The sequence below is a fragment of the Schistocerca piceifrons genome, chromosome 8 (assembly GCF_021461385.2).
Source record: "Schistocerca piceifrons isolate TAMUIC-IGC-003096 chromosome 8, iqSchPice1.1, whole genome shotgun sequence".
Taxonomy (NCBI): domain Eukaryota; kingdom Metazoa; phylum Arthropoda; class Insecta; order Orthoptera; family Acrididae; genus Schistocerca; species Schistocerca piceifrons.
Window position 1 is genome coordinate 201,954,432 of NC_060145.1, and position 144,179 is coordinate 202,098,610.

Genomic DNA, 144,179 nt, shown 5'->3' on the forward strand with positions numbered 1-144,179 from the left:
CTGGAGGGACCTTGAAGCAGCCAATCGTGGCTCAAGTTGCAGACATGCATCTACGGTCGTGGTGGGAAACAGAAACTAGCTTGATATTATCGCTTGGTGAGAATAGTAGCGAACAGCGATGGTGTTGGTTAAATGGTCCGGTGAGACTCATAAAGGGAGGGCACAGCACTGGGATTGTGGATTTGCTTCGGACTTTGTACACCAATAATAGGTCATTAAACCATAATATGCAAGTAGTAAGGTGCGCTACTCCGGCAATTCCGAGAACACGGCAAGAGACGTAGTCATTATGGACAAGTGGCAGCAGGCACGGTAGCTCTGCGTGTTTGGTCAGAGGTCTGGCTACTCTTTGTATTAAACAAACTGAGTGAAGGGATCATCGATGAACTTCAGCGGGTGTCATGTGACATCCGCCAAGTGCAACGAACAAAAGCGAAGAAATTGCAGAAAAAAATGCAAGCGGTTAGCGGTCGCGCTTAGTATGAGGGTCGTGGACGAGGTGACTGTTCAAATCCCGTAAAAACTTTTCTATCTAATGTATATTTTTTTCATCATTGGTCACATTATTCAATTTATATGACATTTGATAGGTAAAATAACGGAAAAAACTACGTGCATTTCCATGAAGCTGTAGTGAATTTCATATCTTATTTCGCTATTAATTATTTGTAATTAAATTTTGAAGGAAGAGGGACAGACTTGGAAAGCCCAAGTCTAACCTCGATAAATAATGAATATAGTAAGTCACAATGGGCCAGGCCACAAGAGAAATGGACAATTACTCGTCTGATGTGCTCCCAACAGCACAAATTGCAGGATGGTATTCGTCCTACAGACATTGAAATATAAACTGAAACTTCATGCAAATATACATGGTTTTGTTCATTATATTACCTCTCAAATGTCATATAAATTAAGTAAATTGACCAGTGATTAAAAAAATAGATTAATAATTCAGTTTGAGCGGGAGTCGAACCGTCGCCTCACGCACGTTCGTCTTATGAAGCTCGAACACTTATCACTTTTTTTTTTCTTTAATGAACGTGACTACTTGTTCATGCAAAGCGCGAAAGCTAACCAATTTTTTGTAACCTTTGCTTCTCACAGTTAGGTGCTCTACCAACTTTATTTTTTTTATTTTTGAAAAGAACCTTCCCGGCGCCGAAATGGAGGGTGGGGGTAAAGTGGGCAGGGGTCGCAGGCCTGGCCACCATGTCCCATTCCCAGGAACCAAGGAAAGCGTAGAAAACATGGAGTAGAGGTACAATGAACATCGTTTATTTATTTATTGTGTTCATTAATAACACCGAGAATATCAGGAAACCGGCGTCATTCGAGTAGGAGGACGCAGCAAGACGTCAGACTAATTGAGACTATCAACGTACAGTTTTTCCATTAAGAACACTCCAATTACCAATGAATGCTCGTATATCGAAGTGTGTATGAGGCGGGGATCAACTCTTCATGACAGGAACACCTCACCTCTAGGGTGGGTTAAGCGACACACTACAGAGGAAATTTTAGAAAAATTGTATTTTCTATTGCAAACAACTGCACAATGGCGTTCATTAAGGAACTGCCAAAAGTCAAGGATAATTTTCTCACCATCAGCAAACAAGCAGCGTGCTGTATGTCCACATATCCACTTCACAGAGTTCGTCTTCGCTCGCGTGAAGTACCCCGCGGACGGAAAGTGGAGTACTTGAGTAGGCATCTGATGAAGAGTCTTACGGGTAATTAGGGACAACATCTGTCGCACCAAGAACCAGACATATCTCGCCGGTATGCACACCGGACGGTGTTTGTCTGTGTCCATAAGATCACAGTCGACACAAAATGGGGCATTTGCAAGGTGAATCCTATGAAGGCGTGACCGGCATACTTGCTTCCCATTGACAGTAACGTACCATGCAGACTGGACGTCAGTGTAAAGATATGGAGCGCACACCGATCGCCAAACGGCACTCCAGTCGACGTGGGGAAGTTTCCTTTCAACCACATTAAGTGACCTGTGGTGCTGGAGGAAACCATAGATCGCCTTCGTGGATGCCAGTTGCACCGGTAGTATCACAGGACGGACATAGCTCAAAGGAAAAAGTGGCGGACGTAAAAGAAAGGCGGCGGGACTTCCGAAAGTTGGATAGGTGCCGAGAGAGAGTGTGGTGCAAGGGCTCCAGCAATAGGCTGGTAAGGCACGTAGAACAACGACGCCACAACGTCACGTGAGAGCCAATGAAGAGGGCTGCCGCTCTGTAAGGCATGTGATAAAGACCTAAACTGTATCACTTGACCACCATAAAATCTGACGTCCGGTAGCAATGTATGCACGCATACATAAGCGAAATAACAGACGCGTAAAACTTCTCGTGCGATTTTCTCGGAACTGTGAGGGTAGTGCATCTTACTACTTACATATTATGTTGTTCTACCGGCCTAGTAAAGGTGCACAAAATTTTGAAGTAAATCTGTGATTCGAACGTCGTGGCCTCCCCTTGTCAGTGGGCTTTTTCCATCATCGCCAGCCCATGCCAGCGAGCAGCGAGCGGCTAGATGGCACCATAAACGAACCCAAGGTTGTGTTTATGCCGCAGCCCCGCTGCCGGCAGTTCAGTACTCACAGCTGTCATATCTCGCACCTCGCTGCTCTGACAGTTTTGTTGCATTTACGTGACACACTCGCTGTCGTATCGCTGCTCGCTGGTCGCACAGGTATCTCATTTCTCGCTGTGGCTGTTCACATCGGTAGTTGAGAGGATTACTTACAGTGTGAAAAGCATAAATTATGTACCATGCATCGTTTGGTGACAATAACAGTAGTTCGCTTATACTAAAAATCTGTTTACTGACAATGAGGAAAAATAAGATGTAAGGACGCATTCTTTTAATGTAGACCATCCACACTATAGATACTTTCACCAGTTCTAACAACGGCTGAAAAATTATCCAGAGCACTTTTTCCAACAGATACGAATACTATAACAATTTTTCAAGTTTATTTCCAGTATTATTGAACCAGAATAGTATGAGATATGAAGATTCAATCCAAAATTATTACTGTAATTTCTATTGGATGGCAATATTTCTCCAGTATTGGTTCGCATCTGCTTTATATACTAAATCTGGCTCTTGTACATTTTCATGCTGATGTTATGGCGAAAAAAGAAAATGATATATTACGTGAAACAGAGGAATTAATGTCCAAAAATTATTACTCCTAATGTTATCCACCATGAAGCCGTCATGAGACTCTGTATGCCTCTGGCTCCAGAGAGCTTTGTGCACAAAAGCGATTGAAATAAGAAAATGTTTAAAACCGACACTTATAATTCTCACAACATTACGTCTGAATATGATGGTTTCATTGGAAGCATGCTGGGAAAATACAGTCAGTCTGCAAAGGAGACTGTTCAAAAGCTACGTCACCCACCTTAGAATGTAGTTCAACTGTTCGAAATCCATATCAAATAAAACTATTAGCAGAAATTGAAAGTATACAATCGGTACATGGTTGTCTGATCATAAGAAAGGCATAGAAATGGAAAAAGTCCTGAGCTGGAAGATGCTTGAAGTTAGACGCGAACTACCTCTTGAAAGAGTGCTTACAAAGTTTTAAGTGCCCGCCCGGTTGGCCGTGCGGTCTAACGCACGGCTTCCCGGGCGGGAAGGAGCGAATGGTCCCCGGCACCAATCCGCCCGGCGGATCTGTGTCGTGGTCCGGTGAACCGGCCAGTCTGTGGATGGTTTTAGGCGGTTTTCCATCTGCCTCGGCGAATGCGGGCTGGTTCCCCTTATTTCGCCTCAGCTACATTATGTCGGCGATTGCTGCGCAAACAAGTTGTCCACGTACGCGTATACCACCATTACTCTACCACGCAGACGTAGGGGTTACACTCGTCTGGTTTGAAACGTTCCCTGGGGGCGTTCACCGGGGGCCGAACCTCACAATAACCCTGGGTTCGGTGTGGGGCGGCGAAGGGGTGGACTGCGGTAGTCGTCGTGAGGCTGTGGGCCACTGCGGCTGCGGCGGGGACGAAGTCTCTCCATTGTTTCTAGGACCCTGGTTAACATACAATACAATACAATACAATTTTTAAGTGCCAGTATTATGTGAGAAACCTAGGAATATCCTACAGTTCCCTACATATCGATCTTTTAGTGGTCGCGAAGACAAGATTAATCTAATTACAGCTTGCACATTGGTATCTAAGAAGTCATTTTCCTGAGCTTAAATCTTTATAAAGTGTGTATCAAAAATGTACGGCACAAATTGCAGGACACATTTCTCAGACGTAGACGAAGAAATTGTGCCATATGAACATGGGTCTGGAAACGCTCTGTTTCCGTATCCATACTCGTTTTCTGCAACTCATTTGTCATGGAAAACAACACACCAGCATACCACATGCAACTCTTTCTCACACACAAATAAAAGTCCAGTGGATTTAGGTCAGGAGATCGTGGAGGCCAGGCAATGGGTCCGTCGTTACCTACCCATCTATCACCGAATCTGTTATTTATATGCCGACGGACATTAACACTAAAATGAAGAGATGCTCCTCCGTGCATGAAGCACACGTTTTGTTGCACAGCTAAAGGCACATCTGCTAATAGATCAGGTAGAACATTCTCTACGAAATTGTGATAACTTTGTCCTTTAAGCCTGGGTGGAAGAAAGTGAGGCCCTACCAAACAGTCACCTACAATGTCGGCCCAAACATTGCCAGGAAAACTTTGTTGATGACTTGCTTCAACGGTTGCGTGAGCATTGACGTCCGTTGATACATGCCGACTGAAAATTGACAATATGATCTCGTTGAAACTTGGAGAAAATGAGCTATATCATGGGAACAAGACGATTGCACAACCATGTTCATATAGCATAATTTCTTCGTCTACTTGCCAGGAATGTGCCCTGTAATTTTTGCCGTACCTTTTTGTTACACCCTGTATATGATAGAGTGGGAAGTGCCATTTTCCATGCACTTCACAGTAGTTTTCAGAGTGTGGACATACACTAAGCTGTAGAATTAGACGTATACTGGGCGAGAAACCGTGCAACGAGGAACAGCCAATCACGGCACTACTAGGGTGACCTCCAAGCAGCCAATCACGGCTCTAGTTTCAGGATATCTCGGTAAGACTCCGTGGGCTTGTTTCATAATCAGCAAGTAGCAGCGAGGTAGTCACATAACTGCACCCTAAGATGTCTAACGGGCAACGTTGATGCTACGCCACAAGCAGCGCCCTGTCTTGCCTTCACGAGGACGAATTGTCGCTGACTGTGAACCAATAGGCGCGTGGCAGTGTCACACATTTAGGAAATATATCACTTAGCTACGTCACAATGTTACGCAACGTATGCTAGTAAGTTACGGAAGGAAATAATCTTCGCACTCGGTGTGCAAGTGGGCACTGCCGAGTGAGTGCTCCTTGGTCACAGATGGCGGCTGTGTCTCTGGGCGAAGTGGTATCTCTCATCTTCGACAATTCCCGACAAGCTGTTAGAAGTGTATTCGCCGTATCTCGGCGAGAATCGAGTGACAACCATACAGAAGCTACGCGAATCTGCAGTGGCGTACAGCGCAGTCATGTGACAAGCTATAAACAGAGGTACACATGAATAGGAGAAGTTATTCTGCGTCCCTTTAGAGAGCAGATGTGTTTGGGAGGAGTAGCGCGTCACCGCTTGGCCGCGCGGTATTAGCCGAGCGGTCTAGGGCGCTACAGTCATGGGCGTGCGGCCACTCCCGACTGAAGTTCGAGTCCTCCCTCGGGCATGGGTATGTGTGTTTGTCCTTAGGATAATTTAGGTTAAGTAGTGTGTAAGCTTAGGGACTGATGACCTTAGCAGTTAAGTACCTTTCGTTGCTCAAGCGATCTACTATAAATTACTGCTAGAATGGCAGCAAGTGCTTTCGCATAATCTTTATAGAATGTCGTAGGTATCTCATCTGGTCGTGAAGCCTTCCCACTACTAAGCGATTGTAGTTGCTTTCCAATTCCGCGATCGGTAATCCCAATATCTGCCATTTCGACGTTCGCAAGACGATTGAAAGAAGGGACAGTGTTACGATCATCAGCGGTGAAAGAACTTCGGAAGACCGAATTCAGTATGTCGGCCTTCTATCTGTTATCTTCCGTTTCGGTGCCGGTGTGCTCGCTGAGAGAATGAATAGATGATTTTGACCCACTTATTGATTTTACACACGGCCAAAATCTCTCAGGGTTTTTACTCAGGTCGGTTGACAACGTCTTACTTTCAAAATCATTGAACACTTCTCTCATGGCTCACCTTAAGCTCATTTTCGCTTCGTTAAGCTTTTGTTTGTCAGGTAGGTTGTTACTTCTCTTGAATCTGAGATGAAGTGCTCTTTGTTTACGTAGAGCTCTCCTAACACGGCTATTAAACCATGGTGGATCTTTCCCATCGCTTAAAACCTTAACCGAAAAATACTTGTCTAGGGCATATTGAACGAAGCATTTGAATTTTTTCCATTTGTTCTCCACACTGGAATTGTTTTCCGCCTTGCCTGCTATCTACCTGAGGGGTTCCTTCACTCGCCTAACATTGGAGATCCCAATGATTAGCATACCCACCCTCTGTACTTGTCCGGACTGGGCAGGAAAGTCGACTGCTGGCCCGACAGGATAGGCATCCCATGCTGGCTCAGAGTCATCATTAACACTGGAAAGCACCTCGTACCTGTTGCTAAGATGTAGGGAGCCAGCCGCACGGCCTGCTCCCTCCATCGCCGTCCACCCAGTGACATGCGAACACACCACTGTCTGCCACACACTCTGGAGTGAGGACGATCCGTTCAGATGTTGAGTATCGGAAACCGCAGCCACGTCCGAGCCAACAGAGGATTCAAGTGGCACCAAAGGTGTTGCAAGTCTCGTCACTGGGGCCCCGACGTCACCCCAACTTCGAGCATTAGCTAGAAGCTTGTCGACGGTAGCCAATGCAGCTTCCAGCTGTTTACGGACAGCAGCCAACTCTCCTTGTGTCCACTCACAACAAGCACAATCCCTAGCCATATCGTATTGTGTATGAAATAGATATATGGTCTCAAATGGCGCTACTGAGTTTGACAATATAGCAAAGGAGAACACAGTGACACTAAAAGTTGGTGTGCAGATTTCTCTCGGAGACCGTAAGCTATTAAACAGAAATAAATCTCTCCAAACGGAAAATTTATACTAGGAAGCCGCCCTACGCGAGGATATTCACAAGACTTACGCAAAAACAAAAACTACGATTAATTTTCTAACCACTAGTCTACACAGTAAAATACGCACGTATAGTTAACTTCTCTGCAGAAGGACGTGAACAAAAAACAAAGGCTAAATTAATTTACAATTTATCACACAAGTGCTGCTGTTGCCCTGCTGCTTGTCCTTTCGGCTCGGCGGCTGCCGCTACACATCCCTTACTAGCACCAAAGATAGTTTGTCTATAAAAACGAATATGATATTTTCGCTGTGGAAACTCCAGCAGCACGGAAGACATAAAAAGGCTAACTGGTGTAGGAAAAGAGGGCATTCCTATTCAAGAGAAATTAATTACTAAGTGGTTTACTATTCTGTTATCGAAATGATGTGGAACGAGGCAGTTTATAGGATTCCTGCTTAAGCAACTACCCTTAAAATCAAAATGGCCTTTTTAATTATCTATTTAAGTGGCTACCAGTTTTTAAGAAGAAATTCGTCTATGGAATGGAAGGATTTGTGCAGGAGAACTGATTAAGCTGGATTTAAAACTTGATTTGGTACCTGTCAGACGGTTTATCTTGTTGAGCAAATGATCAAAGATTTTTGCCACTGGTGTCTTTAATAATGGGTAATAAAGGTCCCTTTTCTCTCTAGTTTTGTAGGTATTGACATCACTGTTCTTTTAAAATTATGATGGACTCTATGTCGAATTGTGTCTCGGAGTGGTAGCTACATGACGTCTGAGGGTGGGCAACGTATACACGAAAAACATTACTGATTCTGCGTATCATGGATCCGACAGTTTGTTAATACGAGGTGTGGCTAGAAAAAAACCGGACTAGTACTGGTGAAACAATAAAACGAATGCAATAAGGCTGAAAGTCGCGTGGCCTGTCACGTGACTCTCGCTCCGCCTACTGCTCGAGTTTCATCTGCCTCCTGCACTCAGTCTGCCCGTGGCGTCTGTTTTAAGTAGTTGACGTTTTGTCTGTGCGTCGGAAAATGTTGAGTGTACAGAAAGAACAGCGTGTTAACATCAAATTTTGTTTCAAACTAGGAAAATCTGCAAGTGAAACTTTTGTAATGTTACAACAAGTGTACGGCGATGATTGTTTATCGCGAACACAAGTGTTTGAGTGGTTTATACGATTTAAAGATGGCCGCGAAGACACCAGTGATGACACTCGCACTGGCAGACCATTGTCAGCAAAAACTGATGCAAACATTGAAAAAATCGGTAAACTTGTTCGACAAGATCGCCGTTTAACAATCAGAGCAGCGTCTGAGTTAACAGGAGTTGACAAGGAAAGTGTTAGGCAGATTCTTCATGAAAGTTTCAACATGAACAAAGTGTGTTCAAAAATGGTTCCAAAGTGTCTCACAATTGAACAGAAAGAACGCCGAAGAATGATTTGTTCTGACATCCTGGAAAACATTGAAAGTGATCCCACCTTCTTACAAAATCGATGCATTGGAAAACTCCTGGCTCTCCACGACAAAAAAAAAAGCACGAATGTCAAAATCGAAATTCAAGGCAATGATGATTGTTTTTTTTTTGACATCAAAGGAATTGTGCACATTGATTGCGTACCAGAGGGACAAACAGTGAATCAGCATTACTACAGTAGCGTCCTGGCTACCCTACGTGAGCGAGTACGGAGAAAACGGAACGATTTGTGGAGAAAAAAGTCATGGATCCTTCACCAAGACAATGCCCCAGCTCACAGTGCGTTGTCAGTGAAGACGTTTTGGCAAAACACAACATTCCCATCTTAGATCATCCACCCTACTCACCTGATTTGGCCCCCTGTGACTTTTTTCTTTTCCCTAAAGTCAAGTCAGGAACTAGATTTGAGACTGTTGAAGCAGTAAAAGAAAAAGCGACGGAAGTAACGTATGGACTTACCGAAAATGATCTGCAGCATTGCTATGAACAGTGGAAAGTTCGTATGGAGCGGTGTAGAGACCGAGGAGGAGAGTACATTGAAGGAGATAACATGAAATTGTAAATAATTGTAAATAAAGGTTTTTTCCAGCATCAGTCCGGTTTGTTTCTAGCCGCACCTCGTAGGTTTGTGGAGGTGGCATTAGAAGTCTGCTCACGGGTCGAGTAATTCACGCATATAACGGGCAACTGATCTGCTACGCTGTGATGGCACACGATAGCGACCCAGATGGGTTCCATAGGATTTATATCAGACGAATTTGGTCGCCAAGACACCAACACGAGCTCACTATAATGCACCTCAAACGACTGTAGCGCGGTTCTGGCTACTAGACACGGACATTTATACTGCTGAAGATGACATCACCGTCGGGGAAGATATCAAGAATGAAGGGATGCAGATGCTTCTCAGCTGTCAGTGTGTCTTCGGTTACTATCGTGATAACTAAGGAAAATGCTTCCCGTTCAGTAGTACAATTCACCCGTGGTGTAGGGGTAACGTATTTAATTCAAAATCAAAGAGTCTTTGATCCTGGGTTCGAATCCCGCTGCCGGCATTGTAATTCAGCGTGTTCGGTCAGAGGGTTAGCTGTCCAATAAAAAATGGATCAACGACGAACTGAAACGGGTGTCTTGCGACGTCCGCACCGAGCAGATGAAACGAACGAAAACGAACAAAATCAGATTAAAAAAAAATCCCGCCGCTGTTTAAATTTTGATTAAAATCAGCATTGGCGGCCGAAGACTTCAGGCATAAGTCACCCCCATTCTGCCAACGGTATTGTCAAAGAAGGCGGAGGAGCGGACACTGGTTCAGGGCACTCTCTTGTACTAGGGGTAGGTTACTGCCCATAAAGGCGGAAGAATCAGCAATGATCAACGACATGAGGATGCAGAAGGCAATCCAAAACACTTCATTAAAGGCACGTAACGTTTATCCACAGAACATGTGGCCTGTAACTGAAGAAGTCTCATGATGATCTCTCCATTGGCAAAAGATTCCGGAATAGTCCCTCATTCACATCTCCGGGAGGGGATTGCCAAAGGGGAGGTCACCATGAAAAAAAGATTGAATAAGCAACGAAAGGATAACGTTCTACGAGTCGGAACGTCGAATGTCAGAAGTTTGAACTTGGTAGAGAAACTAGAAAATCTTAAAAGGGAAATGCAAAGGCTCAATCTAGATATAGTATGGGCCAGTGAAGTAGAAAGAAGACAGGGATTTCTGGTCAGGAGAGTATAGGATGACATCAACAACAGCAGAAAATGGTATAACAAGAGATTCGACATTAATAGGAAGACAGGGCAGCGAAAGTGTTACTGTGAACAGTTCAGTGACACGATTATTCTTACCAGAATCGACAGCAAACCAACACCGACAACTATACTTCAGGTATACATGCCGACGCCGCAAGCTGAAAATGAAGAGATAAAGTATATGACGAAACTGAAAGAGTGATACAGTATATAAAGGGGGGTGAAAATCTAACAGTCATGGGGGACTGGAATGTAGTTGTAGGGGAAGGAGTAGAAGAAAAGGTTACAGTAGAATATGGGCTTTGGACAAGGAATGAGAAAGGAGAAGGACTAATTAAGTTCTGTAACAGGTTTCAGGTAGCTATAGCGAATACCCTGTTCAAGAATCAAAAGAGGAGGAGGTACACTTAGAACAGGTCGTGTGATAGGGGAAGATTTCAGTTAGAGTACATCATGGTCAGACAGAGATTCCGCAATCAGATACTGGATTGTAAGGCGTACCCAGGAGCAGATATAGACTCAGATCACAATATAGTAGTGGTGAAGAGTAGGCTGACGTTTAAGGCATTAGTCAGGAAGAATCAATACGCGAAGAAGTGGGATATAGAAGTACTAAGAAATGACGAGATACGGTTGAAGTGCTCTAAGGCTATAGGTACAGCAATTAGGAATAGCTCAGCAGGCAGTAAATTTGAAGAGGAATGGACATATTTCAGTAGAACCATCGCAGAAGTTGGGAAGAAAAACATAGCTACCAAGAAGGCAACTGCGAAGAAATCATGGGTAACAGAAGAAATACTTCAGTTGATTGATGAAAGGAGGAAGTACAAAAATGTTCCAGGAAACTCAGGAATACAGAAATACAAGTCGCTCAGGAGTGAAGTGCAGGGAAGCTAAGACGAAATGGCTGCACGCAAAATGTGAAAAATTCGAAAAAGAAATGATTGTCGGAAGGACAGATTCAGCATACAGGAAAGTCAAAACAACCTTCGGGGACACTGAAAGCAAGCGCGGTAACTTTAAGAGTGCAACGGGAATTCCACCGTTAAATGCAGAGGAGAGAGCGGATAGATGGAAAGAATACATTGAAAGCCTCTACGAGGGGGAAGATTTGTTTGCTGTGATAGAAGAAGAAATAAGAGTCGATTTAGAAGAGATATGGGATCCAGTATTAGAATCAGAATTTAAAAGAGCTTTGGAGGACTTAAGGTAAAATAAGGCAGAATGTATAGATAAAATTCCATCAGAATTTCTAAAATAAAAGGAAGAAGTGGCAACAAAACTACTATTTACGTTTATGTGTAGAATGCATGAGTCTGGCGACATACCATCTGACTTTCCGAAAAGCATCATCCACACAACTCCGAAGGCGGAAAGGTCTGACAAGTGCGAAACTTATCGCACTATCAGCTTAACAGCTCATGCATCCAAGTTGCTTATAAGAATAACATACAGAAGAAAGGAAAAGAAAACTGAGGATGTGCTAGATGACGATCAGTTTGACTTTAGGAAAAGTAAAGGCACGAGTGAGGCAATTCTGACGTTACGGTTAATAATGGAAGCAAGACTACAGAAAAATCAAGACACATTCATTGAATTTGACGACCTGGGAAAAGCGATCGACAGTGTAAAATGGTGCAAGATGTTCGAAATTCTGAAAAAAGTAGGGGTAAGCTATAGGGAGAGATGCGCCATATACAATGCGAACAACAGCCAAGAGGCCTTTCAGCACCCACTGTTCAATCTGTACGTCGAGGAAGCAATGATGGAAATAAAGGAAAGTTTCAGGAGTGGAATTATAATTCAATGTGAAAGGATATCAGTGATTACATGATCTGCTGAACGGAATGAACAGTCTAATGAGTACACAGCATGGATTAAGACTAAATCGATGAAAGACGAAGGTAACGAGAAGTGGTAGAAATGAGAACAGCGAGAAACTTAACATCGGGATTGATGATCACGAAATAGATGAAGTTAAGGAATTTTGCCACCTAGGCAGTAAAATAACCAATGACGGACGTAACAAGGAGGACTTCAAAAGGAGACTAGCAATGGCATAAAAGGGCGTTGCTCTCCGAGAGAATTCTGCTAGCATCAAACATAGGCCTTAATTTGAGGAAGAAATTTTTGAGAGTATATGTTTGGAGCAGAGCGTTGTATGGTAGTGAAACATGGACTGCGGGAAAATCGAAACAGAAGAGAATCGAAGCATTTGAGATGTGGGGCTACAGACGAATGTTGAAAATAACGTGGACTGATGAGTTATGGAATGAGGAGGTTCTGCGCAGAATCGGAGAGGGAAGGAATATGTGGAAAATACTGATAAACAGAAGGGACAGGATAATAGGACGTCTGTTAAGATATGAGGGAATGGCTCCCATGGTACTAGAGGGAGATGTAGAGGGGAAAAACTGTAGAAGAAGACAGAGATTGGAATACGTCAAGCATATAATTGAGGACGTAGGTTGCAAGAGCTACTCTGAGATGAAGAGGTTGGCACAGGAGAGGAATTCGTGGCGGCTCGCACGGAACCAGTCAAAAGACTGATGACAAAAAAAAGGGGGAGTTGCACAATTCCTTAACTGCAGGTAACTACTGACGAGACGCTGCTTCGAATTTGAAGGAACAGAACTGTTGGGTGGCGCAACGTCAGTGTAATTTGTTACCCACCATCGTGAGACATGATGGAATGGTCAGTTTGGTAGGTTATGGTTGTGTTTGGGATAAAGATGTACAGGGAAACCAGGGCGTTAGTACATTAAGCAAGTCCAAGGGATGGAGATCCCAGTAGCTATGCAGAGATAGTTACGCATGGGCCGACTCCATAGTGAGCTGCATCAAACCAGTTTTGACACGGAAAAGCCACAACAATAATAACAACTGTCAGTGTGGTACAGTAAAGCTGCCTTGCAGAATTGGCATAAGTGTTGAACTCATAACTGTCGTCAGTATACGCAAATGAGAAGTGCGATATTAAGTTTGAGATCATTTAGAGACAATCGTGTTGATACGTAGAACTTCCCACGTAATCAGCTCTCGAATTTCTCTACATCTACTTCTTGATTCTCTGCATTCCAGTCTGTCAGCTGGCGAAACCTGTGTTTCGTCTGCAATACGATGGTATCTGACAATGTTGAACGGTTGGAGGCAGGTAATGGTATTAGCACAAAGTTTATTTATCTCTGTTGCTAGCAAAATAACAAACATACAGTTTCGTGCAGAACATATCTCAACATTTAATCATAAAAGAACTTTTTCTCAGTTCAGTAAACAATTTATTTGAGAATAAGAAAAGCCTCTCACGCACAGAATTAATCAAACAACGTTTACTTCAAGACAGTGAGAGATACGATACTTCTGTTTCGCTGGTACTGACATAAACTCATTGCAGCTAGAGAACGGTAATAACGACTAGTCAGGATAAATAATGCAGTAGTATAACAGAGAAGAAGAAACAATTGAAAATGGGGATTCAAGTCGATAAAATACAAGTTTACGCAAGGCTTTGAAACCATAATATAAATAGAATGTAACTGTGGTTAAGTGTTGCAGAAACAGTATTCAGCTCTGCCACTCCCGAGATTATCATGTATCTTAAGAAACGCAAACAATGTTTATAGAAGGTCCCCCGCTGTGTCGGCCTATTGCCATTCCACCCAGAGGGCAAGCAGCAATAAGTGAACGTTTAGTGCCGCTTTTCCGGTGATATCTCCAAGTAATCGTTCTATTCTCTGACGTAGTGAGCCAAACTTCATCCACATCTGCTAACTTCCTTCTTAAGGTGCTCTTCGTAGTTAGCTGCAAACGCTCTGGAAGTAGGAAGCACCAAGCAGGCGTTCATACTCGGCCCCAACGCGGAATCATCCGGCAATGTAGCGCCTCTAGCCTATCAACAGTGAAAATATCCCAACTACATCTACATCTTCATCTACATTTATACTCCGCAAGCCACCCAACGGTGTGTGGCGGAGGGCACTTTACGTGCCACTTTCATTACCTCCCTTTTCTGTTCCAGTCAGTTCTCAGTACGCGAGTGACTCGAGCAACCACTCCTTAGGTCACAGGTAATACACCGCACTGAAATCAACATACTAATCAGGTCACTAGTGGGCGTACCCATTAGTAGGTGACTGCTGGAACATTCTTCAATTTATCCTTATTTTAATTGTAGCATTTCTTGTTTAAGTTTATTTATTAAGAAGGGCGCTCAATAAGTAACGCAGGTTATGTTTTCCTCGCCAGTTTCGATTGGAAATATGCGGAATTTCTTGTGGGACTTCGGGGAATATTTCCGCTTCATTCCTTATAGTTTTCTGAAATTCTGCTAGATGGCGGAGCTATACGCAGCTTTTAAGTGGCGTCCTTAGTTGACGTACGTTCCAAGCTGAGAACTGTCATTGTGTTTGTTCTGGCAGAAAACCAGAGCATCGCAGATATTCATAGGAACTTGCAGAATGTTTATGGAGACCAGGAAATGAACAAACGCATGGTGAGTCATTGGGCAATGAGTCTGTCATTATCGCAACGTTGTCGCTCAAACCTGCCTAATCTCCCACGTGCCGGCCGGCCGCACACAGCTGTGACTCCTGCATTGTTGGAACGTGCGAAGACACTCTCATTCGTGGTGATAGAAGTATCGCAAATAAACGCGTCGCTACTCAAGTGGACGTCTCCGTTCGTAGAGCAGCCACACTGTCAACCAATTCGGGTACTCAAAGGTATGTGCCCGCTTGATTATTCGCCGTCTAACAGAAGACATTAAAGAGCAACGGAAGACCAACTGTGCAAAATTACTTGCGAGTTACAAAGCTTATCGTGATCATTTTTTATCGAACGTCGTTATTGGCGATGAAACATGGGTTCATCATTTCGAACTGGAAACAAAACGGTAATCCACGGAGTTGGCGCCACGCCACTCCCGCTCCGAAGAAAAGTTCAGAATTGCACCCCCAGCCGATAAAGTCATGACGGTGGCCGTCTGGAACTCTGCAGGGGGTTACTCTGTTTAATGTCCTCCCTCATGTTGCAACGATCAACTCCGAAGTGTGTTGTGCTACCCTCAGGAAACTAAAGAAAGGACTTCAGCGTGTTCGTCGTCACAAAAATGCAAACGAACTTCTCCTTTTCCATGTCAGCGCAAGACCTCACTTAAGTCTGCGCACCCGAGAGCATACAACACCCTCACTGGCATTGTAGCGAGAAGGAAGTGCTTCTCTAGGCGGTATCACTAACCTGGTGTCTTGCTGCTTCGGTAGGTCCCTCGTAGCACAAAAGTAGTGCTCAGTCGCCAGGTTCCATGTAGGTGGTGATCCTGCTAAAATGGAGTGTTTAGGGATGCCAGTTGTTAATTGTCAACAACGTTTGTACCATACTTGTTTTAATACAGAAATTGCTTTGTCACACACATCACAGAATCAGCATTTGCAATGTGGCGGATCTGGACTACGCCGTTATATTCGACCTTTTACACACGTTAACACAGTTTTCTGACTTTACATATGATGGACACTGCCCACGACACGTGGGGTTCTTCACTTTATATCTTGCTTAACATCTGAAATATGCACTCGCGACCGTTCTTTTAGAGCCGCCCCCGGTTTGAGTGGCTCCTCGTGACTGACTCAACCTGTCTTCCCGAAGGACAAGAGAGAGCACCCCACCTTTCTCTCTCAGCCAATGACACTTCTCTCGTTTCCTATAATATACATCCAAACCTTCAGCCAATGGGCGTTCATATCGCTGTTGCTAGGCGGATCTGACGTCACGTTTGCGGACATTGTGACGGAAGTTTGTCTCGGAACACTGTCTCAGATTGTAAGATCCTACTCCCAAATAGTCGGATCTTGTCTTTACTACGGTTGTACAACATTACCTCCTATGATTTCATATCTAATGCTCCTTGCTGACGCTTAATTGTTAAATGTACATGTAGCCTGGCTGCTACTGAGCATTCCCGATCGCGTAAATGTGCGTAATACTTGGCTTAAACACGTGAAGGGAATGCATATGTGCATTACAGGCAGCTCACAAAACTCCATTCGACTGTTATTCCTCATCCGCTCTATATCCAGGATCTCGCACCTTGCGACTCCCATATTCATCCTCAGGAAGCGGCACGCGGATAATGGAGAGGCTATCGATGCAGCGAGACCTTGGCTCCATCGTCGCCCAGTAAAGTGGTGTCACTCGGGCATACAAGCCCGGCCAGTAAGGTGGCGTAAGGCCGTCACATTTAACGGAGATTATCCTGAAAAAAAAAGGGTTTTGTAGCAAAAAGAATGGTGATGATATGGTCTATTGAAATCCTGAATAATACCAGCCTGCTTTCAGAAAAAAAATTGTTGAGTTAGTTACTGAACGCTCCCCGAACAGTGGCGAAAACTTCTGCAGCGTTTGGTTGCACCGGAAGATTTGCGAAAGCAGGTTTTGTTTTATCTAAATTAAGTCAGTGAATGTAGAGGCTAAAGCTAAGGAGTGATATCGTTACCAAACTGATGCAAATGAACTTCTGTTTGAGAGTACTTATTTGTATTTCAATATTTCAAATTGAATAATAAAGAGTCATAATACAGAGAGTATAGGGTATGGGTGGAGATATTTTTATGTGTGGTACCTTTATATGTACACACATCAGCGTGTTGCTTGTTTTTTCCCTGTGTCGAACAGACTTCCTATAGAAACATCACATAATGTATTACTTGATGTTTTCTCCACAATCGTAATTGCACCAGTGAATGGACTACAGGTGTCACTATAGACTATCCGTTTAGTGTCCACTCGTTCACACTTCACCACCTAATCTGCTGCCCAGACTAATATGTACTTGGACGTGCTAACCAACCAGAAAACATACTATTCCTAATAGCTATAATTTTTAGTCTGCAAATGAAGTAAATGCTGACGTAATGTTGTTGAATACCCTGTCCTCACTCACCAACAGAAATATCTACATTTATGCCTGTCACATCCTGTTTGCGATCTCGTGAAACATCTGTGTAACTTTATAATATTTTAACTGCAAGGTCTTCCTTTTTTCATTCAGCTTCATTGTTTTCACATAATCTCAAAACCAGTTTCCCGCTGACGAAATACGAGGGAAACTTTGGATACTGGCTTTGAAAAGAGCGAATTTGAGCTAAACGACTAACTAAAACTAAGCAGGAAACATACTTCGAAAGTATTGGAGGGATTTTTGAATGAGCTGATTTTGAAAAGAGAGAATTTGAGCCAAATGACTGCACAAATCTAAGTAGCAAATATACTTCGAAAACATTACAGGGATATTTATATGAGCTGAAAGCAAGAATGTACATTGCTTCTCATATCTAAAATTCGGTAAACATCTTGATACAATAAAAATAAAAAAAAACCTGATTTTCTCTGTAGCCAATGTTTTGTAATATTTTGTGTTTTTTATTTTTCTTAAGTTGTTTCGAGGAAGACATTTCTCACCTATTGTTCAGGAATCGTCAGAAAAGTAATGGCCTTCTGTCAAATTGATGTAGTCCTGTAGCAGCGTTGTAACAGAAAGAGAATTCACTGTAGAACTGTAGTCTTGTCGTAAGTAAAAGAACAGACTGCCGTTACAGTGCTTAAAACTGTTACCTATTCACCTGGTCAAATCTAAAATCGGTAACTATCGTATTAACACTGGAAATTTCGGAGAATTATAAGGAGCAGTCAAAAGGAAGCGAGACAGATCAAAAGTAAGTAATACCTTTCATTATTTCAAAAGTAATGGCGGTAACTATTAACACATTTATTCCACTGTGAGACAAGGCGATCAGTGCCTTAACGGAAAAATGTTCGCGGTTGCCTACGGAACCATGACTGTACCAAGACGTGCAACTCTTCGTCCGAAGTAAATCGACGGCCACGAACGTCTTTCTTCAGGACTCCATAAAATATGAAATTCACATGGGTGTAGATCGGGACTTTATGGGGGAGGGGGTGTAAGGGCTTCCCCGCGAAGCTTCTGCAGTATAGTCGAAACAACCTTCGCAACATGTTTCTGTACGCAACTGCAAACATTTTTCTACGAAGAAGTTGACCGTCTTCTCTCACAGTGGAATAAATATTAACAGTTAAGCAATTACTTTGGAATTAATGAAGACAGTTATTGTTGAGAAGAAGAAAACAACTACCAGCCACTATTGGTAATCAATAGTGGCTAATTGCTGTTTTCTTCTTTGTGTTGATCAACCCGCCTTTTTTACACAGCAACGGTCACGAAATATCAGTTTCCGACAAAATTACAGATAACTAATTTTTTTCCATCTGTCTCGGTTTCATTCGACAGCCCATTACAGATTTACTACAATACTAATACAAGACCTTCAGCTGTTAAAATCGATGCTTGATTTCTGCTATTTTGTTTTTGGAAAAAAACTATCGTTCCACTTCGCAAAGTACGTGTATCTATGGTCTAAGAATTAAACCTTTTAAGTATCTTTGTTGCTCTCTAGAGGCAACTGAACAACGCAGACTTTATTAGTGACACGTCTCGGCGAACACTCCACATCCTGTCATTGTCAAACCTGGTGTACAACTGAGGTGCATATCAGTATCAGCCAAGCAACAACTCTCTAAGAAATATGTTTTACTTAGAAACTGCAATTTCCTAGGACGCTGCTATGGAACTGAACCCCTACTGTTTACCTTATCTAGAATTTCCCTTTCATGTAGATTAGTGTGGGCCGAATTTGTCTCATAAAGGCTTAGAAATTGTGCGATTGACGAGGCATTTGGAAACATGGAAATAGGCTGGTTTTCAGCACGTATTTCAGGTAAATGCTCGTTATATTTACTTTTAAATGCGTATGATTTGCTCAATGACACTGAAAAGAGAGAGAGAGAGTGAAGTCGTTACTTTTAATTGCTCTGATCGATCAGTTTCTGTAATGCAGGGCTAGACGAGCAAACCATTTTCATCTTTCATTTCCCCTGTCGTGTTACATTGCTTTCATTACGTAATTCTTGACTAATTGTATAAGACTTTAAATAAAGACTTACAGTGTTCAGCATCACTCTATTACTTAAAACTCATTATCAAGCCGGCTATTTGTAGCAGTTGCGTTCATGCATATATAAGGTCGCTGTAATGTCAGTGGATGTAAAGTGGCTGAGCGACCCCTACCAGCTGTCGCTTGTTTGTCTGATTTAATCGTCTTACGAATGAAACGACAGTCAGCGGCTCTTCTGGACTAACAAGATGGTGAGAGGATTACCAGAGGATATGGAACAGCCACTGTCTTGGGCGGAAAGCGGGCAGTCGATCCTCAAGCTGAACATCCGCCATCTGTGGTTCTGTGGTGCGTGGCCACTCCCTGGTTCCTGGATGTTTAACATGTACGGCGCTTTCATCCTCGTACTGGGCATCTGGAACGCAGTAGAGAGTTTACTGTCCCTCTACTTTTGCTGGGGAGACATGGATGAGATGACGATGGTGTTCATTAGCACCTTCACCAATGCCTGCGGCACCGCCAAAATGGTCTTTTTCATGCCCAATCGGCGACATTACTATGCGCTGGCTCGACATGTGGAGAAGCTGGTGTCCATGCAAAGTGAATTCTGTTCGGCAGACCCTGTCTTGGCTGACATTTGGAAGGGCTCACAAAGGCGTGCCTGCCGCCTCACCTTAGGATTGCTGTTCTTAATGTTCTCGCAGTACCCTGTGTGGTACCCCATGCCGATCATTGCGCAACCAGAAGACCGGCGGCTGCCATTCGCTCAACACGGGTGGGACAACAATACCAACTACTACGAGCTATCGTACGTCGTACAGTGCGCGCTAGCGACGTTCGCAACCCAGATCAGCAACGGCGTGGACTTACTCTTCGCTACCGTCATGATCCTGACGGCTGCGCAGATGCAGATTCTTACACTGCGCATTGCCAGTCTGAAACTGGAATACACTGAAGTGAAACTAGAAAAAGGGCCCAGTGTCATGGCCTATCAGACGGAGAATACTTGCGATGATAAAATGTACGAAAAATTGTGTCAGTGCATTGGAAATCACCAGAAAATCCTCAGGTACGTTAGATAAATTGAATAATTTGCTTTGCACGAAGCTGGATACCCCACACACGATAATGTTTGCTGCACTGCTCAACAGTACTCTGCATCAAAATTTAGAATCTGCTGGTGTCTAGTTTGATGAACAATCAGAAGCGAGGCGGCGTTATCGTAAGAAAACCATGCCGTAAAGTCTAGTAAAATGCCACATGTGGAAGTTAACATACACTGACGATGGCTTTAGAGTTGCGTACTTCAATCAAGCGCTTAGTAAGTAACAAACGGTGTTAGTTGTTTGATATAAATAAGTGAGGAGAACAATGCAAGGCCATACAAAGCGAAAATATTATATAGGTTCTGTTGTAAGTGAAGTAAATGACGAGTTACTTGGCAACAGCTGTATCTCTACAAAAGATGTCCTTACAAAACAGTTGCATGATGTCTAGTAGAATACAAGTTAATTCTGTGATATTTGTTACGGAATGAAGGCAGAATGTAAGTTACATATAAGAGCAATGTCATCAGAGATGGAGAAAATGTGTGGTCTGCGGAACTATGATGGAGAAAATTGACTCCAGAAACCATCGTGATATTAGCCTTAATTTCTTTAGGTAAACATAAATTACTGTGGTTAGACGTAGGTGTACCCGTTCTTTCCTGTCAAATGCGAGTTCAGTGCCTTTCTGTTTTCATCAGTGTGGTTGGTGTGTGGGAAGAAAATCAGGTGCTGTGCGCATTGGGGCCGTCATCTAATTTCCCTGGCCACAGATATTCTGGAGTTTACTAGGATACGAGAGGCCTTTAGGTTACGGCGAAGCCTCTGTGCAGACCACACGGCGTCCGTGCCTTAAACGATTGGCTGTAGTGAACGCTCAGTGGCATCAGGAATGTGCAGAATAGGTAATGTGTAACGGTCCTCCGACTGCTCGACGAATGACGGAATGAATGTAGCTAAATCTGGTAAATCTGGTACTTCGGTACGAATACTATGTTCTTTCCCCCTATGGGTAACCTGATCTCGAGACCTTGGTTCAGATTCACGTCGCATATTAATTTTTTTTTTTTTTTTTTTGCAATGATGGGAAGGGTGGTTGATGGTGAGGGGGGATAGGAGGGGGTCAGTGGTAAGTGAAGCTGGCAGTGGGATACGCAAGACTTAGATGCCATCTGTGCAAAACTAGAGCAATCTACGTGCGACAACTTGCTTACGAAGCCACTCCTTAATCTCAGTTTACAATATGTAACCCCCTTCCTCCGCCCCACTCGCCACACACAGGGATTTGTAGAAAATTAAAGCTTCTGCTTGTGTTACCTTCTATCACAGCCCGCATATTATATACTCTGCTTCGACCATCATCAGTTATTTTGCTGCCCAAACAGCAAAACTTATCTACTACTTTAAGAGTCTCATTTCCTGTTCCAATTCCCTAAGGATCACCCAGTTTAGTTCAACTAAATTCCATTACCCTTGTATTACTTTTATCACGTTCAGTTTATAACCATCTATTCAGTTCAACGGATCTTCCATATACTTTTCATTCTCCGACCGAATTATAATGTCAAGAATGAACTTCGAAGTATTTATTTCTTCTCCCTGGAACTTTCCGTGTTCTTCTTGGTTTCCTTTGCAGCATCAATGTACAGACAAATAACAAATCACTCCCTCGTCAACTACTGCTTCATTTAAATGACCTTCAACTCATATAACGGCCGTCTGGTATCTGTGCGAGCTGTAGATATCTATTACCAGTATATGATTTTTTGTTAGTGACCCTACACTCACCTGATAAGAAGCCTTGTTCTTACTGTCAACGTAGTTCCCTAATTAACAATAAATCGAACTTCAGCTTATCTACTTCCCTTTTTAATTGTCTTATCTTCCTATCCCATTAAGTGATGTAACATTTCACACTTCATCCCGTAGTAAGCTATTTTTGTTTCTACTGATAATAACATCCTTATGAAAAGTCCCCGCCCGAAGATCCTAATAGTGAACTATAAAACCTTCAGAGTATCGTATCCAAGAGGTTGCCATCATCACTAAACCACACGATAGAGCTGCGAAGACACGGAAAATATAACGCCTGTAATTTCCCCTTGGTTTCAGGGGTTCATCGTACGCACACAGCAAGCTCTTATAGGTTAATATTATAAGTCCACATCAATCAATCATCCAGACTATTACTGTTACTTATACTGAAAAGGCTGCTGCCCCTCTTCAAGTGCCCTATATTTGTTTGCCCTATACACAAAAACATCTACGTCCTATGGCACGGCTATCTGTGTCGCTGAGGCACGTTAACCATATCACAGTAGCAAGATCTACGGCTGGTGACGTTTACTATGATATGTTTAATCGCTAGAAACATGTCAGTATGAACTGGCACGTAATATCTCACAGAATTCCAAGATCTTGTTAGGCCATTCAAATATTTCTTCCGTAAAAACTTAGAAACCGTTAGCTGATAAATTCTGCAGAGGTATGTGAGCATTCAGTGGCCCCACTCTCCATTCGTGCGAGAATCAAGACGAAATCCTGTCTATCTTTATATGAAAGGCATCCTCTCACACGTTTTGTAGGCAGAGATATGTGTAAATTTAGTTCCAGCAATAACGCGACGAGTTATACGAAGACGACGATCTAATAACAATGTAAAAAGAACGGTTCTAACGTAATTTCACCGTTTACCTGTTTTCAAGTTAAAAAGTATTGAGCTTGAGAATAAGAGTTAGCTAATAATGGCATTACACTTTGTGGTATGTTATAGTTATTGCTCTCACTAATTATTTCACCATGTACATAGTTAAATATAATGAGGGGCAAGGTGACGGGTTACACTGTAGCTAATATGACATGACAATCATATTTATTATGTGTTTCACTAAGTGATTACTTAAATAAGCGGTAAATAAGTGTGTTTTTGCAAGTAATAATGTTTGACCAAGTACTCACTTTGGAATCGACGGCAAAAAATCTGAAAAGAGCTGCTGATGGTAATCGCCTGTATTGAATCGCAACTATAATTGAAAAAAAATACTCGGCAACAACTTTCTAACACTTTCTCCATCTCTCTACATATGTTATGGTTATCATTTTAAAAATACCTTATCAGTACAAATAACTCAAAGTCTTACTGCTTAACGCAGAAAATAAACCATTCAACCAACGATGGAAGTCAGCTGCGATGTAGTAACTATTGGCCGAGCGGTTCTAGGCGCTTCAATCCGGAACCACGCCGCTGCTACGGTCGCAGGTTCGAATCCTGCCTCGGGCATGGATGTGTGTGATGTCCTTAGGTTAGTTAGGTTTAAGTAGTTCTAAGTCTATGGGACTGATGACCTCAGATGTTAAGTCACATATTGCTTAGAGCTATTTGAACCGTTTGTAGCACCTATTTACTGTATAAATGTAATAAATACGGAAGTTTCACTATCTATTCTCAACTGACTGAAAATCAGTGCTAAGCGCTCTCCCTTTTCGTTTAAATAACGGCTTCCACATTTACCGTCTACTGAACGGCCCCTGGATCTCAGACACGTCGAGTGTCCTCGCCGAGGTTGTTGGACTATTGGTGGGCAGGAGATAGTTGGGGGACGTATTGTGGCGTTTATGCCACATCTCTGTCCACATTTATTACAGTTTTAATGCTTTGTTTTAGGGCACGGTATAGGAAGATTCTGTTACGGGAGGCTAGCGAGTAGGTAGGATCACAAGTCAGACTCATCTAACGACGCGCGAAATGGCCACATAGCATGAGAACAGCCGGGCGAGCAAGATCCGTATAGTACTGCAGCAGACAGATATTGGGGATTCACCTACCACGCTGGGCGCCAAGAAACGAATCTTTTATTATTCATATATACTGCCTAAACCGAACTTGTTAACAATAACTTCAATATCACTCAATCCACCACGTAGCGCTCTGTATGAAAATCGCTGACTGCGCTGTGTGCAGTCTGTGGCTGGTTGGACTCATTGCTGGATTATTCGCTAGTGTAGTGCTGGGCAGTTGGATGTGAACAGCACATAGCGTTGGGCAGTTGGAGGTGAGCCGCCAGCAGTGGTGGATGTGGGGAGAGAGATGCCAGAGTTTTGAGAAGTTAATATGAGTGGACGATCTGGACGTGTGTCCGTCAAGAAAAGGAAATTTGTAAAACTCGATGTCACGAATTATGTATATATTACGCGTTTTGAACACTATTAAGGCAAATACATTATTTGTTCTCTATCAAAATCTTTCATTTGCTAACTATATGCCTATCAGTAGTTAGTGCCTTCAGTAGCTAGAATCTTTTATTTAGATGGCAGTATTGGCGCTCGCTGTATTGCAGTAGTTCAAGTAATGAAGATTTTTGTGAGGTAAGTGATTCATGAAGGGTATAGGTTATTTTTAGTCAGGGCTATTCTTTTGTAGGGATTATTGAAAGTCAGAATGCGTTGTGCTAAAATATTGTGCGTCAGTTCAGAAATGATCAGAATAAGTAAAGAGAAAACTGTCTCAGCACGTTTAGTTTTGCTCAGTTGTTTGAAAATCAAATAACTTAAGTGTTTTTCCAGCACTGTCATTCGTAAATTTTCAAAGGGGATGTTTCACCGTTAACTGCCACAATGCAAACGGTTGCGTTTGGAATGTTGCCGTGACCGAGAAGTATGGGTTGCTGATGGATGACGACGTATTATGCTCAGCGAAGAATCGTGGTTGAGCACTATCCCAGATGTTAATCGTCGGCTAATACGACGGCGACCTGGAGAGAGGCCCCATACTTCCAAAGTTTTGGAGTGGCATGGTGGTATTTCTCCTGGCGTCTTGGTCTGAGGAGCCATCGGATGTGACTATAGGTCATAGCTGATAGTTGTATTGAACTGGGGCCTAGAAACGACGGAGAGCCTTCGTCCCCGCCTTAGCCCTCAGTGGTTCACAACCCCACAACAGGCTACAGCAGTCCACTCACCCCACCGCCGCCCCACACCGAACCCAGGGTTATTGTGCGGTTCGGCTCCCAGTGGACCCCCCCCCCCCCCCCCCCTCCGGGAACGACTCACACCAGACGAGTGTAACCCCAGTGTATGCGTGGTAGAGTAATTATGGTGTAGGCGTAAGTGGAGACAATGTTTGCGTAGCAATCGCCGATACAGTGTAACTGCGGTGAAATGAGGGGAAACAGACCGCAGTCGCCGAGGCAAATGGGAAACCGCCTTAAAAACCATCCACAGACTGGCCGGCACACCGGACCTCGATACTAACTATCGTATGGCAGCAAAAGTTGGTAGATACGCTAATGCGTTAATGTGGAAACTATCTATGCTGGAAAAAAACTTATTTCCAATTTTGGCCACGAGGTCCAAATCGGACGCTGTGCACTTTATGTATAACGTCTACGCTATCATCTGACAGGCAACAACGCGAATTAACAATTTGGCTATCGAGAAGAGAGACCGAGCGAGGTGGCACGGTGGTAGCACGCTGGACTTGCATTCAGGAGGACGACGGTTCAAATCTGCGTCCGGCCATCCTGATTTAGGTTTTCCGTCATTCCGCTAAATCGCTTCAGGCAAATGCCGGTATGGTTCCTTTGAATGACACGGCCGACTTCCTGCCCCGTCCTTCCCTAAACCGATGGGACGGGTGAGCTCGCTCTTTGGTCCCCTCTCTCAAACCAACCAACAACAACGAGAAGAGAGACTGCACGCTATTAGTGAAACTGTTTAATGTGAACGACAGCAACTTTTTCAGTTTAAAACTTCGGCTGTCATTTTCCTACCTTCTACTGCCACAACAGACTGGTCAACGCGTGACTTAACGGACATTTTAAATAAGATATTTCAGTGACTGTGCTTCTTCGAATTACGATGCGAAGTTCCTTCGGACGTGCATGCGTGTCCTGGAGAAACAGGCATTGTGGCGACTGCAGCTGGTTTGGAAAACATTAAATGAATTCCTATTTGTGAAAATGGATAACCATCAGCTGTATAATGGAATGATGACAGGGAAAATTTGTACCCGTCTGGGACTCGAACCCGGATTTCCGGCTCATCGCGAGAGGTCGCCTTACCATTTCACTACCCGAACACGACGCAGGGCCACACCCAAACTTCCAGATGTCGTGAACTATGTGTTTACAGCCTGTACTCCTACATCCATTGGGTACATTCCCGTACAGGGGAGGCATTTTACTTGATAGTCACTTGCCTGGTCTCGGCAGGTAAATGTGATAATGAAGTGCCTGTGCTATTTCGAATTACTATGCAAAGATCTTTCGGAACTGTAATAACTTATTTATCCGCCGACATCGGGCAAACGAGTGTCAAGTTAAATGTCTCACCTGTACAGGAATCGTACATAACGGATGTGCGAGTACAGGTTGTAGATACATGGTAGACGACATACTGAAGTACAGGTCTGGCCGTCGGTGGCGCACGGATAGCCACATGTTAAGGTGACCGCTTGCGATAAGCGAGAAATCTGAGTTCGAGTCCCGGTGAGCTACAAAGTCTCACTGTCTCATTACACTAAACAGCTGATGGTTATGCATGTTCGCATCTGCTAATAAATTTAATGGAAGCCTTAGACCCGCTTGGTGATTTCAGATATGACGGGAATTTGCTAGGTTTTTCGGCTAGATCTTTTCCTAAGATATGGCGGTGATAGTACTTCAAATCTTCGGACATACACATTTTCAAAGACAGACAAATCTTTACCAAACTTTACATGTCTTCATTTGCTCTTTCTCTTATGAACCGAGAGTGCAACAGAATTTCTTTGTTAAGCTACGGCGCTTCATTCTGGAACCGCGTGACCGCTACGGTGGCAGGTTCGAATCCTGCCTCGGGCATGGATGTGTATGATGTCCTTAGGTTAGTTAGGTTTAAGTAGTTCTAAGTTATAGGGGACTGATGACCACAGATGTTAAGTCCCATAGTGCTCAGAGCCATTTGAACCATTTTTTGTTAAGCTATGATGGTATTTTCTGGCATTAACCCACATACTAGGCACATACTTCAGTACAGTACGATTTACAATCTGTTTTAACTTTGCTCCTAATTCCTCTACATCCATCATACCGGAACTAAATGATGTCAGTTCATTGTCCAAGTCAGATGCTAACAACTGGTCATCTGAAATATCTATCAAAAACACTCTCCAAGCTTTCTTGACTGATTTGTTAGCTTTCGTAACCATGGCCACAATGATGAGATCGTGATGACTAATCCCTTTCTCTATACTGATGCCATTGGTAAGATCGGGTCTCTTTGTTGCTATTGCGAATAAGCTGTCGAACTACCTGCTCAAGACAGTTTCCGGAAAACGGGTCAGAGTTATTTCTCAGTGCATGGATACAGTGAATACAGGTACGTTCCAGTCTATGCTCGGTAGGTTAACGTCGCCTCAAACTAGTATGGCATGATCTGCTTATTTGCAATCTAGAACTGTCACATAGGAATCGGGTGACTGGTAAAAATATCCTACAATTATCTCGATTTCACCTACACCCGTTATAAGCAACTAGATAATTTCACTGATCGAATCAAATTCGACCTCAAGAGCTAGAGATCAAAAGAACTAGAGATCTTCACTGTAGCCTCACAATATATATATTCACTTATGAAATTTGTTATTAACAGTCCAAACGAATTGAAAAGTAATAGCAGTGTACATGGCTACAACACAAGAAGAAAGGATGACCTTCACTACTCAAGGTTAAATCTAACTTTGGCTCGGAAGGGGATAAATTATCCTGCTTTGCTCACTTGCCTAATAGCATCAAAAGTCTGACAGATAGCCATATAGCATTTAAAAGGAAATTAAAAGAATTTCTTAATGGCAACTCCTTCTACTAATGAGATGAATTTTTGGATACAGTAAGTGGCTAATTTCCCCAACCCCCACAAAAAAAATAAATATTAAGTGTCGTGTAATATTGTGTGTAATGTAATATCTTGTATAGACACCTTTTATTACCCTGACACGTTCCACATCATTACGAAGTGTCGTATTCATGATCTATGGAACAAGTACTAATCTAATCTAATCTAGTCAACAGAAAAATATTTTTGCAACTGTAATGAACACTTCCCATTCTAGGGTTATAATCTGTCTTCCTGATATACGTTCCATCATCCGCTAAATATCTCGGAGCTTTCTACTTCGGGTTTCGGCCAGCTCTCGGCCGCAAGAATAAAGTGTGCGAGAGAACTTCCCTGAAAGGCAATAGTTTCAGCAACTTTGTTACGAATACTTCGACACTTTACTGATAAAATTTACTCTGAACGCTGTCTGATTTCGCTGTCTGCGAATTGACTTGCGAGTGTTCATCGGAGTACATCAAACTACCGCCTAACCTAAAAAACTTCATGTGCATTTCACAAGAACTCTGTATAACGGATCTTTTACGTTGGGATTTTTTGTTAGATGTTTTCGTTAAATAGCTGAATAAATTGTAATTAGGAATAATTTAACTAAGCAGAGTAGAGAAGATAAAGTCAAAGAGATGTTCATTGGGCGGACATTGTCGTAATGTAACGTCATTGCGTTGTTCGGTTGTTAAAACAAGTCGTTTGTGTTCCGTTCTGCTGTTCGGTCGTGCGCGTATCTGAAAGGAATTAATTCGGGGACTAGAATAAACTTTCACATAGTAGTTACGATTCGATGTTCCGACAAAAGGGGTTAACGCCAGTGTTAATTTGAATTGTGGGCGACAGGATTAGTTTTGACAGATACGTGAAAACGTATTTTACGACGAAGGAATTTCCAAGCTCGTCCATCGCTACGATAAGTGCCTTAATTCAAATGGTAACTATGTAGAAAAGTAGTATTTACGTGTGGCTTTCATCTGTATATAATAAAAAAAATTTCCAATACTTTATTTATTTTTAATTCCAAAACGTAATGTACTTTGTGGATAGCCCTCGTATAAGGTGAATCTCTGTCTTATTCTTGGTCTACTTAGTTAACCTCAGAGTAACATACTGATCAGATGATGGTCTGTCTATGACTGAAACCAGTTTCCAGGAATATAGACATTGCTTTTGCTGAAATATGAGAGATGCTATATGCAATTTACACAATTAGTATATATAGCTGTAAAAAAAAGAAATTACCAACTATAAGGGTGTAAATGATAAATTTGAGGATGTTGGACGAATCTTGTCGAGTGACAATACAGAGTGTTTTATATATTTGTGAATTTTGTACAATGATGCTCAACATGAAGTGACTGAATTTTGTCTAAGTAAATGATATATCGTTTGGAAAAAGTTAGTAAACAAGTTAGTAACTTATATGTTGGTGTTTGAATGAGGCTGATTGATTTTTATTAGTAGGCTTGAATGTAGCAATATTAGACACGAACTTTCACCCTGCACCAAAGTGTGTGCTGATCTGAAAATTCCTGACAGATTATAACTGTTTCCAGATTCCGACTCGAATTTGGAGCCTTTGTTTTCTGTGGACAAGTTTTCTACGATCTGAGCTAGGCAAGTACAAGCTACAATACGTCTTCACAACTGTAATTCCATCACTACCTCATCTCCTGCCTTCCAAATCTTCACAGCTCGTCTGTATTCGAAGTGGCAGTACAACTCCTGAAAGAAAGAGTAGTACAGACACAGGAAAATAGCGGGTAGGTCGGGGAAGAATGCCAGTGTGCACTCGGTGTGCTTGCCGGGGGGTCTCGTCCGTAATGTGGAGGAGGCCCTTCCGGCAGCTATTGAACGCACTGGGTGTGACCGGCTGCAGATAGTAGCACATGTCGGAACGAATGACGCCTGCCGCTTGGGTTCTGAGGCCATCCTTGGTTCCTTCCGGCGGCTGGCTGATTTGGTGAAGACAACCAGCATCGCACGCGGAGTGCAAGCTGAGCTTAATATCTGCAGCATAGTGCCCAGAGTCGATCGCGGTCCTCTGGTTTGGAGCCGTGTGGAGGGTCTAAACCAGAGGCTCAGACGACTCTGCGACTATAATGGTTGCAAATTCATCGACCTCCGTTATTGGGTGGAGAACTGTAGGGCCCCCCTAGACAGGTCAGGCGTGCACTACACACCGGAAGCAGCTACTAGGGTAGCAGAGTACGTGTGGCGTGCACACGGGGGTTTTTTAGGTTAGAGGGACCCCCCCTTGGGCGAAACGATAAAATACCTGACGGCTTACCAGAGAGGACATTATCATCGTTGATAAAGAACGTCCGTCCTCAGAGACCAAAAACAGGAAAAGTTAACGTAAACTGCAGGAGTATCCAGGGCAAGGTTCCTGAATTAGTATCTCTTATTGAAGGAAATAGTGCGCATATAGTATTAGGAACGGAAAGTTGGTTAAAACCGGAAGTGAACAGTAACGAAATCCTAGACACAGAATGGAATATATACCGCAAGGATAGGATAAACGCCAATGGTGGAGGAGTATTTATAGCAGTAAAGAATTCAATAATATCCAGTGAAGTTATTAGCGAATGCGAATGTGAAATAATCTGGGTTTAGCTAAGTATCAAAGGTGGGTCAGATATGATAGTCGGATGCTTCTATAGACCACCTGCATCAGCAACCGTAGTAGTTGAGCGCCTCAGAGAGAACCTGCAGAACGTCGTGAAGAAGTTTCGTGATCATACTATTGTAATAGGGGGAGACTTCAATCTACCAGGTATAGAATGGGATAGTCACACAATCAGAACTGGAGCCAGGGACAGAGACTCTTGTGACATTATCCTGACTGCCTTGTCCGAGAATTACTTCGAGCAGATAGTTAGAGAACCAACTCGTGAAGCTAACGTTTTAGACCTCATAGCAACAAATAGACCGGAACTTTTCGACTCCGTGAATGTAGAAGAGGGTATCAGTGATCATAAGTCAGTGGTTGCATCAATGACTACAAGTGTAATAAGAAATGCCAAGAAAGGAAGGAAAATACACTCCTGGAAATGGAAAAAAGAACACATTGACACCGGTGTGTCAGACCCACCATACTTGCTCCGGACACTGCGAGAGGGCTGTACAAGCAATGATCACACGCACGGCACAGCGGACACACCAGGAACCGCGGTGTTGGCCGTCGAATGGCGCTAGCTGCGCAGCATTTGTGCACCGCCGCCGTCAGTGTCAGCCAGTTTGCCGTGGCATACGGAGCTCCATCGCAGTCTTTAACACTGGTAGCATGCCGCGACAGCGTGGACGTGAACCGTATGTGCAGTTGACGGACTTTGAGCGAGGGCGTATAGTGGGCATGCGGGAGGCCGGGTGGACGTACCGCCGAATTGCTCAACACGTGGGGCGTGAGGTCTCCACAGTACATCGATGTTGTCGCCAGTGGTCGGCGGAAGGTGCACGTGCCCGTCGACCTGGGACCGGACCGCAGCGACGCACGGATGCACGCCAAGACCGTAGGATCCTACGCAGTGCCGTAGGGGACCGCACCGCCACTTCCCAGCAAATTAGGGCCACTGTTGCTCCTGGGGTATCGGCGAGGACCATTCGCAACCGTCTCCATGAAGCTGGGCTACGGTCCCGCACACCGTTAGGCCGTCTTCCGCTCACGCCCCAACATCGTGCAGCCCGCCTCCAGTGGTGTCGCGACAGGCGTGAATGGAGGGACGAATGTGTCGTCTTCAGCGATGAGAGTCGCTTCTGCCTTGGTGCCAATGATGGTCGTATGCGTGTTTGGCGCCGTGCAGGTGAGCGCCACAATCAGGACTGCATACGACCGAGGCACACAGGGCCAACACCCGGCATCATGGTGTGGGGAGCGATCTCCTACACTGGCCGTACACCACTGGTGATCGTCGAGGGGACACTGAATAGTGCACGGTACATCCAAACCGTCATCGAACCCATCGTTCTACCATTCCTAGACCGGCAAGGGAACTTGCTGTTCCAACAGGACACTGCACGTCCGCATGTATCCCGTGCCACCCAACGTGCTCTAGAAGGTGTAAGTCAACTACCCTGGCCAGCAAGATCTCCGGATCTGTCCCCCATTGAGCATGTTTGGGACTGGATGAAGCGTCGTCTCACGCGGTCTGCACGTCCAGCACGAACGCTGGTCCAACTGAGGCGCCAGGTGGAAATGGCATGGCAAGCCGTTCCACAGGACTACATCCAGCATCTCCACGATCGTCTCCATGGGAGAATAGCAGCCTGCATTGCTGCGAAAGGTGGATATACACTGTACTAGTGCCGACATTGTGCATGCTCTGTTGCCTGTGTCTATGTGCCTGTGGTTCTGTCAGTGTGATCATGTGATGTATCTGACCCCAGGAATGTGTCAATAAAGTTTCCCCTTCCTGGGACAATGAATTCACGGTGTTCTTATTTCAATTTCCAGGAGTGTATATTTGCTTAACAAGAGTGATAGGGCACAAATCGCAGAATATCTGAGTGACCACCATCAAACGCTCATTTCTGAGGAAGAGGATGTGGAACAAAAATGGAAAAAATTCAGAAGCATCGTCCAGTACGCCTTAGATAAGTTCGTACCGACTAAGGTCCAAAGCGAGGGGAAAGATCCACCGTGGTATAACAATCATGTACGAAAGGTACTACGGAAACAAAGAAAGCTTCATCATAGGTTTAAGAGTAGTCGAATCATAGCTGATAAGGAAAAGCTGAACGAAGCGAAAAAGAGCGTAAAGAGAGCAATGAGAGAAGCATTCAACGAATTCGAACATAAAACATTGGCAAACAATCTAAACAAGAACCCTAAAAAGTTTTGGTCATATGTAAAATCGGTAAGCGGATCTAAATCCCCTATTCAGTCACTCGTTGACCACGATGGCACCGAAACAGAGGACGACCGAAGAAAGGCAGAAATACTGAATTCAGTGTTCCGAAACTGTTTCACTGCGGAAAATCGTAACACGGTCCCTGACTTCAGCCGTCGCACGGACGCCAAAATGGAAAATATTGAAATAAACGATATCGGAATTGAAAAACAACTGCTATCACTTAGTAGCGGAAAAGCATCCGGACCAGACGAGATACCATTAAGATTCTACAGTGATTATGCTAAAGAACGTACCCCTTTCTATCAGCAATTTATCGTAGATCGCTGGAAGAACGTAAAGTACCTAGCGACTGGAAGAAAGCGCAGGTCGTTCCCATTTTCAAGAAGGGTCATAAATCAGATGCGAATAATTATAGGCCTATTTCGCTTACGTCAATCTGTTGTAGAATAATGGAACATGTTTTGTGTTCTCGTATTATGACGTTCTTAGATAATACAAATCTCCTTCATCATAACCAACATGGATTCCGCAAACAGAGATCATGTGAAACTCAGCTCGCCCTATTTGCCCAAGTAATTCACAGTGCCGTAGACACTGGCGAGCAGATTGATGCCGTATTCCTGGACTTCAGGAAGGCATTTGATACGGTCCCGCACTTACGTTTAGTGAAAAAAATACGAGCTTACGGAATATCGGACCAGGTTTGTGATTGGATTCAGGATTTCCTAGAAGAAAGAACACAACATGTCATTCTTAACGGTTCAAAATCTGCTGATGTAGAGGTAATGTCGGGAGTACCGCAAGGAAGCGTGATAGGACCTTTATTGTTTACAATATACATAAATGACTTAGTTGACAACATCGGTAGCTCCGTGAGGCTATTTGCAGATGACACGGTTGTCTACAAGAAAGTAGCAACATCAGAAGACTCGTACGTACTCCAGGAAGACCTGCAGAGGATTAATGCATGGTGCGACAGCTGGCAGCTTTCCCTAAACGTAGATAAATGTAATATAATGCGCATACATAGGGGCAGAAATCCATTCCAGTACGATTATGCCATAGGTGGTAAATCATTAGAAGCGGTAACGACCGTAAAATACTTAGGAGTTACTATCCGGAGCGATCTGAAGTGGAATGATCACATAAAACAAATAGTGGGAAAAGCAGGCGCCAGGTTGAGATTCATAGGAAGAATTCTAAGAAAATGTGACTCATCGACAAAAGAAGTAGCTTACAAAACGCTTGTTCGTCCGATTCTTGAGTATTGCTCATCAGTATGGGACCCTTACCAGGTTGGATTAATAGAAGAGATAGACATGATCCAGCGAAAAGCAGCGCGATTCGTCATGGGGACATTTAGTCAGCGCGAGAGCGTTACGGAGATGCTGAACAAGCTCCAGTGGCGGACACTTCAAGAAAGGCGTTACGCAATACGGAGAGGTTTATTATCGAAATTACGAGAGAGCACATTCCGGGAAGAGATGGGCAACATATTACTACCGCCCACATATATCTCGCGTAATGATCACAACGAAAAGATCCGAGAAATTAGAGCAAATACGGAGACTTACAAGCAGTCGTTCTTCCCACGCACAATTCGTGAATGGAACAGGGAAGGGGGGATCAGATAGTGGTACAATAAGTACCCTCCGCCACACACCGTAAGGTGGCTCGCGGAGTATAGATGTAGATGTAGATGTAGATGTAGATTGGTTTCCCACAGCTTAGAGCACTGTTTGCAAAATGAACTTTCACTCTGAAATTTCTCGGCAGCCTAAAACTAGAAGGTAAAACAAGAAAACCTTAAATATTTGCCTTCTGTGGCAGACGAATTCAATATCAATCAATCAGTTCAGTATCAATATAAGGTTTGGATTAAGAAATCATTTTCACAATGACTATGAAACCCCCAGCAAAGATTATACGAGAGGCATTCAGTAAAAATTGAAATACTTTATTTTATCGGTCAATTTCGGTTGGAAAAACGCGGTATTTGTTGTGAAACATCGTTGATATTTCAGCTTCAGTCACTGTATTTTCGTGAAGTACCAACATGTCACAGCGCTGTAACTAGCAATCAAAATGGCGTCTGTAATGGAGGTGTGTTCTAAGAAGAGAGCTGTTACTGAGTTTCTTCTGGCGGAATATCACAGCATCGCTGATATTCATATGCGCTTGCAGAATGTCTATGGAGACCTGACATGAACAACAACTCAGTGAGTCGTTGCGTGAGGCTTCTGTCATCATCGCAACAAGAACATGCAAACCTGTCTGGTCTCCTGCATCCCAGCCAGCTGAACGTAGCTGTGCCTCCTGCAATGTTAGAACGTGTGGACACTCGTTCGACGTGATTGACAGACTACAATCAATCACTTCGCATCTCAGCTGGATATATCTGTTGGTAGTGCTGACACAGTCGTCTACCAGTTGGGGTAGTCAATGGGTGTACCTGCAGGGTTTTTGGCCCTTTGGTGGAAGACCATAAAGAGCAATGAAGGACAGTCTGTGTGCACAAGAACAACAAAGGACCATCTGTGTGGACATGGGGAGGTTACTGATGCACAAAAATGATGGCTCTAACGTTGACTAATAGAGTGGAATCATGAGGACATACAGGCCCTACCAGTACGATTACATAGGGCAGTCGCATTAAGCAGACATTGTTTTGAGAAAAAAGGATTTTGTAGCTAAAAGAGAGGGAAATAATATGGTGTACTGGAATCCTGAAAAAAAACAAACCTACTTCTAGAAAAAAGTGTTACATTACTTATTGAACACTCTTTGTACTTAATATGTGGTATTATTATTTATTATTACTGCAAAATATTGTTTTCTCAAATTAAATGTCCATGAAACTTAAACGAAATTTTTTTTAATTTCTACGAATGTGGTTTGAATGTGCTCATGGTAGTGCACCTGTTATAACCTATAAAATTATTTTTTATTATTGTTTAAATTTAGTTATGTTTTATTGACTTGAGTCATATAAATTTTATATTTCTAATTTCTTATTGAACTGGTTGTCCTAAATTTTTCTTCACACATCTTCTATATATCTTTATAAGTGAACATTGTATGTATATATCTGTTCTATTAATCATTCAGAATTTGTTGTAAGTTGATCTTTAATTTTTATAAATGCCCCTTCTTCATCTGTGGTTTCATTTTTCTCGGTTTTACTTGTATTTCATGAGAACTATCCTAGACACAGAATCTCCTTCTTTTACCTAATTTTTTCTATTTTCTTCATTATCAATATGTTTCTCATATATTCTAATTAATGCTCAATACAATTGTTAATAGTGACTGTTAATAAATTGTTTAATCAAACAATACTATGCCTCTCTGACTATTTATGTGGAGTATATTGCACTTGGTTCTATTGAGGCTCAACTGTGGACACCTACACGATTTTTCGATTCTCTGCAATGATTAGTGTATGGTGTTGCTACTGAACAGCACTGCAAAGTCCCCATATACAATAGCATCATCTGCAAATAGTCTCTGAGTTTACACTGAAACTGATTTTGTGTCTGAAAATTTCAATCATTTGAAAAAAACATGTTCCAGTTGCTAGGAGTCTTTAGCTATATTAAAGTGTTGATGTGATGCTCCACAGTTTTTGGAACAGGGCTTCAATTCAGAGCTTATTTTGGCTTCATTTGGGATTTTTTGTCTATAAATTTGGTTACATTTAAATCTATGGTGAAGATCACTTTGATTTCTGAAGTGTCTTCTGAGATGGCTGTCGAACCACAGAGGGTCATTCCCAACCACTGATGCAGTGCTAGGCATATTTGTATCTGTGTAATATTTTACAATAGATAGTTTCAGATGCACAGATGTTTGATACTCACTCCTCAGGTAGTAATAAATCTTCCTATTGTCAGCATTACATAGCAGTAACAACTTACTTCATTTCTTTATATTTCTAGAAACACTGATAGTCAATGGCAGAGCAATGATCTTGAGATCACTGATTTCCCGCTCTGTGTCAATTGAATCAGAAGGTTGTGCCAGTATGTATCCAGAATATCTGAAATGTTATCCTCAGGATACAGTTACATCTAATTTATTACTAAATTCAACAAATAGTAAGGGAGTTTAGTTAAATTTACATAAGAAAAGTGACATATCTCACCTCTGGAGAGTAGCAACCTCTTTTATTTCACATCTGATTACATTGTATCATTTTTTTACATCTTTTTCCACGAAGTTAATAAACTTTATATAGTCCTGACATGTTAAATGTTATTAATGTTGGCCATTACAGTACTTTATGCAATAATTGAATATGAATATTGCATACTTTTTATCAACAATATTGTTTAGAAGTTCACTCTACTCAATTGTTAGTTTTTTTGTATTGCATTTTACCATGTGGTTTTAAATGTACTTCCTTTAAGTCATCATGATATTATACATTTTCTTCCTCTTACAGGATTTCTTTCTCAGATAAATACATCATTTTCCCCTATTTATGTTATTAGATCATCTTTGTTTTAGTCTAAAGTAGCAATGCATATATGTGTGAAACTTATTTCAATTATAACTATTAGATTCTATCTAACTGACTGGTAAATAACTGTCAACAAATATGATAACTCAATCTGAATGTAACAATTTTTACGATTTATGTATTGAATTAACAGCTTTCTCCACCATAATGTATGTGTCTGTATTACTTGATGTTCATCATCTAATATATTTGCAGAAACAGGATGCAGATCCATGACTGCTTTAGCTTCAGGTCTATCTAAGCTGTCAGTTCATCCAGAATTATTAAGACTTTTAATCAATTCTTACTTATTATGTAATTATATTTTATTTTAAAACATTTGTCTTTTCTCTGATCGTACAGTCATCTTAAAACACAACATTTTTTATTTTTATATGAATAAATTGACTGAGAATTTTTTTATTATATTTCATTTCTTTATATTAATATGCAAAATGTCAAAAATGTGTTCTAAGTGCAAAAGACGAAAACGGAAGAGAAATTTAGTAAGAAACTGGAAAAATTACAAGCTGTTCACAAAAATGTACAGATCATTAATGTAGAAGCAGATATAAACTTATGGAGGAAAATTTCATTAACTGTATAAACTTTGTAAGCTGAAGGTGGAAAAGCTGATTCTGAAGAATATTTCTTGTAAGATCTATAACAATGTGAGGACTACAGAACCGTTAATAAGATACAGTACACATTTGTAACTCCATTGAAAATAATCATTGCAATTTTACACAAATTAAGATACTTTCGAAGCAGCTGTTTATTTTTCTGACAAAGCTAGAGAAGAAATTGTAGAACCCAAAGCGTTCAGTAAAAATTACAAATGATTCAACATAATATAAATATTTATCAGTAAAAATGGTGAGGTGGTCCATGGTGCTCGCGATTTTGCAGTGGTTTGTCTACCACTGAATGTATTGTTGGTGAAATTTGCTAGCTGTTTCCTTGTTAGTGTTCTGAGCTTTTCTGTTGGCCCAATATTACTTCATTTTCCCTCTGACTCTGTCTTCCACTCGTCAGAATATTTGGTGGTGTCATTGTGGTTAAATTTTGTATGGTCTGTTAGGAGACGTTTGGTTTCAGTAGCGCAATGAAAGTCACCCGTGTTAGTTATGAAGTCTTCCTTAATAATAAGCTCTGAAGAACCTATTTGTTTGATCCGACGGTATCCAATGGATTTACTCCTGGTGGGTACTTTGAAGACCTTATACAGCAGCCTATGGGGGTTCATCCTGTACAGACGGCTGTGAAAAGCTAGTTGCCTTCCACTGACTGCATCGTTGAGGTTTCCTTGATGTTGGTAGTCTTCACGATCAGCTTTATACTGTTGTCTCCAATCTGGTAGGATTGTTCATCCTCCTATCTTTAAGAGAAGTTACGTTTCTTGTAATTTGAGGATTATCATTGGGATCATCTTGGTTAGGGATAAGAACTCTACTGCATAGGGGACTTATGGTCTGACTGCTATGTTGATTCATTGACAGATATTTTGAGATGTATATTAATAACATTCATGTAAAAATATCAAAGTTAGTGTCAACAGTAAGAGAATGTGAAACACCCAGCAGACGTGACTGATGTCATTGTAACTTTGTACAGGAAAACACCATTGGCGAGTATGTAAATGATGGGAGTTGTAATCCTCTGTGACATGTGGACTGGCCACCAGGGTGCATTAGTCAAGATCGTGTTTAGAGTTTCTACCAGGACTGTTAGTATACTTAGGGGCATATCAGCATCAGATGTTAAGGGATGAGTGTGAAGGACACAGAGATAAAGTATAGTCATGTGAAACAGCTTATCAGCACCTGACAGAATTTGAAAGGGGCTTCACCGTGGGTCTCCACAGGTCGTGGAAGATCAAAGTTTATGAGGCAGCAGTCCAATGACTGGGTTGCAAGGGAATGCGGAGCAAGCATACTCGTTATTATGGCTCTGGTTGACCACATCTGTACACCATAACTGAAGATCGCCATATTTTGCACCAAGCACATTGTAACCCATTTACATCTGCACCTGTCATCCAAGGACAAATAATGTATTCCCTCCAACATTCTGTGTTATCTCGCAGTACTGATTAGAGAGTATCAGTATCAAGATTAAGGAATTACCGTACCATGCATAGGCTGCTATTACACCACAATACAAATGTCTTCACTTGGAGTGGAGCTGTGAGCGAGAGTGATGGGCTACTGACGAATGGCGTCAATTGCGTTCAGTGATGAACAGCAGTTCTGCACTATACTGGATGAACATCATCAATGAGTATGGTGGTGACTGGGATAAGCCCCATTCTCCTAATATTGTGGAGAAGCATTGAATCATTACGTCTGGCGTCATTGTGGAAGAGCTCTCTGCCTAATTTTGAGGTACTCCTGTGGCCAACAAGATTCTAGATCTGTCGGCAGCACAGCAAGTATGGTACTAGGTCAGACATCAACTCCATCCCAGTGGCGATATTCAGGGTATATGGAGCTACTACATCAATTGTGGTCCAGGTTGGTTCTGTAGAGAATGTGATGGCCTTATGATAGCCTTCCTAACTGAACCAATGCCTGCATCCTGTCCAGAGGGGGTTCAGTATCTTACTGATAAGTGGGCTCATACTGTCAAGTTCTTTTCAACTCTGTGTTAATTTTGTAATCATTGCAATGAAGTCACACATCCACTAAACTGGTGGTGCCTCATTTCGTTACCTCCTCTTCTAGATGCTTCTTCTTCTTTTTGTTGGTCAGTGTATAAATAAAACGAACTGAATTTTAATTACATTTATTAAAATATCAGGAATTCCTTTTATGATCCTACCAACCAGAAAGTTGAATTTCTTAACTACTAGTATGTTAGATTAACAGGAAACAGAAAGTTGTTAATTTTCAATTTAAAATTTAAGCCTGGAGATACTGGAAGGTATCAGATACATTATATAATGCTAAGACAGAGATTTAAGAACCAGGTTTTAAATTGTAAGACATTTCCAGGGGCAGATATGGACTCCGACCACAATCTATTGGTTACGAAGAGTAGATGAAAGCTGAAGAAACTGCAAAAAGGTGGGAATTTAAGGAGATGGGACCTAGATAAACTGAAAGAACCATGGGTTGTACAGTGTTTCAGCGAGAGCATAAGGGAACGATTGACAGGAATGGGGGAAAGAAATACAGTATAAGAAGAATGGGCAGCTTTGAGGGATGAAGTAGTGAAGGGAGCAGAGGATCAAGTAGGTAAAAAGACAAGGGCTAATAGATATCCTTGGGTAACAGAAGAAATATTGAATTTAATTGATGAAAGGAGAAAATACAAAAATGCAGTAAATGAAACAGGCAAAAAGGAATACAAATGTCTCACAAATGAGATCGACAGGAAGTGCAAAATGGCTAAGCAGGGATGACTAGAGGACAAATGTAAGGATTTAGAGGCATATATCACTAGGGGTAAGATAGATACTGCCTACAGGAAAATTAAAGAGACCTTTGGAGAAAAGAGAAACACTTGTATGAATATCAAAAGTTCAGATGGAAACCCAGTTCTAAGCAAAGAAGGGAAGGCAGAAAAGTTGAAGGAGTATATAGAGGGTCTAGGTCGAGGTACTGGAGGACAATATTATGGAAATGGAAGAGGATGTAGATGAAGATGAAATGAGAGATATGATACTGCCTGAAGAGTTTGACAGAGCACTGAAAGATATAAGTCGAAGCAAGGCCCTGGGAGCACACAACATGCCATTAGAACTACTGACAGCCTTGGGAGAGCCAGTCCTAACAAAACTCTACCATCTGGTGAGCAAGATGTATGAGACAGGCGAAATACCCTCAGACTTCAAGAAGAATATAATAATTCCAATCCCAAAGAAAGCAGGTGTTGACAGATGTGATAATTACCGAACTATCAGCCACGGCTGCAAAATACTAACACGACTTCTTTACAGACGAATGGAAAAGCTGGTAGAAGCCGACATCGGGGAAGATCAGTTTGGATTCCGTAAATATATTGGAACATGTGAGGCAATACTGACCCTACGACATATCTTAGAAGACAGATTAAGGAAAGGCAAATCTACGTTTATAGCATTTGTAGACTTAGAGAAAGATTTTGACAATGTTGACTGGAATATTCTCTTTCGAATTCTGAAGGTGGTAGGGGTAGAATACAGGGAGCGAAAGGCTATTTAGAATTTGTACTGAAACCAGAAGGCAGTTATAAGAATCGAGGGGCATGAAAGGTAAGCAGTGGTTGGGAAGGGAGTGAGATACGGTTGTAGCCTCTCCCCGATGTTATTCAATCTGTATATTGAGTAAGCAGTAAAGGAAACAAAAAAAAATTTGGAGTGGGAATTAAAATCCATGGAGAAGAAATAAAAACTTTGAGGTTCACCGATGACATTGTAATTCTGTCAGAGACAGCAAAGGACCTGAAAGAGTAGTTGAATGGAATGGACAGTGTCTTGAAAGGAGAATATAAGATGAACAACAACAAAAGCAAAACGAGGATAATGGAATGCAGTTGAATTACGTAGGGCAATGCTGAGGAAAGTACATTAGGAAATGAGACACTTAAAGTAGTAAAGGAGTTTTGCTATTTGGGGAGCAAAATAACTGATGATGGTCGAAGTTGATAGGATATAAAATGTAGACTGGCAATGGCAAGGAAAACGTTTCTGAAGAAGAGAAATTTATTAACAACGGGTATAGTTGTAAGTGTCAGGAAGTCGTTTCTAGAAGTATTTGTATGGAGTGTAGCCATTTATGGAAGTGAAACATGGACGATAAATAGTTTGGACGAGAAGAAAATAGAAACTTTCGAAATGTGGTGCTACAGAAGAATGCTGAAGATTAGATGGATAGATCACATAACTAAGGGGGAGGTACTGACTAGAATTGGGGAGAGGAGAAATTTGTGGCACAACTTTACCAGAAGAAGAGATCGGTTAGTAGGACATGTTCTGAGGCATCAAGGAGTCACCAGTTAAGTATTGGAGGGCAGCGTGGAGGGTAAAAATCGTAGAGAGAGAGAGACCAAGAGATGAATACACTAAGCAGATTCAGACGGATGTAGATTGCAGTAGGTACTGGGAGATGAAGAAACTTGCACAGGATAGAGTAGCATGGAGAGCTGCATCAAATCAGTCTCTGGACTGAAGACCACAACAACAATATTTAACTATGCAAAGTGATCTTTGTACAGAGGTTTTAAAAAGTCTTATCTGCTTATAACATTTTGTGCATGATTTTACTTGTAGATTATTTGAGGGATTTAATGTTTGTATATTTACATACCACTCATAAATTAATAAAGTCTTAAATGTTTCTGCTATATGGAATGTGTAACACTATAAGATTTGTGTATCCTCTTGAATGGCTAAGTATCCTTCATCAGGTTTCTAGGTTACTTGAATTTTCACTGTCGCCGTAATCTGGAGAGAATTGTGCTGGAATGTTACAACTTTCCTTTGGCCCTCGCAGCTGATGCTGTTTGACTCTCCGGTGTTCTCTGAAACGCTCTATATTTATACAGCTTCGTTATAGAAAGATGTCACTGTGGGGTAGGTGTAATATTACACTCCGATGATTCTTGAATGCTGGCGTCAGACTGGGGGAAAGATATTGATAAAATTAAAACACTTCCGATGAAAGGAAACCTCTATCGATGGAACTGGACCGTCGCCAAGGAAAATCACTGTCTATGAGCGTACATGTGAACACTTACACATTAAAGTAAATTTTGTTGCGGATGAGCAATAGCTCACCTTTTCACGTACTATTATTTATTTGATTCTCTTGCAGCTGTTACTAACATTTAATTACATTTAAACTGAGTTTTATACATCTGAGGGCTTAAATAAATTTCTATCTTTATAAAATACTAAGGTGACTGCCCTTCAAGAATAGGACAATTTTCCTAATATTCCTCGCTGTCTATTCTCACCATCAGCTGGAGAAAAAAAGTTACAATTTTCGTTTGACCTGTTCTTCTCGTCCCAACAACGTCTCAAAACACATTACATTGCAGAGAGCTTCTTTCTCACATTTGGTTATGTTTCTGTGACAGTTACGCTAATATTGTGATTTTTGTCCATGAGCTCAGCTCTTAATTCGTTTATGTGCAATTCTTACAAGAAATATGTAAGATGCTGTGTCCCATCGATCGTGAGGCGACTATAACACCGCGTTCAAACTCACTTAAATCTTGATAAGCTGCCATTGTCGCAGCAGTAGAGTAGCCGATCTAACAATTGCGTCTGACAGTTATCGCTTATTATAGGCATTGCCGATCGCAGCGCCGCATTCTGCCAGTTTACATATCTCCGTATTTGAGTACGCATGCCCATACCAGTTTCTTTGGCCTTCTTTGTGCTACACATGAAGAAGAACGCATGATTTTATGTATAGATGATTAGAGGCATTTAAAATTTATTTATTTTCTTACTATTGACAAATTAATAAAGTTTTAAATATTTCTGGTATGTGGAATGTTTAATACCACAAAGTCTGCGTAGTCTCCCCCATCAGGAAAGATTTTACCTAGCAAGTTTTGGAAGTATTTCTACGTTACTTGAAGTTTCACAGTCGTCGCAGTGGGAAAGATAATAGCACTGGAACGCCGCAGCTCTCTTCAGGTCCGTGCCACTGATGCTGCTGGACTCCGTCGTTGTCTGAAACTTTCTATATTTATACAGCTTCGCTACAGACAGACGTGACTATGTGGTAGGAACAGTAGTACACCCCGATGAAACTTGAGTGCTGGCGGCAGACTGGGTGAAAGTCACTGATAAAATTAAAACAGTTCCGATGGAGGGAGACGTATTCAGATGGGACTGGACTGTGTGAGGCTCGAACCGCCACTCATTCATCAAGGGAGATGACTGTCTATGCGTGTACATGTGAACACTAACACAATTCAGCAAAGTTCATTGCAAATGAAAAATTATTTCTTTCTCGCACCTGACAATGTCTATCTGACAGTCACACTAATATCGTAATTTGTCATGTGCTGTGTGCTTAATTCGTTTATCTACAGTTCTTACAAGAAATATTTAATAAAACTGACACAATAATATTTCATGACAAGTGCACTTCTCATTATCAGTACGCGGATGTCTTGTTACGGGGGGTATGGGGTGCAGCTATTAGAGTGGTGCAGGGTGCAGTTATGGAAGCCTACACATAAAAGAATGGTTGAGTGATGTCTATAGTATCTGATTCATCTGTATGTGAAATAGAGCGTCGTATATTTTTCAAGCAAAATATCTTAACTGCCATACTGCTTTACGGAAGCCACAATGCAATTCATTCAGATTACCTGTTATGTACAGACTGTCATGTGAGTAGCTCTAGCTGGTGGTGCATCTGCCACGAGTCAGTATTCTGTACATTATTAAGTGTTTTGAGCTGTCACGTGACTCGATAAGTAATAGAGAAATCTGAATGTGAGACATTGAAATACAGTCAAGATCAAAGCGTGGGTAAACCCCATACTGCCCATACTATGAAAAACTGCACTAAAGTACTTCATATTTGGGAAGAAATATTACCAAAGCAACTCAGAGAATACAGTGCAGAGCATTGTAATGGATATATTTGTTTCAATTTACGTACAAAAGACCGGTGGTAATTCTAAATCCCATCAAGGTACATTCAAGGGTAATGTAGAAACCCGACGCTGACCAGTTATTTATTTATAGCCGTGCGTCAACGCCCATACCGTATATAATCTGGACTTATGCTAATGTTTATGACGACATGTCTCCTGAACGATAGCCGTACAGTCTTATAATTTTGTAGGCACATTCAGCGGCATGTGTGGGTACTGTTTGCAGCATGTGTTGCAAATGGAGTAAGTAGCAACGAAATAATAAATTTAAATGTCATGAACAGTGCCGAAGTTTCTCACACATCTCACTATTTACAACGTCATAGTTCCTCAATCATGTACTGTACAATGATAACTACTATAGGTACAGGATGACAATTATTAAACTATACGAAAAACAGCGTAAATTAGTTACAAACTACGGCGTGCGCACATTTTATTCAATGTGTAAACGTCACTGCACACATCCGGTTGTAGGTTACGGCACGTTCGATATGCTTGCCATCTCTGGTGATCATGTGGCGCATACGATTAGCGAAAGTCTGCATGATCCGCTGAAATGTCGGAACATCGATGTTGTTGATGACCTTGTGAATGGCGTTTTCAGCTCAGCAACACTTTTCATTGTACTGCTGTATACCTTGTCTTTAATGTAGCCCCACAAAAAGGAGTTGCGTATGTTCAGATCCGGAGAATATGGTGGCCAATCGAGGCCCTTGCCAGTCGCCCCTGGGTATCCAAGAGCCAGAATGCGGTCCTCAAAGTGCTCCTCCAGGACATCAAGCACACTCCTGCTTCGATGAGATCGAGCTCCGTCTTGCATGAACCACATCTTGTCCAAATCAGCATCACTTTGATAATGGGGATGAAATCATTTTCCAAATCCTTCACGTACCGCTTCTTAATCATCGTGCCACCAAGGGATATCGCACCGATTATTCCGTGACTGGACATAGCACAGCACACAGTCACCGTTGAAGAGTCTTCTCGATCACGAAATGCGGATTCTCAGTCCCCCAAAAGCAATTTTTATTATTGACGAATCCATCGAAATGAAAGAGGGTTTCGTCGCTAAACCAAAGTGCGCATGTGCATTCTAATTACCGTCAACATCCGTGACGAAATATGCAGTTTGAACGCCCTGGCACAAACTGTTCAGAAGTTATGACGATTTTATTTCATATAGTTCAATAATTGTGACCCTGTACATTCAGCTGCATATGTGGATGCTATCTGCGAAATTTACTACGTATAGAGTTAGTAGCAAAGGAGTAATAAATTTAAATGTCATGGATGATCGAAATAGACGACAGAGGGATAGAGAAACAATTAAAATCGCTCAAAAGAGGAAAGGCCGCTGAACCTGATGGGATACCAGTTCGATTTTACACAGAGTACGCGAAGGAACTTGCCCCCCTTCTTGCAGCGTTGTACCGTAGGTCTCTAGAAGAGCGTAGCGTTCCAAAGGATTGGAAAAGGGCACAGGTCAACCCCGTTTTCAAGAAGGGACGTCGAACAGATGTGCAGAACTATAGACCTATATCTCTAACGACGATCAGTTGTAGAATTTTGGAACACGTATTATGTTCGAATATAATGACTTTTCTGGAGACTAGAAACCCACTCTGTAGGAATCAGCATGGGTTTCGAAAAAGACGATCGTGTGAAACCCAGCTCGCGGTATTCGTCCACGAGACTCAGAGGGCCATAGACATGGGTTCCCAGGTAGATGCCGTGTTTCTTGACTTCCGCAAGGCGTTCGATACAGTTCCACACAGTCGTTTAATGAACAAAGTAAGAGCATATGGACTAACAGACCAATTGTGTGATTGGATTGAAGAGTTCCTAGATAACAGAACGCAGCATGTCATTCTCAATGGAGACAAGTCTTCCGAAGTAGGAGTGATTTCAGGTGTGCCGCAGGGGAGTGTCGTAGGACCGTTGCTATTCACAATATACATAAATGGCCTTGTGGATGACATCGGAAGTTCACTGAGCTTTTTGCGGATGATGCTGTGGTATATCGAGAGGCTGTAACAATGGAAAATTGGACTGAAATGCAGGAGGATCTGCAGCGAATTGACGCATGGTGCAGGGAATGGCAATTGAATCTCAATGTAGAAAAGTGTAATGTGCTGCGAATACATAGAAAGAAGGTCCCTTATCATTTAGCTACAATATAGCAGGTCACCAACTGGAAGCAATTAATTCCATAAATTATCTGGGAGTACGAATTAGGAATGATTTAAAATGGAATGATCATATAAAGTTGATCGTCGGTAAAGCAGATGCCAGACTGAGATTCATTGGAAGAATCCTAAGGAAATGCAATCCGAAAACAAAGGAAGTAGTTTACAGTACGCTTGTTCGCCCACTGCTTGAATACTGGTCAGCAGTGTGGGATCCGTACCAGATAGGGTTGATAGAAGAGATAGAGAAAATCCAACGGAGAGCAGCGCGCTTCGTTACAGGATCATTTAGTAATCGCTAAAGCGTTACGGAGATGACAGATAAACTCCAGTGGAGGTCTCTGCAGGACAGATGCTCAGTAGCTCGGTACGGGCTTTTGTTGAAGTTTCGAGAACATACCTTCACCGAGGAGTCAAGCAGTATATTGCTCCCTCCTACGTATATCTCGCGAAGAGACCATGAGGATAAAATCAGAGAGATTAGAGCCCACACAGAGGCATACCGACAATCCTTCTTTCCACGAACAATGCGAGACTGGAATAGAAGGGAGAACCGATAGAGGTACTCAAGGTACCCTCCGCCACACACCGTCAGGTGGCTTGCGGAGTATGGATGTAGATGTAGATGTGTATGATGGGACAGTTTTTCACTATCCCGTTGTTTTGACATCATCTCTCCTGAACTAGATTTCGTGCAATGATATAATTTTCCAATTACATTCAGTGGTATATGTTCATACTGTCTATAAATTGTCTCCCGAATATAGTAAAACAGAAGTAATAAGTTACAACGTCTTGCCTCATTCGGTGCTTCTACTGGATGAAGAGCGCAAAACTAATAAGCGACAGACTTTTCTCCTTTTATCGTTTTGTAGGAGTTGTCAGCGGGAAAAAAATTCGATGTGCTAAGTTTGTTGCATGTCGCTAAGTACCCTCATTCTCAAATACTGGATGAGTAAAGTTTGGAAATTCACGCGTCGCTGCCTAAGTTCCTTTTCCCCAGCCCACCTCCACCCCTTTGATAAGTATGGTGTTCCTAGACCCACAGCGATTGTCGCCTGACAGTAGGGTATATGTGTATCAGCTTGGTTGAAAACCAGTCCAATGGTTTAGGAGGAGGTGTGGAGCACACACACACACACACAGACACACACACACACACACACACACACACACACACACACACGCACATCATTTTTTTCTGTGTGTGGATTATTCTCTGGCCGTTTATTCTTGCAGAAATAATATGAGGAAAGGAGCAGTTGTCACATATATAACGAGAGAATACAATTTAAAACCTTTAAGGCAAATAGACACTGACAGAAAAAAAAATCGCAACTTGAAGAAGTCGTGTGACACAAAAGTAAGTTGGTAGGCGTGCTTCTGTATCTGGAAGACGATGTACATTCAGTTTTCGCACCAATTTTATAAGAGTGGCGCTAGTAGCGTCTCTATCAGGACGCTGATCAGGTTTGCTTCAAACGCGCGCTGTAACAGTCAAGAACATATGTTACGTACGGGCGTGGTGAGTTGACGCTCGTCAAGAATGCCCTTAAGGCGACAAAGACGCCATTACTAACACCTCACGGAATCTGAGCAAGGTCATGTAATAGGGCCATGTGAAGCTGGATGTTCCTTCTGTGATATGGCAGGAAGACTTGGTAGTAAAGAAGCCACTATACATGATTACTGGCAGTGGTATTTACGGAACGCACGGTCTCAAGGAGACCAGGTTCTGGATGGGCACAAGGCATTACTGAGAGGGAAGACCATCATATTCAGCTGGTGCATCGCAATACATCTGCAGTAGCGATCTGAGCAGCAGTTAGCACCACAGTGACACAACGTTTACAAATCGGTTACTTCAAGGACAGCTCCGAGCCAGATGGCTGTAGCTTGCATTCCACTGACCCCCATTTGTGACTTGAGCACTGTCAAGCGAGAGCTCGTCGGAGGGCAGGGTGGAGGACTGTTGCGTTTTCTGATGAAATCTGGTTGTGCCTCGGTGCCAGTGATGGCCGTGTTGGTTAGGAGGAGGCCAGCTGAGGGCCTACAGCCAACCCGTCTGTGTGCTGGACACACTGGACATACACCTGCAGTTACGGTCGGGGGCGCAATTCCGTGTGACAGCAGGAGGACTCTTGCGGTTATCTCATACACACTGACAGCAGCCAGCTGTCTGTGGTAATTTCAGTTTGAATTTTATAAGGGATTCCGATAGGGAAAATGATGTGGAAACCTTATTTGGATTGTATAATTTGATATCAGTAATGACCTTCCCGACGCGGTAAAAAAACCGGTATGGGCGTAGTTCATAATGTTTTGTTTGATGAAGCTCAAAGCAAGAAAATAACTGTTTATCTGATCACGATGCACAGTTAATTAGGATACGTAGCACAGTGTCTTACAGTCTGGATATGTATCACCAACTTCTCCTTGCGGAAATTAAGAAAATTACACTTTCTCTGAAAAATAAAAGCTCACCTGGTTTCTCTGGTGTTTTCAATAGAATACGAAAGATTTATTCTCATATAATAAACCCAGTCTTGTACGAAATATGAAATGTGCCACTAACTCAAGGCACTTTTCCAGAAAGACTCAAATGTAACGTTGTCGAAGTTCTGTTTTAAAATGATGATAGAAGAGATGTCAATACCTACGGATCTGTTTCAATGCAGACATAATTTTCCAAAGTTGTTGAGAAGGTGATGTATTTCAGAATAGTACCTCACCTGAGCTACAATAATATCCTCACTAAACCACAGTTTGGATTTCAGAAGAGTTGCTCTACTGTCAATGCTCTTCACATGTTCACTCACCAATTTTTACAAGCATTAAACAATAAAATAGCAAAGTTTGGTATTTTCTGCGAGCTATCTAAGGAATTTATCTGAGTGAACCACAATATGCTCCTAGGTAAATTAAAGTTTTATGGGACTAATGGTACAGCCAACGAGTAGATAATGACAAACTTGACCGAAGGAAAGCAGAAAACTGTACTGAGTAATTCAACAAATGTAGTCCGTGGAACTTTATTATGACTGGGGAGAAATCACACATGGGGTTCCCCGAAGCTGAGTGTTAGGTCCAGTATTGTAGCTAACATAAGTAAACGATGTTCTATCTAATATACAACAAGCAGAATTAGTTCGTTTTGCAGATGACATTAGTAATGCAATCAACCAGAGCACACTACAGCAACAGAAGGAATGTTAAAAAATGTTCGTGAAAGATCCTTGACTCGTTTTCTGCGAATGATCTCACCCTCAGTTTTAAAAAGAAAGAACATATTCAGTTTTGTGCGTCTAGGTAACCTAAAACAATGATAAGTGCAACGTATATTCTGAAGAAATAATAAGTAGGGTGGAAACCCATATTGATGGGAATTCAAACGGGAAATAGCATATTTTCGACCTCAAACGACTTAGTTCAGCCACATTTGCACTTCGAAGCATTGCAATGCTGCGGGGGGTGGGCGGGGGGGGGGGGGGGGGGGAGACAAGTAAGTTGATATATATTTTGCTTATTTTCATTGAAGAAAGTCATATGGAATAATGTTCAGAGGTAACTCATTTTCAAGAAAGCACACCTTCATTATTCAAAAACGTGCTGTAAGAATAATATGTGGTGCTCACCCACGACCATCTTGTAGACCTCTGTTTAAGGAGATACGCGTTCTGACTACTGTTTCACACTTTATTTATTCCATAATGAATTTGTTGTAAACAATCCACTGCAGTTCAAAGGGAAAAGTGCAAAAGAAACAATGACATACTGTACATATTTACAATACCAGAAGAAGAAATGACATTCATTACCCCACATTAATGCTGTTTGTAGCACAAAAAGGGGTGCACAAATATGCTACAAATATTTTTGATCACTTAACCCAGTGATACAAATATCAGGCAGAGAGTAAAATAAAATTTGAAGAAAAACTGAAAAAGTTTCTCCTTGACAACTCCTTTTACTTTGTAGCAGAATTTCTATCATTGCTTAAAAAAATGGTTCAAATGGCTCTGAGAACTTAGAACTACTTAAACCTATCATGAGCTGCTGAATGGATTGGACAGTCTAATGGGTACAGAATATGGACCGAGAGTAAATCGAAGAAAGATTAAAGTAATGACAAGTAGCAGAAATGAGAACAGCGAGAAACTTAACATCACGATTGATGGTCACGAAGCAAATGAAGTTAAAGAATTCCACTACCTAGGCAGCAAAATAACCAATGGCGGACGGAGCAAGGAGGACATTCAAAGAAGACTAGCACGGCATTAAGGGCATTCCTGGCCAAGAGAAGTCTACTAGTATCAAACATAGGCCTTAATTTGAGGAAGAAATTTCTGAGAACGTACTTCGGGAATACAGCATTGTATGGTAGTGAAACATGGACAGTGGGAAAACTGGAAAAGAAGAGAATCGAAGCATTTGAGATGTGATGCTACAGATGAATGTTGGTAAATAGATGGACTGATAAGGTAAGGTATGAGGAGGTCTGCGTGGAATCGGAGAGGAAAGGAATATATGGAGAACACTGACTAGAAGAAGGGACAGGATGATAGGACGTCTGTTAAATCATGAGGGGATGACTTCTGTGGTACTAGAGGCAGCTGTAGAGGACAACTGTAGAGGAAGACAGAGATTTGAATACATCGAGCAGATAACTGAGTAGGTTGTAAGTGTTACTCTGAGATGAAGAGGTTGGCACAGGAGAGAAATTCGTGGCGGGCCGCTTCAAACCATTCAGAAGACTGACTTAAAAAAAAAAGTATCGAGTTTTGATCACTAAGGTGACAAAGTCATGGTACAACGATATACACATCTACTACCGGCGGTAATAGCACGCACATAAGATACAACAATAAAGTGCATTGTGAGAGCTATCATTTGTACTCCGGTGATCCTGGTGAAAATATTTCCGACGTAATGATGGCAGCACAATGGGAATAAAAAGACCTTGAATGCGGAATGGTAATTGGAGCTAGCGGAATGGGACATTTCATTTCGGAAATCGTAAGGGAATTCTGTATTCCGAGATGCGCAGTGTTAAGAGTGTGACGAGAATACCAAGTTTCAGACATTACCTCCCAATACAGACAAAACAGTGAATAACGGCTTTCACTTAACAACTGATTATTGCTTGAGATTGGTAGAAATCGGTAAATGGAAAACCAGGCGGCAGTTGTGACGTGGCGTTGTTTTCGTGCTTTCTAGCGCCGGCTGAGGCGCGCCAGTACTCTGTTCTCCTTCGGCCGCTGCGGTCTCCCGCGCGCCTGTGTGCATCGCTTCATGTGATCCGTCGTCCCGCAACGCTGTTATTGCTGGCAGCCAAGACGTCGGAAGTCGTAATCTGTCTTCTCCTTTCATGTTGGTGGGTCGCTTGGTCATGCTTCCTCCTGAAAATAAGAGAGGCTGTTTCGCCAGTACGCGAGCTTCACCTAAATCAATTTGTTTGCCGCAGTCATGATGGTGTTCTGCCACCGCTGAGTTGGTGTGCTGTCTTAAACGGATATATCTTTCGTATTCAGATATCCGTTTGCTAATGGGTCGCCCCATGTCGCCTACATACACTATTCCACATTAGCACCTGATTTCGTGAACTCCGGCAGCATGCAGTTTGTCAACGGCATTTTTCATTACGCGAAGAACATCTTTTATTCTGTTGCTGATTCGGATAATCGGCTTGATGCCTGCTCGACGAAGAATTTTGCCCACCTGTTCAGAAACACCTCGAACACAGGGTAATAGAACGATGTTCTGTGCTTCCTTCTGCTCTCCTCTTTTGCGTTCATTCTTTGTCGTCATAGTTTTATCTGTTAGTTTCATGCCATAGCCCCTGGCACCAACAATGGACTTAGATGTTCCTTATCGCTGATCCTGTAAGCCCTCGTGGGTTAAAGTGTACAGGGCGGATGTTTTTTGTGTAGGGCGATGATGAGAGGAGGCATGTAGGTACCTGTGAGTACTGGATGGCTTCCAGTATACTCTATGGCCCAGTTTACCAACAGGCTTTCTGTAAACGTCCACATTGAGGAAAGGCAGCACCTCATTTTTGCTGTATCTCCATAGCGAATTGGATTCTGTTGTGCTGCTGGTTGAGGTGTTGGTAGAAATTTCGTAGCCCTTCCTCTCCAAATGGCCAGATAACGAAGGTATCATCAACATCTCGAAGCCAACATTGTGGGCCTAATGGCGCGTATTGGAGCGCTGTTTCTTCAAATACTTCCATGAATGCTGCAATAGGCGAGAGAGGGAAGCCCATAGCTACACCATCTGTCTGTTCATAGAATTCCCCTGAAACAGGTGGTCGTTAAACAGTGGCTCACTAGCTCGCAGATATCGGGTGCTATGCGTTCCTCTAAGATGTTGATGGTGTCTTGTACTGATACATTTGTGGATAAAGACTTCACATAGAAGCTAACCATCAGGTCTGTGGCCGAGATACATTTTTCTTTTAAAAGTTCTACAAGGTGGGTGGAGTCCTTAAGGTACGAATTTGTCTGGCTCTTAGGAATAACAGCGTTACGGGACGCCAGATAACGTGAAGCAATACACAGAGGCGCGCAAGAGACCGCAGCGGCCGCAGGTAAATGGAGTACTGGCGTGACTCAGCCGACGCTAGAAAACAGGAAAACAACGCCACAACTGCCGCCGATTTCTACCAATCATAAGCAGCAATGCAAACACCAATCAAAATGTAGGGCTTCACCAAAGAAAAGAAATAATGAAAACACCAATAAAGAACTTCTAACGTCTTCCACTTCATTCTTAACAGCCCATCAGAATTAGATAACGACCACGTCTCCAGATATATAAGTAATAAAGTTTTCTCATTCAGCAGTAAACAAAAATACCCTGAAGAAGGTAACTTGGAACAGTTTTACTTACTGACAATGCGGTCACAAACCCAGAAAAATTTTATTGACTGTGACAATGGCCGCGTAAGCCTACGTTTATATGTTAGTTATAGTAAGTGGCATTTCTTGTGCTTGGCTGAAAATTCGTAATGTATTTTCATTGAGGCGGCTGCTGTAGCCGAACGGTTCTAGGCGCTTCAGTCCGGAACCGCGCTGCTGCTGCGGTCGCAGGTTCGAATCTTGCCTCGGGCATGGATGTGTGTGATGTCCATAAGTTAGTTAGGTTTAAGTAGTTGTAAGTACAGGGGACTGACGACCTCAGATGTTAAGTCCCATAGTGCTTAGAGCCATTTTAACCATTATTATTGAAATTTGATCTGACGTCTTAGGTGTTAACTGATTTGAGATTTCATTATGTTTTGCGAAAACATCACCAAATTATTTAACTGACAACTCATCAAATTTTGATGATACATCAACAGATAAGTTATAAGAAGTCTTTGTTGTCTTTTCACTTTTAGTAGACTTAAGGAGGAAATATTATGTTAATAATAGATACATCAGACGATACAAGTTGATACCTGACCGTTCATTAAATTTAGTGGGTATTTCAGATAATACTTCAGTTCACATTTTATTCATCTGCTGTAACACTTGGTGCAATATAGCATTTTTGTGGTGTGCAGGGCTGCCTCCTGCATAGTTCTACCACCACATTTCCGTATTTGTTTAGCGGATCAGGTACGGCCCCTGTCGCACCTACAAGGTTATTGATAAATAGAGGAGGCAAGGCATTGTATACAGTCGAACTGCCAGCAGCTTCTACAGGTCCATGGATGCCACGTACTGAGGCGCAGCTCTCAACGCTGCGATCTGGAAAGCACTATTTTACGCCCACGCTGTCACGTGCTCATGTGGTCCCAGTTTGCATCCTTCTGCAGGCGGCTACGCAGGTCCTCGCCCACCGAGAGGAGGCCAGACACGTCCCGTACTCTAATGGATCAAGAACCGCTTCGATTCTCCACAACGGACCCTGCCTGCTGTGACCGCTGCCACTCCTGCTGCCCGCCGACTGCTGTCTTCGCCAAGAACCACACCTGCCGCTGCGCACACAACAGCCACTGACGAGGCATGACTTCAGCGTGGTTACCAGGAGCTGCCTCCGAGCCCCTCGTCTCAAAGGACCATGCCAAACTCTCTTTCCAGCCCCGCAAGGTATTGTCCAGGACAGACAGTTTTCAGTTATGTTGTGAGGATATTCTCTCTCAGAAGTGTACTTAGTTTACTTACTGTAATCAACAGTTGTGGTGTAAAAGTGTGTTTCATCACTCCTCAGCAGACAATAGAACTGCATTTATATCTAATACTTGACTGATAGTTGGAGTAGCCATAGAATTGATTATAGTTAAAAAATGCAGATTAACCACAGTATTATCCGCATTGCCTTTAACTCGAGATTCATCTTCACTCCCTGAAGCGTTCGCATTTTTTACAATTACGTCATCAAACTCATTCTCGTCAGCAACAGATTCAGTTTCGGGTTGCGTTTCTGGTCTAGTTCGCTCCATTTTCCTATCTTTACCACACATGACTGAACTCACACGTTTTATGTGTAGCATAATTCAAAATAAACCCAGTATGCAAATACAACACGGATGCGCTGTTGTGATATGAATTCAGCCATCTTGAACGACTCATTAACTGCTAATGTTGGACCACGTCATTGTGTAACTATGAATTCTACTGTGATAAGCAAAACTATTGAATGAGAACTGGCTGCAATTGACATCAGTCTACACACGAGCTGTTGTAATTGACAATTTTGTACTTACCTGTTGCTGTACGTCGAGTGTTATCAGCAATTCTTTTGATATGATTTTCTTCGTGTTTCCAAGAAAATTTGTTGTTGTGGTTTACGATTCATATTTTTCCTTTCTTTTAAGCGACTGTCCTATTTATCTTCACTTTCCTCTTATAATACTATGCATTTTTCATTCGTAAACAAAACAAAAACAGATTAGAACAATGCGATAACGTCTAATATTGATATAATATGCATACAGTTCTTACAATGCATTTTCTGAAGGGAGCCAGTGTGATTATTCCCGTAAAGTAAGTTCTGGAGTCAAGACAGGATGTTAATTGGCGGGACGTATCACATTCAGTAATAAGACTGACGTTTGATTTAAATTTAAAAGTAGATCAGTAAATGAAATAAAATTACGGAATAGTATTATCAAGTTAGATACATTAGGAATTAAGTATAGTTACAAGTCAAATATATTTTCGAATGGTACCTTTTCGAAACCAATAGAAAATTCCTTTTGGAAAATAAGTAATATTGTTAAGACATTAAAGAAATCGTGTTTATTTGCAGGTATCGTATGTTCAGTGGTAAAAGACCTTCTGTTTCTATGTGCAGGACAGTGCCGATCAACGAAGTACGACTGGACTGTCCATTCCAAATGGCTTCAATATATTATACATGACTCAAATGCATAGAGCGCAAAATAATAACAAAAGCTGTACAACATACAACCTCATGTCTAACAACAACAGAAACGGTAGGCAATGGCGGAAACTGTTTACGGTGGTCTCTAGTGTGCATTCCTTCAAGTAATTCGAAAATAAATCACTGGACTAAAGTGCCGATTTACAATAATCTTGCGTTCCCAGGTACACCATCCTCTAGGTTCAACATTCCCCTATATATGCTTAGTAATTAACTTTTTCCAGAATTATTTCTAATCAGATCAGATCATTATTTGTTACTTTTTCATAATATAGTGTCACGTAGCATGGCCACCATCTTGATGTATTTCGTGGATTCGTCTCGCTGTACGTCATTATTCTGACGTATCAGAGACCACGTATTGAGCTTCACTCGTAAAACATTAATAATAAGTTTGTGACAAAATAAAACACCTACAGCCGTCCTTATGATTTTATTTTGTTGCTACCAGTTTCGCCGCTTTAATGTGCCATCTTCAGGCTGAAGGTGACGTGGAAGGGGTTGATAAGATCCCCACATACTATCACATCAGTGGCCAGCATAACTGGATACGCAGATAATCTGAAAACTTAGGTGTCAGCACTCTAGGTGATGGTTGGAATTCTGACGCCTAAGTTTTCAGATTATCTGCATATCCAGTTATGGCGGCCAGTGAGGCAGTATATATAGGGATCGTATCAACCCCTTTCGCATCAACTACAGCCTGAAGACGGCGCACTGCACCACCGAAACTGGTTGCAACAAAATAAATAAAATCACAAGGACTGCTGTAGGTGTTTTATTTTCTCACGATGGTAAACGGCCCTCATCCCAAAGAATTACTGCCAGAAGGATGGAAATACAAAAACTTAATAATTAGTAGTCATCTTTGCATATTATCGGGTTTCAGATGACAAGGTAGGTCGACGGGTACTATTTAGTCAATTACCGCTTGTTTAATATTGTGCACAGTGATTTCGCACATTAATGTGATGTTAGGTGTGACTGATGTTCACAAACGATGTGTTGATCCTGATGCCTTACTTATTCTTTTTTTATTTAAAGTCTATGATAGATAAACTGAGGAAATATTCTCATTCTCACAGCTGGAAGCTATACGAGGAAAGCTGACACTCGAATTATTTTTTTTTCTTTTTAATCATTAGTCTTTTGATTGGGTATGATGCAGCCCGACACGAATTCCTCTCCTGCACAAATCTGTTCATCATAGAGTAGTATTTGCACCATACATCAGTTATTTTATGGACGTATTCCAGTCTCTTGCCTCCCCAACAGTTTTTTCCCTCTGCAGCTCACTCTAGTACCACGGAAGTTATTCCTTGATGTCTTAATAAATGTTCTAGCGTCCTGCCCCTTCTTTTTATCAGTGTTTTCCATATGTTCCTTCCTTCGTCAATTTTGCGGAGAATGTCCTCATTCCTTATCTCATCATTCCGTCTAATTTACAAAATTATTGTCTAGCACCACATCTCAAACGCTTCGATTTTCCTCCGTTCTGGTTTTCCCGCAGTCCATGTTTCATTACCGTACAATGCTGTGCTCTTAACGTACATTCTCAGAACTTTCTTCCTCAAATTAAGGCCTATGTTTGATTCTAGCAGAGATTGAACATTAGAGGTGAAAGACTGCATCCCCGTCTTACATCCTCTAAAAATGAGCATTTAGATCTTGGTCTTCTAATCTTCTTTTTTCCCTCTTGGTTCTTGTGCATACTATATATTACACGCGATAGCTTACTTATATTTTTATCAGAATTTTGAACATCCTGCACCATTTTACATTGTCGAACGCTATTTCCAGATCGACAAATCCTACGAGCTTGTCCTGCGTTTTCTTCAGTCTTGCCTCTGTTATCAAGCACAACCAGAGAATGGCCTCTCTGATGATTCTAACTTTTCTAAGCCTAACTGATCCTCATCTAACTGAACCTCAATTTTTTCTTTCATTCCTCTGTATATTACTCTTCTCCGCGTCTTGGATACATCAGTTTGTGCGCTAATTTTCTCATTTATCTGCCCTTGCGATTTTGGAATTGATTGGATGATATATTTCTGGAATTGTATAGTTGATTTCCGAAAGTTTGATGGTATGTTGCCAGTCCCATAGATCCTACACACGAACGTGAATATTCGTTTTGTTATCTCTTTCACTCATGATTTTAGAAATTCCAATGGAATGTTATCTACCCCTACTGTCTTATTTGTTCTCAAGTCAACCAGAGCGCTTTCGGATTCTAATAGAGGATCTCCCATGTCTTCCGTTCCGTCTCCAGTTTCTTCTAACAAGTCATCAGGCAAGTCCGCCTCCTCATAAAGACCATCAGGGTGCTCTTTCCATCTACACTGTTCTATGCGTATAACACTGGAATTGCTTGTGCGCTATTAATATTACAACCCTTGCTTTTTCTACGTGCTGAGTCAGCCCGCCGGGCGACCATTTCTTTTTCGATTTCTTCACTTTCTTCCTGCAGTCATATCGCCTTGTCTACCCTCTACTTCCTATTTAATTGATTCCAAAGTGATTTCCGTGTTCTTGTTATTTCCCTGAACATTTTTGTACTTCCTTCCTTCGTGGATCGAATATTTTTCTGTTATTCAAGGCTTTCTCGGAGTTACCTTCTTTCTACCTATGTATCTATGTGCAACAATTGTGTTTGCCCTTATTAGCGATGGCGACTCCTCTTCAATCTTCATCTTCCCTCAGTACCAAAGTATCCCAATTCCTTCTGGCCGATTCTTTTAAATTTCAATCTGTTCTTCATCATTACTAAACTGTCATCTGAATGTATGTCTAGGTATGCCTTACTCTGGAATACCTAATTTCGTAATCTCTGTCTGACCACAAGGTAATCCAGTTGGAGCCTTCCCATATCTCCGGGTCTTTTCCAACTACACTTTCTCCTTTTATGCTTCTCGAACATAGTAGTCGTTACTACCACTTGAAATATGTTGCAGAACTCAGTGTTTTCCTCTCTTATTACGACTGCCAAGCCCCCATAGCTCATCTTCTACTCCTTCCTCTACAACCGCTTGATCAGTCCTCCATGGTTATTACATTTTCATTTCCCTTTACATACTGAATCATTACTTGCTGTTTAATATTCAGATGATAGCTATACTAACCTCATTTTCAGATGCGCTGTATTATATAAGTGTGTATGACTACTTCCTTTAAATATACGAGTCAGCCGATGTGACCGAGCGGTTCTAGGCGCTTCAGTTTGGAGCCGCGCGACCGCTACGGTCGCAGGTTCGAATCCTGCCTCGGGCATGGATGTGTGTGATGTCGTTAGGTTTAAGTGGTTCTAAGTTCTAGGGGATTGATGACCTGAGATGTGAAGTCCCATAGTGCTCAGAGCCATTTTTTAAATATACGAGTCATATTACGTTTTAGAATCATTTACTGGGGCATAAAAATTATACTTACTAGATAGCTTGAACTTTCAGGGCCTTATTATCACTAGATTTGGAAGTATTTCACTGGTTTTTAACACGTACGCAGCTTCCACACACCCCTCCCCAACCGGAGAAATATCTGCGGGCGCCGACGCTCAGAGGTTGGTATATAAGTCCAAGGGAACTTTGCTAAATAGCTGGTCGGCCGAAGCATGCTGAATGTACTGTCATTTAAATTTTATATCCAGTGTAGGATTTTCAGTAAGTTCGTTTCCATACACTTCGTTCAAGATTCTGCTATGCATAAACCAAGGAATAAACGTAACCAGAATGAGATTTTCACTCTGGAACGGTGTGTGCACTGATATGAAACTTCCTGATGACTCAGTCGGTAGACCATTTACCCGCAAAAAGCAAAGGTACCGAGTTCTAGTCCCGGTCCGGCACAATGATTTTAATCTTCCAGGAATTTTGATATCGCTGCACACTGCGCTGCATCTGTGGCTAAGCCAAGGCTTCGCAATGTCCTGTCTTGTAGATGTACTAGTGTGGCAAGTTTCGTAGGATAGCTTGTGTGAAGTTTAAAAAGTATTAGATGAGTTACTGGCGGAAGTAAAGCTATGAAGACGAGTCGTGCTTGGGTGGCTCAGTCAGTAGAGCACTTGCCCGTAAAAGGCAAAGCCCGAGCTTGAGTCTTGGTCCAACACACAGTCTTAATTTGATACATAACGTCCGTTTTAGTTGTTATGTATCAACTACACACTCAAAGAATCAAGGTTTCCTTAAATTGTATTACCATTATTGTTTCAGAAGTTGTTACATATCTTTTCTTATTTGTGTTTTTTGAGCAGCTCCTGCTTTGGATAGATAGCACTACCTATCTACTGCTAGAAGACATCTTTAATATGTGGTGATATATAAAAACCTTCCTTGGGAATCCATCTGTTTGTGAAATCCGTATATAAAATCCCTGCAATAGCTGCTGTGACTATCTTTCGCATATAGACAAAAAAACAAATTGAGGGTTCCAGGGTACTGTAACAAGTAATATTTATAGACTGTGATCAAGCTTCGCAGCTCTCTGGAGATATGGCAGATGTTGCGTTACTGCATTTCCTACCAGACATCACCTGCTCTCTGGATGACCAGTTCTCATCTCTCATCATTACCAAAGCATGTCACTCCAAATGCGAACTGATTATGGAACAGATAGTAATACAAAATACGTTACACACTTATCATCACTATAAGCAGTTCTTCGTGAATCAATTTGTTTCCTAATGAAAACCCTATCAAAACCTCTACAGTAGTTCCTGGATTAGCCATTACATTCATACAGGGGTTATTTTTATAATATCAATAGATGAATCAAGAACTAAACTATTTCCATAAACCACATGAAGTAAAAACTTGCATTGCAACTTGGTTGTTTATACATCTCAAATACTTAATATATTTACACCTAGCTCTAGGATTATCTGCATTACGAAAAACATAGGCCTTACTTTAACAATAAGTGAGACGGAACTCGAAAATTATTACTGCAAACGAAGAATTTGGCAGGTGGCACGACAAAAAAGTTTTAACGCTTCTCTCAGTCCGAGTTGTTGCTCGTATGTAAGGCGAAAGAAAATTATGGTCATATTTTAAGGATTAAATATATTTACTACATAGCTAGGATTTGCTATATCTTCTATCGTAGTGGGTAGTTTGTTATTTTACTTCTTGAAGGTCACCAGATTTGATTACCAAGTATTAAGGCTCTTGTTTTTACTGTCTTGTAGAATGCACTGGCTCATATGGTAAACTAATTTTGCTGTTGCAGGTTCGTCAAACAGTTAGAGAAGACAATGAGCTCAATTGCAATTATGCAATTCTGCTTCAGCGTTCTCAGCATATGTGTGACATTATTTCAAGCAACATATGTAAGATCTTAATTGTAAATTGTAGTAAACAGATCGTAACATTTCTATGCACGCACTTTTAGTGGTAAATAATATTTTTGCACGTAAAAAATGCTTTTCTTGTAAGTATTTACCTATACAGCAAGCTGCAGTGTTCAATGATTCTTTTCATTCAGCGATTCGTTTATTAACAAGGGCACCTGTGTCCTTATTATAGACAGAGGAAATAATTCTTTTTTGCCTCATTGATTGTGGCACTTTCATTTTTCATGACTGTTTATAAAGATTTTGGTTCATCAGAATACTGTATTCAATGCGACTGATAAAAGGAGTGACGATGTAGAAAAAAATTTGAAACATACGTTTCAAACAGCCAACTAGCATTTATTTTTTACATTTCATAGTTAAGAATCAACTGATGTTCATACTCCGTGTCTTATACTTGCTGATGGTGCCCCGTTTGGTTTTAATTAACGTCACGTTTGATGTATGAACATTCTGGAAGATGAACTTCCAGAAATTTTACCAAAATACTGAAAACTTTACTAAACGCAATAACTTTATGGAGACTATATATGTTGAAAACTGGCAACTAAAATTTAAGAAAAATACAGCTAATAAAATTACAAACAGCCGACCAGTTGCAATGGATAAAGAAATTCTTTACCTAGGTTTCGACTGTTTATAATTTTATTACGTGAAACCGTTGCTGTTGTGCAGCTATGATTAAAATATTAAAAATACAGCTTTTGTTTTTCAAATCAAATCGTAATTTATAAAAGAAGTATGAGAGTTTGATGTGTTTACATAACACATTTTAAGGATATTTCCTTAAAGAATTTATTTTTAGTGAATTTTCCAATGTTGCACAAATAAGCAGAGTAATCAGGATGTGATGAATAATAAATAATTGTCTTTAGGATTTCACATGAACTTTCACCATTTTGAATAATTACTCACATCTCAGTTTTTGATTGATGAAAAATACAGAATAAAATACATTATTAATTAATACAGTTATATACCCACCACTCTCTGTTGTAGTTTACTTATTGAAAACTGAGGGAATATAATGATAAACTTAGAAAAAAATTATGGTTATGTGTAGTGAGTGACAAAAACTTTTACATTAATTACATGCAGGGAATATATATATATATATATATATATATATATATATATATATGGTTTTTACACCAAGAGTAGGTGTAAATATATTTAGAATGTCTATTTGTTGTGTGTTTGTCTAGTATTTTAGACAACATAAATTTTCTGCCTGGTCTTGGTGTAATATTCACACACACACACACACACACACACACACCCACCCACACACACACACACACACACACATATATATATATATATATATATATATATATATATATATATATATATATATATATGGAGTGTAAAACACCACACAGAAAAGAAGGAAGAAAGTCTTTTTACTTCTTAAACTCAAAATTAATTTTACAAAGGAGTGAGGAAGTTTTTTTTATTGCAGTATATCAGTTAAACTGGACAACATACACTATGTTTACACACAGAACGTGATCAATTATAGTGACAGAAATGTAACATTTCCAAAGGAGATGACGGAGTCGTTACCTGAAAAATAAAATCTTCGATAAAATTTGTTATAATTTATAAAGCACAAAAGAATTTCATTAGGTGTTTCTTGTCAACTTGGCTCGTTACATCATTTTGGATCTTTTAATTTCGCACATTAGCACAACTGGGCTAGTTCTGCCATCTTTGATTTTGTTTGGCTGGAGAAAGATGGAGGCGAAGTGAGAGTATATGACTTGAAGATACCACTGATAAAGAGTCTGCTGTCATCTTGTTGATGCAATTCATTCAAGGTCTTTGCCTCCGCCTTTGCATCTAGGTAAACCACGCTAACACTTGCACTTTCCGTGGTTATTTAAGAGCAAAGCGTGTCAGAAGCCACATAGTTACACTACTGTTAAAGGTGAACAGTTTATGCAGGTAGATATAAGGCTCTTTGATAATTAGTTGATGTATTTTCCCCTCCCCATGCCCCCAACACCACCGTTTCCTAGAAATACGCTTCACACATCTAACTCTCTACTTCCTACTGTTTAATTCAGAAATGATGTTGCTATTAAAATTATCCCAGTGAAGTATCCTTTCATTCAAGTTGAAAATGCCACAGCTGTCATTTATGTTAATTTGAAAACTATTTGATAGTCTCAGCATCACCGACGGCGCTCTTAAATTCCTGTCTTGGGTACTGTTAACCATCAATTATTGGTTCCCAGAGAATCGTTTCCACACTTTTGATACTTATCTCCTCTGAGCCTGTAAGTGTTCGCACACTCGGTACTCGCAAAGCAAGATTATTTTTAACTGGCTGTGACAATTGTACAGAAAGAAAAAAACACTGACATCGAAACAAAAGGAAAGGAAGAAAACAAGATTCGGATTTAACGTTCCATCGGCGACGTGGTCATCAGAGACAGAGCGAAAGACCGATTGAGGTCGCGCAATGTATACACATTCGGGAGGACAATGGAACAGATCCACGCTCGGCTTTTCCAGATTTATATTTTCTGTGATTTTCCTCAATCACTCCAGTGCAGTGATCATTTTTTTTGAAAAGGATCGTCCGATTTCTTTACTCATCCTTGAAACATTCCGAGCATGTGCTCCGTCTTTAATGACCTGAATTTTGACAGAACGTTAAATCCTAATCTTCCTTCTACGTAGATTGCTAGTTCGGATTAGGAAACTTAAGCTGATAGGCCATCCCTTTCTCCTTGAGCTATTTAAGGATATCATGTTGTTGTTGTTGTTGTGATCTTCGGTCCTGAGACTGGTTTGATGCAGCTCTCCATGCTGTTCTATCCTGTGCAAGCTTCTTCATCTCCCAGTACCTGCTGCAGCCTAAATCCTTCTGAATCTGCTTAGTGTATTCATCTCGTGGTTTCCCTCTACGATTTTTACCCTCACGCCGCCCTCCAGTACTAAATTGGTGATCCCTTGATGCCTCAGAACATGTCCTACTAACCGATCCCATCTTCTAGTCAAGTTGTGCCACAAACTCTTCTTCTCCCCAATTATATTCAATACCTCCTCATTAGTTATGTGATCCACCCATCTAATCATCAGCATTCTTCTGTAGCACCACATGTCGAAAGCTTCTATTCTCTTCTTGTCTAAACTATTTATCGTCCATGTTTCACTTCCATACATGGCTACACTCCATACAAATACTTTCAGAAACGACTTTCTGACAAATCAATACTCGATGTTAACAAATTTCTCTTCTTCAGAAACGCTTTCCTTGCCATTGCCAGTCTACATTTTATATCCTCTCTAATTTGACCATCATCAGTTATTTTGCTCCCTAAATAGCAAAACTCCTTTACTACTTTAAGTGTCTCATTTCCTAATCTAATTCCCTCAGCATCACCTGACTTAATTCAACCACATTCCATCATCCTCGTTTTGCTTTTGTTGATGTTCATCTTATACCATCCTTTCAAGACACTGTCCATTCCGTTCAACTGCTCTTCCAAGTCCTTTGCCGTCTCTGATAGAATTACAATGTCATCGGCGAACCTCAAAGTTTTTATTTATTTTCCATAGATTTTAATACCTACTCCAAACTTTTCTTTTGTTTCCTTTACTGCTTTCCCAATATGCAGATTGAATAGCATCGGGGAGAGGCTACAACCCTGTCTCACTCCCTTCCCAACCACTGCTTCCCTTTCATGTCCCTCGACTCTTATAACTGCGATCTGGTTTCTGTACAAACTGTAAATAGCCTTTCGCTCCCTGTATTTTACCCCTGCCACCTTCAGAGTCTGAAAGAGAGTATTCCAGTCAACGTTGTCAAAAACTTTCTCTAAGTCTACAAATGCTAAAAACATAGGTTTGCCTTTCCTTAATTTTTCCTTCTAAGGTTAGTCGTAGGGTCAGTTTTGCCTCACGTGTTCCAACATTTCTACGGAACCCAAACTGATCTTCCACGAGGTCGGCTTCTACCAGTTTTTCCATTCGTCTGTAAAGAATTCTAGTTAGCATTTTGAAGCTGTGACTTATTAAACTGATAGTTCGGTAATTTTCACATCTGTCAACTCCTGCTTACTTTGGGATTAGAATTATTATATTCTTCTTGATGTCTGAGGGAATTTCACCTGTCTCATACATCTTGCTCACCAGAGGGTAGAGTTTTGTCAGGACTGGCTCTCCCAAGGCTGTCAGTAATTCTAATGGAATGTTGTCTACTCCCGGGACTTTGTTTCGACTTAGGTCTTTCAGTGTTTTGTCAAACTCCTCACGCAGTATCATATCTCCCATTTCATCTTCATCTGCATCCTCTTCCATTTCCATAATATTGTCCTCAAGAACATCTCCCCTGTATAGACCCTCTATATACTCCTTCCACCTTTCTGCTTTCCCCTCTTCTCTTAGAACTGAGTTTCCATCTGAGCTCTTGATATTCATACAAGTGGTTCTCTTTTCTCTAAAGATTTCTTTAATTTTCCTGTAGGCAGTATCTGTCTTACCCTTCGTTAGCTAAGCCTCTACATACTTACATTTGTCCTCTAGCCATCTCTGCTTAGCCATTGTGTACTTCCTGTCGATCTTGTTTTTGAGACGTTTGTATTCCTTTTTGCCTGCTTCATTTACTGCAATTCTGTATTATCTCCTTTCATCAATTAAATTCAATATCTCTTCTGTTACCCAAGGATTTCTACTAGCCCTCGTCTTTTTACCTACTTGATCCTCTGCTGTCTTCACTATTTCATCCCTCAAAGCTACCCATTCTTCTTCTACTGTATTTCTTTCCCCCATTTCTGTCAATTGTTCCCTTATGCTCTCCCTGAAACTCTTTACAACCTGTGGTTCTTTCAGTTTATCCAGGTCCCATCTCCTTAAATTCCCATCTCTTTGCAGTTTCTTCAGTTTTAGTCTACAGTTCATAACCAATAGATTGTGGTCAGAGTCCACGTATGGCCCTGTAAATGTCTTACAGTTTAAAACCTGGTTCCTAAATCTCTGTCTTACCATTACGTAATCTATCTGAAACCTTCTAGTATCTCCAGGATTCTTCCATGTATACAACCTTCTTTTATGATTCTTGAACCTAGTGTTAGCTATGATTAAGTTATGCTTTGTGCAAAATTCTACCATGCAGCTTCCTCTTTTATTTCTTACCCCCAATCCATGTGCACCTACTACGTTTCCTTCTCTTCCTCTTCCTACTGTCGTATTCCAGTCAGCCATGAATATTAAATTTTCGTCTCCCTTCACTACCTGAATAATTTCTTTTATTTCATCATACATTTCATCAATTTCTTCATCATCTACAGAGCTAGTTGGGATATAAACTTGTACTATTGTAGTAGGTGTGGGCTTCGTGTCTATCTTGACTACAATAATGCGTTCACTATGGTGTTTGTAGTAGCTTACCCTCACTCCTATTTTCCTGTTCATTATTAAAACTACTCCTCCATTACCCCTATTTGATTTTGTATTTATAACCCTGCATTCACCTGACCAAAATTCTTGTTCCTCCTGCCACCGAACTTCACTAATTCCCACTATATCTAACTTTAACCTATCCATTTCCCTTTTTAAATTTTCTAACCTACCTGCCCGATTAAGGGGTCTGGCATTCCACGCTCCGATCCGTAAAACGCCAGTTTTCTTTGTCCTGATAACGTCGTCCTCTTGAGTAGTCCCCGCCCGGAGATCCGAATGGGGGACTGTTCTACCTCCGGAATATTTTACCCAAGAGGACGCCATCATCATTTAATCACACAGTAAAGCTGTATGCCCTCAGGAAAAATAACAGCTTTAGTTTCCCCTTGCTTTCAGCCGTTCACAGTACCACAACGGCAAGGCACAACGGCAAGGCCGTTTTGGTTAGTGTTACAAGGCCAGATCAGTCAATCATCCACACTGTTGCCCCTGCAACTACTGAAAAGGCTGCTACCCCTCTTCAGGAACCACACGTTTGTCTGCCCTCTCAACAGATACCCCTCCATTGTGGTTGCACCTATGGTACGGCTATCTGTATCGTTGAGGCACGCAAGCCTCCCCATCAACGGCAAGGTCCATGGTTCATTGGGGGGGGAGGGGGGGGAGGGGGGGAAGATATAATGGAAAATGTAAATTCTGTTGACCAGAAGGAGATTTGAACCTCAGTCTAACCGAATGCGATCCAGAGCCCTACCCATGTGTCGTCTTACTCAGTGCCACCTGCATAAAGAAGAAAAATTTGATGTTACGTTCTGCAGACATTCTAAGGAATGAATTTTTGCATTTCGGATGATCCGGTACAGAAATAGTGGAAGTTCGTTGCTCTAACTTGTTTGGGCAATTTTTTGACCATCTAAATAAAAAACTGACCTTTTATTCTGTGCCTAAAAGGGCTAGCGGTTAATCTGGATTTTATGTAACATGCAGTTCACACATATCTGTAGATGGAAGCAAAAGAATGTAAAATCTTGAAAGATAGCGGACAGGAAAGCTGTCGTTCATGAACCTAGTTTCAGGCAGTGACTGATGTAAAAGACACCATAAAAGATGAACTGCGAAGCAGCACATTACATACTACTGCCTCCCGAGGCTGATCAGTCCCAGATTCACGAAAGAATACGAACAATATGCTGAAATTGCTGGCAGTTATACTCAACATAAAATGAAGATAAACACTCCGGAAATGGAGGTATTAGAGTTAGATAAGACTGATCACTGGAAACCCACAAACACTAGCATTCGGAAGGTTCAGAATTGGAAAGGTAATTAAATTTTATCATTTAGTGAGTACGATATTTGAAGACAACAAGTTCACTCATAGGTGGTTAAACCTGCTAACTGTGAATTACTTTAGCATCGTATCAAAAGTGTCTTTTACTAAGGCTTTTGCCTCCAGTATGGCACTTTTTTAATGTGTGTCCTATAAGACAGGTAAAAGTGTCATACAACAATTAGAATCTACAGAAATGTTGATGTACTGGAGAATCACCTGAATAATCAGGATCTTCAGAAAGACAGAAATAATAACGTTCTGAAAGTATAAATAATGAAAGAGAACTCGACAGTAGTCAAACAAAGCAAAAGAAAAAGACAAAAGTCTGCGCCATGTACAGCGGCATAATAAGTGGATAACGAACAGTTTTGAAGACAAAATTCGAAATAGAAGGGGCAGAGGCGAACCAACGGAACAGTTATTTGAAGACCTGAAGTCGATACTAAGAATACTATTACGATTCATAGCTTTTAATGTGAACTATGATTTGTTTCCACGACAGCTCATTCTGATGTTAGTTCAATACCCCTGCATTTAACTAAGTAATGCTGGAAGATCGATTCTTACCTCATAATGCGATCATAGGTTCCTGCTAGGCAAAATTGTATTTTATCATTGTGTACATCTCAACTCGGATTGCAAAAACAGATATTATAGAAATACATTAAATCATTCACTGTTGTACAGTGCTTAATATAAGTTCATCTTATACTTTCTTGCCAAGTGAGCTTTTTTAGAAAAATTTAATTTCACTCTTATCTTATTTATGTGTGTCTCACATACATGCTAATCTGATTCAGTAACTGCTGTTTTCGCCTTCTAACCGTTTATATTTGTGGCTACATGATTTATTTGTTACAGAGCACGGATTTCAGCTCAGTGCTAAAATGCGCCTGTTTTCTTCCTGTACCCACTGGTCAGATCTTCTTGTATTGCTGGGGAGCACACAACATTACCGAACAGGTGGGTACATCTTGGGGTTTGGGAACGGGAGCCCATGATGTTCAACAGCAGATGTTCATTAGTACAACAACAATCCTCTCTCGGTAGACTAGTTTCATGGGGTCCGTTTACAACATTAGGCGTGAAACTGCGGGCCACGGACAGCATGTGGCCCAATGAAGTGTTCGTGCAGCCTGCAGTTCTCCCATAGGGACACTCTCATGGGTTAATAAATGTTCCTGATGAAACACGGAGAGTTTGTAGAGGGGGCGAAACAATGGAAAACGGTTTTTTATTGTTTGTGCGCAGTTTCACGTTCACGGGGTAAATCACAGCCCAAAAGATAATTTGGCATGTTAGGTTTAGACGGAATATCTTCCAAATGATAAAGTATAAAAAAAATATTTTCATATAAAAGTTGATAGGTAATTAACATTCTTGAAAACCGTGTAATAACTTTTGCAATAATATAAAATTTTGCAAAATATCGCACCACCATTAAGTAGCTCCGGAAAATGAAAACTTTTGTTTCAACATAAATTGAAGAAGCTACCAAGTCAGATGTATCCATATATATTAAAGCTAATTTCTGCAATACCACTTTGTAAAATAAGCTTCACACAATTTCATGTCAGGTTATTCTCAACGTACCTCGATAAAATATCTAATCATTCATTATTTTTCTAATTGTTTATTTGACTTGTATCTGTTTTACATTGTAAATAATGACTTTACATTTTACATTCAGTTTCTTTTGTTTTTAATTTACCATTGCATATATGTGTATTTGTTAAACGAAAATAATAAATAACCCTTCATTACAATACAAAGTCATTACAATAAGGATGATGTGAAGAGAAATGGTTAAAGCATAACGTTTTCGACTCAATGCACATAAAATTAACCTAATTTCTTCATAAGGGCGCCCATATCTGGGGGTAAGCTGTGGCTGTAGATACCCCTAGTTCTCAGGAAAAAGAAAAAAAAATGATGTAGTCTGTTATTTTTCTTTCAAGTGAATGATTTAAAAGTCGGTATTCTTCAGGTTTTTGACGAGGCCACAACTGGAAGTTTTTTGTGACTATCTACAAGTCGGCAAATCGTAGTTAGTCTCCCCAAACACTGAAAATACTCCATATTCGCAGCTCTAGCCCCCTGCGCCCCACAGACTATCTGATGGGCGCCCTTGCGACTTGGTGCTCCAACACTTAAAATATAATGGAAGTGATCTTTGTTGGGTACAGTTCTAATAATAAAAAAAACAAATGGTGTGATTGAGTACTTAAATTTCCACAAATAAAATGTTGTTCAATAGGCTACAATATTTATTATTTATATCACTAACTGGTTTTCTGTTGTTACACAATCATCAAGTACAGAGATAAGCATGTGGTGTCGTGAAAGCTGAACAAGGTAATTTTTTAACACAATGAGAGAAATTATAGTAACTGAAATAATGGAAAATGGAGCATGTGAGTAAGAGGGGTAATTTAGAACATGGCCGTGATGGGATTATGATTCGAATCTGCAGTTGTAAGTAGCAAGTAAGGCAACTGAGTCTGGTCATTCAGTACTAAGCTTGGGCTGATGAACATAAGTATATTAATTTTCATTATTTCAAAATAGTTGAACTTCCTTGCTTTGTGAAAGGGCTGTAATACTTTATGTTTTACCTTGTAACTAAAGACTCCTTTAAGCAGGTCATACAAGTTTTCCTAAACGGGGAATTGTGCACTGTTTATTGCATTCTTGAGGTTTTGGTTTGAGAACAAGGTAAAGAAAAGAGCGCACATCTTGTTTCTGCTAGGTGTACATTATGGGATCCACAAAGGTAGGTGGGTAGCCATTGTTTGACGTTGTTTGTTTGATATATTACATTTGTTGCTATTTACATTAGTTGTTGAGAAAAAACCGCCCGCATCTCGTGGTCGTGCGGTAGCGTTCTCGCTTCCCACGCCCGGGTTCCCGGGTTCGATTCCCGGCGGGGTCAGGGATTTTCTCTGCCTCGTGATGGCTGGGTGTTGTGTGCTGTCCTTAGGTTAGTTTAGGTTTAAGTAGTTCTAAGTTCTAGGGGACTTATGACCACAGCAGTTGAGTCCCATAGTGCTCAGAGCCATTTGAACCATTTGAGAAAAAACCTACAACTAATGTAAACGACAACATTCAAAATATGAACGTTAACTGCCATCTGAAATGTTGGTTGAAAACCTATAGTTCGTGTAAACAGCATTGTTAACGATCACTGGATGCTTTTTTTTCTTCTTTGCAAGAATCAACTTGCAAAAACTTTCTTCTTGGCACTTAGATCCTGTTATTTTAGTGGTATGATATTTAGAACGTTCTTAATAACGTATTATTTTCTGATGTGTTTCATTATTTTTTTGCAGTGGAGGGGTTAGCGGGAAAACTCTGGGGCATCAGGATATCTTCGCTTTTTTGAGATACAAATCAGTTATGTACAAACAGAAGTAAAATATTTTTTCATTCTCCTAACAAATGTGAGATTTGACACTTACAATGCTCACAATTTCCCCTCTTCATAAGGATTCGTGAACACACGATCATGTTCAAATGTGGTACATATTTTTAACTAGGAATATGAAATTAAATTAATATTAGAAAAAGGCTGAAACTGAAATTTCGAGGGACCGAGTCAAAGAAATACTTTTGACCTGCCAAACAAGATGAGGTCTGCAGAGAAATAGAATTTGATGAAGGAGACATTATTTCGGAGAGCTGAGGATGTAGTCAACGATAACAAAAAAGTGAAGAGTAAAAATAACTAACCTACACAAGTCATTGAGGACAGAAAAGTATTGAGGATGAGAGTATTAGAGGAAACTCAGAAGTACCGCAAGTTATCGGCGTTGATACAGAGGAGCTGCCGAAGGCACAAAAATAATTGCATCAATGAAACATGCGGAAGAATTGAGAAACTCAGGGAACGCAGTGAGACCACATGCATATTCAATGAAATGAACAAAGTAACAAGATGCTTCAACCAAGAACATACGTTACAGAAGACGAAGATGACACGTCTGTAACAAACAGAGAATTAGCTGCTGATAGGTGGAGAATGTAAAAAGTTGTACATGAATAAAAATGGAAAAGTTGGCCGAGGAAAAACATTCCAGTAGAGAAGGAATCTAACATCTTAAAAGAAAAGTCAGAAAAGCTATAGCTAAACAAAAATAACAAGCTACCAGGAAATACCTTATTACTGCTGAACTGATCAATATATCTGGAGATTTTGATTTGAAAATCTAGCGTGAAATATATAACAGCATATGGAATAACAGAAAATGGATAGAGGACTGAGCCATGTGAGTAATGCTTCTCTTTCATAAGAAAGGAAACGAACAGCTTTGTGAGAACCATTCCATTAATTTCACATGCCAACAAAATTTTCTAAATGTCATCCATGAATGCCCGAGAACATACTTATATAACTACATATCACCAGAGCAAGCTGGGTTTATACATAATAAAGGAACGTGAAAACAGATTCCCGGTGTCAAACAGCTAACCGAAAAATGTAGGGAATTTAGTACCCCATCAGCTCTTCGTTTCTCGGACTAGAGCAAGGCCTTCGATTGTGTTCGATGGAAAGAACTTTGGAGCATCCTAGCAGAAACGGGTGTTCCTGATCATCTTATTATTCCTATCAGAAATCTGTTCTGTGATAGTAAGTAGTAATCAGACTAGATAAAATTATTTCAGATCGATTTGCACCATGTAAAGGAGTTAGACAGAGGTGCATTCTATAGCCAGTTCTATTTACCATCGGGGGAGAATATGTTATGAGAGAAGGTCTTCGTGGCTGGACTGGTCGGATCCGAATTGGAGGCTGTAGAATCAGTAATTTAAATTTTTCTAGTGGCACCGCACTGTGCACAGTGTCACAAGCGGAAATGAAGAAATTACTGGATAGAGTTAAGAGAGAAAACAAGAACTTTGGATTGTCAGTTAATAAGAAAAAGCCCAAGGTGACGATTAATGATAGAGGTGAGTGACTACCACCTACTATCAGAATGTGAAGAAGTCGATCGTTTTGATTACCGAGGTCCGGTGGTTGAGAAAGACGATGGCTCTACACAGGGAACACGACGTAAGATTGTTCTGGGTAGATATGCTGTATCGAAGCTGACATTAGCACGGAAAGACTAAGCCCTAACCAGACTTACTAAATTGAGAGTGCTGAAATGTTTGGTGTTTCCAGTTAGGGTGCTGAAACAGACAATAACTGAAGGGAACCACAAAACAATTGATTATTTTGAGATTTGAAGATATAGAGGACTGCTGAGAATATCGTGGATGGACAAACGGAGCAAGAAATCAATCCTTCAGGAACTCAGGACGGAGAAAATGTTGTCTAGTATTGGTAATCCTGCAGTTCTTTGGGCACATAATTCGACGATAGGAGGATTTGGATGAGATGATCATCTAAGGCAAAGTCGAAGGGAAAAGATTACAGGGAAGACCACCGAGACGATAGATGTACCAAATAAAGGAGAAGGCCGCTATAAAGGGTGCTAGGAAAGTTTTACAATATCACGCAACAATAAGTCGCAGGAGGCTGATTGTCGCTGTGTTCTGAGAATAGTTCGTAATTGCACCGTAGCCGCTGTGCCAGACCTGTGGGCGATGTCGTTTACTAGCAGTGTTAGTTTGAAGTGTTTGCTAAGGCATCGTGGTCACGAAGTGAGATTCGGGCGTTTTGCGGTACAACTTGGCGCGTGGTTTTAGCAAAGATAAGTGGTTTGAAGAAATGAATCTTGCACTCTGTGATGTGTGTCCACATCGTACTGCTATATTCAGGTGGTACAGAGATTTCCGAAGAGGACGGGAAGGCCACGACCATGTGTTACGGAAGAAAACATTGATGCTGTGAGGAAAATGTTAGGCGAAGGCAAAAAAATGGTTCAAATGGCTCTAAGCACTATGGGACTTTAATTTCTGAGGTCATCAGTCCCCTAGAACTTAGAACTACTTAAACCTAACTAACCTAAGGACATTACACACCCATGCCCGAGGCAGGATTCGAACCTGCAACCGCAGCGGTCGCGCGGTTCCAGACTGTAGCGCCAAGAACCGCTCGGCCACTCTGGCCGGCTAGGCGAAGACACGCGAGTGACCTACAAGCAGACAGAGGATACACTAAAGCTAAATGCATCAGCAATTCGTTCAATTTTGCATGATCATTTGCAAGTAAAGAAACTTTGTCTCTGGGTGCCGCATAGACCGATGGAAGAGCAGATGTCACGACGTGTGACTTGGTGCTGGGAGATGTTAAAGAAGTTTTCTGAGGGACAATCTCAGTATGTGAATAACATCGTGACAGATGACGAGATTTTTCTGTACTATTGTGACTTGCCGACTGAGACTAAAGAAAAACTTTGGGTCTCTGAAGACGACGACAAACCCGGAGCTGTCAGAAAATTCCGACCAGTAAAGAAGAAAAACAAAGCTGTCTTTTTTTTTTTCAAATCGAATGGAATTGTGGAACTTGGTGTTTTGGACACACAGAAGACGGTCACAGCTAAGTGGTACATTGGGCAGTCCTTGCCCAGTTTTCCAGTCTTTGAAGAAACTTCCAGCGAAGTCAAGTATGGATACTTGGTTCCTTAAACACGACAACGCTCCAGCTCACCACGCCAAAGCATGCACCAAGTACTTGCATGGTACAAGACTGAAACGTCTTGAGCACCCTGCTTACAGTCCAGACCTTGCTCGTTGTGACTTTGCACTGTTCCCACATGTGAAAATGAAGCTGAAAGGAGTCCAATACCCTATTCTTCTATTTTGAAACTTACAGTAAGCGTCCTAAGTATATTTTCAATTTAAATGAAAGAATTCTTTAAGCTGCTTTTTAATAGATCGAGGATTCAAGCTATGCAATAAGGTACGTTTGTAAATTTTGCACTGTCTTTCAGAACACATAAGCAAGAGTAAAGATGTACGATTTACAGTATTCTGTGAAGGTGTTTCTTACCTTTGCTTTTTATCTTTTCTTTTTAAAACTTAATACACAATTAAATGTGCTACACTGACGAGTCTTAAATTGTTAATTTTTATTAATTGTTTTGTTTTGTCTTATGATAGAGCAATCTCTTTTACACTGCTTTGATGTACTAGACTATGACTTGTTTACATGTCGCGTTACTACATGAAATGTGTTTCCCACGACGTTCTTGCATTTTGCGTTTGTTTTACTACACTATTGACAAAATGCATTTTGCGGCACCAGATGTGTGTGAGTTCAGAATAATTTGTTGTTATTTGTACAACCATTGAGCGCGTAATTTGTAATACAACACTTGCATATTTTTATTGTTGATGCCAGTTTTCCAGTCCAACATGGACCTGAAGATGATCTCTAGTACAGTTTGAAACCAATAATCGGTAATAAGTAATTTTATTGCAGATGTTGTTTGTTTATTCATTATAACAGAAGAGATCGTGATTTTTAAGACGTGGCGTCAATCATGAAAAACCCATTACGAAAAAAAGATCTACGTGCATTCCAGAACAATTTCGCCATATCTCCTCAGTTAGTGAACTGGATGTGCTGTTGGGCTGGGTTGTTTGGGGGAGGAGACCAGACAGTGAGGTCATCGGTCTCACCGGATTAGGGAAGGACGGGGAAGGAAGTCGGCCGTGCCCTTTCAAAGGAACCATCCCGGCATTTCCTGGAGCGATTTAGGGAAATCACCGAAAACCTACATCAAGATGGTTGGACGTGGGATTGAACCGTCGTCCTCCATAATGCGAGTCCAGTCGTGCTGTTGGGTAATATCTACATCTACATGGATATTCTGTAAACCACATTTAAGTTCCTGGCAGAGGTTCATTGAACCACCTTCACAACTCTCTATTATTCCAATCTCGTATAGCGCGCGGAAAGAATGAACACTTGTATCTTTCCGTACGAGTGGCCGTGCGGTTAAAGGCGCTGCAGTCTGGAACCGCAAGACCGCTACGGTCGCAGGTTCGAATCCTGCCTCGGGCATGGATGTTTGTGATGTCCTCAGGTTAGTTAGGTTTAACTAGTTCTAAGTTCTAGGAGACTAATGACCTCAGCAGTTGCGTCCCATAGTGCTCAGAGCCATTTGAACCATTTTTTTCCGTACAAGTTCTGATTTCCCTTATTTATCTTGGTGATCGTTCCTCCCTATGTATGTCTGAGTCACCAAAATATTTTCGCATTCGGAGGAGAAAGTTGGTGATTGGAATTTCGTGAGAAGATTCCGTCGCAACGAAAAACGCCTTTCTTTTAATGGTGTCCAGCCCAAATCCTGAATCATTTATGTGACACTCTTTCCCATATTTCGCGATAATACAATACGTGCTGCCTTTCTTTGAACTTTTTCGATGTACTCCGTCAGTCCTATCTGGTAAGGATCCCAAACCGAGCAGCAGTATTCTAAAAGAGGACGCACAAGCGTAGTATAGGCAGTCTCCTTAGTAGGTCTGTTACATTTTCTTGCCAATAAGACGCAGTCTTTGGTTAGCCTTCCCAACAACATTTTCTATGTGTTCCTTCCAATTTAAATTGTTCGTTATTTTAATGCCTAGGTATTTAGTTGAATTTACGGCTTTTAGATTAGACTGATTTATCGTGTAACCGAAGTTTAACGAGTTCCTTTTAGCACTCATGATGATGACCTCACACTTTTCGTTATTTAGGGTCAACTGCCAGTTTTCGCACCATTCAGATATCTTTTCTAAATCGTTTTGCAGTTTGTTTTGATCTTCTGATGACTTTATTAGTCGATAAACGACAGCGACATCCGCAAAGAACCGAATACGGCTGCTCAGATTGTCTACAAAATACTTTATATTCATAAGGAACAGCAAAGGGCCTATACCACTACCTTGGGGAACGCCAGAAATCACTGGCTTGATTTTCCGTCAGTTACTAGGAACTGTGACCTCTCTGACAGGAAATGACAAATCCAGTCACATAACTGAGACGATATTCCATAAGCACGTAATTTCACTACGAGCCGCTTGTGTGGTACAGTGTCAAAAGCCTCCCGGAAATCCAGAAATACAGAATCGATCTGAAATCCCTTGTCAATAGTACTCAACACTTCAAGTGAATAAAGAGGTAGTTGTGTTTCACAGGAACGATGTATTCTAAACCCATGTTGACTGTGTGTCAATAGACCGTTTTCTTCGAGGTAATTCATAATGTTCGAACACAATATATGTTCTAAAATCGTGCTGCATATTGACGTTAACGATATAGGCCTGTAATTTTGTGGATTTCTCCTAAAACCTTTCTTGAATATTGGTGTGACCTGTGCAACCTTCCAGTCTTTGGATACGGATCTTTCGTCTAGCGAACGACTGTATATGATTGTTAAATATGGAGCTAATGCATCAGCATACTCAGAAAGGAACCTAATTGGTATACAGTCTGGATCAGAAGACTTGCTTTTATTAAGTGATTTAAGTTGCTTCACTACTCCGAGGATATTTACTTCTGCGTTAGTCATGTTGGGAGCTGTTCTCCGTTCGAGTTCTGGAATATTTACTTCGTCTTCTTTTGTGAAGGCATTTCGGAAGGCTGTGTTTAGTAACTCTGCTTTGACAGCACTGTCTTCGACAGTATCTCCATTGCTATCGTACAGAGAAGGCATTGATTGTTTCTTGCCGCTAACATAATTCACATACGACCAGAACCTCTTTGGATTTTCTGCCAGATTTCGAGACGAAGATTTGTTTTAGAAACTATTATAGGCATCTCGCACTGAAGTCCGCGCTAAATTTCAAGCTTCTGTAAAAGATCACCAATCTTCGGAATTTTGCGTCTCTTAGGATTTGGCTTGTTTTTTTCGTTGTTTCTGCATCAATGTTCTAACCCGTTTTGTGTACCAAGGAGGATCAGCTCCGTCGTTTGTTAATTTATTTGGTATAAATCTCTCAATTGATGCCGATACTACTTCCTTGAATTTAAGCCACATCTGGTCTACACTTATATTATTAATTTGAAATGAGTGGAGATTGTCTCTCAGGAAGGTGTCAAGTGAATTTTTGTCTGCTTTTTTGAATATGTATGTTTTTCGCTTATTTTTCGAGGATTTGGGGATTACAGTATTCAATCTCGCAACGACAACCGTGTGTTCACTATAGAGTGCTGCAACGCTCGATGTTTGACCGGTCGCGGCTCGCCTGTTGACAGGCGGACCGAGCCGCTCGTGTCCGGCCCCACACGACTCGGCTCGGTCACGTACTCGCCCCATGTCTGTTGTCCGGATTCCGGACACGCGGATAACCGAGCATGACCGGTCACCGCTGACATCTCACCTCGCCTCGCCCCGGCTCGCTCCACTGCACTGTACAAATCCAACGCCTCTCTCTCTCTCTCTCTCACACACACACACACACACACACACACACACACACACAATTTTGTTGTAAATAAAACATTGTTCATAAGAAACCAATCTGTGTTAATGTAATGTGTTGTAAGCGTCAAATAGTGCATCTGATTATGCGAATCAGTCCACATATCAACTGTCGCAGCACATGCTTTATTAATAACTTCCGCAATAACAGAAGGCATTATGCTGTATCGTATTGCATTAACTTGTTCTTTGACATGTCTGCTTATAGTAGAGAGATATGGCATGACATCTGCCACGTTAACTTCCCCATAATGCGCACCTAGATGTATTAATTCTTGGCCTAGTTCTCTGAAACCTTCACCAGAAACAGCATTAAAAGGTCTCATATCTTTAGCACACATTGCAACACACTTTGCTGTAATACTATTTTTTATTACTGCCGGTATTCCTGAAGGAGCTGTATCTTTGTGAGGTTTCTTACAACTGTGTTTCTTTAAATGAGCGGTTCCCGATTGGAAACACAATAATGTGGAGTAGTTTATGCACGATACGTACCCAGTAGACGCACTGTTTTCATCTACAACCAACAAAAATGTGCTCCGTACTTGGCTTTTTAGACCTTCCCGTCTCTTCAATGTGTAAACATTGGTTTCAATCTTACGTCTTACTGCACTGGCTTCCTCGCACTGCGTGATTACAGAGAGAGAGACACACACCACAAATGAGAAACCCGTACTGGCTGCAGTCTCACACGGATAATGACACGTGTAATGTGTTTGAAGTTACGTGCTACTTACTCGGTCACGGCTTCTATGCTTGCTCACTAGAAATAGTGCGGGCAGCCTATCCAGTTAGGGTGTGCTCGCCCCATCTCGTATTTTGTGCTCGCTTACTCGGTCATGCTGGACTCTAGTTCACTAATCCCTGATTCGGTTTTGATGCTCGTTATTAACTCAGGATCATTTGTTGCTTAGAGGTCAAGTGTGTTTTGATAACCGTAGTCTAAGATTCACCCCTTGTGCATTATCGCCACTGACATACAAAACAAACGTAGTAGTCCCTCCTCAACCCATAATAATCCTTCTGGATGAAGAACGATTGGATTGTCACTGTCCAGAAAGATGTTCGCTTTCTCGTGTCTCAATCCCCCTCCGACGCCTGTAGAGACACACAATATCGAAACAATTATGTTTCATTTCAGAAGATGATAATATTGAAGTAAGAAACTATAGCACATTCTCGCTGTGGTGATTCATATGCTCTTATGCAAAGTTAAAAATGTTCTTCGACATAAACTATAGCACATTCTCGCTGTGGTGATTCATATGCTCTTATGCAAAGTTAAAAATGTTCTTCGACATCTTGTATCGTCAGTGTTACGTAAGTGCCGAACGAAACACGATGATGTAGTGCATTCTGTGATTTTACCACAGCTTACTGTGTTACAAAGCATTAATTCAATTTGAATTCTGGAAATCTGAAATCCGTAGAAATTCGCTGCCTACTACAGTAGTTGCATGAGAACATTAAAGTAAACGAAATAGGTGTGAGGAAGTGGTGTGAAATATTCAGCAGTCGTTGAACAAATCTGTGCTACGAAATTTCATTGCACGTATGATTTGAAGAATAAAGTGGAAAACAAAGTCATGCTCGACATATTTCCATGAAACTGGAGGAGTTCTCAGACTAGAAATGATTTGGAAATGATAACGAGGTGAAGAATGCAGCGACAAAGTGTCTAAATGTAATGGTGGCAGTTAACTAGTATGCAAAAATTATGAACTCCTGGACAGATACGACAAATGATTCAACATCCCAAGTAATTATGTGGGGATATACATTACGCTTCAGTTGTTCAGGTGACATGTTTTTTGTCAATAAAGTTTTGCGTATCTGCTACTTTTAATGTTTCATAACAAGATTTTTAAGATTCGATTAACCAAATTTCATCATTTCAAGTGAAACACTTCATACGTTTATGGTATTCACAGTTGTAAAGCAATGATTTTCGAAAAATATGTTAAGTGGCGTAGGACGTCAAACGGGCCATCTTGGAGCAGGAGAGACACCACAGGACATATTAATTGCCAGCCGGAGTGGCCGTGCGGTTATAGGCGCTACAGTCTGGAACCGCGTGACCGCTACAGTCACAGGTTCGAATCCTGCCTCGGGCATGGATGTGTGTGATGTCCTTAGGTTAGTTAGGTTTAAGTAGTTCTAAGTTCTAGGGGACTGATGACCACAGTAGTTAAGTCCCATAGTGCTCAGAGCCATTTGAACCATTTTTGAACATATTAATTTCCACTCTCTATACTTTTACGAATAAATTCATAAAACTTTGTCAGCATGACCCAGAAGGATTCAGGTTTCACAATCATAGCAGTGGAAGTTCAAAACAATAACAAAATAATTTCTTTTTACATGTGGAAGTTCATCATTATTTCACTTCTATTGGCTGCGTTTGTTGTTATAGGTACACATTTCTTCATAAGTAAGAGAGATTCTTCGATAAATTTTGCACAGCATACAAACGCCACTTACAGGTGTATGAAACTCTAGAAATTATTTAATTTATGAAAAAATGAATGTTCCGTAACATTTTATACTTCATGTTTAGAATAAAACTCAAAATTTATAGTTAATTATCTCAGTTTTTACAACTGTTTTTAATAGATTTGGAAAATTCTAGAGTTTCATTCACCTGTAAGTATGGTTTGTATGCTGTGCAAAATTCATCGAAGAATCTCCTTACTTATGAAGAAAAGTGTACCTATAGCAACAAATGCAGCCAATGGTAAGTGAAAAAAGGTGAAATACAAATGTAAAAAAATAAATTATTTTCTTATATTTTTGAACTTCCACCACTATAAATGTAAATCCTGAATCCTTTCTGGTCATTCTGACAAAGTTTTATGAATTTATTTTTAAAAGCATAGACTGTGGAAATTAAAAATTTCTGTGGTGTCTCTCCTGCTCCAAGACGTCCCGTTTGACGTCCTACCCCCCTTAAAAGCAACAGTCCCGCTGCCCATCCAGGGCCAGTGGAACCAGACTCAAAGTGGTTAGCACACTGGACTCGCATTCGGGAGGACGACGGTTCAATCCCGTCTCCGGCCATCCTGATTTAGGTTTTCTGTGATTTCCCTAAATCGTTTCAGGCAAATGCCGGGATGGTTCCTTTGAAATGGCACGGCCAATTTCCTTCCCCATCCTTCCCTAACCCGGGCTTGCGCTCCATCTCTAATGACCTGGTTGTCGACAGGACGTTAAACACCACTAACCTAACCTAACCTAACCTAACCAGACTCAAATGTGTTAAAACTATTCTTGTGAGCTGGATTGCATGAATACCTGCAAGTTATTCTCTGAGACTCTGAATTCCTATATCAGACTTAATGCCAATAATTGTCCAATATGTTTTTAGTCTTGAACTGAATGAAACGGTTTACTTTATATTTCCAAATTAACTGAAACTTATTTTTCTTTCATTTTTACATCACAAAAACTCATGGTATTTGAACTAGTAGTATGACTTTTGTTAAGAGATTACAGCAAAAGGACATATGGTCAGTTTTGTAGTGTACCATTCATTTAGAATATTTAGGTTTTTAGACATTTTGTTGATTGCATTTTCAGCGTGATATGAAACATGAAGCTAGGTTACAAATAAGATATACAGCAGTTACAAAACTGCATTTTTAAAATCGGAATCTACAACAAAATTTTGTAAACATCAACTAACCACATGCAGGCTGTAAATTCATAAATTAGTTTATTAAACAAAAGACGTTGTCAAACAAAAACGATTTCAGTTGGTTTTTAGAGGATGCTCTGTCCACCAGTCCCTTTAATTCAGAAGGGAGTTCTTCAGAACTTTCAGTGGCTGCATAATTTACTCTTTTCCGTGAAAGAATAAGGTTAAGTTCTAGATACTAGAGACTACTTTCGTTCCGACAATAATGTTTATGAATTCTACAAATATTTCCGAATGTTGCTTGTTCTTCACAAGAAACTTCATAAGAGAGTAAACATGCTGTCATAGTGTTGTCAGTATAGTTCCAAGCACAATGGGACCTAACATCTGAGGTCATCAGTCCCCTAAGGACATCACACACATTCATGCCCGATGCAAGATTCGAACCTGCGACTGGAGCAGCCGGCAGGTTCCGGACTAAAGCGCCTAGAACCGCTCGACCACAGCGGCCAGCGTTGTCAGTATGGATAGGTTTTAGAAATATTTCCGAATGTTGCTTATTCTCCACAAGAAACTTCATAAGAGAGTAAACATACTGTCATAGTGTTGTCAGTATAGTTCCAAGCACTATGGGACTTGATATCTGAGGTCATCAGTCCCCTAAGGACATCACACACATCCATGCCCGATGCAGGATTCGAACCTGCGACCGTAGCAGCCGGGAGGTTCCGGACTGAAGCGCCTAGAACCGCTTGGCCACAGCGGCCGGCGTTGTCAGTATGGATAGGTTTTAGATATCTACCTATGTGACCGGGATAAGTCATCATCCCAGCATTTGCTGCACAGGGCACCCTCTTGCCCTGGAAATGCGAAATCATTTCCAAAGGCGGAAGAACCAGCTGATGGTCAACGGCATAGGATGTGGAAGGCAACGGGAAACCACCACATTAAAGATCTACAGTTATCCCAAGCATCAGCAGTAAACCATGTCATTATCTTCTGTAAAATTTTCTGGAGATAAAATAGTCCCCCCAGTCAGATCTCTGGGTGGGGACTGCAAAAGGTACAGACAACTTGAAGGAAAAGAATCCCAATTTTAACATAGCCACTTGGAATGTGAGAACACTGCTTCAGTGTAGCAAGGTAGAAAATGTAAAACTTGAAATAGGACGACTGGAAATCGATATAAGCATATCGGAGATGAGATGGCTCCAACCAGGTGATTTCTAGTCTGGGGAATACAGAGTCATTCATACCAGAACTGCCCAAGATAGACCACGAATGGGAGAAGTTGGAATAATTTTGAGGAAAAACTATGGCTTATTGTCAAGGGATATGTGCAATATAGCTCTCGAATAATACTAGTCAAACTTGAAACTAAACCACACTCTGATAATACAAATATACATGCCAACATCCAAAGAAGAAGATGCAGTCATTCACGAAATATACCAAGAAATAAGTAATGGGATGAGAAATGTTAAGGGAGATGGAAACCTGGTTGCCATGGAGGACTGGAACGCAATTGTGGGTGAAGAACTGGAGGAAGGAATTGTTGGCAAATATGGACTTGGAAGAAGAAATGAAAGAGGAGATCTACTTATCGAGTTCTGCTCAAGGAACTAATTAGTTGTTCCAAACACATTTTTCCAACATCACAAACGAAGAAGATACACATGGAAGGCCCCTGGAGACCTGAGGAGACAACAGATTGATTACATTCTAGTGAAAGCACGTTTTAGGAACCAGATAAAAGATTGCAGGAGCTATCCATCTGCAGTCATAGGCAGTGATCATAACCTGGTCCTGATGAAAAGTACACTGAGATCCAAACGTTTGAAGAAGCAACCAGCAAAACTTAAATGGAAACTATAAAAACTGAAAACTAATGGATTGGGAAAGCGCTGTGCTCATGAAACAGACAACCTAGCTAAGAATTTTCGACATGGTGGAGTAAATGAAGACTGGGATCAAATTAAATCTGTTATATACAAAGCAGCAGAAAAGATAGTTGGAAGAATTCAACCCAAAAACAAGAGGAAATGGATTACAGCTGCTATTATTGAGCTTATAGATAAAAGGAGATTACACAAAAATGCAACGGATGAACAAGGAAAAGCTGAATACAGAAGACTAAGGAATTTAGTTAGTAGAGAAGCTAGGAAAGCAAAAGAAAATGTTCTTGGAGAAATGTGCAGAGAAGTGGAAGAAAATATGCAAAAGAGAAGAACAGATGTAGCCTACACAACAGCAAATCAGTTTTTTAACAAACGTAAAACAACACTCTGAGGCACAATAGAAAATAAAGAGAGGAAAATGCTGTTTGATGAAGATAGGGTGAAGAGATGGAAAGAATACATAGAAGAGTTGTAGGCCGGAACGCATCTTTCGGAGGAAGTAATGAGAAGAGAAGAGAAAGTAGACGAAGATGACAAGGGAGATGACATTCTGCAAGAAGAATGTGACAGAGCTCTAAAAGAACTACGTGACAACAAAGCAATGGGTATTGATGACAGCCCTGCAGAACTAATAATGAATGCTGGTGACAGCATGAAAATAGTGCTGCTTAAACTTATTAGGTCCATTTATAACACAGGAGAGATACCGACAGACTTCCAGAAATGTATCATTGTTCCTATACCAAAGAAGGCAGCAGCTACAAAATGTGAACAGTACCGAACTCTAAGCCTAATATCACATGCATCAAAAATTCTCATAAAAATAGTTCTGAAGAGAATAGAAGAGAAGGTGGAGGATATGCTGAGTGAAGATCAGTTTGGTTTCAGAAGATTCTGCCACTGAGACTTGTTATCGAAAAGCAATTACAGAAACATAAACCAACTTATATTGCCTTTGTATACATGGAAAAGGCATTTGATAACGTTATGTGGCAAGAGATGTTCAGAGTGCTGAGGAAAAGTGGAATAAAGTACAAAGACATCCGTGTGATACTCAGTTTCTATAAGAATGAGGTGCCAGTGATTAGGAACTGTCACCATGAACAAGAAGCAAATATTAGAAAAGTGGTAAGGCAAGGATGTGCTCTCTCTTCTCTTATATTCAATGCTTACATCCATGAAGCTATAGACCAAGTTCGAGAAACTACTAACGTGGGGCTCAAAATTAATGGGCAGAAAATAGACATGTTACGTTATGCAGATGATATTGCTATAGTCACGGAGACAAAAGAAGATCTGGAGCAAGTCCTCTGAACAATGAAAAAAATTCTATGCATTCTATGGAATGGGAATAAACAAGAAAAAGACTAAAGTAAAGGTATGCAGTACAGAAGCAGAATATGAAGCTCTGAGAATGAGAATTGGAAGAGAGGAGATGGAAGTGATAGAGGAATTTAGTTACCTGGAAAGCAAAATCACAAGAGATCGTAGAAGCCGGAAAGAAATTGCGACCAGAATACAAAAGGCCAAAATTGCATTTAATCGGAGAAGGTACTCACCAGCAACAACATCAGTCTGAAAATAAGGAAACGTATCACGAAAGGTTTCGTTTGGAGTGTGGCCCTATACAGATGTGAAACATGGACAATTGGAAGAGAACAGAGAAAACGGCTAGAGGCCCTGGAGATGTGGTGCTATAGAAGTATGATGAGGATCAGCTGGAGAGACAAAGTAACAAATGAAGAAGTGCTTAGAAGAGTACAGGAAACCAGATCTCTGTGGAGGCACATCCAAACAAGAAGAGAAAAACTTGTAGGGCACATATTACGACACAACAACATCATTGGAACAATAGCAGAAGGAGCTATTGAGGAAAGGAATCGGCGGGGGTGACCAAGGATATCATACATGCAACAGATCATGAGTGACATTGGATGTAACACATACATGGAAATGAAGAGAAAGGCAGACAGAAGAGAGGAATGGCGCTCTGCTGCAAAACAACCTCAGGGTTGAACACTAAAAGAAGAAGAAGACCTATGTGAACAGCAAAGAAAATTTCTGTTAGTGAATACTTTATGCATGTGCACGTGTGTGTTTGGAATACCGAAGCTATTTTATAATTTTTCAAATGCTTTTATCACTAACAAAGCAATTAAACAGAGATCAAAAGTTGCTAAACTTAATTCTTTGAGAAGACCTGTGATATGTCGTTTTGGATAACAGTTCTGAGCAGTATTCACAAAGTAAATTTGAACATTCAGTGTGTAAATTTCCTTTACCCTACGTTTATTGTTAATGTTGCAATTTCTGGTCTTGTATAGAATTAAATAAGCTGTCTTTCTTGTCAGTTATGCTGCAGATTATTAACTGACATTCATATTTCTTTTATCACTCTTTCTGCTGTTGCATTTCTGTTAGCGTTGATTATGAAGCATCATTCAGGAAGATTGAATGTCTCGAGTGCACATGTGCACTATAAAGGAGATGGGAAGCATGCAGTGAATCAAGAACGCTATTGGTCCCAGAACTTAACCCTGTGGGACGCTAGTCCATATTTACTCCCATTCAGAAGAAGATCCATCATGGAAGCTGCATAGCTGCAGGCTCTTCATTTCTTTAGCACAGACAAGCCCTGCGCTGATGTATTTTGATTACCTCAGCATACCTTCTCACATGCCACTGACCTGTATACTTTTAAAATTTGGTTGATTTTTGAAATTTTTTAAAACATATTAAGCGATCTTAAAAGTAGTTAAATTAAAATTTAAAACAGTCTTGATCGCAATCTTGTTAAAATATTTCTTTGTTGGAGTGAGTGACCAGTTTCGACTCTATTAACGAGTTATCTTCAGACTCCAGTAGCGATGGATGGACACTGCTAGATGAGTTCTGTCGACCTTCGACGACAAAGAATTGTCTATCCACCGCTGCTGGAGTCTGAAGATGACTCTTTCATAGAGTTGAAACCGGTCACTCACTCCAATAAAAAATATTTTAACAAGATTGCGATCAAGACTCTATTAAATTTTAATTTCATTTCATCTCCTTTTGACGGTTGAAATGCACCCATTAAAAGTCACCTGTCAAGTATTCTGAATTTTTGGACTTATTGTGAATCAATAAATTATTGGAAAGATATTCCATTCCCAGGTTCAGGACTGCTAAGCATACTACAGCCTTTGGCTGCCAAAGTGAAGGTACATCTGTTATCGATACTTTGGAGGTAAATTGGGCTGGCCAATCAGATGCCTGCGTCTTAGAATTTGGTCAAAGCATGTCGTGTTGTACGCTAAAGAATAGAAATCTGCTTCCTGCACTTGGTATTGTCTTTTATGCCCGGTTGTCCTGTTGGTTGTCGTGATGGATCTTGATGGATGCAAGGGCTGGCATGTGAACGCCGCATGGTAAGCTGAGGTTACTTTCTGATGGTCATTCCCATGCTGTAAGCTACATTAATTTATGGTGACGGCCAGGCAATGATAGTGTAGCTTGGGGTAACATTCTGTTCGCAACACTTTCGTAGCTACAGATGTGCGGTCAGTGGTGTCCGGACTTAACGTCCATCGTTCAAAGAGTGAGATTATTTCCATGCTTGCATGACAGTATCAGTATTTCAGTTCTCCATCTGTGAAACAGCAGTATGGCATTGGTTCAGGACCTACGGTTTTATTATAACTGCTTTGAGTAGTCTAGAGTGTATGGAACTTTCTCTTGTCCTGATTCTCTTGGATCGTGGAACTTAACATCACATGGTCGATTATAAGACAAATGTAGTTTTGTTGTAGCTATTGCCAATTGAGTACTTTGTTAATAGCAGGAATTTAACTGATTCACTTCGATTTCGCTTCATTGCACAGTCTTTTCTGCGTGGTATTGAACAGTTGCACTTTTTTTGTATTTTTATTTGAGTCATTGTTTGACTTGTGAAGAAGTTATTATGTACATTCCGTCTGCAGCGGAATTAATAGACGATACGAAAGAACTGCCATCCGCAAAATTTTTTTATTACTTTGCATGGCTTTACAGCCAGTAAGATAAGTCTGTGTTGGTGTGGCTTCGAGACATTATGCTTTTCGGGACTTCGTTCAATGTCATTGTTATATTTAATGTCCTTTTTGTGGACAGGCGCTAGGCTTCCATACTGAGATGGCACGTCTCCATTGCAAGTGATCTACTTATAACGGAAGTAACACACTTATGAATCGTTGTAGGAAGCGACGAGGTCTAATTGTGGTCTTGGGTTCATCTAAATGCCCGTTCACGCTACCCTGTTTTTTTTCCATTGTGCAGTCAATACACTTCTTACTTCGGAATATTTGAATTAAACAGTGGTCACATAATGTTAATAATCAATCTCGGGCCAAAATTTCGTGTAAAAAGGGTAATACTTTCAAGACATTTTACTTAAGTGACGTCTCTTAAGTCTTCAGTATAGTTCGAGGAAAAGCAGTTTGTGGCTTTCAGGGTCACCGATGATAAACTGCGTCTTACAAAGATTAAAAAAAAATTAAGCAATAATTCTACAAAACTTCAATTTCCTTCCAGAAGCTCCGCGTAGCTCGCCAAAGGAAGAATGATTTTTCTTTGTGCCTACGCTAATGACGTTAATTACAGCCCTACAGAAAGAAGGACATTTCAGCAGGTGCTTTTTACCCACAGGCGGAGGCGGTGACGCTGGCAGCGTACAGCTGTTCATGGCTGCAGGCGAGCCCACGTTTCAAGCGCGCCCTGAGAATTCTCATGTGTCGCGCTCAGAAGCCGCTGGTTCTCACCGCTGCGCACCTCTACCCCATGAGCAGGGAAGCATTCGTCTCGGTCAGTGCATAAAATATCACCATATGTATTGGAAATCAACCAAATATGTTACATGTATGTTATTTCTATATTTGCTTCTTGTCTTCAGTGAAGGACTGAATTCAGTTTTCTTCCATTAGCTAACAAAATGAGAAAGAGGAAATATTTTAATGGTAGGAGCAGAGACGAGAATCAGCGTAATTCAGTAATTGTTGGTTCCTTACTGACAGTGACTGTGACAAGAAATACTGCATTTCAATACCAGTATTTGCCCTGTAATGCAATGATACTTCGGATGGTATCGGACTTCGAGAAATTAATCGAAAGTAAATGCAGTTTCCTTTATGAAACATGCAATGTGCATTTGAGGCTGCAGCAATGGTGGCCAATCAATAGCAACACCATAATTAGAAGCTCTCAACTTCGTAAAACAATCTAATATCCAGGTTAGGATAAGTGATAATAATAATGGTAAAGATGTTACAGTTTGAATCAGATATAATTAATTTAATTTACACAGAGATTAAACAAGATCACCTCCAGCTTTCCATGCAGACAGGAGGGGCTCCAGAAAGGAAAGGATACATGAAGCTGAGCCAGTCCCAATGTTGAAACAAAAACAATATCGAAAAGGTTACAGATCTCATTTAAACTACAGACATTTGTAATATTATCTCGGAATTTGGGAAGCTGTGGACACTCTCCACAACATTCTATTATAGGTCAAAAGTCTCCTGGCTGATTTGATGCGGCCCACCACGAATTCCTCTCCTGTGCCAAACTTTTTATTGAAGGTAACACTTATACCCTGTATCCTGAATTATTTGCTATCTATATTACAGTTTCGGTCTTCCCTTCCGGGTTTCATCGTGTACAGCTTCCTCAAGAACCATGGGAGTTGTTCCTTGAAATTCTGACTCGTGTCGCATCACCCTGCCCCATCGTATAGTCAAAACGTTTTCACATGCCCCTCTCCTCGCTAGTTCTGCTGAGAATCTCCTCTTTTCTGATCCCACCAGCTCATTCAATTTCTAACATTCTTCTATGATACCACATCCCAGCCAGTTTGTTTCTGTTCTTTCCATTCTCTGTCACAGACCATGATTCACTTACATACAACGCTGTGCTCCCGATGTACATTCTCAATTTCCACAAATTAACGCCGATGTTTGGTAGTATTAGACTTGTTTTGACTATGAGTACTCTCTTTGCCTGTGCTAGTCTGCTTCTAATGTTCTTCTAGTTTTGTTCATCATTCGGAATTTTGCTTCCAAATTACAAAATTCCTTCACTTCAACTGACGAGTGGTCCCCCCTTTCGATGCTAAGTTTACCGATGTTCTCCTTTCTGCTACTTCTGATAACTTCCGTCTTTCGTAGGTTCATTCTCATCCATAGTGCCTGCTCTTTAGAATACGGTTCGTTCCTTTCGACAAGTCCTCAAATTCTCTCTCTGTCACATTGAGGATGGCAATGTCATCAGCGTATCTTAGCATTGATACCCTTTCACACACAGTTTTAATCCCATTCTCCACCTTTCTTTTATTTCCATCATTGCTTCTCAAATGTTCCAACGTAGAGATTGAACAGTAGCGGCGGAAGCCTACATTCCCGTCTTCTACTCGTTCTAATCCGAGCACTTCGTTCTTGGTATTCCACTCTTAGTTTCCCTTGTTACTTCTTGTACATATTTTATGTTACCCGTCTTTCCCTAGAGCTTACACTTATTTTGCTAGCGTTTCAGATATTTTGTACTATTTTTTAAATTGTCAAACTTTTTCTAGGTTGAAAAATCCTAGATCTTGTCTTAATTCTGCTTGTTTTGAGTCTTTTATCAAGTGCAATGTAAGAACTGCTTTAGTGGCGCGCTTTGTCTTTCCTAAGGCCAAAATAATCACCCAACAGATCCTCAATTGTCTTAGAACAGCAAAAAATGAAAAAGAACCTGACACGTGAATTCCACATACGGTAACAACCTGAAATTTTAGCTTCCCACGAACCAACATAGTTAGCGCGACAGGTGGGGCAATGGTTAACATGCAGATTTCATATTCATGAAAATGGCAGTGGCAAAGCCCATCTGATCATCCAGATCAAGTTTTTCTGTGTTTACGTAGTTCGTTGAGGGCGAATGCTGGGATGGTTCTGCTGGAAGAGCATTTCCCTACTCGGCTTCTTGAATTTTTTAACTCAAACTGGCACAGATGGAAACTTTTGGTGATTTCCCCTTACTGTCCTCTCCCCCCCCCCCCTCCCAGACACACACACACACACACACATCCTCCTGGCGTAATGTCCCAAGATTCAGTGTAATTTTCCTTTTTGTATCACAGATACTCACACATGCCAGAGTGCTGAAGCCCATTATGAGGACCTGACAATCACTTCTGGTGGTTTCCCCGATAATATTTGTCGAAAGATTTGTAGGTAAATAGAAGTCAACATGCTTCAACTATATTTAAAAATAAAACTGTGTTTTTATTTTAAGCAACTAAAATTAATAAATGTTGGTAAAGAAAACAAAACTCATCCACGGTCAGAACAAACACACTCAGCCATTTCTCTTTCCTTCTGCTTATGGATTTTAAGCCCGTATTATAAGTACTGAAAAGTATCGCTATTCATAGAACTACAGTTTTTTGAATACTGTATACAGGGAGCTTTGTTTTGCATTGATTATTACTGTCAGCTGTATCTTAAATTGCAACATTGTTATATTAATCCCTTTCCTATTACTGGCAAAGACTCCAAGATCACATCTGAAACTTTGAAATGAAATACAGTGTCAGTTTTGCACACACAACAACGATATCACAGATAACGTATGTACTAGACAGCTCCATAAGATGTAACTGTGGAGGAAAATATTCTTAATTACCTCTTATAATAATTAACTCTAAATTCTTGTGGTTTCTATACGACAGTACTGCTTACTCGGCATGAAAAACTATAATTATGGAACAACAATCAATGCCGTGCATCTGCTTTAGAAGCATCGTGACATTCATGCAAGCTGCGGAGCACTATGAATCCACAAAGATTAATTATGTAACGGCAAAATAAAAGTACCTTGTTGATAGCTGCTCTCTCCTCACGTAAAAAACCTGATCCACTAAAAAACCTGATCCAGTTTGTCTGACGACACTTAGCGGAAAGAGGATCTTTTGGAATTTTAATATAGGCTGGTACATTAATGTGTTACCTAAACTGTCTCCTAATACGAATAGTTTAATTCAATGTCTTTCGAGAGAATTAGATATTTTACTCTTTAGAGGACTATACTTTGCTAAGAACATTTGTGATTCGGTAAAACTGTGTGCCAGAAGGGTACTGAAACCAAGTTATCTGTCTCTGTGAGTAGAAAAAGCCTCACTGAAATGTTAAATTGTGCATTTCCTAGTAAACTCCTTTCAGTAGGCAAGTATCAGTCTACAGGTCTCATCTCGGTTTAAATGTTTAACTTGTCACTAATTCTCACGTTTAGTTGATCACCTCTTGCACTTCTGGTATGTATTTTTGGCGAAATGTTTGATAGTTTGTTTACACTGCAATAGGACTTCAATTTGTATCCAGGAACATTATTGAAATCTCAATGCTTAGCGTTGCAGAAGTATCGCAGCGACAGTACGAAACCGGAGAGTTACTGTGTGTCCAGCTTGAACAGAATGTTATCCGTAGCTACTCTGAATTCATGTGCCACATACTGTGTCCCTAATAAGTCGAAATGAGACAGCTAATCAAAGGACTCTATAAAAACTGATTGAATGTGGAAATCTAAAACATGGAAATTTCTATCTAATCCTCAATGTTGTAGGAGTTAAGGAAGAACATGTGAGAATTAAGTGAACCACTTCTTCACATTTCAAGAAAAATATAAGCCAGAACTTGACTAAACAAAAAAGCGATCGTATTTTGTATACACAGATGCAGATGCGAAACGTAATTACTCACAGATGGTAACTGGGGCAGAAATGCTTTCTACATTCCATGCATGAACAACATTCTACACTTCAAAAGGCTTAAATGGGCGAAGGGTGACATTATTTGGTGAAATCCTTCACAATTGTACATTTCAAAGCCTCGTTCACAAATGATGTTTCTTCATTTCCCTGTCTGCTGTAATTATAAGCCTGAAAATGCCATAATTTGAACACAAAAATATAAATTGAAAAGATACAAACTAAATGAACAGAATTGTCTTACACTTCTTAAACGATGGATGTCAACTACCACTTGGCAAAAATCTTACTGTTAAAATTAGTAGTAACTGTCATTAACAACAAGACTATTCCCTTGAGTTTGTATGCAAACAAACTGGTCTACTATTCAGTACTTTGAACATCTATTATTGGTTTGAATGATCCAATGACAAGCATATTACCATTGTGAGCAGGAAATGTCTTTGTGTTGAGGCAAAATGGCTTGAGATGTATGTTTCTGCATGTTTTTTACTTTGTTGATAGAGAGAGAGAGAGAGAGAGAGAGAGCGAGAGAGAGAGAGAGACCATATTTTATTTATTAATGAAATTCTTTAATTTTGTTTTTTATGAGCACTGTTTAAACTTACATGTCATCTGTTGCACTACAATACAGAAATTTAGGAACAACCTCCATTTACAGATATATTTCAATGAGGACTACCTCATCTACTTACATATTTCTGTTGGTTTCTTTTTTTCAGGTGGTGAATGCATCATATTCATTCTATGCATTGTTGGGTCAGATGAATAGACGATAGACTTGGTCGCTATTTTGAAATCAGATCACCACTGGTTTATGATACATATGGATTTTAATAAATGTACCCATATATTTCAAAACCTCTTTCACTAAAGGCGTTACCTAATGTAATAAAATGAGTCAAATTTCAGATGATTACATATGAATATAAGAACTGAATAGATACAAGCTAAATGAAGACATAATACTAAAATTTCTCAAAGGATATAAGTAACTTAAAATTATGTAAAACTATTTGCCAAAGTTTTAGTAATTTTTGGTAATGAGGGATGTATCTTCCTGTACTGAAAATAAACAAAGAATATTTACTTAAATGGGAAGTAACAAACAATATTAGTGTCTAAGTTTCTACTATCTGAATATGAATTTCAAATATTTTTATCTTGAAAGAAATTGTTAATGTTACAATATAAGGAATTTGATATGAAAAAATGTTTGCAGATGTAATCAATTATATAAGATGCTTTCATTGAAATTTTAAATACGCTTATAATTTCTTCTCGTTGATAGATAATATAATACAGTTAGTTCATCTGATTATTCCAGATCAACTGGGATTTCACCATTTCAATTCTAATTTAAAAAGGTGTAGGAGCTTATAGAAATGTAAGTTACATTAAACTGTAAAGCCTATGTCTTTGTGCTGGTGTTCTGACCATTGCACTACATGTAACTAAAAGAGTTTGTAGTCCTAAAGCATTTGATCACGAATTTCTTGTGATAATAGCTCAGTTGTTATTGCTGTAATTGAACTTAAATTTAATTTTTACTGTCTTCAAATTAGTAATATTATTTGAAACTATGGAAAAGCTATGGATTTCATTTATTTTCATTTTTATCTCTATACATTGTAAGCCTGAATTATTATAGTTGATGAAATATGTAATTATAATTATTGATACATTTTAATTTCAGTTGTGAATAATCTGTGTTCTTTTGATCAATTATTTGACACAACACCATTTGTCTATATCTTAAACTAGAACATATTGTTGCAACAGGGAAGTATAGGAAACTAAAACATGTTATCTAAATCACATTCTTGGATACTTATCTAATTATCAGTATCTTTCTGAACAGAAGGTATCAATACTAGATTGTAATACACCAGTAAAGATACTGTAGGAAACTGATTGTTTCTATTCTAGTCATAATCACGCTATGTCAATAGCTGGGCAAATAAAGAAGCCTTTCCTGTATTGGCATGAATGGTATATATTTTTTACAGTATGAAGTTGATTTACTTTACTCTCAAAATGGACTTACTTACTGACAACATTGTGGTTAACCCCTTGAATTAAACCAATTATTATGTTTTGGGTAATAGAATTACAATACAAGCAGTTATATAATGAACTGCATGCATTTCCTGCTTATCAGTATACACTGAACAGATTGGAAGGAACATCACAACATAACAAACTCACAACATAACAAACTGATTCTACAAATACCTTCAGATATGGTGCATTTCTGAAAAGTTTCTAATAACAAATATACTTTAAGGTATTTAATATGCTGAACAAAGTAAGATGAGTAGGCTTCATCAAGGAACTGGACTTCAATAAGCACATTATTACAAAAATCGACAATATACTCACAAGAAAATTTTCTAGTATAAGATTTGTTTAATTTCCTATCAAATGCATATTATGTAAGAGCAACAAAACATAATTGTAGGTATGATTATGAATTGTGTCTGCTTAAAAGAGCCATATAATTATATAGTTATATAAATGTATATAACTAAGTTTAGAAATAGTAACAGCATAGTGCATTGAACAGTCAAATGAGACAGTATATTATGCTTAGTTAAAAAAGCATTTAAAGTTAAATAGTAACACTATCAAACCAATAAAGTTACTACAATATTTTCGGAAAGAATGAGAACAATGTACATTATGCTACAGTATAAAGCTAAGATATTTCTTAATGTTGTAATTGTGTGTGGTGAAATCAGCCTTCTAACAGTTAATTCAACGTCATTCCTTAGTAGAAACATTATATATTATGGATGTGAAAACCATTAGATGTGAATATTGTTGTAATCCTGCTACTAACTCACTTTAATTCACAAATTTTCATCTGACAAAGTATGTTATTAATCTGAGAGGTCAGCATAACTCTTTGCAATTGAAATTTAATCTAGTTCTTGGTATTGTCATCCTGCCATAATAAATTAATCATAAGAGTGTGCTCTCAAAGGGATCAATGTCTATTGTCTGCAACAGATACACAGATGTTTTGGTTTGAAGTGATACCTTCAACAATTAGGAAATCGTAGTATTGAATGACAGAATTAGCGATGCACTGCACATTCAGTGATCAATAGTGAGGTGAGGGAGTGGGGATGGTTTATTGTTCATGCTGCACTATGTACCATTCATTGGAAAAGCTGAATGCTTATGCCCACACAGTGCTTGGCTGCATATCGGCTGCAGATGTAAAGATTTCTTTGTCTTTCATAGCTCTATTTAATGCTGTTCCCAATTTTCTAACCTCAAGAGTCATTACATCGTCTTGTAATGGTTAGCAATGTATGAAATCTGTCCACAGATTATGAAATCGTAATGTCGCAATAGGAAACCTTCGTGTAGTCTCCTGTAAACGTTCTGCAGAAATTCAGCATTTCTAGTATTCTACAGAAACTGCCCTGTCTAAAAGTCACTTCTGTACAACAATATGCACTGATATCAAGAATACAAATAGACACGAAAATATTCTAGATACGAGGGCAAACTCACAAATACACTCCTGGAAATTGAAATAAGAACACCGTGAATTCATTGTCCCAGGAAGGGGAAACTTTATTGACACATTCCTGGGGTCAGATACATCACATGATCACACTGACAGAACCACAGGCACATAGACACAGGCAACAGAGCATGCACAATGTCGGCACTAGTACAGTGTATATCCACCTTTCGCAGCAATGCAGGCTGCTATTCTCCCATGGAGACGATCGTACAGATGCTGGATGTAGTCCTGTGGAACGGCTTGCCATGCCATTTCCACCTGGCGCCTCAGTTGGACCAGCGTTCGTGCTGGACGTGCAGACCGCGTGAGACGACGCTTCATCCAGTCCCAAACATGCTCAATGGGGGACAGATCCGGAGATCTTGCTGGCCAGGCTAGTTGACTTACACCTTCTAGAGCACGTTGGGTGGCACGGGATACATGCGGACGTGCATTGTCCTGTTGGAACAGCAAGTTCCCTTGCCGGTCTAGGAATGGTAGAACGAAGGGTTCGATGACGGTTTGGATGTACCGTGCACTATTCAGTGTCCCCTCGACGATCACCAGTGGTGTACGGCCAGTGTAGGAGATTGCTCCCCACACCATGATGCCGGGTGTTGGCCCTGTGTGCCTCGGTCGTATGCAGTCCTGATTGTGGCGCTCACCTGCACGGCGCCAAACACGCATACGACCATCATTGGCACCAAGGCAGAAGCGACTCTCATCGCTGAAGACGACACGTCTCCATTCGTCCCTCCATTCACGCCTGTCGCGACACCACTGGAGGCGGGCTGCACGATGCTGGGGCGTGAGCGGAAGACGGCCTAACGGTGTGCGGGACCGTAGCCCAGCTTCATGGAGACGGTTGCGAATGGTCCTCGCCGATACCCCAGGAGCAACAGTGTCCCTAATTTGCTGGGAAGTGGTGGTGCGGTCCCCTACGGCACTGCGTAGGATCCTACGGTCTTGGCGTGCATCCGTGCGTCGCTGCGGTCCGGTCCAGGTCGACGGGCACGTGCACCTTCCGCCAACCACTGGCGACAACATCGATGTACTGTGGAGACCTCACGCCCCACGTGTTGAGCAATTCGGCGGTACGTCCACCCGGCCTCCCGCATGCCCACTATACGCCCTCGCTCAAAGTCCGTCAACTGCACATACGGTTCACGTCCACGCTGTCGCGGCATGCTACCAGTGTTAAAGACTGCGATGGAGCTCCGTATGCCACGGCAAACTGGCTGACACTGACGGCGGCGGTGCACAAATGCTGCGCAGCTAGCGCCATTCGACGGCCAACACCGCGGTTCCTGGTGTGTGTGATCATTGCTTGTACAGCCCTCTCGCAGTGTCCGGAGCAAGTATGGTGGGTCTGACACACCGGTGTCAATGTGTTCTTTTTTCCATTTCCAGGAGTGTAGCATAATACTATCCATCAAAACTGCCCAGTAGATATTTACATCAATGCAAGTATCAAACTTTGTAGCAGGAATAGTATAATGAGCATTTAAATTTGTTGAAACAGTTGGCGGTTACTGGTGATTACAATATAAGGTAAGCTTAATTTCTATCACTAGACTCATATAAATGACACATTTGGAACAGTATTAATGTGTCAGGACTCATTGTTTGAAGTCACTTGCAGAACACATAGTACACATTACAGAAATGGTGAGCAGATCAAAAGACTTGTATAAATCAACATCTTATTTCTTACCCCAACAGATGAGAGCACATGATTGCAACATCGACGTGGCCCAGCAACAACTTGTTTCTTAAAATTGTGACTATTATTGACTGCCCTCATAGGCCTCACAACAACTTGTTTCTTCTAATACTGACACTTACTGATCATCCTCATAATTACAAGCTTTTTGTCCAATGGAATATTTATTAATGTATAGAGGCCACATTTGAAAAAGTTAACTGTTCAAAGCGTCGCCTTTCTTTGTGTTAGATTTGTGTCATTACTGGTGTTCTGCACATGCCACTATCAGATTTGTGAGGCTTTCGGATGATGCCGTCGGTCATCGTCTAGTGTAATCAACAGACGATCACAATGATTTTCAGCAAAAAGTTTCAAGTCCTCCAGATAGATATTAAGACAAATTTATTCACTTTCTTGCAGATAATAAACGATACAAATTTAGTGGTATTTGATGACTGCAGTTTTGAACTCAGAATGATCTGATACGACATGTAACAGAGAAGAAGAATCAAAGACGAAGTTATATTCGAAAAGGCTTAGAAAGTTAAACACATCTACTAAGGGGACTGCTTACAGCAGGTTTGTATGTTTTTTTTTCTACGGTATTACTGTGGTGGATGGAATTCGTAATAGGTCACACTGATATATGATGTAGAAAAAGTTCAAAGAGGGGCGTCTCGTTTTGTATTATGACATAATGGGGAAAACAATAGTGCGAATTAACAAGCGAGGTAGAAAGCAGAACATTACAACACCGACATTTCGATTACGGCGAATTCATTTGCACTAAAATTAGACAAATTTTATCTTCATGTGCCAAGAGCTTGTACTGCCACCAAATCACAAATAAATTAGACAAATCAGAGCTCGCGGAGAAGGATTTAAATGCTCATGTTTCCTCTGTGCTGTTCGCGAATAGAGTACACTTAAACACATTCCTGACAAGATGATGCTGACTACAAGCCCTTACGACAAACGATCTGTGTCGTTCAACGCCAAGCACGAACACTATCGTACAGTCAATGAACTAAAGTATTTGTATGAAGCCAAATCTGTCACGATGAGTAGGAGGAGTTAGAACAAGAAGTTAGAAATCACGGAGAAAAAAATATTTAAATAAGTTATGCTCATTGGGCGAACAAGATGAGTACAAACGGCGTCATAACAACATACTGCACTAGCGTGTCAATGAAACTTACAAATGGCATCGGGGCAAGGATATTCGATTTCATTTCATTCCAAAGGCCACGACATAAGAATGTGCCAGAACAGACCAACCAAGCAAATTTTTACTCATTTTCTGGTCAAAAAGAGAAAAACATGAAGGGAGATCCTAACTCACAGATGTTCAAAAGAACTTCTAATCAGTGAAGACAGTCGGGAAAGTGAACTTATCAAGAAAAAATTTTGAACATACGGGCTGAAGAAAGTAATGGGGGCCTATAGTAATGGAATTAGAGAACTCTGGAAGTTCATTAAAGCTCTAGGTAAGACACAAGTGAAATAACAACGTCTACAGGTGGATGAAAAAAAATAGAATGAAAATAAACAGTAAAGTTTATTGGATTCTGTTTGTTTTCATTGTGTCCAGATGTTTGTTCCGTACTTGCTTTGTGAAATAATTTTCATCCAATTGCATACCAAATAAATATATATGTGTTACATAATTGTGCACTTTTAAAAAGACATGGTGGAATACAGGGTTGTGGAATGCAATGGATGCAGCCACACTAAACAAGCAAGAAGTCACTTATCATATATCTATTGAGGAAGTGTATGTTTTTTGCTAGACTCATTATCTCCCATAACATAATAAATCGGCGATAGCAGAACACCACCGTGACTGTGGACAACCTATCAGGTTCCAGGAATCCTGAGTACTGGCGAAAGAATCGTGGATGCGAGAGCGCAAAATACCGGAGGCGATCGAAATTATTAAGCAGCCTGACAACATCAACAGAGAAGATGTCTACAAACTCCCGGCGTCCTGGCTGCCGGCCATCCTAGTCCAACGGGCTACGAGCGGTCGCGGGCAGAAGCTACACGGGACACGGACGTATCTGCACAAACAGCTGTAGAGCAACTGTCAGTCCACTTCCGCACACACCAGAAGGAAAACTTGCCGACCTGAAGCCGAACGCTGATTGGCGGACAGCTACCAATCGTTGACGAACATCCACGAATAGCGGTGGTGGTGGTGGTGGTTAGTGTTTAACGTCCCGTCGACAACGAGGTCATTAGAGACGGAGCGCAAGCTCGGGTTAGGGAAGGATTGGGAAGGAAATCGGCCGTGCCCTTTCAAAGGAACCAGTCCAGTGTGCTAACCACTGCGCCACCTCGCTCGGTCCCACGAATAGCCTCTTTCCTTCCATCTTCCCCTACGTCATGACTAGCCAATCCTATTAGAGGGCCAATTAAAAGTTTACAACAGTGACGTCAGACATCGATAGTCTGTAATGAATAGAAGCACCTATCCCCAAGCAAAACCAGTCGTGTCCTGAGGAACGCCGTTGCAATTCGGCCGAAACGTCGATTCTATTTTATTATTGTTGTTAGTTTTTAATAGTGACGCGGCATAATACCCAGAAGAATTTTAATCACTGTGATACCGGCCGCGGAAGCCTACGTTCTTATAGTAGTTACCTCAGGGTCGTATTCTGATCATGTGCGTGTGCATAAACCATTCAGTATAACTTACTACGTACACTGCAGCTACAACCAGGACTATTCCCATTTTAAATTATGACATATCCATCCTTGCTAAGTAGGAAGAGAGATCAACAGCCCACAGGGATATTACAATTTTCAATACTACCGTCAGCTGCAATTTCATTATCTGTTTATTTGCAACCAGTTCGATGACACACTTCGTCAGCATCAGGCCCTCTATGTATATAGTGGCTGAATTCTCTCCAGAGACATCGGTCTGAAAGGCCCACGTGAAAAAACCGGTATCCACATCAGCTCTAGTATTAATCAGCCACACGCGAAGAAATTGCTTACGGAAGATAATGAAGTTACAGCTGACTGTAGTGTTGGCAACTATATCATTTTAAGTTGTGTAAAGGGAGCGATTGAATCGATTGGTTTACTCAGCGGGTTTATGCTATCTCTGACATTGTGAATGCCTTTTTGTACAAAATTATATGATGATATCCCTGAGGAAGAAACTGCATTTTGCTCAGCAAAAGTCTATAAGACATGCGAGGAACCCTCTGAGGAAGATTGTGTGAAATTAGGAGATCATTGTCGTGTCACAGGTGCGTACAGAAGCGCGGAGCATCCCGACGGCAGTGTGTGCTATAGGAACAGCTATGCTGTGTCCTTCGTATTCTACACTCTGAGCAACTGCGAAGTGTGTTCTTGATTAAGAACATACGTCACCAAAAGACAGCAGACGGCGATCAAGAAGTTGTATGATGCCCAGGTAACGTTTATCCTCAAGCATGGAAAAGTACAAATCATTCACAAAGACTATTCTAGAAATACACGAAGAAAACCACTGCTATATACATTTGAGATCTACTGAGTCGTTAATTTTTTTGACATATTCCCTTGAAAAATGTGTATCTTACCTCAGATCCGATGAACTCAAGGTAATGAGAACATATTTTCTCGATGGTTATAAGCTGAATTTAGTTGACCAGAAGGGCGTTTCACCATATGAATATGTAAGCACTGAATCTGTTCTACGACAAGATTGCCTGCTTTAACTGGCGAAACAGTAACAGAGACTGCATACCAGAGAGCCGGCAGTGTATGGAACGCATTAAAGAGTAAAATACTTGGAGAATATTCTGATTTGCATTTCAAAATTGATGTGGTTAACCTTGCTAACGTGTTTGAGGACATTTGTCAGTCTTTCCCTTAGAACATATGAATTACATCATGCAAATTAGTTTTAGCATGCGACGTTTTGCTGACAATTAGTAGGAAGGAGTTCAGGCTTATTAAAAATATTCAACGTCTTCAGTGTGTTGGACGAGGCGGAACTGTTCATTGTTCTAGCGGACATGCAGTTGCCAAAAACCGATTCATATCCGACTATGACTAAGAAAGCGACAAACGTTACATCATATATATTCACACAAATAGTTTATATAGCTGGGAGATGTTGCAGCTTCCTCCAATATCTAATTTGGAGTGGTTTCCTTCAGAGAGCATGAAACATTTTATGGTGCAGGACACACCAGACAGTTTGAATACAGGATAAGTACTTGAGACAGGCCGTGAATACCGCAAAAGTAATCAGGATTTACATTTAGATTTACCCCTATGTCCAGAAAAATAGCACCGTCCACGATAGTAAAAACTCGAAGAACTGCATTGATTACAAATCATAATTTTCAAAGCAGCGTTATTTTGAAACAAAATCTAGTCGCCATCGAAATGGATAGACTAAATGTTCTTCAGTAAACCAGTCGCAGTTTGAATGGCGACTTTTCGATTTCGATTATGGCTGCACACTGAATAAATTCCCATCGAACTATGTGAGACTACGAGAATGCTGCACAGCCACTGACAGTCTCGTCTACCACATCAAAACTCCAAATGCGTACGAAGATATCAGGAGTTGTGTGCATATAATGTTCGATACTTCGAGATTAAAAGCTAATAACAAATACGATATTCCCTAGTGAATAAATGCATCTGGATTAATGAAGACCGAACTCAATGCTGCATCTACCTTAGAATTTTTGCGCCTGTGCTCAAAAATGTATAATCTTGAGACAGAGTCTCGGTGCATTATGCAAAGAGCAAAAGGGTTATGACAGTCATCAGCGAATAGGCTAATCGTTGATGATTACAACCTGTGTATCCTGGACTCAGATGTGAAAAGCACTGAGCAGTAAGTCATCCTGTGGAAAAAGCAAGTTATAGTGACTACTAAACAACTTAAACTCTCTTTATATGTACAGGATAGGGGATGTCATACACTTCCCAATAAAGTGAATACAGTGGACTTGGACCATTATCACATTAAAATGATGATTGTATAAAATGTAAATACTTGATTGGTTTTAATTGTAAGGAATAAAAATGTGAATAATCTTAACACTTTTAAATTATGTTTACGTGTTATGTAAGCACCTGACTGGCTTATATTGTAAAAAAATTAAAGATGTAAATACCTGAAAAAATGTAATACGAATATTGTAAAAATATGAATAATGTACATGAACAAAAAACAGTGATTAAAAAAATAACTTTTTTGATAGTGGTACTTACACGTAGCGTATTTTTTATGTTTGCTTTCACACAATGTAGAGTGTGTCTATGTCATCTGGACTGGTCTTATAAGGATAACTGAGACATGCAGACATATCTCTGCCTCCAGCTGGACTGGTCATCTCTCTTGGCCCTGCAGAGGCAACTGAAGACGTGCACCGACATTAGCTTTATGTATGTCTAACACTGACGAAAAAACTCAACGGCTCGAGTGTTTCACTTTTCCACGAAAATTTATTGTAAGATAGCATTTAATGAGTGACAGTGATAGAAAGATGTTCTCTCTCTCTCTCTCTCTCTCTCTCTCTCTCTCTCTCTCTCTCTCTCTCTCTCTCACACACACACACACACACATACACAAATGTGAGATGACATTTGGTAACTAAATATTTCAATTTAAATGACAAGACATAAAAATGATAATTTTGGAGGAATTTCACATCGTAATTGAGAGTTACAAGGGCACTGGATTATCGTATCGCAACTGAAATGTGCCTTCAACGACCAACCAGAAAAGAAGACTTTGAGAGTATAGAGTTTTTTTCAAAAACCCGTACTGGACATTGGTTGAGTAATATTCATTGACGTCAGTGGACAGCGAAAGGGGGGGCAGTCTTTATATTGAGGTACTTCTGTTTTTTCTCATCTGTCCTCACCAAAAGGAAATTTACATACTAGGAAACAATCGATCTTAGCAGGTTGATTAGCTTGACGAACATTTATCACGAAAATGTTAAAACAGGTATTCCAGAAATCTCTGGCCCTCTTAAATTCAAGCCTATTACCTGTTACACCATCAATATTCGTCTTAGAATGAAGACCCATTACAGTTGAAGAGCAATGGACATCTCTAAAAAGGACAATCATAGAAGCTGGAAAGGAAACATAGGTAAAAAGAAGGTAACTGCCAAGAAACTATGGGTAACAGAAGAATTACATCAGTTGATCGATGTGAGAAGGAAGTAGAAGAATATTAGGGAAATTCAGGAATACAGAAATACAAGTCACTGACGAATGAAATAAATAGGAATTGCAGGGAAGCTACGACGAAATGGCTGCATGAAAATGTGAAGGAACCGAAAAAAGAAATGATTGTCGGAAGGATTGACTCAGCATATAGGAAAGTAAAAATAACTTTTGGTGACATTAACAGCAAGGATGATAACATTAAGAGTGCAACGGTAATTTCGCTGTTAAATGCAGAGGAGGGAGTGGACGGGTGGAAAGGATACATTGAAGGCCTCTATGGGGGGGGGGGGGGGGAGGGGGGGGGGGAAGATTTGTCTGATGTGATAGAAGAAGAAACAGGAGTCTAGTTTTGGAATCAGAATACAAGAGAGCTTTAAAGGACTTCAGATCAAATAAGTCAGAAGGGAGGACAGCCTTCCATCACAACTTGTAAAAATCTTTGGGGGAAGTGACAACAAAACGACTACTGACCTTGGTGAGTAGAATGTATGAGTCTGGCGACGTACCATCTGACTTTCGGAAAAATATCATTCACAAAATTCTGAAGACTACAAAAGCTGAAAATTGCGAGAATTATCGCACAATCAGCTTAACAGCCATCGCACCAAATTTGAGGACAAGAGTAATATACAGAAGAATGGAAATGAAAATTGAAAATCAATTTGGCTTTAGGAAAGGTAAAGGCACTAGATAGGTAATTCTGACATTGCAGTTGATAATGGAAGCAAGACAAAAATCAAGACACGTTCATAGAATTTGTCGATCTGGAAAAAGCGTTCGACAATGTAGAATGGTGGTCGGTGTTCGAAATTCTGGGAAATGTAGGGGTAAGTTACAGGGAGAGACGGGTAATATACAATATGTACAAGAGCCAAGAGGATTAATGAAACTGGACGACCAAGAACGAGGTGCTCGGATTAAAAATTGTTTAAGACTGTGATATAGTCTTTCCCCTCTACTGTTCAGCCTGTACAACAAAGAAGCAATGGCGGTAATAAAAGAAAGATTCAGGAGTGGAATTAAAATTCAAGGTGAAAGGATATCAATGTTACGATTCGATGATGACATTGCTATCTTGAGTGAAAGAGAAGACGAATTACATGATCTGCTGAATGGAATGAACAATCTAATGAATGCGGAGTATAGATTGAGAGTAAACCGAAAAAAAAACGAAACTAATGAGAAGTAGCAGAAATAAGAACAGCAAGAAACTGAAAGTCAGGATTGATGGTCACAGAGTACGGGAAGTTAAGCAGCTGTGCTTCCTATGCAGCAAAATAACCAATGATAGATGGAGCAAGGAGGATATCAAAAGCAGACTAGCACTGGCAAAAAGGGCATACCTGGACAAGAGAAGTCTACTAGTATCAAACATAGGCCTTGATGAGGAAGAAATTTTTGAGAACATACGTTTGTAGCAAAGCATTGTGTGGTAGTGAAACACGGACGGTGACAAAACCAGAGCAGAAGAGAATCGAAGCATTTGAGATGTGATGCTACAGCCGAATAGTGAAAATTAGGTGGAATGATAAGGTACAGAATGAGGAGGTTCTGTGCAGATAGGAGAAGAAGGGAATATGGGTAAGAAACTGACAAGAAGGGACAGGATTATAGGATATCTGTTAAGACATCAGGAAATGACTTCTGTGGTACTAGAGGGAGCTGTATAAGGGAAAAAACTGTAGTGGAAGACAGAGATTGGAATACATCTGAAGGGGGAAAAAGAGAGAGCTGGTCCATTTTGTTAGTGCACTCAGGGGTAAAAATATTGTTCTCCTTTGATTGACAGCTCATTAACCTATTGTTCCCTTTTGATTAACAGGTTCTTAAATCTATTTATCTGCTAAAAGGATCCTTCCTTTTGAGTGACAGGTCTTCAACCTATTGTTCCCTCTCCCCTCACCCCTCTGGATATATCCAACCCACCGCCTCCCTCTCACTGCTACAGGTTCAATTTCAGGTCTGAGTTATTGGAATTGACCCTATCACTCTTATACATTTGACTGACCATTTAATTAAATTGATCAATTACTTAACCCCTCTCCCTCTGGTAAAGCCCCCCCTCCAGAAAATTGGAGGGAAAATGACTCATTTGATAGGTCATTTGGAGGGAATTCGATTGCAGTGTATGGAATATTGTTTAAACAATTTAGATGATGTGTGTAACATTGTTTATTTAAACAATTTTGGGGGTTCAAGGCAGTGTATGGAATATAGTTTATTTATTTATTTAAGGAATTTTTCAGGAAATCGATCCCCAACCTCTCTCTCAGCCCCCTCTCCTCCTCCCCTCTACCTGGGAACTGGCGGCTCTGTAGTGGAGAGGAAGGATCTGATAAAGGGAAATTCAAGGGTACATTGTCTATTTATATAAAATTTTGTTTGTGGGGCCTGGAATGCTCTTGTTAATCATTCTCTGTTGTTCGGAAAGATTTAGGTCTCGTAAGAAGTAATTAAATCGCTCTCCCTCCTCTTTATTCCGATCGCGCAAGGTATACCGTCATGAATCACACATCACACGTAATTACACAGTTAAAAATCTTTCGGTCGAAAAGCAAGCACTGCTCGTCGTCTCCAGTCGACTGGAAAACACAGAATTCCACCGTACACGCTGCCAGGTGTCCCGGTGCAACTGCGGCCTCTGCGAAGTGTAGACGCGGCTGTCAGCTGCCAGGTGTCCGTTCAGGTCCCGCAAGCATGAGGCGGCGGCATTCCTTTCATAACTGACAGCTGAGAAATTCCTGTCAAAACTTGTGTTCATCTAGGCACCATTGTTGGCGCAATGACACAAGCCTTTGTGTCTGCAGTCTACTGAAGACCTAATTACTGAGCGACTCACCATCGCAAGCATAGCCAAAAGGTTTTCAGTGATATATTGAAGGTCTAAGAGCCAAGTCTCCCGCTATAGAAATATTTTGCAATGCCTCAGGATGTATTGTTCCTGGTGATCCTAAAGGCACAGCCAGTTCCACGTGCGAGATGTCTCTGGCAGCACCTACTTGTTTACCCAGCCATCGTGCGTTCACACACATGTGTGTGAAATCCTATGGGACTTAACTGCTAAGGTCATCAGTCCCCAAGCTTACACACTACTTAACCTAAATTATCCTAAGGACAAACACACACACCCATGCCCGAGGGAGGACTCGAACCTCCGCCGGGATCAGCCGCACAGTTCATGACTGCAGCGCCCTAGACCGCTCGGCTAATTCCGCGCGGCCCATCGTGCGTGCCTCCTGATCCAGCGCAGGCCTAATTGCCAAGAAAGACATGTCTGCGTAGCGACCCAAGCATGCAGGCGCAGCTAAAAGGTTGTCAATGTTATACTGATATGTCATGTCTGTGTAAATAACAGCTAAGTCCCCCTCCGGATGCACTATAGAACTCTGCAATGATTTCTGAAACTGTTGACGAAAATAGTCCAGAAAAACACCGAATGCATTTTCCCTGATGCTCCTAACGGCAGACTTCGTCCATCATATATCAGCCCCTCATGGAAAGCGTTAAGTGTCGCAGAAATTGTTAACAGTCGCTGTTGTTGTTGTAAGAGTTTTGGTGATGTCTCAGTTTGTCTGCATGGAAATTCTTGCCCTAACAGGACCTGTTTACGAAAATAGTCCAGAATAATACTGATGCATTCTTGCTGATGGTCCTAACGAGACATCCCCTGCTACCTTTCCTGGAAATCGTGACGTCCTAATTTCAAGATATGTCTCAGAAATGATAAACTTCCCTCCTCTATAAGCCTTCGTAATATATATGCGCGCTTGCAAAAACACCGTCAATCATAAAAGCATTCTTGTTGTGGGAAAGAGAGCACTGTGTAAGCGCAGATGGGAAAATCAGAACAACTGCGCAAAGAGAATTCGAAGGACTGTTCTGCAGACGAGAAAAATGGCTGGAGTTTCGGTGTCCAACAGCTGTCAATCTGGAGATACCCTAATGCCACAATAGTGGATGAGGGACAGAATCCAGCCAGAGATAGATGGTCTGCTTGAACTTGTCTTTGAACACTTGAACATCACGTTACTCTCAGAACTTTCCGTAGATACCTTGCCCGATCTTCTTTGAACCAGTCCATAGACGCTCCTATGTCCCAGCACGAAGGATATCTTGTGAATTAATGGAGCATTCTGATTGGCTCTTACTGAATTTACCCGCCAAATTACTGATGTTTCTGGTGTGGAAGTACTATCCACCTTTTTTCTTCTGCAGAGGAGACTTTCAGCAGCAAAACCATTTCATACAGATCACCATATTGCACTGACAATTAAACCTTGCAAAAGTGATCTACAGATCGTCAAATATGGGAAGACTCTTCCTCAATTACACTGCTCTGCCACTGAAGGAATATTGAATATTACAGCATGAAACACATCTCCAACCAGTTATATATCACCATGTTCCATGTCCATGTAGTGAACACGCAATTCATATCCTGCGCCATACAAAATCACCACTTCCACTTCCTGCTTATAGCCAGCAATCACCAGGCAGTCATACATATACAGCGAAGACTGTTGTACAAAGGATGGGTCAGTTTCCCTCGACACAAAGTAGTTACTGTTTCTGGTCCTGACCGTCTTGCTTGCTTTCTACACCCATCTCCAGAATCTGGTATTACAAGAACACATGTATTTTCACATGGTTTGCAAGAATATCATACCATTTTCGCTGTACTTCTCGATATCAAGCATTTAGCAGTATGCTACCGATTGCTTGCACACTATAATTCCGAAGATGTAGACTGGAAATTATTTTTCTGGAAACCCAAACCTTTGGCGAGGTGCAGCGTGCTACAAATCCCCGAATAACTAGCAACTTATCCCATCTGCGAGGATCGTTACGCGAAAACTCGAGGAAAAATAGAGGAAACTGATATTTCCACTCGCGAATAGCGATGTCGGCGATACAACAGATTCCGGATCATCCCAATAAAGTCAACTAACGTGCTTCTCATGTCTAGAGAATCAGCAAACATGTTTTCCATCCGTCTGTCACCGGCTAGATGCACACACCGCAGTCGACGTTCTCTCAACCAAATAAAGGTGGGAATGTGCAGAAGCAGTCAACCGGACAGTTTGCATGGGAGGGAATAATGGTCCAGCACAAACACATGTCTGTATTGAATCTTCTCAAATTTCCATGGGCAAACCACGTGATCACGAAGACTGTCCAACACATACTGAGTATCACTTCGCTATTCAGACATTTAGAGAACGACATTCCTGTACCACAACAAGCCTTTCCACTTGGACAGCTCCTGCCATTAGCCAGAAATGTGTGTCATTCCCGCCACCATCGCGTGTCATGCACCCCCAGACAGAATCGTCCTAGGAAACCGGTCACATATACTTTATCACTGTACTTACAGTTTAATATTACTGTCGCGGTCTCAATTGGATGACATTCCACAATGAGCGAAGTATCGGAAATACACCTTGCTGATGGCAGTGGCTCTGGAAATAGAAAAATCTGTACCTTATGACTTGACATACCTTTCCTAGCAAAAAAAAAAAAAAAAAAAAAAAGAAATCTTTCGTTCCCTTTGCAGCTATCGCAGTATTCCACATCAAATCCATACCTTCCTTATGACTAGACATAATCATTTTCTTTGCACATATGGAAAACACACACACAAACATACACACTTTGAAAGCTGGTGCTCAAGGCTAACCTATCACACATCCCCTACTGCTACGTATAAAACATCCTCAATAAATGATTGCTGGCGATACGAAACAATACTGAGCGAAAATCAGCGATGGATGGACATATCTCACAAGTTTTTCTTGTGAGTGGTACCACATTGTCTTAGAAAGAGAAACATAACAGTGTTATAAACCGCCAGATGTTAAAAACACGATCACAACGACTATGTTGCTGACACAAGCGGACTTGGCTTTGCAGGTGCTCCAAAGTATCGCTAAGGATATCCATGTTAAAAAGAATACAAGCCTTATAAACAGAGGTATGGCATGACCTCCAAATGAAGTGGTTTTTGCACACAAATACCGCGACACTGAATACAGGCAGTGATCGGTGGAAGGTGTATTAGCAGACGAAAGTGCGGTTACACGTTGCTGACGGGTTTGAGCTCGTAATAAAAGCACCGAATTTAGAAAGTAATTCAGCTCAGGAATGTGATAAGAAGCCGGGTATTTGCAACTTCCTCACGCCGCTGCTATATATTTCTTCAGAGTTTGGAACACAGTCTGTCTGGATGCCACGTCAGAGGATCTGCGATGTATCCTCTTAGTTACAGATGATGATTGATTGAGAATGATCACATACAGTTGACGGTGTGCTGATTGAGGTCATAAAAAATGTTCACTAGTTTTTCAGGTCTCTAGTGCTACGCTTTCTGATAGAAATACTGTCTGTGATTTGGAATCAAGTTTTTCCATTCAACCACATACCAGCATTGGATCCTACAAAAAACTCTTTTAATGATCACAGTCACTAGTGAATCATATTTCTGGCACCCTCATACCTCGAAACGAGTCACCTATTCTCGAACTCATCTGCTACAGTAAAATTCCAACACGGATTTGAGTAACACCTACGCAACTTGCAACCGCTTCTAAGACCCTAAACTGCCATTCCTGCAGCTTTGCACATGTGACCATTCCAGTTTAAGCCGAAATTGAGCAGAAGTCTGAGAGAGCTATATCTACCACATTCTGCAGCCGGTTTAGAAACAGTGTAAGCTGAGTTAGTGTGACAGGGTCGTGTTTCGACCATTCAATGGAAATACGAACATGTTGTCATAGCTCCACCAACAGTGTACAATATGTAAGGTCAGTGCCAAACAAAGCTCGCTCCTGCAACACGAGGTAGTATAAAGACAGTATGAACAGTTACGGTGGTGTTTCGAATCGGGAAAATTAGGAAGACTCAACATCATTCAGGTACTGCAGTCAGAAGCAGATCCGCATCCCTCAGGGTCCATTCATGTCTATCACCCCAACATTCTATCATCGTTACTCCGTACCATCCAACAGAGAAAAGTTACGAACTATAAAAGTTCAGCTATTCATCCAATAGAGAACTCAACAAGATTTTTAAGGCATCTATCTCTTCCCCCATATCGAAAACAAATACCTTCTGCATGCCGGTAGCAAGCACATGCGGCGATCCTGTTAAATATGAAGGTATTGATCCATTGACGCAGGCAGCCAGTGATCGATATTGTTTGCACAGACCAGTGTAAAGTGTCAACACCTGTACTGTAGGAGGAGGAAGATGACCTTATCCCACAGACTATACTGTGAGATGCAGGATAGTCTCCATGTATTGTTGTTTGAAACATTGTCTTTCTTCTGCTGGAACAAGCTTGGTACACTGTCTTACAGCCCATCTGATTAGCCGTGTGGTTGAATGCACTCTTTTCCAGGCAGGAAGGCGTGCCGGTCCCAGGGACGAATCTGTCTGGTGGATTAGTGTTGAGGTCTGGTGTGCCAGCCAGTCTGTGGATCTTTCGCCACATGGGGTAGCTGCGTGGTCTGAGGCGTCTTGTCACAGTCCTTGCAGCTCCCCTCATCAGAGGTTCGAGTCCTCCCTCAGGCAATGGTGTGTATGTTGTCTTTAGTGTTAGTTAGTTTGTTAGATTAAGTATGGTGTAAGCTTATGGACCGACGACCTCAGAAATTTGGTCCTATAAGACCCCACCACAAATTTCCAAAACTGTCATACATTTTTTCTAACACCTGGAGCATAATGTGTAATTTTTGATCTGTCTCTATGCTGATGAGAGTCACAGGACATTCTCGCATTCTTAGGATAAAGACTGAAAGACGCCCTCACACTGACTTCGAGCAAGCCACCCTCCAACACCGATACCCATTTAATCTGCTTTTTCCGTCTCCCTTACTCCACCTCTCACTTTTTTACTAATGGAGCTAATTTTATTCGGCTTGTGGTTATGGAGTGGGAGAGGGAATAAACACTTTTATCATAAATGTGGCACACCGTGGATGAAATTATTGCTTTTCCACATCTGCTCTGGATAACTATGTGTGTAACATTCACTTGTTACTGTAACGTAATCAAGAAAGAAAGACTACTTTATCTGAACTTACTACTTTGCATCGTATTCAGAAAAGTCAGTAATGAAATTCAAATGATCGTTACAGCACTGAATGTTGGTTACGTTATGCAGTGGATTTTTGAATACTGTTAATTAGAACAGGCGCGCGGCTAGCCCGCGTTCTCTTAATCTCAGGGAAAAAATGTAAAATATTGCTTTAGTTTCACAGAGCAGACCTTGCCACAAAATGTGAAAATGATAAAGTCATAACACAGTTATTCGTTATATTTTTTGCGGCCGCATGGAACATGTTGCACAGGACCTTCCAAATCAAACTGAGAAATGCACTGAATAATATGATATAGTCTGCCGGCACTGCTGTAAGCTGTAAGAAAATGTTAAATATTATTATGTTACCTCGCTTTACCGGCGAGGTGACTGCAATGCCTGAAATGAATATTTTTTAAATGTGCCGCGTCTGCGGCCGTTGCCCTCGCAGATTGCTACAGCGGCTTTCGCTAAATTAAATGCTGAAAATGTCAATTATTTACGGTACGAATTGCTGGCAACTTTACAAATTATTTTGAAAACATATTTGCTCAAACTCTATATATTTAAACAAAAATGCATTAATTTCACACACCTTTTTACAACAACTCGCCTAATGGCGTATCTCAAGCTTCATGAACAAAAGACTCACGGCTAGCATATACATTGTTACTCGTAACGAACCCCAAAGAGAACAAAGAGATTATTACAATGATTTTTACTATTTAAACATGTACTAAATTGTCCTTTTTATCTGAGGCACAGATCATGATCACTAAATGATTTAACAAGATTTTCAAAGATAATAATATGTCATGGATTGAAAGATAACAAATGCATAAAACGTCAAATAATTGTGAATGTTCTACATACACACATAGCACATTCGCGAAATGTTTACACAGTCTTGCTTTATTGCTTCACTTGGTCGTGTTTAAATTATTTTTCTTTCGCCGTGTGCGTGGCACTATATCGATACATGTTAACTGGTCTTACACACACGGAAAAAATTCTATCACGCGCTTTTTATGATGACTGGCCAGGAGACGCTACATGCTGACCAGGAGTAGACCACTACATTCTGCACCTCGTGAATGAATGGAGCTTGCTGAGTCCGCACTCATCCAAGTGCACAAGATTTCTCCGGATGCATGCATGTCGAGGAGGTTAGCACCCCATATAGGTGTATAGTAGTAGATTTGAAAGTCTTGTGATGTAATAGCAGGCAGCTAAGAAGAACAGGAAACGGATGTTTTTTTATGCATGATGAAGCTCCAGATGGCTGGAGTTCGAAGCATTTTACGTAAAACAGCTACGCTGTCAATTCTAAAGTATTGTTCCAGTGTCTGGGATCAGTACCAAGAGGGCACTGGTAAGAGAGAACATTAAAACACACACTCCCAAGGCTACATGGATCTGCACTTGAAACAGGCTACAATCTTAGATCGTTTCAGTTTTCGATGTATTAGTCGTGTGGAATGCTATACAATATTCCAGTATAAGAAATATATTTCCAGCGCATGACATACGTTCTTCTTACAGGTTTCTCTTCGTTAAACTATGGTGACAAACGGTAAAATGAAAAAACATCGATCCTGTGTGATACATTCAATATATTGCTTTCCAGAGACGTATAGCGCCCACTGTTAACATCCGATCACGGTTCGAAATTATACTATGCCCCTATTAGTCCTGTTATCGTTAGTAACAAAGAATACCTCTTACAAGGAAAAAGATAAACGCATAGCTGCGGTGTTTGGCATGTGAAATTAAACGTCATGCCCCCACTAACTCTGCAAACAGGACATCTGTCAAGCAGGTGTATACACGAGGATTGTAGTGCCTTACAAACACCTGTCACTAACTTAGAATCATCTTAGTTATGAAACTGGAGTCTCGATTTTATTCCAAAGATGCGACAGGGGAATGGAGCACACACATAAATCTTCGTTCGTTTAGAGGAATGTGTCGAAACAAGATGGTCATCACACACGAGATGGAAGTCCTGTGGTGACTGAGAGGTTTGCTGTTAATGATCCCAGACAGTGCTTTAAGTCACACACAGAACTCGAGGTTGTATAGTCGTCGAATGCAAGCTATGCCACACAACTGTTGCATCCTGACAGAATGTCGGAAAAAGATGGTCAAATGACCTGCAGCAACATCTCCTTCTCGCTGTAGAATGCATCATCAGTCTACCATTAAATCGTACCTTGCTACAACTCCATCTCAACCGATCACTCCATCCACTCTCTGTCATCCTTTAACACACATGAATGTAATTTTAGAGGCAGATAGTTCTCTGCTTGTCCAGGAAAGCATCGAATACTGTAGTCTACTCGCCTGTATCACTGTTACCTCAATAGACATAGAGTAGAATGCCGCCTTGAGAGTTAAAAAGTGACTGTCTCCCAGGTTCCTGGTATTTACTTGTCAACGTATTCTCGGATTCCTCTTGCTGTTGCATACTTGTCCCTATGTACAAGAATATTCTGCGCTAACCAGATGACACGCAAGTACTTCCTCAATTTCCACCCATTTCGGTGTATTTTCCTTCAATTTATACATATTTTCCAACATTTTTCGTAATTATATCGGTTTTATGTCACTTCTGCCCATGCAATAATGATATCACTTCTCGTTCCGTGTTCTAAAATTGCTTGTAAATGTAGTACAGCTGCCAACACCTAGCACAAATGCACTATTCTTGTGGTCGGGCGGCATAGTACAGCGCTGTGCTCAATTGCATTAAATCGTCTCCACCCACATATTCTACATTTACAGTGCTTTTGATCGGTTTTCTGTATGTATGTGTATGTGCGTGTGTCTTGGATGGCTCCAAAGACCTGCAGAGGACCCCAGTTAGTGTGGATCCACTGTGCATTATGTCAGGAGCGATGTTGTGTTGTAGATCCACAATACGCCATGTCCGGGGTAGGGTTCGAAGGTGGATCCGCCATGCGCAATGTCTGGAGCGATGTTGGGATGCAGATCCACAATATACCACATCCGAGTTACCGTTAGAGTGTGGATCTGCCGTGCATTATATCCAGAGCAATGTTCAGAGCAGATCCACCACACGTCACATCTGGGATAGGGCTCAAAGGTGGACAAACCACGCGTTATGTCCGAGGATGTGTTCTATGTTGGAAGTTGTGTCCACCAGCGGGAGGACCAGGTCCTGGGAGCCATCCGTGACACATGCACATACACAGATCTACAGAAAGTACCGAGCGAGGTGGCGCAGTGGTTAGCACACTGGACTCGCATTCGGGAGGACGACGGTTCAATCCCGTCTCCGGCCATCTTGATTTAGGTTTTCCGTGATTTCCCTAAATCGTTTCAGACAAATGCCGGGATGGTATCTCTGAAAGGGCACGGCCGATTTCCTTCCCAATCCTTCCCTAACCCGAGCTTGTGCTCCGTCTCTAATGACCTCGTTGTCGCCGGGACGTTAAACACTAACCACCACCACCACCACAGAAAGCATGAACAATGCATCCTGTGCTGTCCTGGGAGGCATTGCAAAAGATTTCTATAGCGCATAAAAAAAAAAGTGGTTCAAATGGCTCTAAGCACTATGGGACATAACAGCTGAGGTCATCAGTCTTGTAGACTTAGAACTACTTAAACCTAACTAGCCTAATGACATCACACACATCCATGCCCTAGGCTGGATTCGAACCTGCGACCGTAGCAGCAGCACTGTTCCAGGCTGAAGCGCCTAGAACCGCTCGACCACAGCGGCCGGCTTATAGCGCATACATTCGGGCTTCATCCGCAGTTCATTGAGTATTCAATGAACCGTGGATGAAGCCCGACCAACAGTCATTACATGCAGTGAGCGAAAATAATAGTGCATTGAGAACGGCTAACTTCTAGCCGAAATCTAGATCTGCACAATAAAATTTAAAAAGGACGACTTATCGCTACAATCTATAATTACAAGATGTCTTTTGTTAGAAGTCATTCGTCTGTAGATGACTGCTTTCCTGACTGACTATAGATCACGCAATAAACCAGATGATATTTTAAGAGACTTTTAGAGCGGTAAAAACTACACCTCTTGGCGAGAATTTGTTGGAGGACTCTCTACGAAGTGAGTTACGCGTCTGTCGTATCTGACAGAAAAGTTGAAACCGAAAATGATTATAAAGGGGTTAAAGGGTAAACTGCCTTGATCTTGACGGAAAGGGATCATCTACACAATTTTACTAGATTTATTGAATACCTAGAAACGGTAGAGAGAGTGACAGCTGATGAAGAACAAGTGAACAGTGTAACCTCCCCACAAAATTCATTCTTTCACATTTGTAACCTCCCTACAGAAATTCATTCACATTTAACCTCCACACAAAATTTCTTTCCCATTTAATGTACCCACAAAATTCTTTTCTCATTTAATGTAAGCTCGAAACAGAAAAATTCCTAAACCTGGTAACAAAAAATAAATTCAGTAACCTGGTAATAAAACAATGTAACTAACCTCTCAATTAAATTGTCGCTCACTTATGACTTTTCAATAATTTCCTGTGAATTTAACCTGGTAAATTTTGGACGACAGCAGTGCTGCATCATGGCCCTGTAAGATAATTCTGAATAAAAAAAGGAAAAATTCTTACCTCAATAAAATTGCCCAATATATCTGCAATGCTGGCCTATAGATTTGTCATTTATGAAAGGAAGCAACTGATTTAATCTTTTGCAACAATCGGAATGATCATGGATTGGAGAAATTAGTAAATTCTTTAAATTGAAATGAATGGTTGTTAAAAAATTACTTTATATGACAAAGATTATTATTAGGACTTTTTTAAAACATTTACATGGGAGTTCAGATAACATTACTAGATATGCGCAACGCTACTTTTTACCTTATACAATAACACTCAGGCTCCGGCATCGCTGCACCGCGACCGGCCACCCAACACGATACACCATACCAGACCAGAGCAGACTGCAGACTAGCCACTAGCAACAACTTACTGCTACAGCTACACAGTTCCCACTCAGTCAACACTGCTCTCTGGTCAGCGATTCTCTTATACCTTGCATATCGCAGGCAGCGCATGAGCAATACATCGAAATTACATCTGCTCGGACCTCTTACAACAGTAATAATAGGATCCCTGATAGAAATGTAAACAACCGAAATGATCAAATGGTTCAAATGGCTCTGAGCACTATGGGACTCAACTGCTGAGGTCATTAGTCCCCTAGAACTTAGAACTAGTTAAACCTAACTAACCTAAGGACATCACAAACATCCATGCCCGAGGCAGGATTCGAACCTGCGACCGTAGCGGTCTTGCGTTTCCAGATTGCAGCGCCTTTAACCGGACGGCCACTTCGGCCGGCACAGAAATGATCAAAGTGGAGAATGAATGTATGGTGCTTGTAAGCTCGAAATAAGAACTCTGTAGCCGGCCGAAGTGGCCGAGCGGTTAAAGGCGCTACAGTCTGGAACCGCACGACCACTACGGTCGCAGGTTCGAATCCTGCCTCGGGCATGGATGTGTGTGATGTCCTTAGGTTAGTTAGGTTAAAGTAGTTCTAAGTTCTAGGGGACTTATGACCACAGCAGTTGAGTCCCATAGTGCTCAGAGCCATTTGAACCATTTTTAAGAACTCTGTCGTGGACAAGGTAGAGCAAGAGGAGGAAGACAGTCACCTCGTTTTCAGAATAATGACGAAAACGGAGGTGTAGAGAATGTACCGTTGAGAAAGAACGGAAAACAAAATGCGTTCCGATTAATGAAAGTAACAGGCCGCGTGCGGGAAACCAATTCCCAAGTATGAGGAAACTGGCGCTCATCAGCTGGAGACACCAACACAGCCACCAACTGACAAACAGACCAGAGTAAACCAACACACACAAGTCGTTGACAGCGGTGATGATGCAGTGGCAGCTACGAACACCGACGATTTTTTCATACTAATTCTGTAATTGAAAGAGTGTTGGACACACTAGAAAAGTGGCATAAGCATGAAAAGGAAAATGTGGTGTCCGGCCCACTCGTCTGTTCTAGGATGTCTAAAGGAAACTGAGTGCTCGGTAGCTAGACAACATACAAGCAAATCACATTAATGGAGTTTATGTGCCAGTAATTGAATTGATAATACTTAACTTTGTATTTACAACGAGTTGTCGCGCTGGGCGATATGCAAATAATCAATGTCCTTCGCTATGTACGATGTCCACACAAGCAATTAATATAAGGCACAATTCTCAGTATTAGGATGAAGCCTCTTCTAGTGCTCACTTCTAGTCCGGGTCTACTAGTGTCTCTGCTAGTGCGCGTCTTCTTCTGTCCGGCCGAGGCTGCCAGGAGCGGCGCTTACATTCTCTTCGGCTAGAGTCTGCGCCTGTCGTGGTGCGGTCCTAGTCAGCGTATTGTTGGCTGATGTCGTCTCACAGCCTTCTCTGCTCTTGCATTCTTCATCTTTGTGGCGGCGCTTGTCGTTACTCCGGAACAGAAAACAATCCAAACAATAGCGAAAAGCAAACTAATTTATTTGAAACAGGTAGTAAGGAAGAAAATCTAATTGCTTATATTTATGATAATGATGGCAGTAAGCAGGTTAAGATTCCTGTGCATTCAGTATTGTAAAGTTTTGAAGCGGAGGGGTTGATAGATATAAGAGGTAGCAACAGTAAGGTTGAAGAATACAGGGTGTTACAAAAAGGTACGGCCAAACTTTCAGGAAACATTCCTCACACACAAAGAAAGAAAATATGTTATGTGGACATGTGTCCGGAAACCCTTACTTTCCATTTTAGAGCTCATTTTATTACTTCTCTTCAAATCACATTAACCATGGAATGGAAACACACAGCAACAGAACGTACCAGCGTGACTTCAAACACTTTGTTACAGGAAATGTTCAAAATGTCCTCCGTTAGCGAGGATACATCCATCCACTCTCCGTCGCATGGAATCCCTGATGCGCTGATGCAGCCCTGGAGAATGGCGTATTGTATCACAGTCGTCCACAATACGAGCACGAAGAGTCTCTCTACATTTGGTACCGGGGTTGCGTAGACAAGAGCTTTCAAATGCCCCCCGTAAATGAAAGTCAAGAGCGTTGAGGTCAGGAGAGCGTGGAGGCCATGGAATTGGTCCGCCTCTACCAATCCATCGGTCACCGAATCTGTTGTTAAGAAGCGTACGAACACTTCGACTGAAATGTGCAGCAGCTCCATCGTGCATGAACCACATGTTGTGTCGTACTTGTAAAGGCACATGTTGTAGCAGCACAGGTAGAGTATCCCGTATGAAATCATGATAACGTGCTCGATTGAGCGTAGGTGGAAGAACATGGGGCCCAATCAAGACATCACCAACAATGCCTGCCCAAACGTTCACAGAAAATCTGTGTTGACGACGTGATTGCACAATTGCGTGCGGATTCTCGTCAGCCCACACATGTTGATTGTGAAAATTTACAATTTGATCACATTGAAATGAAGCCTCTTCCGTAAAGAGAACATTTGCACTGAAATGAGGATTGACACATTGTTGGATGAACCATTCGCAGAAGTGTACCCGTGGAGGCCAATCAGCTGCTGATAGTGTCTGCATACGCTGTACATGGTACGGAAACAACTGGTTCTCCCGTAGCACTCTCCATACAGTGACGTGGTCAACGTTACCTTGTACAGCAGCAACTTCTCTGACGCTGACATTAGGGTTACCGTCAACTGCACGAAGAATTGCGTCGTCCGTTGCAGGTGTCCTCGTTCTAGGTGTTCCCCAGTCGCGAGTCATAGGCTGGAATGTTCCGTGCACCCTAAGACGCAGATCAATTGCATCGAACGTCTTCGTGTCGGTACACCTTCGTTCTGGAAATCTGTCTCGATACAAACGTACCGCGCCACGGCTATTGCCCCGTGCTAATCCATACATCAAATGGGCATCTGCCAACTCCGCATTTGTAAACATTGCACTGATTGCAAAACCACGTTCGTGATGAACACTAACCTGTTGATGCTACGTACTGATGTGCTTGATGCTAGTACTGTAGAGCAATGAGTCGCATGTCAACACAAGCACCGAAGTCAACATTACCTTCCTTCAATTGGGTCAACTGGCGGTGAATCGACGAAGTACAGTACATACTGACGAAACTAAAATGAGCTCTAACATGGAAACTAAGCGTTTCCGGACACATGTCCACATAAAATCTTTTCTTTATTTGTGTGTGAGGAATGTTTCCTGAAAGTTGGGCCGTACCCTTTTGTAACACCCTGTATATGAGCGGCGATAATTTGTCAAAAAAGTAGAAGCAGACGATAATTTATACAGTAGTAATGCGAAGAAAGACAGTAGCTCAGAAAGTTTAGCTTACGTGCGGCAAATAAAGGTGGAAGAGGTCGTCAGATCCTTTAATATGAAATTGTTGGGCAGTTTAGAAAAGGCAGATGAGAATGTGATTATTGACGAACGCGTCAATCTAACAATGGAACTTAATTAACTCGAACTTTAGAAAAACGCATGAGCAAGATATGAACCCCAGCAATCGATCTCACACGAAAATTCGGTCCATTATGCAGATACCACGCAGGTATGGCCCTCTCAGAGTACAGCTTTAAACTTTCAAGTGTCCTGTTTGGCACGCGGCCCGCTTCACTATGGCTGCGTATTGCTCGAGCGCGAAGTACTGTGCAACGAAGTGACAGCAGCGAGTCCCCCAAAATAGTAGATGTAAGCAGCTAAGGAAATGGAGAAGGGAATAATAGTATGAAATGCAACCCAAACAGTGTAACTCTTGCAGTGTACTCCACTTTAATAGAGTCAGCTTTACATATAAAAGAAAATAAAATGTAGTGAAGATATTGAAAATAAAATTACGCTACATTACATGTTGAAAGAGCGTCTCATTCGTTTCCATTGAACCGCAATACAAAAATTTTCAAACCAAAGTGATCTTTGCCATACCTCCATTAGAAATCACGCGCTTTGAGATAGTGAACGTAGCACTTCACCAGCGTCAAACCGATATTTCACTGGATTATCGCAATATTCTGGCGAGTCACTGATGTAGCCAATTCGATACCACGCGTACTGGAAGAATCAAAGAATCACCTGACACTGGTGCTCATAATTGCCAATGAAGAAGCGACTGCATTTGCAGGTTGGTCTTCATCTGATCGACGTTTACATCGACACCCAGAAGTCGTATCGAGTTGGTAAATCTCCGGGCAAACCCCCTGAACACGTGGAGGCCAAATACGTCTAACTCTTCGCAGTACCTTGTGCCATGTGATGGTATTGTCAATACGGAACGGCGGTATCTTCTACTTCTTGTCCTTCACGCATTGACAAACATTTTTGATCAGAAAACGAGTCCACTATTAAAACTGGTCTGTTATCATCTAGGGGTGATGCTATAAAACATCTATTCTCGCCACTTCTGTAAGTGTTCTTTGTTCACTTTCCCAGAAGTTCAGGCGACAACTACAACATTGTCAGCGTGAAACAAATTTTGTTTGACACGCGGGCCAAAAGATCTGGTCGGATCTTTTGAAACAATAGACAGAGGTGACTGGAAGTGTCATTGCAGATATCGTTGGCATATTGTGTAACTATGAGTTGAATTATTAATGGACTGCACGAGTGTCCCTTTTTCCGCAAAGAGTTCGACCTGACTTCATTTCTAAATTGACCCCACTCTGATCCATATCGTAAACACTCGGTTTACCTACCGCATACATAACAGCTCTGGTGTCAGTGATCAATTTTTCACAGGCAGTAATTACGGCTGTGTCGTTCCACAGCAATTTTTTTGGTTGTAATATGGCTTACCTTTCGTGACAGATTACCATACTTCTTCTTGAAGGGGTAAAGCCACCCATCAGATGCCCAGAGATGATTTAGGCCAATCTCCACCGCGGCTTGAGCGTCCCACTGTTGTACGTTAACATCGCGGATCCTGATCTTATAGCAGTATGCATTGTTAAATTTATCTAAAGAGATTGTATTTACTTTTTCATGCTTTTGGCGTTGCATACCATGGTTTCCAACGCATTCATTCCGAACCAGAAAATCCCTTTTCTTTTTTCCTGATTTAAAGCTGTTCTTTGCGGTCTCCAAAGGGATTCCCCTTCTTTCCGCTTTTCCGAAAGGCAACGGCCCGTTGCATACATTCCTCTGTTACGGACACGGGCAATGTGGTATTGGACGATTTTACATAGTCAAAGCAGCCTCCACCATCTCAGTGACGAAATGGCAGCTTCATTATCGCCGTCGTTATCATCTTCTACATCGCTGAACGTCAACCCACCTTATTGTTCTACACCTAACACGTCTCCACCCGTACAACAGTCTATGATATCTACAATGAAGTTAAAAGGTATGAGGAAAAGTACCATGTGTTTTCGTTTACCGTGTGTCCGTGTGTAGAAGTTCGTCCAGTAACCGCAAAAAATGATACTTACTGATCCGTCAAGACTACCAATAGTTATATTTCTTTGACTTTTAATCGTTGCAGCTTAGCCGTCATTCAGTACTGCTCCTGGAGGCGTCGCACGACAACTTGTGGGTTCACAGACATCACGAAGACAAACCTCTTACTAAACTCCACGCGCAGTACTTCGCGTTCGGACATTGCACTGTGAAGCGGAGAGCGTACTAAAAAAAAAAAAAAAAAAAAGCGAATGTTTAAAGCTGTGGGTAGAGAGGGTCATATCAGCGTAGTATTGCGCAATGGCCCGAATCTTCGCGTGAGATTGATTGCTGGGGTTGATATCTAGCTCACGAGTTTTTTCATCAAGAAGATACGAGGTCGAATTGATGAAGTTCCCTTTTAAGTGTAAATATAATTCCAACTGCAAGAGCTCGTTTCAGCAGGCGGTAGACTGAATAATATTTGCTTGGAGAATTACATGAGACACCTATACAAAGTAGAATAAGCAACCCTGTTACAGAATTAAATATTTCAGGCATAATAGGGCAGTGTCCTCTGGACAGTGGCTGTGAAGCAAGTGCGTTGGACGAAACTTTTTTTTATTCTATTCCTAACAACAATAACATAACTGTAATGAGAGAATGTGCTTTATGGACAGTAGGTCGTGCTAGAAACATTGCTAGACTAGTAAACCAAGATGCATTGATACCCATAAGAGAAGTAACTGCAGATCATCCTTGTTAAATTGTAATTGATTTGAGAGTGGGTATGTTAACTGGCACTGATTTCTTATCAAAGTACCCAGAAAAGATTGACTCCGTTCAGAGTCAAGTGGACTTAACTTTTCCAAACTCTGATGTAGTTACTGTGACTTTAATTGGAAAAGATGTTATGAATGGCAATGAAAAAGGGAAGCTACTCATGACAGTAACTGAAAGTGGGAGATGGTTTGATGAAAAAAGTGAGAAGTTTATGCATGTGTACTAAAAACCAAATGGAGTAATAATTAAGCCAAATGCAAGTTCTAAATGTAAGAAAGTGACTGGTCTCAGAAACATTGTGTATCTGAAGAAATTTGCAGGTAGCGGTAATTAGTGTCTGTACGGAATCTGCGGCTTCTTGGTTTATGCACAGTCTGGAGAGCTGTGCAATGCAATCTGAATGAAATCTTATTTGAAACTTCCATTCGGATCAGAACATTGTACCAGACCGAGACTTGAACTGGGGATATTTGCGTTTTGGGAGCACGTGCTCTACATCTGAGCTACCGAAGTACGAGTCTCGAACCGTCCTCACAGTTTCAATTCCGTGAGTACCTCGTTTCCTACCTTCCAAACTTCACAGAAGCTCTCCTGCAGACCTTGCAGAAATACGACTCCTAGAAGAAAGTATATTGCGGAGACATGAACTAGCCACAGCCTGGAGGATGATTCCAGAGTGAAATTGTCACTCCGCAGCGGAGTGTGCGCTGACATAAAACTTCCTTGCAATATCCTTTCTTCCAGGAGTGCTAGTTTTGCAATGTTTTCAGGAGAGCATCTGCGAAGTCTGGAAGATAGAAGATGACGTACTACGGAATTGAAGCTGTGAGAAGGTGTCATGAACCGTGCTAGGGTACCTCAGTTGGTAGAGCACTTATCCGCGAAAGGCGAAGGACTCGACTTCGAGTCTCGGACCGACACACAGTTTTAATCTGCCAGCAAGTTTCATACAGCGTATACTCCGCTGTAGAGTGAAAATTTCATTCGTAATTTTTTCCATTCAGATTTTACACCTTCTTCTGTCTGATCTGTTCAGTAAGAATTACGTGCCTTTGTATTTGTAAATAATCCATTAATGAGTAAGAATCTTCCTAGTTTAAGTATTATTACCAATTTTGACATACCGGTACCAGAACTGTGAAACAGCAGGCATGAGAGAAGACTTTGCATTAAAGAATTTAAGATTTTCGTTGAAATACTGTGACTTCATATGAGAGCAGATAAGACAGTAGTATGGGTCTGTATGGGCTGTAATATTTGAAAGTAATGATTAGCACAGTAGTATATACAAATATTTTACATGAAAACAGAAGTAAAAAGCTGAAGTTTCTAAAATTCAAGAAATGGGATCGTCATTAAGTTATATTTAAATTGACTGATATATTGTCAATAGGTGAGGGAACTTAATAAGCCTTATAAAGAAATGTAATAGCGCTTTGCTTTTATTTGAAGGTGGTGTGAGGAAATGATGTTCTTCCCAGAGATTTGTATAAAAAGGTGAACCGGCTCACGTAAAGAAAATGGGAATATGGTCATTATCATGACCCTTTCAGTAGATAAATGAGGTATAATGGGGTCAGTAGGCTGACGTAATTAGTGGAGCAATTGAAATGGAGACGACTATTATTTATTTACATTTCTTAAGAAGTGTTTTAAAAATGCATATGCTACGTGGACAATAACGTGGGCACATAAAAGCAAAACGAGGGTAATGGAATGTAGTCGAATGAAATCAGGTGATGTTAAGGAAGTCAGATTAGGAAACGAGACACTTAAAGTGGCAGATGAGTTTCTCTATTTGTGCAGCAAAATAACTGATGATGGCCGAAGTAGAGATGATACAAAATGTGGACTGGCAATAGCATGAAAAGCATTTCTGAAGAAGTTTGTTAACATCGAATATAGATTTAAGTGTTAGGGAATATTTTCTGAAGATATTTGTCAGGAGTGTAGCCATGTATGGAAGTGAAACATGCACGATAAACAGTTTCGATAATAAGAGCTTTAGAAATGTGGTGCTACAGAAGAGTGCTGAAGATTAGATGGGTCGATCGAGTAACCAATGACGAGTTACTGTATAGAATTGGGGAGATAAAGAATTTGTGGAATAACTTGACAAAAAATAAAAGAGGGTTTGGTTGATAGGACACATTCTAAGATATGAAGGGTTCACCAATTTAGTATTGTAGTGAAGTGTGGGTGGTAAAAATCGTTGAGGAAGACCACGAGATGAGTACAGTAAGCAGATTTAGAAAGATGTAGGTTGCAGAGATGAAGAGGCTCGCACAAGATAGTAGTATGGAGAGCTGCATCAAACCAATATTTGGACTGAAGACCGCAACAGCAACAACAAAAACAAAATGGTTAGGGGATGCAGAATACTGAGAAACGTAAATATAATAGACTCAGCTTTTAATGAAGGAAACGAAAAAGTGAAGTTTCTGTCAACAAAGAAATAACTATCGTAGTAAGCAAATCCATATGCAAATTGAGCCATGTATATATACAAGCTCGCTGGGGTTACTCATGTTTACAGAATAACAGTACAACTAACATAAGAATAAAATAATGCTATCTAGCCAAAATATGACAAAGTAAATATCGATATGGACATATTGCAATAAAAGTAAACTTTTGTAAGGAGCAGAGTTAATAAATCAGGCCCTGCAATAAAAAAATTAAGATGTCATTAATAGCTTTGCATATTCTGAGAGAGAAGTACTGTCAGTTAGTAATCTTGATGACGGAAAAGTTCTTTCTGTTAACTTGTATTAAGGTTATTTAAGTCAGTAAGAAAAAGAACGTAGATTTACATTATATTTTGTCCTCCCTTGACACAATAAGAAAACAGGAGCTGACGCTGTGTTGTCTCTTTCTCAGCGACATGGAGACATTGTGTAATTGCAGAATGTGAGCTGCGTGGAGAGAGAGACGAGAAGGACAACAACCAAAGAGAAACAGTGTGGTGAGAAGAATGCTCACCACCCTGACTACCCCCTTCCCTTCTACCCACAGTGACTAGTAAGTGACTAATCCGTAGTACACCGGCCAAAGTGACTACAATCTGTAAAGTGATGAGTGAATACAGAAGTTTTGCTTGTTTAGCGTTTATTGGTTTTCCCTTTCGAGCATATAAATATTAAAGTAAAACTTTTTCAGAACCAATATCTTCTGAATGTAAATAATTACTAAACTGTAAGAATATCTAAAACTTTCTCACAGCTTATGTCTTGTATGTAATAATATACTGACTTCTGTTTTGAAGAGTATATATAACTGTTTTTGTGTGCCCATTATTAAGCAAGAAAATTGCTAGTTACAGATTTGAATATAGATATGAGATTTTGACTAAGCTCTTGCTTCCCAATAGTTGATTTTGTTCCAAAAAATCTTGTCACAAAATATGGGAAACCAACCAGGCACTAGCGTGGCGAGGAAAGTACTGATTTTTCCCAGTGGCTCAGCCAAGGTCCAACAGAGAGAAGCACGGCATGAGCCGCTAGCAAAGAGATATGCCAAAATACTTATGTAAAATTACATGTTTACATATTGTTTAGAAATCTGGACAAATAATGCAAGAGTGTGAAAAGATTAAATGTTCTGAATGCCAACGTGATTCGATAATTGATTACTACAAAAATCAGCCATTTGTAGAATTTTAGGAGGCTCATAGTATTGAAATTAGGAAGTCCTATTATGGAATTAGATGCAGTTTATTGTAAGGACAGATGGTAGGAGTTTCCATCAAGTTAACTCTTTTACTTTTTGAATTATTTCACTTTTCCAAAATTTAACAAGCAAGTAATATTAAAGTTATAAAGTTCTGCTTCTGGAATTAGCTTCACGTTATCATAAAAGTACAAGGTGGAGCTTTTCCCGATGCTGCATCGTGTTCGTTTTAATTTTTAAGAAGAAACCAATTTTTGTAACTAAAATTTGTTAAGTGATAAAGATCAAGTAACGTTGGCTATTAAGCTACGAAATCCAAGGTGACAGCACTGTATTTGTTATTTGTAATTATGAAGCTGTACGATTTTTTGGGATACTATTGTGATCATAGAAAGATACATAAAGTAAAACAGAGACAGTTCAGAGGCCACCATCTACTCCTGGTTCCATTTGAAATATTTTGGTGTCAAAATTTTCGAGTTATCGGGCTAAGGAATTTATAGAACATGAAACAAATACAGATTCATTTAGAGAAAAATTGAAATCGTTGTTAGTCTTCAACAAACTACGATGTAAATAATGTCGTAGTCATAAACGGTGCTGACAGGACGCTACTGCCAAAGCTGGAAGATTTTGGAGCGACTGCATCGTTCGCCATCCGCACGGAATATGTATGCATACATAGAACGAGGTGTTCGCACCTGTGAAGTTCTACCTCCATGAGTCGTATGTCCTGTGTCTCGCCATGCTACATAATGTGCTGTGAATGTTTCTGTGACTGTGTCGGCTTAAGCCTAGGAAGGCGTTAATAAAGACTGAGATGACTGTTTTTCGGTCTAATGAGACGTCGTGCTAATCTACAGCAAATATGTAAAAGTGAACTTTCATGGCTTTAGTAATTTAACTGAAAGGCCTATGTTATGTTTTCGATGTTATGTTTCATATACCTCCTCCTGTATTATAGCAAACCATGTGGTAAGAGGCTTAAATTATACTCCACATTTAAGGCCAGCAACTAAGCTAACATAGTTGGGAGAAAAGGTGTAGGAATCATCTCTGAACTGTGTTGAGAGCTGATAGAACAAGCTTTAGTGATTTACAAAAATTAATTATTCTTATGCCTGGGAACCCTGATCGTAATATACTGTTTAGTTTATGGTCACAATTAGTGACTCCTTTGCATTATTTATAGAGGGTTAGAACATTTCATTTCATTTCCGCTAAGCTGAATTGTGGAGTAATGCACTTAAGACTATACCGGTAAACAGTACAGTCTCCATCAACTCCTGGGCTTCCGTAAAAATCATTTTCAAGTCGTTTAAAAGGCTGTGGTATCGAAAAACCGTTCAAGGTTATCAGACATGCCAATTTGCATAAACTAATTAAACGAATAATTTTTCCCGCTGCCCCACAGGAGAAAGTAGGAGGACATTATGTGCACATCGTTCTTTTGGAGATAGCAGAGTGAAAATATTACACCCATTGTTAAAACTAAAAATATTTTCGTTAGGGCAATGGATGTAATATTTTCACTGTGCTAACAACAGAGGAAAGAATGAAGTAGACTATGCAAGATACCTAACAGTCTTCCGAGATTATATGTGAAATAAGTAACTACATTCAAAATACAAATATACGGGTAGTTTCAAAGCTTTTGCGACAAACGCGAAGAGGTGACAGATAATTTCATGGAGAACAACTTACATTAGAGACAAAATGTCCTCTGATGCCTCCCGGTGACGGTGGTGACTTAAGACTAATTATGACCGTGAGATTTGCAGGGCGTGGGCATTCTTCGGCGTTCGCATACAGTGTGTGTAGCCTATAATCCTGCCATCTGCTCAGTGTAAAGGCGGTAGGTCAAGAAAAATGAAACATCCTCATTCGCTTCTAAAACATGTTTATACACTTAGAGCCATTCTTATGTTTGGTTGTTGAAAGCACTCTATCAGTTGGTGTAGGTAGCATGCAGCTCAATACATAGTACCAACACAAGGAATAAGAACGATGTACAGTAAGATCTAAAATCATCTACCATGGTCCAAAAAGGGGTCCAATATTCAGGGACACACGTTTTCAATAAATTACCGTCACCCATTAAAAATTTGCTTTCAGACAAAACACAGTTTAAACAGAGTTTGAAAGACTTTTTGATAGCTCCTTCTGCTCTATAAATGAATATCTTGACAAGGACTGTTAGACCAGATTAAGTAAAAATATCAGTTAGATTTCAGTTTTGACAGCGCTTGGCCACAACAGTCAAGATAAGGTATTTTGTGTATGATAAATTCATTAAAAGTGCAAATTATTAATATACCGTAATATATTGGGCAAAAACATTTGACAGTCGGCAACAGAAACCAAAACATTGCTTTAAAACAAGCGTTAAGTGCATAGTGTTGTGGAATGGGGAAAAAAACCGCAAATTGGCGTTCATAAGAAGAAGAAGAAGAACCCTCCCCCCCCCCCCAATGAACCATGGACCTTGCCGTTGGTGGGGAGGCTTGCGTGCCTCAGCGATACAGATGGCCTTACCGTAGGTGCAACCACAACGGAGGGGTATCTGTTGAGAGGCCAGACAAACATGTGGTTCCTGAAGAGGGGCAGCAGCCTTTTCAGTAGTTGCAAGGGCAACAGTCTGGATGATTGACTGATCTGGCCTTGTAACATTAACCAAAACGGCCTTGCTGGGCTGGTACTGCGAACGGCTGAAAGCAAGGGGAAACTACAGCCGTAATTTTTCCCGAGGACATGCAGCTTTACTGTATGATTAAATGATGATGGCGTCCTCTTGGGTAAAATATTCCGGAGGTAAAATAGTCCCCCATTCGTATCTCCGGGCGGGGACTACTCAAGAGAACGTCATTATCAGGAGAAAGAAAACTGGCATTCTACGGATCGGAGCGTGGAATGTCAGATCCCTTAATCGGGCAGGTAGGTTAGAAAATTTAAAAAGGGAAATGGATAGGTTAAAGTTAGATATAGTGGGAATTAGTGAAGTTCGGTGGCAGGAGGAACAAGACTTTTGGTCAGGTGATTACAGGGTTATAAATACAAAAACAAATAGGGGCAATGCAGGAGTAGGTTTAATAATGAATAAAAAAATAGGAGTGCGGGTTAGCTACTACAAACAGCATAGTGAACGCATTGTTGTGGCCAAGATAGACACAAAGCCCATGCCTACTACGGTAGTACAAGTTTATATGCCAACTAGCTCTGCAGATGATGAAGAAATAGATGAAATGTATGACGAGATAAAAGAAATTATTCAGGTAGTGAAGGGAGGCGAAAATTTAATAGTCATGGGTGACTGGAATTCGTCAGTAGGAAAAGGGAGAGAAGGAAACATAGTAGGTGAATATGGATTGGGGGGAAGGAGTGAGAGAGGAAGCCGCCTTGTAGAATTTTGCACAGAGCATAACTTAATCATAGCTAACACTTGGTTCAAGAATCACAAAAGAAGGTTGTATACCTGGAAGAATCCTGGAGATACTAAAAGGTATCAGATAGATTATATAATGGTAAGACAGAGATTTAGGAACCAGGTTTTAAATTGTAAGACATTTCCTGGGGCAGATGTGGATTCTGACCACAATCTATTGGTTATGAACTGCAGATTGAAACTGAAGAAACTGCAAAAAGGTGGGAATTTAAGGAGATGGGACCTGGATAAACTGAAAGAACCAGAGGTTGTAGAGAGTTTCAGGGAGAGCATAAGGGAACAATTGACAGGAATGGGGGAAAGAAATACAGTAGAAGAAGAATGGGTAGCTCTGAGGGATGAAGTAGTGAAGGCTGCAGACGATCAAGTAGGTAAAAAGACGAGGGCTAATAGAAATCCTTGGGTAACACAAGAAATATTGAATTTAATTGATGAAAGGAGAAAATATAAAAATGCAGTAAATGAAGCAGGCAAAAAGGAATACAAACGTCTCAAAAATGATATCGACAGGAAGTGCAAAATGGCTAAGAAGGGATGGCTAGAGGACAAATGTAAGGATGTAGAGGCTTGTCTCACTAGGGGTAAGATAGATACTGCCTACAGGATAATTAAAGAGACCTTTGGAGAGAAGAGAACCACTTGTACGAATATCAAGAGCTCAGATGGCAACCCAGTTCTGAGCAAAGAAGGGAAGGCAGAAAGGGGGAAGGAGTATATAGAGGGTTTATACAAAGGCGATGTATTTGAGGACAATATTATGGAAATGGAAGAGGATGTAGATGAAGACGAAATGGGAGATACGATACTGCGTGAAGAGTTTGACAGAGCGCTGAAAGACCTGAGTCGAAACAAGGCCCCGGGAGTAGACATCATTCCATTAGAACTACTGATGGCCTCGGGAGAGCCAGTCATGACAAAACTCTACCATCTGGTGAGCACGATGTATGAGACAGGCGAAATACCCTCAGACTTCAAGAAGAATATAATAATTCCAATCCCAAAGAAAGGAGGTGTTGACAGATGTGAAAATTACCGAACTATCAGTTTAATAAGTCACAGCTGCAAAATAATAACGCGAATTCTTTACAGACGAATGGAAAAACTGGTAGAAGCCGACCTCGGGGAAGATCAGTTTGGATTCCGTAGAAATGTTGGAACACGTGAGGCAATACTGACCTTACGACTTGTCTTCGAAGAAAGATTAAGGAAAGGCAAACCTACGTTTCTAGCATTTGTAGACTTAGAGAAAGCTTTTGACAATGTTAACTGGAATACTCTCTTTCAAATTCTGAAGGTGGCAGTGGTAAAATACAGGGAGCGAAAGGCTATTTACAATTTGTACAGAAACCAGATGGCAGTTATAAGAGTCGAGGGGCATGAAAGGGAAGCAGTGGTTGTGAAAGGAGTGAGACAGGGTTGTAGCCTTTCCCCGATTTTATTCAATCTGTATATTGAGCAAGCAGTAAAGGAAACAAAAGAAAAATTCGGAGTAGGTATTAAAATTCATGGAGATGAAGTAAAAAGTTTGAGTTTCGCCGATGACATTGTAATTCTGTCAGAGACAGCAAAGGACTTGGAATAGTAGTTGAACGGAATGGACAGTGTCTTGAAAGGAGGATATAAGATGAACATCAACAAAAGCAAAACGAGGATAATGGAATGTAGTCAAATTAAGTCGGGTGATGCTGAGGGAATTAGATTAGGAAATGAGACACTTAAAGTAGTAAAGGAGTTTTGCTATTTAGGGAGTAAAATAACCGATGATGGTCCAAGTGGAGAGGATATAAAATGTAGACTGGCAATGGCAAGGAAAGCGTTTCTCAAGAAGAGAAATTTGTTAACATCGAGTATAGATTTAAGTGTCAGGAAGTCGTTTCTGAAAGTATTTGTATGGAGTGTAGCCATGTATGGAAGTGAAACATGGACGATAACTAGTTTGGACAAGGGAAGAATAGAAGCTTTCGAAAGGTGGTGCTACAGAAGAATGCTGAAGATAAGGTGGGTAGATCACGTAACTAATGAGGAGGTATTGAATAGGATGGGGGAGAAGAGAAGTTTGTGGCACAACTTGACTAGCAGAAGGGATCGGTTGGTAGGACATGTTTTGAAGCATCGAGGGATCACAAATTTAGCATTGGAGGGCAGCTTGGAGGGTAAAAATCGTAGAGGGAGACCAAGAGATGAATACACTAAGCAGATTCAGAAGGATGTAGGTTGCAGTAGGTACTGGGAGATGAAGAAGCTTGCACAGGATAGAGTAGCATGGAGAGCTGCATCAAACCAGTCTCAGGACTGAAGACCACAACAACAACAACAACAAGAACAACACAAAAAATTAAACAGGAGCGTAATATGTAGGAAATTGTCCACGCAACCTGGCACTGATGATGCCTTGCAGAAAATAAAGGCCAAACGCGTATGGCACTAAAATTGTTTTATTCAGTTGCTGTCAGACGGTCCATAAGTAAAAATTATTAATATACCGTAATATTACACGCAACTGAGGAAGACAGGACTATAAAAGTTGAAGATGCATAACTACCTTTCATTCTGACTGTATTAATTGTGTAAATATTAGCAGTCCCAGTTTACTGTAAAGTAATGAACTATTTTGACAATCTCCTAACAAAAGATCAGGGTAGCGAGTATTATATTCAAATGCTTTATGTTTCTTTATGTTATACTTTCTAACTTGTTACACACACACGATGATCATCTCATTTTTGGGTTTATGGAATGAAAACAGAATCTAATTTAATCTAAAAGAAAGAAGAAGAAAAGACTCTACTAGTTCTCTGACATCTCTTCTTCCAGGGCTGGCGAACCCTAAAAGACTCCTAGTGTCGCTGCAAGCATAAGCTATCAGTTTGTCTCTATACAAAGCTGTCCCCACGATGTGATCTGTCACTCATAGACCTTTGTCGAGAGACTTTGAAACAAGTTTTACTTTTGTATCTGGAATATAGTTATTTAACTCACACATACTCACGGATGACAGTTTAGTTTATCTTGTACAGTATACATAAAAGCCTATTTTGTGTAAAAATTGGATATTATGAGCAGAAATGGATTTAATTCCTTAGAAAAGCATTTTCACACGTATTGTTGAGGAATCGTGAGAAATGTAATGGCTTCCTGACAAACTGACGTAGACCTGTGGAATCGGTAAAGGGAAAGACTCACATTGCAAGAAAAATGGTAATTCATTGTAGAACTATATTTCTTTCGTAAGTAAAAAGAAATAATTACAACGTTTCTAACTGTTACCCACCGATCTGATCAGTTGAAAAAACGATTATTATTGCATTAATAATGGAAATTTTGGAGACATCAGGTTTACTGTAATAATACCTATGTAGTACACGGTCCACTCACATTAATGTGACCTCCTGTCAAAACCATAAATATCGAAATTTTGTAGCGTGGACGTGTAGGGAGAGACGCTGCGAGGCTCTGGAAGGTACCGACGGAATTTCCAGCCGTACTGGAGTCAGTGAAGAGGTCTGCCGTGGCTTGATTTTTGCCTGAGGATACATTGTGTAAGGTGGTCATACCATTTTGATTTTTATGTGTTATCAATGTATACGTCAGAGATAGAGCAAGGTAAGTTTGTGTTAAATAATCTTGGTCTTGTCGTGGCACAGTCTTTGCCTTTGCGCAGTCTGATACATTCTTAGTTGAAGAGTGATAGGCGACAGACGTATTCATTAGTGCTGCGTTGAATTGTGATGGTATCTGTTAGATGAAGAAAGATTTATTTTAAAGGACAGCAAGGATAGGTATCAAGTATATATTGGAAGGCGCAAAAGGATATAAATTTTAAATAATGTCATTATTTTTGAAGAGAAGAGGTTTTTGAAGTAAGATGCAGCATAGTGCGGTTTGGAATGATTATAGTCAGCTAGTTAATTTGCTCAGAGCTGAGGGAAAGACCACCGCCAATTCTCTGAGTCATGTATTAACGTATTAACTGATTAACCCGTTTGGTTTCTATAGAAATTCTCTGTTGATACTGCACCCTTTTAAAATCATTGTTCACTTTGTTAAGCGAAGTATTGTTCAGACCTATGTTACATGTGAAGACCACGCGAAGTTTTTCTGTGTCTTTTTGAAAACATATCTCATTCTAAAATCGTTGTCTTGGAATGCCGTTTGATAGGAATAGATACTCTTCCCAGCCCTCTTTTTATCACGATACATTACCACATGCAACACATTGAATATGAGTTTGAAAACAGAAATCAAGCTTAGCTGTTTGCTGTTGTGCTTTCGAGAAATCTGCAACATATGATACGAGGTAAGTGAAAATTTCGATTGGGGCCAGATAATTGTTTTACTTCAGTTACGCATTTAATGTAAAGGGAAGCTGCGTTCAGATCAGTTACAGTTCAGTTTAAATTAGGTTCTGTTTAGTCAAAGGTCAGCGTACGAGTTTAAGTTGGTAAATGTTTGTGGGGACATGGTTTTGGTAGTATTTAGACTTTTATGGGGTGGGAGGCAAGTTGTGCTAGATTTCAGACAGAAGTAAAGAAAAGTGTCGATCTTTCTGGCGGGATAGTTCCTTGGTTCATTTGGTAATATGTAGTAAAAGAGTGTTCGATTTGTCGAAAGCAAAAGTTGTACTTCTTTTTCAGGCAATTCATTTAATATTCTGTGTTCCATTTGTGAAATTTTGTGACGTGTCACGGGTATCGATTACTTTTTTTCGTAAGCAGTTGGCATAACAGTAGAGTTTCTGTGTGGATTTATTTCACTGTTGAGTATTTGAGTTTTCGATAGTGCAGTATCGTTTGTTTGGTCATTGTAGCAGTTCTGTTTTTCCAAGAAATAGTGTTCATCAAGTATGGTACAACAGAAAACAATATGAAAATACGTCATAGCGCGAGACAACAGATGGTGTTGCAAAATAACAATTCGGCACAGTTTGAGAAAGAGCCAATGAGCAAATACCAATAGTTCACATGAGACTGCGGGAAATTGCGTGGATCCATAACTGTTCATCAAATTAGCGAACAATAATGAAACAGAACAAACGATAGGCAATGAACTTGCCAATTCTGAAGTTGAATCGGTCGGAGATAAGTCGCTACAGTCTAGCGGAAGCTTACAAAAGTCACCACAGTCATTCGACATTTTACAGCTGATAACAGACACATCCCGTCGGGTGCTTTTACTCCAGGTTTGAACACTATTGTACCTGACTACTTGAAAAGACACATAACACCCTACAGCAGAAGAATCCTGGTCACAGCATAACCGCCGGCCGCTGTGACCGAGCGGTTCTAGGCGCTTCAGTACGGAACCGCGCTGCTGCTACGGTCGCAGGTTCGAATCCTGCCTCGGTTATGGATGTGTGTGATGTCCTTAGGTTAGTTAGGTTTAAGTAGTTCTAAGTCTAGGGGCTGATGACCTCATATGTTAAGTCCCATAGTGCTTAGAGCTATTTGAGCCATTTTGAACCATAACCGTATTTTGAGAAACTTATTGCACTTTTTTTAAGGATTCGAGAATCACTGTCAATTACAGTTTGGAAAAACAAGAGTAAAATTTCTTGGCCATTTAACTTCGTCGGGTGCTATTGAAACAGAGCCACAGATACTTGAAGCAATTAGGACAATCCTCCTACTTTCACAAACCAAATTCGAAGTGTGCTTGGTTTAGCAAATTTTTATCGCCTGTTGTTAAATACGAAAACTCATGTCACTTCTAAATTATGTTCACTTACTGGATAAAAACACATATGACACTGGGATGAACAAGCACAGTTAGAGTTTGAAAGATGCACTTCTTAATGTCCAGAACTTGCTCATCCTGATTCATCACGAGACTTCTGCTTATCAATGGACACGTTAAAAATCGGTCTTGGCGCTCATCTATTCCAAGAACTTGAAGACAATAGTATAACTGTGCAGAGAAGTATAGTCTTTGCCAGTCGTGTCTTGTCTAAATCTAAAAGAAATTAATCTGTGCCGGCCGCGGTGGTCGTGCGGTTCTAGGCGCTCCAGTCCGGAGCCGCGCTGCTGCTACGGTCGCAGGTTCGAATCCTGCCTCGAGCATGGATGTGTGTGATGTCCTTAGTTTAGTTAGGTTTAAATAGTTCTAAGTTCTAGGGGACTGATGACCACAGCAGTTGAGTCCCATAGTGCTCAGAGCCAAATTAATCTGTGACAGAGTTGGAAGCATTGGCAATTATTTGGGCATTTTCTAAATTTCGATTCTAATTTCGGAAACATACTAAAGTGTACACTGCTCATCGAGCAGTCCAATTTTTAATGTTATCTAGACTAAACCACGACCATTAGAAACAATGAGCTTCGTATTAAAAAGAATTTAGTTTCACTGTTGTTCAAATTTCCGGTACTCAAAATGTTGTAGCGGATACTATATCACCAGTTCCTATTAGTTTTGCTAACAAGACTTCTGGAAACGATTTGGAGAAAAACTTCAGTTTGTCTCCTCTTCTTTACGAGACACAGAGCATGAACAGAATAAGGAATCTATCTGGAAAGATGTAAAAAGTATGACAAAACAAACACTACAATAATACAGTTTTATTTAGTACACAAGAACGTTTTTTTTCCAAAGATGTACAGTCAGTGACTCTCTTCGTGTTGTGTGCATACCCAATGATTTTGTAAATAAGCTTATGCTCACAATGGTCCGAGAAAATGTTTTCACAAACTTTGCACAACTTGTTTCTTTAATAACATGCTGAAACGAATACGGAAACTTTTAGCAAAATGCAAATTGTGTCAAAAAGCCAAGCCATCAACCATTACACATCGAGCACCATTATTTCCTATAATTCCTTCTAAACTAAAGGAGTTGGCTGCAGCAGACCTGTCAGGACCTCTTCTCAGATCACTCAGTGGATTCGCATACATTTTTGTTGCCGTTGAATTGACTTCAAAATTCGTTTCATTCACTCCTTTACGAAAAGCTACTGCCAAAGCAGTATCCAAAGCCTTTCTAAATAACTATCTACGAGAAGTTGGTCACACTGATAAAATCATTTCCGACAACAGTCCACAATTTCTCTCAAATACTTCGTTACGCACTTTACGACCTCACAAAATGAGACCTGTTTCTATTGCAGTCAATTGGCCTCATTATAATCCTCCAGAACGTATTATGTGAGAAATTAACGAGCTGTGCAGAATATATTGTCATCATCAACACCAGACTTGGAACAAATGCATTCACACATTCCAAGAGCTACTCAATAAGTTACCACACGATTCTACATCGTTATCTCCGTTACTTGCACTAAAAAAATAACAACCACCACATATATCAGGGAGTTAATATCATTTCGAGCTTCAAAAAAATTACATCATAAGGAAGTAGCAGATACAGCGCTAAACAACATCAAAAATGCTGCAGAAAGAAGAAAGAAATATCAGCAGGGACAGTTCGACATCAGAAAGATACAATTTGGACAGAAAATTCTGGTTAAATCTCACCCTTTATCTTATAAAAACAAACATCTTAGCCATCTTCCTTGTATATAATGGATCTTACGGCATTCATAGAACTTTACAGAACAAAATTGTGGAAACTGAAGACATTGGGACACACACGAGCAAGAAACTTCATCATCTTTAACATATCAAACCATGTATAGAATAATTCTATTTACTTAAGTTGCTGCACCAAGATGACAGAGTTACATGTCACCTGCTTGAAAATATTCCTTGGTTACAGCACACAGCAACACTTAGCGATAAACAGTGCTACTGTAATGCATGCCAAAGAGTCTCCCATCATTGGGCAGGCAACTTTTGACAAGAATTGGGCGACTATCGTCGAGCAACAAACTTCATTTATCGCGCAACAACTCGAGCGATTTGCTGCCACGACGTGTGCGCTAAACAAACTGCTACAAACTCCAAATAAGAACAAATAATTTATAAGAAAATGAGCAGTCACAGTATTTTTAAACCATTTCTGAGAGGATATATAAGTTATCAGTAATGTTTACTTGAGCAATATTTTAGGTTATACACAGTGATGATAATACAGAGACATATAACATTTTCTACCACTTTTGGTGAGACCGTTAGGATGGTAACTGTGTCACCTGGAAAGAAGAGTGATAGGTATTTCGATGTAAGAAGTTTTTCAGAATTTATAGTGAGGTACTGATGCTGTGTTTCCTGAACTGTATTATTTACGTTTATAGATATGAGGTGTTGTCTATGTGGAAACAAGTGGACTACAGCAGGAGAAGCAACTGTAATTTTAAGTGTATACTGAGGCAACGACAGCAAATACGATTAATATTGTGATAGAACAATGAGATTTATGTTGGGGAGGTACATGAGATGACAGTTATGAGATTTATCATGCATGCTGTAATAGGATGAGGAAATTAATATGATAATTAATGTAGAAACAAATGAGTGAGTAATGGTTAGAGCATAGGGACCCTGTTTCTTGTTCTAGTCAATTTTTGTGCCATGGGGATGCATTTCGTGTTTATAAGCATAAAAGGTAAGTTTATCAAAGGATATGGTTCTATGACAATAGTGAATGAAGCTAACATGAGTTAAGGCAACACATTTATTCCCCTGATGTGTAGTTTATAATTATCTGATGTAAATTATTGAGCCTTTTCATTAAACATGTATGTCATTTTTTTCATCAGAACAACACAACATGTAATAGGTATACTTTACAATGATTCGAGAAGTGTATATTTTTGTCTCCATATGTGCACAAAAAGTGTTTTGCAAAGATGTGACTCAGCACTGCCTATTACTCTGCAGTGTGGCACACTCTTTTAGTACATGGTACCTCACTGAACATTCAGTGATTTGTCTTTGTGGTAATGTCCATTTTCTTGTTTAAACTGTTGAATTATATTTCTTCTGATTTGTATGTAGCTATGTGCACTCAAAATTTAACTTCTACTGAATTCTGTAGAAGTAATCTGCCTTTTCTGTGTCTAACAGTTAAACTTGACATATGTATGAATCGATGTCATAACAGTCTATGTGTTTTGGAAATTTTAAATTCTTGGGAAGTGATGATGAAATTCATCACTAACAAGGTGCGACATGGACAGGCAATACACATGAAATATAAGGAATATTAATGATATCTTTTTTACTTTTCGGCTTTACTCTCTTATGCCATAGCATGGAATGTGATTCTTCCGCCTCTATTTTTCTACTAACATGTGTGACATCGCAGACTAACTGTCTTCTTGTATCTACATATGATGTAACATAATATCATGCATTGCTTTAGCTTAAGAATATTTCGGGTCGTATTTGCCTCTTACATTTAGGTCTTTCATTGATTTTCTTTATAATGCATATGCTCTGTATAAATAGTAACTATATGATGCAGAACCATTAGTATAATAATTATGTTAAGTACATATTGTAGGAAGCTCCCTTAAGTCATTTATGATGTGTAAGAAATCATGAAAGATATATAAGGAGGAAACAAAGAGGAAAAGGTATGAAAAAGCAAATAAATGATTACAAAGATGAATGTCAAAGTGCAAAAAAATGTTTACAAAGATGATGTGAGGTGAAATGATTAGGTAGGGCAAATATCAGAAATGGCTAGGTAAGGCAAATATGAGAAATCATTAGGTAGGGCAAAGATGAGAAATGGCTTGTACGGCAAAGATGATAAATGGCGCTAAATAATATGAACTTATGAGAATGTATGAAACATAAGACAGAAAGAAGCGAAGAATACAGTAAACAGTGGTATTTGTTGAAAGTTTGAAGGGATTATAGGCGAAAGGTTTAAAAGGTGCACAAACTAAACGATGAAACGTAACTAGATAGCATGCAGTACTGACCATATTAAGTGTAATCGTAGATTGACGTTTGACTTACTGCATAAAGTATACTTTGATGTGAAACTTGATTACTTCGTACTCCATGTTTTTCCTAATTATATATTTGCGTTCTCCTTATCTATGTGTGTGTGACCACTATCATATGCTTATTTCTTGTATGTGACCACTACCCTTATGTGTCTCTTTCTACCATACTCCCTATACTTTTGTGTATTTTTATAGATATTATTCGTACATATTTCTTCCTACAGATTTAGAATCTTCTGTAGGGTCATTCTGTGCAGGTATTATATAATTGTTTATTATCATGACTGTTACCGTACACTGTTTCAAATGATTTAGTTCTCTGATGTTTCTGTAATTCATTATTGTAAAACCATGATGCAACTTTTTCTTACTTTTTCATACACCTAGAAATATGGTCTTGTTACCCCTGTATTATTATAAGTAATTGTATATTGTAAATGTAACAAATTGTAACTGATTGACCCTTCACCACAAATAACTGGGACTTGCCAATGCAGAAGAAATAAGACTGCTGATTATATAGTGAAACATTCTCTGCCAAATACGCCGATACAAGCAGCAAATGACTTTCATAAGAAACTCTTCGATATTGCAAAATGGCTTTGGAATTATCAATGGATCTACAGTCTGCTTCAAGCAGATACTACTACATTTTAATGTTTGTGCGTGTGTGGGGTTGTCAGCTGAGAACTGTGCATAGTCTCACTGAGTCTGCTTCCACATAACTTCCCACAACATTGACATTATCGCAAGGAGCTAAAGAAAGTTTGATCGTTTGTGACAAGGACACTCTTCTACCTGCTGTCATGGTGCAGATTACTACTGTCGTATGTGACTGTGCTTCAGAAATGTTGGCCTTACTTGGTATAGACACTCTAACCTAGTTGCTGTGTACTAAAAAAACAGTGTACAGTGCCAATGCTACTTCAGTACAAAATAGGACATATAAAAGTTTAAGATAACCCTTTGCAGAATGTTCTCATAGACGTTATAGAAAACTGACAACCTACTAGTGGTGAATTCCATTGATTAATTATTAACTATTATTCACATGTTCTAGAATTTAGTAAGTATTTTTTACTTACAGTTCTGTAACTCATATTCTCCTAAAGCTATTTTGCTCTTTGTGTTAGTAACATGTTTAGTACGTTCCTATCCATAAAGTTTAGAATTTTGTCCTCGTCCTTTCCTATCTGAAATGACCCTCATACAAAAATTAACTGGGGGAAGGTGGAGGGTATGTAAGGTGGTTATGTTACTTTGAATTTTTTATGTTGTTGATGTGCACGTCAGAGAGAGAGAGAAAGCAAGTTACGTTAATGTTAAACAATCTTTGGTCTTGTCGTGGCACAGTCTTTGCCTCTGCGCCCTCTGATGCATTCTTAGTTGATCTGTGGTAGCTGATGGACATATTCAGTAGTGTTGTGTTGTCGTGTGATGGCATTTGTTAAATGAAGAAAGATTTAGTGTAAAGAACAGCAAGGATGAATATGATGTAGGAGAAAAGGATATAAATTATGAATACTGTTATTCTTTTTGAAAAGAAGAAGTTAGAGGTAAGACTGCAGCACATTGCAGTTGGGAATGATTAGTGCCAGTTAGTTAATTTTCTCAGAGCTGAGGGAGAGACCACCCCATTTCCCTTAACATATTAACTGATTAAGCCGTTTGGTTTCTATAGAAATTCTCTGTTAATACTGTACCTTTTTAAAATCATTGTTCATTTTGTTTAGCACAGTATTTTTCACCCTATGTTATGTGTGAACATCATGCGAAGTTTTCCTTTGTCTTTTTGAATATATATCTCATTCTAACATCATTGTCTTGGAATACTATTTGATAGGTATAGTTACATTCCCCACCCCTCTGTTTATCATTACGCATTTCAGCATGCAACAGTTTGAATATCTGTTTAGAAACAGAAATTCAAATCAGTTACAGTTCAGTTCCAATTACGTTCTGTTTACTCAAAAGTTAGCGTAGGAGTTTATGTTGTCTAAGAGTTGCTGGGGACATAAATTTGGTAGTTCATGGACTTTCATAGAGTGGGAGGTAAGGTTGGGCTAAATTTCAGACGAAAACAGATGTAAGTGGGAGGTTACAATGGTGCGAACACCCTGATCGAGGTGTTGTCATAGATTCTCAATCGGATTTAAATCAGGGGACTCTGTGGCCAGGGGAGTACGGAAAATTCATCTTGGTGGACTTTGAACGACGCGCATGCACTGCGACTGTGATGAAATATGTCCTATACGATGCCCATAGCCACTCTGAAGTTACCCCAAAAGATTCATTAGTGGTTTCGCAGATTAGCTTGTTGAGACATTGTAACAGACAGACAAGAAAGTTTTAGCAGTCGTAAAATTTTAAATCACGATGTCAAATAGCTTTCGAGATTGGCGTGTACAAAGACAGACAGACAGACACAACGATTTCACAGATTTATTATTAGTACCAATTGTCAAGCCTACTATACCACCGGGACCAGCCATACAAGTACTCTGTAAGCAAAATGTTGTCCTGACATACAGCACTTCCCTAGCAGACACCAAAGAATCGAAGACGACCATTTGCCTCATCTAGAAGTGCCCATTCATATAGACTGATGTGGACCAAATGTGTCCCATCAAGGCGTTGACATTGTGCGAGTAAAAAATGCACCAGCATCTAAGTCAGATTCAGATTTACGTTGAGTACTGTGTATTCAATTCTAGATAGTTAAGCGAGCTATAATGTGTTACCAATACTCAACACTTTCTATGTGGGTCCACTAATTTTTCAAAGACGCATATTGATGAAAGTAGGCTCTGTTTTCAGGACGTGTTTCAAGTAAATGTTCATTGTATTTCCTTTCATACAAGGACAATATGCTCGGCGTCGATGAAAAGAGGTGGAGAGGGAGTCGTTACTTTTAATTGCGCCGTCTGTAATGACCTCAATGTTAACGGGACGTTAAACCATAATCTTCCTTCTACTTAATTGGGCTGATCCATCAATTTCTGTCATGCTGAGCAAA

General features: G+C 40.6%; 1 protein-coding gene across 1 annotated transcript; it reads left to right on the top strand.

Annotated features, from left to right (window-relative positions):
- The first annotated feature begins 19,628 nt into the window (after positions 1–19,628).
- Positions 19,629–98,833, top strand: LOC124712181 (odorant receptor 43a-like). Its single transcript, XM_047242476.1, has 4 exons — positions 19,629–20,449; positions 62,027–62,126; positions 89,400–89,600; positions 98,780–98,833. The coding sequence occupies exons 1-4, from the start codon at positions 19,629–19,631 to the stop codon at positions 98,831–98,833; spliced, it is 1,176 nt and encodes a 391-aa protein (XP_047098432.1).
- The last annotated feature ends 45,346 nt before the right edge of the window (positions 98,834–144,179 follow it).

Coding starts and splice junctions, on each gene's coding strand:
- LOC124712181 (XM_047242476.1), top strand. CDS start 19,629: ATGGTGAGAGGATTACCAGAGGATATGGAACAGCCACTGTCTTGGGCG. Junction 20,450..62,026: donor AATCACCAGAAAATCCTCAG/GTACGTTAGATA, acceptor TTGCTGTTGCAG/GTTCGTCAAACAGTTAGAGA. Junction 89,601..98,779: donor GCAGGGAAGCATTCGTCTCG/GTCAGTGCATAA, acceptor TTACCCCAACAG/ATGAGAGCACATGATTGCAA.